The 108,533-nt window shown below is 63.6% G+C and overlaps 11 protein-coding genes and 1 non-coding gene across 26 annotated transcripts; 5 read left to right on the top strand and 7 right to left on the bottom strand.

The window, feature by feature from the left end:
- Window positions 1-320: 320 nt before the first annotated feature.
- Window positions 321-3,645, top strand: RAB26 (RAB26, member RAS oncogene family). Its single transcript, XM_055135483.1, has 9 exons — window positions 321-637; window positions 1,271-1,381; window positions 2,357-2,398; window positions 2,477-2,543; window positions 2,635-2,687; window positions 2,855-2,920; window positions 3,007-3,063; window positions 3,160-3,236; window positions 3,315-3,645. The coding sequence occupies exons 1-9, from the start codon at window positions 443-445 to the stop codon at window positions 3,415-3,417; spliced, it is 771 nt and encodes a 256-aa protein (XP_054991458.1). The 5' UTR covers window positions 321-442; the 3' UTR covers window positions 3,418-3,645.
- Window positions 3,646-16,343: 12,698 nt separating this feature from the next.
- On the bottom strand, window positions 16,344-16,426 carry LOC129404659 (small nucleolar RNA SNORD60). Its single transcript, XR_008630030.1, has one exon. It is a non-coding gene; the product is annotated as a small nucleolar RNA SNORD60 (small nucleolar RNA).
- Window positions 16,427-16,938: 512 nt separating this feature from the next.
- On the top strand, window positions 16,939-24,283 carry TRAF7 (TNF receptor associated factor 7). 2 transcript variants are annotated; one of them, XM_055135444.1, is made up of 20 exons: window positions 16,939-17,094; window positions 19,656-19,872; window positions 19,976-20,067; window positions 20,527-20,643; window positions 20,775-20,867; window positions 20,953-20,986; window positions 21,244-21,427; window positions 21,502-21,636; window positions 21,714-21,931; window positions 22,017-22,090; window positions 22,182-22,230; window positions 22,310-22,437; window positions 22,518-22,600; window positions 22,831-22,870; window positions 22,948-23,064; window positions 23,138-23,260; window positions 23,342-23,461; window positions 23,551-23,682; window positions 23,754-23,873; window positions 23,993-24,283. In XM_055135444.1, the coding sequence occupies exons 2-20, from the start codon at window positions 19,821-19,823 to the stop codon at window positions 24,005-24,007; spliced, it is 1,926 nt and encodes a 641-aa protein (XP_054991419.1). In that variant the 5' UTR covers window positions 16,939-17,094; window positions 19,656-19,820; the 3' UTR covers window positions 24,008-24,283. The 2 variants fall into 2 exon arrangements, with proteins under 2 accessions (XP_054991419.1, XP_054991420.1); XM_055135445.1 differs by lacking the exon at window positions 16,939-17,094 and adding an exon at window positions 17,101-17,269.
- Window positions 24,284-24,458: 175 nt separating this feature from the next.
- Window positions 24,459-38,404, bottom strand: CASKIN1 (CASK interacting protein 1). Of its 5 annotated transcripts, none has more exons than XM_055135414.1 (20): window positions 38,189-38,404; window positions 34,368-34,419; window positions 34,182-34,279; window positions 33,904-34,049; window positions 33,725-33,820; window positions 33,515-33,645; window positions 33,036-33,144; window positions 32,573-32,681; window positions 32,397-32,491; window positions 32,187-32,304; window positions 31,544-31,645; window positions 31,365-31,453; window positions 31,197-31,281; window positions 31,025-31,116; window positions 30,225-30,335; window positions 30,045-30,146; window positions 29,077-29,215; window positions 26,847-28,859; window positions 26,103-26,511; window positions 24,459-25,668 (listed from the first exon to the last, which is right to left on the bottom strand). In XM_055135414.1, the coding sequence occupies exons 1-20, from the start codon at window positions 38,280-38,282 to the stop codon at window positions 25,569-25,571; spliced, it is 4,290 nt and encodes a 1,429-aa protein (XP_054991389.1). In that variant the 5' UTR covers window positions 38,283-38,404; the 3' UTR covers window positions 24,459-25,568. The 5 variants fall into 5 exon arrangements, with proteins under 5 accessions (XP_054991389.1, XP_054991390.1, XP_054991391.1 ...); XM_055135415.1 differs by lacking the exon at window positions 38,189-38,404 and adding an exon at window positions 36,699-37,267; XM_055135416.1 differs by lacking the exon at window positions 38,189-38,404 and adding an exon at window positions 34,771-34,898.
- A 4,606-nt stretch (window positions 38,405-43,010) lies between these two features.
- MLST8 (MTOR associated protein, LST8 homolog) lies at window positions 43,011-45,887 on the top strand. Of its 3 annotated transcripts, none has more exons than XM_055135471.1 (9): window positions 43,011-43,210; window positions 43,825-44,087; window positions 44,189-44,240; window positions 44,320-44,482; window positions 44,645-44,720; window positions 44,794-44,946; window positions 45,200-45,324; window positions 45,409-45,572; window positions 45,661-45,887. In XM_055135471.1, the coding sequence occupies exons 2-9, from the start codon at window positions 43,959-43,961 to the stop codon at window positions 45,777-45,779; spliced, it is 981 nt and encodes a 326-aa protein (XP_054991446.1). In that variant the 5' UTR covers window positions 43,011-43,210; window positions 43,825-43,958; the 3' UTR covers window positions 45,780-45,887. The 3 variants fall into 3 exon arrangements, with proteins under 3 accessions (XP_054991446.1, XP_054991444.1, XP_054991445.1); XM_055135469.1 differs by having other exon boundaries at window positions 43,794-44,087; XM_055135470.1 differs by lacking the exon at window positions 43,011-43,210 and adding an exon at window positions 43,326-43,468 and having other exon boundaries at window positions 43,794-44,087.
- BRICD5 (BRICHOS domain containing 5) lies at window positions 45,787-47,028 on the bottom strand. The gene is made up of 5 exons (XM_004604400.2): window positions 46,795-47,028; window positions 46,479-46,634; window positions 46,310-46,417; window positions 46,016-46,166; window positions 45,787-45,944 (listed from the first exon to the last, which is right to left on the bottom strand). Exons 1-5 carry the CDS (start codon window positions 47,026-47,028, stop codon window positions 45,850-45,852), a joined length of 744 nt encoding a protein of 247 aa, XP_004604457.2. The 3' UTR covers window positions 45,787-45,849.
- A 1,577-nt stretch (window positions 47,029-48,605) lies between these two features.
- PGP (phosphoglycolate phosphatase) lies at window positions 48,606-49,785 on the bottom strand. The gene is made up of 2 exons (XM_004604399.2): window positions 49,071-49,785; window positions 48,606-48,987 (listed from the first exon to the last, which is right to left on the bottom strand). The coding sequence occupies exons 1-2, from the start codon at window positions 49,708-49,710 to the stop codon at window positions 48,662-48,664; spliced, it is 966 nt and encodes a 321-aa protein (XP_004604456.2). The 5' UTR covers window positions 49,711-49,785; the 3' UTR covers window positions 48,606-48,661.
- Window positions 49,786-54,648: 4,863 nt separating this feature from the next.
- On the top strand, window positions 54,649-61,662 carry E4F1 (E4F transcription factor 1). 4 transcript variants are annotated; one of them, XM_055135443.1, is made up of 13 exons: window positions 54,649-54,822; window positions 56,706-56,833; window positions 57,281-57,353; window positions 58,693-58,886; window positions 58,958-59,078; window positions 59,147-59,299; window positions 59,374-59,543; window positions 59,671-59,859; window positions 60,035-60,140; window positions 60,250-60,441; window positions 60,528-60,726; window positions 60,800-60,936; window positions 61,018-61,155. In XM_055135443.1, exons 1-12 carry the CDS (start codon window positions 54,669-54,671, stop codon window positions 60,933-60,935), a joined length of 1,815 nt encoding a protein of 604 aa, XP_054991418.1. In that variant the 5' UTR covers window positions 54,649-54,668; the 3' UTR covers window position 60,936; window positions 61,018-61,155. The 4 variants fall into 4 exon arrangements, with proteins under 4 accessions (XP_054991418.1, XP_054991416.1, XP_054991415.1 ...); XM_055135441.1 differs by having other exon boundaries at window positions 54,650-54,822; window positions 60,224-60,441; window positions 61,018-61,662; XM_055135440.1 differs by having other exon boundaries at window positions 54,650-54,822; window positions 60,032-60,140; window positions 60,224-60,441; window positions 61,018-61,662.
- A 150-nt stretch (window positions 61,663-61,812) lies between these two features.
- Window positions 61,813-64,226, top strand: DNASE1L2 (deoxyribonuclease 1 like 2). 2 transcript variants are annotated; one of them, XM_004604180.2, is made up of 8 exons: window positions 61,813-62,316; window positions 62,489-62,647; window positions 62,739-62,827; window positions 62,922-63,005; window positions 63,082-63,182; window positions 63,252-63,364; window positions 63,446-63,697; window positions 63,942-64,226. In XM_004604180.2, the coding sequence occupies exons 2-8, from the start codon at window positions 62,504-62,506 to the stop codon at window positions 63,993-63,995; spliced, it is 837 nt and encodes a 278-aa protein (XP_004604237.1). In that variant the 5' UTR covers window positions 61,813-62,316; window positions 62,489-62,503; the 3' UTR covers window positions 63,996-64,226. The 2 variants fall into 2 exon arrangements, with proteins under 2 accessions (XP_004604237.1, XP_054991455.1); XM_055135480.1 differs by having other exon boundaries at window positions 63,082-63,364.
- A 381-nt stretch (window positions 64,227-64,607) lies between these two features.
- ECI1 (enoyl-CoA delta isomerase 1) lies at window positions 64,608-68,865 on the bottom strand. The gene is made up of 7 exons (XM_004604398.2): window positions 68,720-68,865; window positions 68,543-68,629; window positions 67,054-67,181; window positions 66,521-66,667; window positions 66,148-66,269; window positions 65,888-66,066; window positions 64,608-64,901 (listed from the first exon to the last, which is right to left on the bottom strand). Exons 1-7 carry the CDS (start codon window positions 68,769-68,771, stop codon window positions 64,735-64,737), a joined length of 882 nt encoding a protein of 293 aa, XP_004604455.1. The 5' UTR covers window positions 68,772-68,865; the 3' UTR covers window positions 64,608-64,734.
- Window positions 68,866-70,582: 1,717 nt separating this feature from the next.
- RNPS1 (RNA binding protein with serine rich domain 1) lies at window positions 70,583-76,883 on the bottom strand. 4 transcript variants are annotated; one of them, XM_055135477.1, is made up of 9 exons: window positions 76,774-76,818; window positions 75,795-75,903; window positions 74,898-75,084; window positions 74,515-74,670; window positions 74,025-74,216; window positions 73,540-73,642; window positions 73,269-73,422; window positions 71,469-71,610; window positions 70,583-70,832 (listed from the first exon to the last, which is right to left on the bottom strand). In XM_055135477.1, the coding sequence occupies exons 3-9, from the start codon at window positions 74,966-74,968 to the stop codon at window positions 70,733-70,735; spliced, it is 918 nt and encodes a 305-aa protein (XP_054991452.1). In that variant the 5' UTR covers window positions 74,969-75,084; window positions 75,795-75,903; window positions 76,774-76,818; the 3' UTR covers window positions 70,583-70,732. The 4 variants fall into 4 exon arrangements, with proteins under 4 accessions (XP_054991452.1, XP_004604235.1, XP_054991453.1 ...); XM_004604178.2 differs by lacking the exon at window positions 75,795-75,903 and having other exon boundaries at window positions 76,774-76,879; XM_055135478.1 differs by lacking the exon at window positions 76,774-76,818 and having other exon boundaries at window positions 75,728-75,885.
- A 3,258-nt stretch (window positions 76,884-80,141) lies between these two features.
- ABCA3 (ATP binding cassette subfamily A member 3) lies at window positions 80,142-106,785 on the bottom strand. The gene is made up of 31 exons (XM_055135412.1): window positions 106,607-106,785; window positions 96,803-96,866; window positions 96,452-96,716; window positions 95,864-95,991; window positions 94,702-94,867; window positions 94,024-94,283; window positions 93,022-93,138; window positions 92,825-92,945; window positions 91,868-92,041; window positions 91,344-91,525; window positions 90,266-90,409; window positions 89,971-90,100; window positions 89,654-89,808; window positions 89,411-89,566; window positions 89,133-89,343; window positions 88,110-88,260; window positions 87,077-87,175; window positions 86,646-86,832; window positions 85,934-86,231; window positions 84,733-85,006; window positions 84,177-84,381; window positions 83,865-84,084; window positions 83,629-83,787; window positions 82,856-83,028; window positions 82,581-82,709; window positions 82,311-82,505; window positions 81,948-82,135; window positions 81,638-81,808; window positions 81,234-81,424; window positions 81,086-81,159; window positions 80,142-80,732 (listed from the first exon to the last, which is right to left on the bottom strand). Exons 2-31 carry the CDS (start codon window positions 96,854-96,856, stop codon window positions 80,601-80,603), a joined length of 5,109 nt encoding a protein of 1,702 aa, XP_054991387.1. The 5' UTR covers window positions 96,857-96,866; window positions 106,607-106,785; the 3' UTR covers window positions 80,142-80,600.
- Window positions 106,786-108,533: the final 1,748 nt, after the last annotated feature.

Genomic DNA, 108,533 nt, shown 5'->3' with positions numbered 1-108,533 from the left:
TGACAACCCGAGCTGCGTGCGCTGACCCCGTTAGGGTCCGCCTGCTGAGCTCCACTGGGGCGGGCAGGGGCAGACCAGGGGCTTGGGGGCACCGCGGGCTAAGTAGGGGCAGGACCCCACCGCGGGGCAGGGGCATCTGAGCGCAGGGGCGGGGCGGGGCGGCGGCTGCAGGCCTGGCGCTAAGGCCCCGCCCCCGCATCGAGCCCCGCCCCCGGCGGGTCTCATTTGCATGTTCCCGCCCCCGCCGGGCCATTGGCGGCGGCGGCGGCAGGCCGGGCCTGAGTGGCTGCGGGCCGTGGGGCGGCGGGGGCGGGGGCGGGGCGCGGGGAGCCGGGCCCGGGGATGCCGCCGCCGCCGCCGCCGCCGCGGGACGGGTTCGGGTCCAGGCGCGGCGAGGCGGGCGCGGGGAGCCGGGCGGCCCGGGGCCAGGCGGCTGCCCGCCATGTCCAGAAAGAAGACCCCCAAGAGCAAGGGGGCCGGCGCGCCCGCCGCCTCCGCGCTGCCTGCGGCGAACGGGCCCCGGCCGGCGCCCCCCGGGGCCGGGCGCGCGGGCTCCCAGGGGCCGTCCCGCGAGCCCCCGCAGCCCGCACGGCCCTCGCTGGGCGGCGCCGGCGACTTCTACGACGTCGCCTTCAAGGTGAGCCGGGCACCCCCGCCCCCACCCGGGAGCGCAGCAGGTGGCGGCGGCCGGAGCCCAGAGCCGCTGTCCGCGCCGCTGTCCGGCCGGGCTCCTCGCCCCGCCGCCCACAGCTGTTGGGACGGGGGTGCGTCTCGGAAGGGGGGCTGCAGTTGGGGGGCCAGGGCAGGCCGAGGCCGAGGCTGAGGCTTGGGAGTGGGGGCGGGGGCGGCGGGTAGGACCTTCTTGAGGTTTGGGGGCCCTTGGAAGCCCGCCAGTCTGAGGCCCAGGGACCCTGATCCTCGGCCCGCTGGACACCTGGCCGGGCCCTTCCCACGTCAGGATCCGGCCTTCGTCAGGCACGTTCCTCCCAGTCTTACTAGGATTGGAAGAAGCCTCCGGTATCGCCACAGATTTCTCAAGGGGTCCCAGCTGCACCCCAGCCCTATCCCCTGATGGGCCTCATCAAGTCTCAAGTCCAGGCCCGGGGGCGGGCTTGAGACTGCCCGCAGTGGACCAGGTGCATCCAGACTGGCCAGTGCTCAGGAGAAGGGGCAGAGCCTTCTAGAGGTGGACGGGGCAGTGTCCAGGCCAGCGGGGACTGTGGCTTCCCTCACCCTGACCCCCACACTTCCCTGCTTCCTGCCTGCTCAGGTGATGCTGGTGGGGGACTCAGGTGTGGGGAAGACGTGTCTGCTTGTGCGCTTCAAGGACCGGGCATTCCTGGCCGGGACCTTCATCTCCACTGTGGGCATCGACTTCCGGGTGAGCGAGGCTGACACTCACGGGGTCCCTCACACCACATCCCGTGCAGCTGGCTCACCCTGTCCCGTGGCACCGAGTGGGACCTTAGCTGCCTGCCTCCCAGCAGTGATGGTGGGCATGGGAGCGTATAGATGCCCCCCCCTGGAACAGCCCCAACAAGCTTCCAGATGCCTCTGACACCCAGCGTCTGTGCTAAGGTGCTGGGCACTGCTTCCGCCCAGATCTGTAATTTTTCCTCTCACCTTTTAACTAGACCCAGTTTTCAGGAGCTGCACCTTAGGGCTGGAAGGGGAGGTGTGAGTCGGCTCTGAGCAGGTGATGAGGGAGGCAGGCTGTTCGGGTCACACTTCTGTCCTGGGGGCCAGGAAGGCGGGGTGTCCCCCAGCCTGGCAGATGGTGGTGACTGGTTCCCTGGAGACCCAGAAGCAGTGACAACAGTGCCTGAGGGAGGGGCAGAGCTGGCAGGAGCTGGGCCACTCCAGCCTGGCCCTGAGTGAGCGTCCTCTGTGATCAGGCAGAATCCAGGGATGGGGTCCCCCTGGGGTGGCTGCCCTGGGTGGGGGTCCTAGAGCCTACAGTGCCTCCTGTGCCAGGCAGGGTGCCCAGAGTTGCAACTGTTTTGTCGCCAGGCTGGTGGGCAGTGCTTGCCCCTGCTCACCCCGCTCTGGACAAGGCACTGGAGAGCCAGGGCCCAGGGGAGTCTTGAACAGGTGCCACCGGGTGCAGAATGCAGAGGCCAGAGGCAGGGCCGGGAGCGGCAGTGGGCACGAGGGCAGCAGCGGGATGGGGGAGCTGCGCACTTGGTGAGCACTCGGTGAGCAGGGAGACTGGTGTGGATCGAGTCCATCAGGCTGGGCTGTGTAGCCACCTGGACAATCAGGGGGCGTGGGTAGAGCCTGGCCAGCGAGGGGACGTGAGACCAGCGGTGCTCCCGCAGCTGCCTGGGACTGGCGCTCAGGGGCTTCTCTGTTCCAGAACAAAGTTCTGGATGTGGACGGCATGAAGGTGAAGCTGCAGGTGAGGGATGTGCTGGCGGGGTGGGGTGGCACGAGGGGGCGCTGGGCAGCCCTGATGGCCAGTCCATCTGCCCAGCAGATCTGGGACACGGCGGGCCAGGAGCGCTTCCGCAGCGTCACACACGCCTACTACCGTGATGCCCACGGTGAGCTGGCCACGCGGGGGTGGGGTGGAGGCGCTGGCGAGGGGACCGAGGGATGTGGGTGTCCGGGTCTCCTCACCGAGCCTCTCCCCAGCCCTCCTGCTGCTCTATGACGTCACCAACAAGGCCTCCTTCGGCAACATCCAGGTCAGTCTCCTGGTGGGGCAGGAGGGCCACCAGGTCGGGTGGGCGAGGGGGTCTGGGCGACCTCGGCTCCCTGAGCCCAGCCCGGCCATCTGCCTTGGCACACGTGCTGCTGGGGTCCCGTTTGTGGGTGCCCAGCCCGCCACCTGCTGTTGTCCCTCTGCCCCCAGGCCTGGCTGGCGGAGATCCAGGAATACGCCCAGCACAACGCAGTCATCATGCTTCTGGGGAACAAGGTGGGTGGCCAGAACTGCGGGCGGGGGGGCGGGGGGGCGGGGGGAGAACACCCGGGCTGGCCCTGACTTGGCTGTGACCGGCCCAGGTGGACTCAGCTCAGGAGCACGTGGTCAGGAGGGAGGATGGGGAGAAGCTGGCCAAGGTGAGTCCGGAGAGGGGGGTGGCGGGGGGGCCCCCTCCAGTGTGGGGTGTGGGCTGCCCCCTCCGGCTGCCCCTGGCTGGCAGCGGCCCCTTGCAGGAGTACGGGCTGCCCTTCATGGAGACCAGCGCCAAGTCGGGCCTCAACGTGGACCTGGCCTTCATGGCCATCGCCAAGTAAGTCAGGGAGCCCCGCAGAGCCAGGGCTGGAGGCCTCCCGAGGGGGCGGAGCTCCAAGGCCGCCTCTGTCTGCAGGGAGCTGAAGCAGCGCTCCACGAAGACCCCCAACGAGCCCCGCTTCCGGCTGCACGACTACGTCAAGAGGGAGGGCAGGGGGACCCTGTGCTGCAGACCCTGAGCCCCTGCCTCACGGGGCCCACCCACGACACAGTGCCTGACCCCTTTGGAGTGGGCCAGGGGCACAAGGCCTCACCTCATCTCATGCATTCGCGCGCGCCCACGCCCCTGGCTCCCAGCCCACCACCAGTAACCAGCAGGCTCGAGAGCTGGCAGCTGAGTCCCACACCACTCAGCCACAGAGCGGTCACTCAGTCCTGGCAAATAAAGATGGTGCCTGTCTGGAAAACTTCTGGAGCCTGTTTGACAGAGAGCACCATGCACCACGGGTGTGGGGAGGTGCTGCTTGGATGATGGGTCAGTCGGCCAGGGACACTGAGGCAGGCCAATCAGACTCACAAGCTTCAGCTTCCCACTTAGTTCAAAGCGGGGTCCTGGTTCTGCTTCCCGCTTGCAGGGCAGCTCCAAGGACTCCTGCTAATGATCTAGCCAGGCACAACATCGCCCCCTTTTTGTCTACAAGGGATCTTGACCATCACCACAACCTGGGCAGCTTGTTCCTGTTGACTCTAATCTTGTATTTCTGGAATCGGTAAAAGAAAATAAAGCAGAGCAGGTAGGGTGGTTGCCTTGCATGCAGCCAACCCAGGTTCGATTCCCAGCATCCCACTGCCAGAAGTAATTCCTGAGTGCATCGCTGGGTGTGACCCAAAATGCAAAAAATAACAAAGCACAAGACCATTAGTGTCAGCGGCAACACACCCATCCCCACAGACCCTGCGACCAGCTCCTCAACGCTTGTCGTGGGTTTAGCGAGCTTAGGCGTCAGGGATCCGCTGCCACCACCTTTCTGGAGATGCCACAGCAGGCAGGCGATCCTTGAACGTGCTATGAATTTTACTTTGTAGTTCCAATATTTTAGGTGCTGTATTTTTATGCATCAACATGTGTTTTTTAAACCTTCGCCCACGGGAATTCCGTCTCATTATGTGGTACAGGGGTTATACAAAATGTAGTATTCCGGTCACATTTTAAAGACTTGTGGGCAGAGACTCACAGTAATGTAACCGTTTGTGTAACATCAGCTAATTCAGCCCGTATCTCAGAGTCAGTTTGAGCAGTCCACAGATTTTGAGCATCTTTATGGCATTTTTTATTTACTTTCCTATGTATACAACTCTAATGAATTCAGTACAGAGAAGTCATTAATAGAGAAAAAAAGGGGGTTACGGGAGGAACATCAAGACATCAAAGCATACACTGTTCTGTCCAGTCTGTCAACCAAATGGCAACAGTCCCTGGAGAGGAACGCAAGGCTGAGCACGCGGCACCGTGGTCACCGCCTCACACTTGGGGTGACCCGGGAAGGGGGAAGCCAAGCTGGGTTGAGATCTCTGGGAAGGGCAAGGCTGCTTCTTTGCACTGCCAGGAGCTAGAGTAAGGCCGAGGCAGCTGAGGAAGAGATGCTGACCCTTCACAGATCAGTCGGACTCACAAGCTGTCGCTCGCCCACTCATGAAAGTGGGGTGCAGGGTCTGCCCGTTTGCGGGTCAGCCTCCGAGGACTCATCCTATAATCTGGCTGGGCACCATCATCCCCCACATTTTGTTTACGATGAATTTTAGCCACCATAACAACCTGGACTGCCTGTCTCTGTTGGGTCTTAACTTTGTGCCACTTAAACTTAAAGACCAGGCACAAAACGGCCAGTAATGAGCAGAACGCCCATTCCTGCAGATCCTCCCAGCTGTCGCCGAATGCTGCTCAGAGGGCTGAGAGAACGCAAACCTTCAGAAATCCTTTGCCATATTTCTGAAGACCCCAGAATAGGGAGGTGATCCTTAAATATACCATGTATCTTACTTTATAAATCCAGTATTCTAGCAGTTGTTATATTTTTATGTGTTAACAGATTTTTTTTAACCTTAACCCATGGAAATTCTGTCTCAGGAGTAATTCTGTGAACAGGAGAAACACAAAATGAATTAGTATTCCAATCACATTTTAAGGACACTTGTCGGTGGGGCTGGAGTGATAGCACAGTGAGAAAGACGTTTGCCTTGCACGCAGCTGACCCAGGTTCAATTCCCAGCACCCCATATGATCTCTGAGCACTGCCAGGATTAATTCCTGAGTACCTGAGCCAGGAGTACCCCCTGTGCATCGCCGGGTGTGACCCAAAAAGCCAATAAATAAATAATAAATATAAGGACACTTGTGGGAAGAGACTAGCTAAGTGGTCTCTGAGCAAAGTAACAGTTTGAGTAACAGCAGCCAGTTCAGCCTGCAGTTCAGAGAATTTGCCTTTGAGCAGTCTATAATTTCTCAAAATTCTCGTACCACCACTGGACGAATTCTGTAGTCTGTGTTCCTTGCTTCAGAACCACACCTTCCATGGCTGCTGTCGCTGTCACTGTGACAGTCCCCAGGATAACAGTGAGGAGCAGGCCCAGGAATCTCTTGGTCCGCCGGGAGAGATGGACAAGCAGTTGACAAAGCATTCACGCAGTTGTATTCTCCTCCCATGGCCGATGGAGTCACCAGCATCCAAAGACCTATTCGGGCCCTGAGGAAAGAGAAGCTTTCTCCCTCGAGGAATCTCATAAATGGGTTAATACAAGCATGCGTGGAACACTGTCTGCAGGAAATAACTCCTTCATGTTCATCCCAATTAATTTTTCCTTTTAAGATCACATAAGGAAGAGGCACACAAGCCAAGACAGGGCGGGTTAGATTTCTGTTGAAATACATCACATCAGTAGTGCCGTTTTACTTTGGCCGCCCTGCCAAGATGAAAGCTCATATAGAGCAGAGCCAATTTTCCAAAGATGTACTTGTTTTGCAGATCCTGACTGGAGCGGTATTGGAGGGGCAAATCCTTTATTTTCCCAATACACAGTGTCATGTGATACAGCATCTGTATATTGTTCACCTTTCAATCGCCTTATCAGGCTTCTTTTTATCCCTCTTTTGTCCATCTGAATAGCATGACTTTTAGGGCCCCAATCTATAATTACAACAGAATCATCAATATAAATGTTTGCAACTGATACTCCAGATTTTTTCCAAGAAATCCAATGATACAAATCTTTCACAATCTCCAGTTTACACAGAGGTATGGTAGGGATGAATATCTTTGCAGCCAATCCTATAGCTTTGAAGCCTGAAGCTGAAAACATTAACAGTCTATGTTGTCTAGGCTCCATATTAAAGAAATACGTAATCAGCCAGACCTGATCGACCAATTGCAAGCAACAGTTCCCTGCCCCAATGTAAATATTCCCTCTAGTTTTCTGTTTTGTCTCTTTTCCTTTCATTTTTCTTGAGATAAAACTCTTGCCAGAATACTTTAAACTTCAAATCCCCGTTTACCACAAATACATAGTTTGATCTCTTTATGTACTCTATTCAAAAGGTAATCAAAACTTTTAACACTTAGATATTAACTTCCTAACTTCGACTGGAATCAGCATAAGGCTGTGACTTATTCAACTGGTTGGTAACAATCATTAATGTTTATCCAGTAAGAAATTTAGGTTAGAGAATTTTGATTTCTCTTTAGGCTCAACATTCTGATGAGAAATCTCTGGGTAGGGGCTGGAGTGATAACATAGCGTGTAGGGCGTTTGCCTTGCACGTGGCCAACCCAGGTTCGATTCCCAGCATCCCATATGGTCCCTTGAGCACTGCCAGGAGTAATTCCTGAGTGCAAAGCCAGGAATAACCCCTGTGCATCGCCGGGTGTGACCCAAAAAGCCAAAAAAAAAAAAAAAAGAAAGAAATATCTGGTTAAACCTAGTCTAACAGGTTCCAAAAACACCTAAACTTTTAAATTGCTGGATTGCATATCACTATCCTCTCGCGATGATGTTGCTTGCCCAGGTTTAAGGATTTCTACTTCTGATTTTAACCTGGCTCCAGCATTCGAGTACTCCAGACAGACAGACAGACAGAAAGACAACAGACTGACTACAAATACACATGTACATGTGCGCATGTATATACTTGATCGATCAATGTGACCCTTCGAGAATGGCAGGGAGAAAACTGAGAAAGAAAGGGGCAGTCCCCAAGGCAAAGTTAGCCCTGCTGGCCGATTCGGAACCTTGCCCCCGTTTCCCACCTGACCAGCCTGTTCCCTGCTTGTTAAAAGTGGGTCAAGAAGGCGCTTATGAAAAATATATCATAGCTGCCAATAACCTACCCCCCCCAAAAAAAGGAAGTGCTTTTGTTAATATTACGCCGGTAAACTATGACAACATTGTCGTAGGCCTCAGAAGCTTCCTGTGTGTTAGTGTTGTGCAATACCTCCTCAGCACAGCTAGTTGGCATGGATGCTTGCTGGGTATTCAGGAGGCATCGTGCCAAGGACGTTTTTTTCCTGTCCAGATTCTGATCTTTGATTCCTAGTCTTTTCATTCTGTTTTGTAGCTGTCTAATCTGTCGCCTCTTGTGGTTCCTGGAGAAGTTTGAGTCTCTTGGTAGGACACCAGAAATGTTCCTTATCTGTGGAAATAAAAGCAAAACCTCAGCCTATCTTTCTACTCGGCCTTGCAGCCAATCACCAGAGACTAGGTCCTTAGAAAGGACTTTATTTTTTGAATGATCTTTTTCAGGGTTATTTCTAATTGTATTGGAGCTTGTTTCTTCCAGAGAACTTACTTCCTCCGGGTTTTATTTGCTGCCTGGGGGAAATCAGCAAATACTCCCCCTTTTTGTTTAAGTAGCATTTCCTTCAAAGTACAACTGGCCCTGTCCACTGATTGTCCTGCACTGTTGTAAGGAATTCCAGTGATACATGTGACCGAGTAAGCAGAGTAAAAGGAACGCATTTTTGCTGAAGTATACGCGGGCACGTTATCAGTCTTGATGGTATCTGGGATGCCCAGTACAGCAAATGCTTCCAGGAAGTGTGTAATCCCAGCGCCAGCTCTTTCAGAAGCAGGGCAAGAGCCCATGTAAAGGGAGTGGCTCTCAGTGGACTGGTGAACATATTTTTGCCTACCAAGGCTTCGACTACAGTCACATCCACCTGCCATACTTGATTAGGGGCCATTCCACGGGTATCTGTTCCCCTGGGCATAGGCGGCGCATTAATGGCCTGGCAGGTAAGGCACTGTCGAATGATTCCTTTAGCCTGATTTCAAGTAAGGGCATATTTTTCTTTCAGTGTTTAAGCATTTCGATGATGTATAGCACGAGAACTTTTGTCAGTGAGGACCAATGCCACTCACTTATCAGCCTGGTGACTGCCCCATGGTAGCGGTTCTGGGACCTCGTGTGGCCCCTGATATGAGTAACATACAATGGACATTTTTGCTCACGCAGCAGGATCTTCTGCAATGACTTGAATAAAGATTAAGTTCTGGATCCCGTAAAGGCAGAGCCATTGTCAGTATCTAACTAACAGTCCAGGCCGCACACCGAGAGTCTGTTACGATGTCTTGTAATAGGGAGATAATTGCAAACAATTCATTTCTCTGTACTGACTTATATGGGCTAGTAGTTTTCTTGTTACTACGTCAGTGTATGGGCTATGCTGTCTTTACCGGCACCTGTGGAAAATGTAACAGCTGAGTCTGTAGGTTCAGTTTGTATAATACTAGGCCAAATCCAATTGGTAAATTAAAAAAACTGAAACACCTTGTGCTTTGGTAAACTATTACGAATTTTGCCCAGATAATTAGTGCAAGCAATTTGCCAATCATCATCCAATTCCCACAACATCTTAGTCTGTTCATTAATTAAAGGAACTATAATTTCCTTTGGGTCATATCCAGTTAGCTGTCTGGCTCTTTTTCTTCCCTTATTGATTATTTGGGCAATCCTAGCTATATATGTGAGCAGGGATTTTGTAGCCTTGTTGAGTAAAAGCTCCACTGGACACTGTTTTCCCCTTGTACCAAGATTCCAGTAGGAGGATGTACAGTATGGACAAAGTAAGGAGAGGGCTTCTGAATAATCGACTGTCCAACTGTGTGTGATGATTAATAATATCCTCAATGATTTTCAATTGACGTTTCGCTTCTTGGCGTAGCCGCTTCGAACTGTTAAGGGTGGGGGTCACCCCCCAAAGTTTGAAGTAAGTTTTTTAAGTCGTTGGAGGATCCCCAGTGAGGGCCACAGCCAGTTAATATCGCCTAACAATTTCTGAGAGTCACCCAAAGGTTTCAAATTGTCTCTGTGGATTTGCACTTTCTGGGGTGTGATTTTACTTTCCCAAATAATCTGACCTAAAAACTTCCAATGGACCTGTAGCTGAATTTTATCCTCTGCAAATTTTTTTTGTTTTTGCTTTTTGGGTCACACCCGGCGATACACAGGGGTTACTCCTGGCGGTGCTCAGGGGACCATATGGGATGCTGGGAATTGAACCCGAGTTGGCCGCATGTAAGACAAATGCCCTACCCTCTATGCTACCGCTCCAACCCCTCCTCTGTAATTTTTAAGCCCCAAGATTCTAGGTTCCTGGATCACATCTTGAAAGACTGTTTGCAATTCAATCTGTGGTGGAGCAGTAATTAATATATCATCCATGTAGTGGATTATTTTATATTAGCATATCTTTGCCTCATTAAATCTAAGGGTTGATTAACAAAATAGTGACACATGGTTGAGCTGTTCACCATTCCTTGATGAGCTATTCATCATTCATATCTTTTAGTGGGCAATTCATTATTTAGGGAAGGTACAGTGAAAGCAAATTTTTGTCTCTATCACTTAAGGGGATAGTGTAAAAAGACTTTTAAGTCTATGATAATGATATTCCATTGTTTGGTATCAGGGCTAAATTTGGCAACCTTGGCTGTAAAGATGCCATAGGCTCCATGCATTCATTAACTCTCCTTAAATCCGTCAGCATTCTCCATTTTCCTGTTTTTTTTTCTTTTTTTTTTTTTTTTTTTTTTTTTTTGCTTTTTGGGTCACACCCGGTGATGCACAGGGGTTACTCCTGGCTCTGCACTCAGGAATTACCCCTGGCGGTGCTCAGGGGACCATATGGGATGCTGGGATTCGAACCCGGGTCGGCCGAGTGCAAGGCAAACGCCCTACCCGCTATGCTATCGCTCCAGCCCCATGTTTTTTTTTCTTGATAACAAACACCAGTGAATTCCAAGGGCTGGAACTGGGGACAGTGTGTCCTAAATCCAATTGTTCTCTAACTAATTCCTATAAAGCTTCAAGATTTTCTTTTTTTTTTTTTAATGCTTTTTATTAATAATTTCATTTTACTGCCAGAATCAACATTTTTTTTTTTGTTTGTTTTTGGGTCACACCTGGCGATGCACAGGGGTTACTCCTGGCTCTTCACTCAGGAATTACCCCTGGCAGTGCTCAGGGTACCATATGGGATGCTGGGATTCGAACCCGGGTCGGGTGCATGCAAGGCAAACGCCCTACCCGCTGTGCTATCGCTCCAGCCCCAAAGCTTCAAGATTTTCTTGTCTCAAGGGCCACTGCCCGACCCAGACAGGTCCAAGCTGTCTCCACATGCTGGGAGAACTGTACGGCTTCACAAGCAGAGGGCCCGACTACAACTGCAATTCCTGCTCATCCTCTTTAATCTCAGTCATCTTTATCCTCAGATTCTTTTGCATATCCCTTCCCATGAGGGGACAGCAACCGGGCAGTGTAAGGTTAACTGGTCAGTTTCCATCTGGGTCAGCACCTTTGAGAGCCCTTGTACTCTGCTGTATGTTAGTGATGACCCCCAGACCCGAAAAGGTCGCATCTGCAGACCCCTTTCTCCAGTTCATGGGCTGTAACAGTCACATCTGCTCCAGAGTCCAGCATGCCCTCTAATTTTGTCCCATCCTCCAAAGTTGCAATCATGGTAGGTCTTTTTTCTGTAATCAACTGTTCCCCAAATATCCATGGACATTGGTACTCCCAGAGCCACCTTCTCTTTTTGTTAGTGCTCTTTCCCTGAATACAGGGGAGCAAGAGCAACTGGGCAATCTGTTCCCCTTTAAAAATTTTCATTTTCGTTTGAACAGTGACTACAAGCATGATTTTATTCACAAAGTGACCATCAATGACCCCCACCTTAACACTGACGCCTTGACACGTCATGCAGCTCCTTCCCAAGATCAACCCCACAGTGCCTTTTGGAAGCGGGCCTTAAACATTGGTTGGAACTTGGGGCCGGAGTGATAGCACAGCAGGTAGGGTGTTTGCCTTGCACACGGCCGACCCGGGTTCGATCTCCGGCATCCCATATGGTCCCCCAGGCACTGCCAGGAGCAATTCCTGAGTGCAAAGCCAGGAGTAACCCCTGAGCATCGCTGGGTGTGACCCAAAAAGAAAAAAAAAAAACCCAACATTGGTTGGAACTTTATATTGTGAGGCATTAAAAACAAATCCTGGGGCTGGAGCGATAGCACAGCGGGTAGGGCGTTTGCCTTGCATGAGGCCAATGTTTTTTTTTTTTTTTTCTTTTTGGGTCACACCTGGCGGCGATGCACAGGGGTTACACCTGGCTCTTCACTCAGGAATTACTACTGGCAGTGCTCAGGGGACCATATGGGATGCTGGGATTCGAACCCGGGTCGGCTGCATGCAAGTCAAACGCCCTACCTTGTGTGCTATTGCTCCAGCCCCCAAGGCCAATGTTTGATGGCTCTGATTTTCTATGCGTTAAATCCATATCCTGCTGAGTTTTCTGTAATTCCTTAGCAATGGCGTCGTCAGCAACCAATTCATCAGCAAAACTGTCCTCATCTGACTGCCTGAGTGTGTCCTGCCCTGTGTTATTCTGGCAGAAACGGGGGTAGGGGAGGCACTGCTGCGCTGGCAGGCTGTAAAGCCCGGGACACAAACGGAGTGGAAGGTCCCTTCACACCACCTCCCTGGACTGCTGGAGCAGATGGCTCCATCGCAAAGCGGGAGGACTGGGAGGGAGAAATGGAGGAGCCTCTTCCGGCTCAGCGTCAACTGGAAAAGCACCGGGGCAGTGGTGACTGCAGCGAACGCACCACAATCCTCCACAAGGCTCGGGTCCCCCTTCTGTTTTTTTTTTGTTTTTTTTTTTTGCTTTTTGGGTCACACCCGGCAATGCTCAGGGGTTACTCCTGGCACTCAGGAATTCAGGAATTAAACTGGTGGTGCTCAGGGGACCATATGGGATGCTGGGAATCGAACCCAGGTCGGCCGCATGCAAGGCAAATGCCCTACCCGCTGTGCTATCGCTCCAGCCCCCTCAGGTCCCCGTTCTGATGCACACACCCCAACTCTTTTCCTGCCTTCTTCCATAACTTTAGATCAAACTGATCTCTGCTCCTGGGCGCAAACCAGTAACAATACTTGTGGACCCTCTTGAGAAGGAGGCGCCGCATGACCTGTTCCTTCGATGGCAGACCAGCTGCCCTTGCCAGAGAATCTAGGACATCAAGACACGTGTCTTCGTGCGACGCCGAATTGCCCACGGTGGTTAGATGACAGCTCCGGCTTCCAGGAAAATAAGCAGGCCTGTTGCAACATTAGCGTTCCCGGTTCCCCTCGGACCCTGTACTTTCCTTCAGTTGCCAGATATTGCTGGAACCATTAATCGATGGATCAGTCGGTCGGGGGCGCTGAGGCAAGTGATGCGAGAGGAATGCAAACTGCAGGGAGGACCCAGGGCAGCTTCTGCAGCCGCTGCTTCCCTGTAGTAAGAGAATTCAGCGAAGCAGGAAAGCCAACAAAGGAATGTTGGGGCACAGACTAAGGTGCCTCCCGAGGCCACCCTAGCCGTGTCCTGCAACGTCCGTGAAGCAAGACGAAGGCAAGGTCCAGCACGCAGGCTGTGCCTCCACAGGCCAGGACCTCCTCGCACCTGGGGTCTGGGAGAAGCAGGAGGGCTGTTTTCTTGTGCTGCCAGTTCATGTATGACCAAGGCAGATGTAGTAAGACCTATTAACCCTTCCAGATCAATCAGACTTACAAGTTTCAGCTTGCCCCTGGGGCCGGAGCGATAGCACAGCGGGTAGGGCGTTTGCCTTGCACGCGGCCGACCCGGGTTCGATCCCCGGCATCCCATATGGTCCCCCAAGCACCGCCAGGAGTAGTTCCTGAGTGCAAAGCCAGGAGTAACCCCTGAGCATCGCTGGGTGTGACCCAAAAAGAAAAAAAAACGGGGTCCTGGTTCTGCTTCCCGCTTGCGCGGTAGCTATCTATGTGCGGGGAGGGACAGTCATGCTCAGGAGTTACCCCAAGCTCTGCACTCAGTGCAGGCCTTTCCTTGCTACGAACTTTCCTTTTGGTGGGGGCCGCACCTGGCAATACTGCTTGGATGCAGGGCTGGGGCTCGCCCCAACAAAAGCCATCTCCATGCCCCGTGGTGTCTTCATGTGACTTGTGACAGAACACAGAAGCCAATAAAGTGAAATTTATCAGTTACAAAGGCGGGGTGGGGGGCTAGGGGGAGGTATACTGTGATTCTTGGTGGTGGAATATGTGCACTGGTGAAGGGATGGGTGTTCGAGCATTGCATAACTGGAACTTAAACCTGAAGCTTTGTAATTTTCCACATGGTGATTCAATAAAAGAATTTAAAAAAAAAAAAAAGAAGCCAAGAGATAAAACTCATATGCAGCGGTAAGCCATCATCACCAGGGCAATCTTTTATTACTTTCTGTTCATACCAGAGGGGCTGAAGCAATAGCAAAGGGTAGGGCCTTTGCCTTGCACGTGGCCGACCCGGGTCTGATTCCTCTGCCCCTCTTGGAGAACCGGCAAGCCCCTCCTTCCCGTGGTGTATTTGATATGCCAAAAACAGTGACAAGTCTCTTACTGGTGCTCACTCAAGCAACAGGATGACAGTTCATACCAGTATTGTATTTTCGGTACATGGGCAATGCTGCGGTTCAAGCCCTCTGCCACCAGGGCTGGTGGATGAATAGTCCCAACCCAGTGGGTCCCATGGAAAGAACCCCTCAATGTGACCAACCGGAGCACCCAGAAATATGGCACTCGGGTTCTAAGTAGATAATGGCAGCACCCATTTTGGGCAACCCCATACAAACCACTTTTGGGATTCCAGGCTCATTTGCAACAAACGCTATTTTTTTAAATGGGGGGGGCCCACATCCATTGATACTAAGGGGCAGTGTGGTCGAGATCGAAGTACCTTCAAGCCCTGCACTACACCTCCTGGGCAGACATTTTTAACAAGTCTAGGCTCTGGCAGCCCAGAGCTCCTGGGACTTCCCACTATACTGACTAGCTCCTAAGTGTTGCATCGAACAAGTCTTTTTCTCTCCCAGTTCCCAGCTTTTGTACTTGTGTAGCTGTTGGGACTGGTCAGGCCAATAAGCCATCAGAGGTTTTTATCTTCCCTATAGCTTGGAGCTCTGCTGCTTTTATTCCCCCTTTACAGCTGGTCGCTAGGCCACCCTCAACACACTAAGCATTCATTCCACTAGCAAGCCTCGGAGCGATTCCACCAGAGGTAACTGCACTGGTTTTGGGGAAATGGGACCTTAACTTTGTTAAAACAAGGCCTGGGGACCAGAGATCACAGTGAGAAGGTACCCACTGCCAGTTGGGGCCCAAAAAGCAAATCGGGGCTGGAGCGATAGTACAGTGGGTAAGGTGTTTGCCTTGCACACGGCAGAACTGGGTTCGATCCCAGCATCCCATATGGTCCCCTGAGCATTGCCAGGAGTAATTCCTGAGTGCAAAGCCAGGTGTGACCCGGAAAAAAAAAAAAAAAAGCAGCAAATCAAATCTACAGGTGTCTCCACGCTGCAGCACAGGCGCATGAGGCTTCCAGAGACCATCGTCCCGTGGTCTCCCAGTCGGCCACCTCTCAGCATGGTCCAGGGGTAAGCTGCTTGCAAGTTAAAAGCAGCTCGATCCACAGCATAGCAGGGAGCAATCTGTGAGCAGAGCCAGAGGTAGTACAGGACCCTTGTAAGTCAATATCACCCCCAAGAAAAAACGGGGCCGGTCTGAAGCTGACCTTTCGTGTTCCCCTCACCCTACATCCCTGGATATAGCAGTTGAGGCCTCCCTAACACCTGATCCGCAGGGCCAGAAAAGCCAGAGCCCCTGCAAAGACTGTCACAGCCACAAACAGGCACTGTAGCCACTGTACTTCCTGGGCCAATTCTGACACCAGGCATCTCAAAGCACACTTCTTTTGGGCCACAGCTTGCCGTGCCTAGGGACCTCTCCTGCCTGGCTCGGGGTACCATACAGGGTGCTGGTGTGTGTGGGAGAGTGGAACCCGTGTCAGCGGTGTGGAAGGCAAGTGCCGTAGGCGCTCTAAGATCACTCCAGCACCACTTTTCCTCTCTTAATGATCATACTTAGCTGCAAGATGACGTAACCAACGGGCCTATTTCCAGACTACAAAGGGCACTTACTTTCCCATGGCCCGACACCAGCCAGTTCTGCTGGATGTGTCCCAAAGGGTTTGCTATCCCACCCAGCTCCCACCTTCCCAAATTGCTATCCAGTGATGGCATCTGTTTTGGGAACGGGGTTGTGACTGGCAAGCGGGCGGCCACTGCTCAACTCAGAGGGCACTATTGGCTTTGCACTTGGACATAGTGGTGCCAGGTACCAAAGCCAGGCCTCTAGCTAGAAAAGCATGTGCCCCAGCCTTGGAGGCCGGCTGCCCACCTTCCCTTCTTGAGGTCAGAGCATAAAATAGGTTGGGGCTTGAGCTATCATACAGTGGGGAAGGTGTTTGCCTTGCACGTGGCCGACCTGGGTTCAATCCCCAGTATCCCCCCAAGCACCGCCAGGAGTAATTCTTGAATGCAGAGCCAGGAGCAGGACCAGGTGTGGGCCAAAAAATATGTCTTGGAAATTCTTATTCATCTTCATCTTCCAACTACTGTCTCACCAGCAAGGCCCGGGCACGGATGTCGATTTCGGTCCAAAGTCTCCAGCCTGGTCACTGGCGGCCCTGTAAGTCAGACGGCATTTCACTGTAGCTGGGAACATTCACCCATGTCCCGCAAAAAGCCCCTTCACCCCGCCCTCCCAGGAGAGCGCACGAAGCCTCAGTCTTGCGAAATAATCAGACTGCACGTGCAGTTTTCATACGAGGTGTCAGAAATTCAAGCAATTCATCACAGGCTCGGGCTGCATCAGGGAATGCGGGCCGCGCCCGGCCTTACCTGCATGCAAGTCGGCTAGATTCGGGCCGCGTGCAACGCTGAGGACCACGGGGAGCTCAAGCCCAGGCTGGCCCTGGCAACCTGGCTGACCCGCGGGGCCAGGCGACTCTTCTGTGGCCCACGGCCAGCTCGACAATTCTCTAGCAGCGCTGCACGGACACACACAGCGACTCAGAGCAGGATCCCGAAAAGAATGTTCGGCGGCAAGTTCAAGCCTTTATAGGAAGTGCTCTCGTCTCTGATTGGGCAGTGCCGCTAGAAGTACCGCCCCCTGTCTGCCGCTGATACGCTCCGCTCCAGCCAGGAGTCAGAGGCTCTGCCCTCTGCGAGGCCATTGAGCCGCAGCGTGAGCGACCGATTCGCCAGCCAACCAGACTCCGATCTGCAACATAGAGCGATTCCGAAGGTGCCAATCCCGCGCCGCGACGTCTGGCGGCCGGAAGTCGTAGTTTCCGGAGAGCGGCGCGGGGAGAGGCTGCCCGGAGCCCGTTCCGCGGCGAACTACAAGTCCCGGTGGGCGTCGCGCGCGGGCGCTTCCGGCTCGCGCGTCCCGGCCCTTGGGCGGCCGGCGGCCGAGGGGCACGATGGAGCGGGAGGGTGGCGCCGCTGCTCCCCGCGGCCGCAGGCGGGTGAGTGTCCGCGCGTCGGGGCCGGGCGCGCTCCTGCCTTCTCCCCTCGCCGCGCCCCTCCGAGCGGGGCAGGCGCCGGGCTGAGCGGGGTCGGCTCCGGCCGGTCCGTAACTCGCCGGCGTTCTCTGCTGCGCCGTGCGGGGTGCCCGGCGCCCGCCCGGGTCCCACCCCCCAGGTACCAGAACCCCCCCGCCCCGCCCCCCTGCGCACCCCCCCCCCGGCCTGTCCCGACCCCCGAAAACGTTTCCGGACGCTCCCAGATGTCTGGCTGGGAGCAAAGTCGCCCGGGTACCGTCCCCTGGAGCGGAGGGAGGGGCTGGCGAACTCCCGGGAAGTGACCGGTGCATGCGAGAGAGGAAGGGGCCCTGAGAAAGGGGGCCTGGGGACTCGCCTCGGGCGGGTGTGGCAGTGTGTGCGCACCTGTGTCGGGGTGTGTGCGTGTGTGCAGGGGCGCCAGTGTGTGGATTCGTGTGAGTGCGTGTATGTGCCAGTGTGTTGGGGTGCCAGTGTGTGTATGTGCCGTTGTGTTCACGCGTGTGTGTGGGGGTGACTGTGTGCACACGTGTATCAGGGTGTCTGCACAGTGTGTGTGTTGGGGCACCAGTGTGTATTAGGGTGCCCATGTGCGTATGCGTGTGTTTGGGTGCCAGTGTTCTTGTCGGGACACTAGTTTGGTGTTGGGGCAAGCAGCCCGACTGGGAGGCCACTGGAGGAGCACAGTCCCCAGCTGGCCAGGGGGTCAGGCCGAGGGCTGCTGGGGGGCAGCAGTGGAGCAGGGGAGGCGCATGGCCTGGGGACTCTGCTGGGAAGGAGGGTCTCTGTTTGCACCCCCTGCTCCTTGGGGCCCCGCCCCCCCCAGGAGCCTGTGCCTTCCTCTTCCTCATTCCCACGCTCAGGCCTCTGCCTCCGCAGCCCTGCTACAGACACCCCGGTGCCGTGTGGGACCCCCCATCCCTGCACCCCCTCAGGCTGGGATGGTGCTTGCTGGGGGGCACACTGGCTGTGCTCCAAGGTCACACTCAGAGGCGGGAGGGGGAGAAGAAACCGTTCTCCCTGACAAGTGGGGGTTAAACAGGAGGGGCTGCACCTGGGCTGGAGGGGGCGCCCCAGCCCCGCAGGGATGGAGCTCTGGGGGATCCTGTTCAGGACGGAAAAGTCCCAGTGTGTGTGTCTGTCTTTGCTATGGAAACCGGGGCCTGTTTTCATGGAACTGGGAGGCGGCTGGACGGTGCTTGGGGCTGGCCTGAGGGTGCTGGGCGGCCAGGAGCTCTGCCCGGGGCATTCCCGGCAGCCAGTAACCCACAGCCTGATGGGGTGCTGGCGAGAGGTCCGGGGATCCGGCCAGCCTGCAGAATGGCAGGCAGCCTTTAGGCTGGGTCACCGCACACACTGTGTGTGTCTGTGTGCCACTGTGTGTGTCTGTGTGTCATTGCACTGTGTGTCACTGCCCTGTGTGTGTGTGTGTGACAGCACTGTGTGTATCACTGCACTGTGGGAGGGGTCTGTGTGTGTCTGTGTGTCACGGCACTGTGTGTGAGGGGGGTCACAGCACTGTATGTGTGTGTGCACTGCACTGTGTCTGTATCACTACACAGTACACTGTGTGTGGAGGGGGTCTGTGTGTGTGTTACTGCACTCTGAGTCTGTATGTGTGTCTGTGTGTGTCACTGCACTCTGTGTGTGTCCGCCAGCCTGAGAACTCTGTCCACACCTGAGGGGGGGAGTGTAGGGCTCCGTGGGATGGGGCCCCCAGGGAGGTCTGTACCACTCCCCCACCCTGCGCCCCCTCTCAGCTCTCCCGTCTTCTCCTCGAAATCACCCGCCAGAGCCTGTGTGGGGGGAAGGGGTCACGGCCCCTCCAGGACACACCCTCGGGTGCTGGGCCCAGACTTAGGTTCTGGGACTTGTGCCCAGGACGCAGGGGAGACACTATTGCGACACGCAGCTGGCGTGTAGGCCTGGCCTCTTGCTCAATCCTGGGCACTTAGGCTGCGAGTTCCCGGCAGGCCGCAGTGTGCGGATGGGGGCGCTGGGCTCCAGCCCGGATCCCGGGGCACCCCCAGACTCCAGGGCCTGCCTGCCCCCCCACCCCCACGCCCTCTGTCCCACGTTTCTCGCTGTCAAGGCTCTGTCAAGTCCAGGCCATCTGGGGGGCCCTCATGCTCCCTTCCCCGCTGCTCAGGCACCCTTGGTGCCCGCACCCCGGGCGGGAGGCGGCGGGAGAGAGCTCAGAGACTGTGGCCACACGGGTTGTGAGGCGTATGGGCTGGCACGAGGGTCTGAGGGAGAAGGTGCTGGAACCGCGCCCCAGGGCTCACGCCACTCGGTGGGGACAGGAAGCAGTTCCCGGGCCCTTCCCAGAGCAGGAGTCACACTTCCCCGGGGCCTGGCCTCATCTGGGGGGCGAGGGTGTCCCGTCTGCTCCCGCCCACTGCCCCTCGCACGGGCGTACCCATCACAGCGAGCTGCAGAGGCCCCCATGGCTTGTGAGCCCGCGCGGGGGGCCATACTGCTGGGGACACTCCCCGCGCAGCCCGGTAAGGACCCGCGTCCCCCTGCAGGGTCGCTGAGGGTCTCCAGAGCCTGAGGCCAGGGCCGCCCGCCGGGACCCCTTCTCTGGGCCCTGCTCGGACATTGCCACCGCGGAAAGTGACGCGAACTGTTCAGCGGAACCTGGGGGGCCCCCTTGCCCGCCTCCTGTCCGGCCCCCCCGCACCCGCGCCAGGATGGAAACGACCTTTGGGCCCGCCTTCTCTGCCGTCACCACCATCAGCAAAGGTGAGTCGGGGTCCCCCTGGTCAGAGCCCCCGTGCTTGGGGCGGTGCAGGAGAAGGGCCGCCGGAGGGGGTGGGCTTCGTGGGTGACCTGCCCCTCTCGCCAGCGGACAGCGGCACCACGTACAAGCAGCATCGGCGCACCCCGTCCTCCTCCAGCACGCTGGCCTTCCCGCCGCGGGACGAGGACGACGGCATGGTAGGTGTGCCCGCAGCCGAGGGTTTGCCCTCACTCGGGCAGCGCGGGGAGCGCCCGCTCGGCCTCTGCCGGCTCCGCCCAGGTGCCCCGTAGGGCAGCTTCAGGTGTCCGCGGAGCCCTGCTCGGCTCCCAGCAGGGCCCACGGCCGGGACTCGCCGCCCCTGCCCTCCGCCGGCCCCTGCCCTCCGCCGGCCCCGGGGGCCCCCGAGGAGGCTCCGGCAGGACACCCTCTGGAGGGGCGGGGCCGTGGGGTGCTCCCTGGGCTGCGGCCACCTCCCGTCCCCTCCATGCCCTGCTCCGCGGGCCGGCCGCGCTCCCTCACGGGAAGCAGGAAGCCGGGAGCGTGTCCTGGGCAGTTGAATAGCAGGAAGTCCTCCATCGGCCGAGAGGGCCGGGTGGGGGGCGGCAGGCTGCCGGGCCGGGCCGGGCCGCGGGGCTGAATGCAGCCGCTCGCTGCAGCCCCCCATCAGCACCCCGCGCCGCTCCGACTCGGCCATCTCCGTCCGCTCGCTGCACTCGGAGTCCAGCATGTCCCTGCGCTCCACTTTCTCACTGCCCGAGGAGGAGGAGGAGCCGGTAGGTGCCCGCACCGGGGCGGCACACGGGCCCTCTTCTCTGTCCTCCGTCCTCACTCCGGGGCTGCCGGGGGGGCCCGAGGGGGAGCCTCTGGGCGGGGCCGCGCCCTCGGCAGCTGTGCTTGCCCGCAGGAGCCGCTGGTGTTCGCCGAGCAGCCCTCAGTGAAGCTGTGCTGCCAGCTGTGCTGTGGCGTGTTCAAGGACCCGGTGATCACCACGTGTGGGGTAAGGCCTGCCCCCCCCCCGTGGGCGGGCACAGCAGGTGGGGGGCCAGTGCGCGGCACCCCCAAGTCTGCCCTTGTTCTTACAGCACACGTTCTGTCGGAGATGCGCCTTGAAGTCAGGTAGGCACCTCCCCACCCAGGGAGGGCGCGGCCGAGTGGCCCCGCTGGAGGCCCCTGAGACCTGCCCCGTCCTCTCTCCACCTCGTGCCTTCGTGGCCGGCCCCTGCCCCACTAGGCCTCAAGTCTGCCCCTCCAAGCCCCCCACGCCCTCGGCCCGCAGCCCACCTGGTGGGCACCCGGGTGTCAGCCAGGCCCCCGGCAGGCTCTAGGCACTGCGGGTGGCCAGCGAGCCTGGACGGCACCGCTTGCCCCCGCAGAGAAGTGCCCCGTGGACAATGCCAAGCTGACCGTGGTGGTGAACAACATCGCGGTGGCCGAGCAGATCGGGGAGCTCTTCATCCACTGCAGGCACGGCTGCCGCGGCGTGGGCAGCGGCAAGCCCCCTGTCTTCGAGGTGGACCCCCGGGGCTGCCCCTTCACCATCAAGCTCAGCGCCCGGAAGTGAGTGTCCCGCTGCCCATGCCCCCCTCCCCAGCACGCTGGGCGCTCAGGCCCTGCCCCTGCTCTGCCCGCAGGGACCATGAGGGCAGCTGTGACTACCGGCCCGTGCGGTGCCCCAACAACCCCAGCTGCCCGCCCCTGCTCAAGATGAACCTGGAGGCCCACCTCAAGGAGTGCGAGCACATCAAGTGCCCCCACTCCAAGTACGGGTGAGTGGGGCAGGGAGGGGGCGGCAGCCTGGGCGCCCCTGCGCTCGGGGCGGTGCAGCAGCTGTCTTGCTCCTCAGGTGCACGTTCATCGGGAACCAGGACACGTACGAGACGCACCTGGAGACGTGCCGCTTCGAGGGCCTGAAGGAGTTCCTGCAGCAGACGGACGACCGCTTCCACGAGCTGCACGTGGCGCTGGCGCAGAAGGACCAGGAGATCGCCTTCCTGCGCTCCATGCTGGGCAAGCTCTCGGAGAAGATCGACCAGCTGGAGAAGAACCTGGAGCTCAAGTTCGGTCAGTGCCGGGCCCGGGGACGTGGGGGCCGGCTCCGACCCCCCCCCCCCCCCGCGGGCACCTGACCCTTCTCCCTGACGCGCAGACGTGCTGGATGAGAACCAGAGCAAGCTCAGCGAGGACCTCATGGAGTTCCGGAGGGACGCGTCTATGCTGAACGTGAGTGGGCGGGGGCGGGGCCGGGGGCGGGGCCTCGGGGAGCCCCGGGGACGCCCCGCCCACACCCCTCGCTCTGCACTTGGCCTCGCAGGACGAGCTGTCCCACATCAACGCGCGGCTGAACATGGGCATCCTGGGCTGTGAGTACGGGCCCTGGGCCGTTCCCCCCGCGCCCCTGCTCCCTGGAGCTCCCCCCCAGCGCCCGCCCTCTCTCTGCAGCCTACGACCCTCAGCAGATCTTCAAATGCAAGGGCACCTTCGTGGGCCACCAGGGGCCCGTGTGGTGTCTCTGCGTCTACTCCATGGGGGACCTGCTCTTCAGTGGCTCTTCTGACAAGACCATCAAGGTGGGGGCTGTGCACGCGGCCTGCCCTGGGGGCTTGCCAGTGCCCCGCGGGCGCCCCCTGACCCCAGCTGGTCTTCGCAGGTGTGGGACACCTGCACCACCTACAAGTGCCAGAAGACGCTGGAGGGCCATGATGGCATCGTGCTGGCGCTCTGCATCCAGGGGTGAGTGCGGCCGGGGGGCAGGGAGGGCAGCGGGGAGTGGCAGCGGCAGCCTGAGACCTGAGACCCCCTCCCGCTGGAGGCCACTGCCCGAGCCACACCGTCAGGTGCAGGCCAGGCGGGCGCCGGGAGGGGCCGGGCTCGGAGAGGCCGGGATCCAGAAAGCAGTGGCAGGGTGAGGGGCCAGTGTGGCCGGGCTGGCCAGGCACGAGGCTCCGGCTCTGCTCCCCCAGGTGCAAGCTGTACAGCGGCTCCGCGGACTGCACCATCATCGTGAGTGTACAGGGCCGCGGGGGCTGCCAGCACCAGGCGGGGTGCCTGGGCCCGCACTGAGTGGCTGGCCTCCGCAGGTGTGGGATATCCAGAACCTGCAGAAGGTGAACACCATCCGGGCGCATGACAACCCCGTGTGCACGCTGGTCTCCGCCCACAACATGCTCTTCAGCGGCTCCCTGAAGGCCATCAAGGTCAGGCTGGCCTCGGGCGTCCCTGGGGGCCCTGGTGCCTGTGCTGCCCGCGCTTACCAGACCCTCCCCGCAGGTCTGGGACATCGTGGGCACCGAGCTGAAGCTGAAGAAGGAGCTGACCGGCCTCAACCACTGGGTGCGGGCCCTGGTGGCCGCCCAGAGCTACCTGTACAGCGGCTCCTACCAGACAATCAAGGTACCGCTTCCCTGGGAGGCCTGTGTTTAGGGCGGCCCCCGCCAAGGGCCCACTCAGCGCCAGACTGCCGTGTCCCTGCAGATCTGGGACATTCGCACCCTGGACTGCATCCACGTCCTGCAGACGTCCGGCGGCAGCGTGTACTCCATCGCGGTGACCAATCACCACATCGTGTGTGGCACCTACGAGAACCTCATCCACGTGAGGCCGGACCCACAGGGCTGGGGGGCGGGCGGGCGCCCCCACGGGCCCCTCCGCCCCATCTCTGAGCGGTGAGCGTCTGCCTTCAGGTGTGGGACATCGAGTCCAAGGAGCAGGTGCGGACCCTGACGGGCCACGTGGGCACCGTGTACGCCCTGGCGGTCATCTCCACTCCCGACCAGACCAAAGTCTTCAGCGCGTCCTATGACCGGTCCCTCAGGGTATGTTCTGCCCTCGGGGGGCGGCGCGGCGCGGCGCGGCCAACCCTCACACACCTCATGCCTGTACCCAGGTGTGGAGCATGGACAACATGATCTGCACGCAGACCTTGCTACGGCACCAGGGCAGCGTGACAGCGCTAGCCGTGTCACGAGGCCGTCTCTTCTCGGGGGCGGTGGACAGCACTGTGAAGGTCAGTGCAGGAGTGGGCGTGAGGGTCACCCAGGGCACTGCTGCGGGGGTGGGGGCGGGGGACAGGGTGCTGGCCCAGGCAGGGCTGTGGCCACCAGGAACAGTGCTCTTCCTCTGCAGGTCTGGACTTGCTGACCGGGACGCCGGGCAGCCTTGGCTCCTGGAACCCACCCACTCCTGCCCCGCAGCATGGCCTCACGGGGGCCCAGGCCCGAGGCGAGCTTCCTGCTTGGCCTGCCCCATTGCTGCAGGAAAATTGCCCAGGCCCCTGTCGGTGCCAGGTACGACGCTGGCCCGACCCACACTCCATCCCCACCCAGTGGACCCCGGGCCTTTATACTCCTTTTCTACTGTTTTTAGACTGTATATAAATTTGGTTACTCCTGATTGGAATAAACTGCACAGACTGTGGCCATGAGTGGGCTGAGCTCAGGGCGGGGAGAGGGAGAGAGGCTGTGTGAACTCGGGGCAGGGGAGAGGCTGTGTGAGTGAGATGGAGGGCGTGGGGGGTTCCATCCCCCAAGACCAGGACACCAGCCACCCTCCCGCTGCTCCAGCCCTGTCCCCAACAAGTGAGCCAGGCAGCTCAGTTTTCTGCTGTTTATTCAAGCCCACAGCTGTGCCCGGGACAGCGGGCACGGCGCTTTCTCGGAGCGCCAGGCGTGGAGCTGGCAGGGCCCGCGCACCCCGAGGCCCCCGGCCTGTGTGCTCTCCCCTCCCTCATCACAGTAGCTGCTTTCAGGTGTTCTTGGTTTGTTTTTTGTTTTTTAAGAAACATCAGAGTTGCTCCCAACACACGTGGGTCAGCAAACAACAGAGGCCAGGCAGCGCGGGCGGGCGGGCGGGCAGGACCACACGACACAGCCTGGACGCGAGCGGAAGCTCCTGGGGAACTTGAGGGCAGGCGGGCAATGGGTGCAGGGCCAGGGCAGGCCCTGGGAGCAAGGGGTGTGTGCCAGCACTGCCCAGCGCTGGGGTGCAGCCCTCGGCACCCTGCCAGGAGAGCGCCACCCCCCCGCCCCCACTGCCTCCCAGCTTGGGGACTGCAGCCCATGGGGTCAAGGCACGTCCCTTGAGCTCCAGATGCACGACACCAGGAGGGAACAAGGGGCCGAGGCAGACACAGGACATGCCAGGGGCAGGTCGCTCCCGTGGGGGGGTGGGGCACATGTGGACAGCAGGCAGCTTGGGCCTCCCGGGCTGGTCCCAGCTGGACTCCAGCGCCCTTCCCGTTGGTAAATGGTTTTCTATAGAGTCAATAATATTTTTTTCTTTCTTTAAATATATATTTGTTAAAGTTATACCTTTTGTTTCTCTGGGGAAATCTGCCTCAGCTGATTCCCAATAAATTAATACTCTTGATAGCTTATATTCTGGAGGGTACATGGGGTGGGGGGCCCTGGCCCCCGGCCCCTTGTGCTGCATTGGAGCGGCTGGCAGCGGTCCCCACCGGGCAGTTCTGTGCTGGGCATAGGCCTGTGCTCTGCCGCAGAGGGGGGCGGCGGCTGTGCCCCTGGCGCTGCCTCGGGCGGGCAGCAGCTGTCGCACAGGGACGTTCTGGACATTCCGCACGCGGCGGTGCCTGGCCGTCCCGCGAGTTGTGCTTGTGCCGGCGGGACCCCACGCGCCTGCCCAGCCGCCCGCGCCCGGCCCGGGTGCCCGTCCTGAGGTAAGGGGCAGCGGGCGGGGGCGCCGCTCACTCCAGCATGGCGTCCAGCTGGTCGGCCAGGTCGTCGAACATGCTGCCGATGTCGTCCAGGATGCTGCTCGTGCTCTTCTCCTCGGGGGCTGCGGGGCTGCAGGGGCGGCGCGTGAGCGGCCGGGCTGCCAGGGACCCCCGCCCCGCCTCAGGTGCTCGCCTGCACCCGGACCCCCGCCCCCTCTCCCCCCCCCCACGCCCCGAGTGCTCACCTGCACCCGGACCCCCGTACCCTCTCCGAGTGCTCACCTGCACCCGGACCCTCCGCCCCCTCCCCCCCCCCGCGAGTGCTCGCCTGCACCCGGACCCCCGCCCCGAGTGCTCCTCTGCACCCGGACCCCCGCGAGTGCTCGCCTGCACCCGCCCCCCCTGCCCCCGCCCCCGCCCCGAGTGCTCCTCTGCACCCGGACCCCCCAACCCCCGCGAGTGCTCGCCTGCACCCGGACCCCCCACCCGAGTGCTCGCTGCTCAGGGCACCCCCGCCCCCGCCCCGAGTGCCCGGCCGCCCCGGGACCCGCCCGCGGCACCTACCGCGCGCCCTGCGCGTCCTCCTGCCGGATCTTGGCCTCCACGGCCTGCAGCGCCGCCGCCAGGCACGCGCTCGTCTCCTCCAGCTTCTGGCGCGCGCTGTCCCCGGGCGAGGCGCCGTCGGCGGCGGCGGGGGGCGCGGCGGCGGCGGCGGCGCGCGGCGGCTTGGCGGGCACGTGCAGCGCGGGCGCGCCCGGGGACTGGGGCTTGGCGGGGCTGGCGCTCCCCGAGGGCGGGGTGCTGGCCGCCTTGGCGAGCGCGGCGGGCGGCTGGCGGGCCGGCGAGGGCGCGGGCGACGGGCTGGCGCTGCCCGGCGGTAGCCCCGCGGGGGCCTTGGCCGGCTTGGGCGCGGTGGGCGGCGGCGGCGGCTTGGGCGACACGGGCGGCGGCGTGCCGTGGGCGCGCTTCACCTCTGCGAGGAGGGCGAGGCTGGCACCTGGGCCGGAGGCGGGCACCGGGCGCGGGAGACCCGGCTGCCGCCAGGGGGCGCGCGTCCCCACGCAAACCCGCCCCGGGCGCCTGGGAGCCGGGGGTCGTCGCCCTCGCCTCCGCCCGCGAGGCGGGGGTTGGGGTGGGGGGGCCTATGGCAGCCGCTGACCCTTCCCGGAGGCCCCTCCCCCGCGGACACAGTCCTCCCTGGCGTCCCGCGCCGGGCCAGGAGGCCAAGTGACGGGCTTTGGGGCTGAGCCTTGCCCCTGCCCCCTCAATCCCCTCTGACCACTAGAGCGGAGATTCGCGAGCACCCACCTGGGCTGCCCGGGCCGGGCAGTGGCACCTTCTTGGAGGCAGGTGCGGGCGAACCCTGGCCTTTGGGCACCTGGTGAGCCAAGACGGGCTTGGGAGAGACGGGCGGCTTGGCAGGCTTCCGGCCGTCGCCCTCGGGCGGGGGCAGCGGGGGCAGCGGCAGCAGGTCGGCAGGAGGGGGCTCCGCGGGCGGCGGCGGCGGGGGCAGGTCTGGGGGTGCCGCCTGCTCGGAGCCCAGCCTGCGGCGCAGGGTGCCCGCGCCGTCCTGGTACACGGACAGCGGCGGGGGCGGCTCTGGGCCCGCCTCGCGCTCCTTGGCCTTGGGCCTGCGTTTGACCGTGTCAGACTCGGTCAGGATGAACTTGACGTTCTCCTGCTGGCTCTGCTTGGCCCGGATGCGCCTCTTGAGGGTGGCACTGGCCTCCACCCTGGCCAAGGGTGGGCCCTCGCCGCCTGCCTCACCCTTGGCGGGACCGCGAGACCGCTGCCGACTGGCACCATCCTCCCCAAAGTGCCCATGATCGGTGGGGGCAGCCGGCTCCCCGGGGCCCCGGCGGGCAGTAGCAAGGAGTCCGGTGACCGGCCCGCTGAGCGTGCGGCGCCGGCTGACCACCTCGCCGTCTGGCCCAATGGCCTCCTTGTGCTTCACTGAGGCCAGTACAGTGGCCACACGACCCGGGTCCGGGCTGGCCGGCCGCGGCGTCGGATGGCCTTCTGGTGGCCGTCGGGCCGCACGGACCCCACCCCCGATGGAGGAGAGCTCCAGCATGGCCGCGATGCTCTTCACACTGCCCGCGCTGCCTGTGTCCACGCTGCCCGCCAGGTCGCTAGCCCTCCGGCGCTGTGCCCGCACCCCCAGCTGGCCATCGTCTGGCCCAGCCACCTCGGCCTCCGCATCCGGCGCCGGTTCATCGGACAGGTCTGCGCTGACCATGGCCGAGCTAGAGCGCTTGGGTGGGGGTGGTGGGGGTCCCTTCTTCCGGGGCCGCACCGCAAAGGACTGGCTCCGGTTGACGTTCTTGTCGGCAGCCGCGGGTGCCCGCACGGAGTGGCTGCGGCCCACGCGCCGCTGGACAGTGGCGTAGGGCCCGGCGGCGGCGGGCACAAGCAGCTCGTCCCGCTCGGGCTCGCTGTCAGACGCCGCGTAGCGGTTCAGGCTGTGCGCGCGCTTCTTGGGCCGCCCCGGTTCCGCGTCGGTGTCTGGGGGCAGGCACAGCGTGGGCACGGGCGCGGGCGGCGGCACGGGCGAGGGCGGCCCCGCCTCGCCCTCCACGGGCTGAGGCAGCACGTAGGCGAAGCCCCGGTGCGTGGGTGACTGCGGCAGCGAGCGGGGAGACATGGGCCGCTCAGAGGGGGGCAGCAGCTGGGGGGTGGGCTTCACCTTCGCAGTAGCTGGCGCCGGAGTGTGAGCGGCCCCCAGGGCCTGGGGGGAGCCCGGCCGCCCTTTCGTGGGTGTCTGGGGGGGCGTAAAGTGGCTGGCAGCGGGCGGCAGGACCTGCCGTGGCTTGCCAGGCACCGGGGGCACGCTGGCCCGCTTCATGCTGTGGCCGTGGCGGCCGGGCCGGGCCTCCTTGGGTGGGGTGCTGGGGGCCGGCACCTCATCCAACAGGTACTCTTGGCTCCGGGACAGGGGGCTGCCAGGCCCTGGCGGCCCGTCGCCCAGCAGCTCCTGGGAGCTGCTCATATGCCGTGCCCGCCCCCCCAAGCTGGGCTCCGGGCGCCCCGCAGCCCTGGGGGTCGGCGGCAGGTGGTTGGGGGCGGCAGCCGCCGCGCCCTCAGCAGGGCCGGTTAGGGCCGCCTGCAGCTCGCCGCTGAGTTCGCTGTCCTGAAAGGTGGTCATCTTCGGAGACTGGCAGTCCCCGGCAGCGGGCTCAGGCGGCGGCGGCGACTCAATCGCCATCACCTCGAGGGACTGGGGTGCCTTCCGGCGCAGGGGCCCCCCCTCGTACTTGGCGTACTCTGCCTTCTGCAGCTCTGCGAGCTTCCGCACTGCCAGCATCAGCTTCTTCTGGTGTCCTGTGGGGGACGCATCAGGAGGAAAGTCGGTCTGGCCAGCGGGAGTTGGCGGGGCGTGGCCGGCATTGGGGAAGGGGCGCTGCGCGGGTGGGGCCAAGCACAGGGCGTGACAGGCACTGGGGGCGTGGCCAGGGCCGACAGTGGGGCGGGGCCAGGAGTGGGGCGGGGTCAGCCGCGGGGCGGGGCCAGGCGGGGGCGGGACCAGAAGTGGCCTCACCCAGCTTGGTGATGCCGATTTCCTGCAGGTCTTCCCAGGTGATGTCCGTGATGAAATCGATGTTCTCATAGCCGTTCTCCACCAGCACCTTGTAGTACTGGGCCAGGCCGATCATCGACAGCCACACGGCCAGGTTAGCCTGGGGCAGGAACATGGAGGGCAGCCCCAGCTGGCAGCCACAGCCTGCCCTCCACAGGGGCACCGGCCAGCCCGGCACAGACACACAGAAGGACGAATGGACGGGTGGGCAGTCAGCTTAGGAGACAGCGCAGCCTTGGCAGGAGCCTGAGGCCAACACACACATGTACCAACACACGTTCCACACTCACAGCTACTCTACTCTCAGGATCCCACTGATGGGAAGGATGACCATGCCACCTTCCCCATCCCAGCACCCCTGGGGACAGTGCCCACAGGGACACAGCCATCACATCATGGACGCAGACACACGGTGCTGCCAGCCAGACACGTGACAGGCACAGCCGCACCACAGCCAAGCACGGGCACTGCCACCCCTCCATGGCACACTCACGCTGCAGACTGTTTCCCGCGTCAGCAGGCACCTCACACATGCATGCAGGCAGTTGCCACACAGACCTCACACACATGTGGCCCTCCCACACATGCCTCGCACGCACGCAGGCAGCCTGTGTCTGCACCGCTCGGGTCCACTCTCCCAGCTGCACATCACATGCACGGCCCCACAGGACATACTCGGTCCCATAGGGCCAGCCCAGGCACGCAGGTGAAGGTGTGTGCCCCGAACTAACGGGTGCAGTGTCACACAAAGGGGTCTGCCCTCTCCTGACAACCCCGCAGCCCCCGCCCCGTCCCGGAGGCCAGTCCCGGTGCCCGGTTGGACAGTCTGTCCAGGTAGCTTGCTGAGCCAGGCGGCAGGCGCGGAGGACAGCCTGTGTGCCCGCCTGCCGGCCGGCTGCAAACAGCCCCCAGGGTGCAGGGGGCCTTACGGGTTTGTGCTCAGGCAGCCAGTCGGGCACGCTGAGGCTGCCGATCTCGGCCGTGATCTTCTTCCGGTGACCCGGTTTGGTGACCCCAATGGCGGTGAGGTCCTAAGCGGAGAGGCCGGTCAACAGGCAGCTGGGGCCAGGCTCCGGCCACAGCAGGTGTTGGGCCTGCGGTGCGCTCACCTCAGGGGTCATGCGGCTGATGGTGGGCAGGTCGTAGCCCGCACCCACGAAGTTGGGGGCATAAAGCTGCAGCTGGAAGGTGGCGAGCCACTGGCTGACGGCCTCGGCGCTCTGGAAGACACAAGGCACCGGCTGCAGGCTCGCCGCCCCGAGCCCCTGCACGTAGTGCCGCCTCCTGCTCGCCTCGCCGTCCGCGGTCCTGTCCTCCACGCTCCACGTCCCGCCGCCGCCGCCGCCGCCACCGCCGCCAGCACCATCCGCCCTGCATCCTCGGCCCTTGTCTCTCCACCGTGAGGGTCCAGCTTGCTCTGGTGGCAGGCCTCCCTGACTGTGCCCCCTGCCTGCTCCGGGGGCGCCCTGGGAGGGGCGAAGCCCTGGCTCCCCGCAGGGGGCCTTCCCAGAGCTGTGCACTCCGCCAGCGCTCGCCCCACTGGCATGCTCGCACGCAGGAATGCACGCATGGACACCCACCCCACACGCACGCACTCACGCACGGATGCTCACCCTGCATGCATGCACACACGCATGCACAGACACCCACCCTGCACGCACACACAGCTCTGCTCCATCCACACAGTCCTTCCACTGGCCGTGCCCGCACACACGCAACACACTACGACCACCACCGCAGGCCCGTGACACGCTTCCTCCAGGACATGCACAGCCAACAGTGTAGACAACGCCTACACACGCACAACCTGCACACGCCACACGGACCGACACGCACGGACAGAGGACGGGGTCTGGCAGGCCGCGGCCCCAGCTGCGCTGTCCATCCCGCAGCCAGCCCGGGCCTGTACCTTGCCCTCTGACGCAGGCTCCAGCTTCTTGGGTGACTGTTCTGCATAGACCTGCCCAGCACGGGCCCCCGAAGGCTGTGATCGGGCGGCACCTGGGGGGCCGAGGGCACAGATGGGTGGGTGGAGGGGCACCCCCACCCCCACACACCAGTGACTGCAGCTTCCCTCTTACCTGCGGAACCCTCCGGGGGCTTGACAGGGCTGTCCCCGGGACTGGACTCCGAGACGGACTTCTGGGAGAGCACAGTGGCCAGGAGCTGTGACCATAAGGACTGGCTGGCAGTGCGCTCCTGGCCTTGGCCCACTTGCCGCCCCCGCCAAGTCCCCCTAGGCCACCTACCTTGACCCCTTCAGCACCCGCGTGCAGGGCGTGGCCCCCGGTGCTCCGGCCCCCGGCCCCGCCACTCAGGCTGCCACTTCGGTCCCCGCCTGCCGGCGTGAGGGGGCAACATCGGGGAGCTGGCCAGGAGCTGCCGTGGGGAGGCACAGCTGCCCCCACCCCCGGGACGCCCCACCTACCTGCAAAAGGTTTCCTCAGCACCCAGATCTCCTCTGGAGGTGCAGAGGGCCCCGACGAGCTGCCTCCCTGGGGTGGACTGGGCTCAGCCCCTGCTCGGGAACCTGTGTGCCCAGCAGCCTCCCTGAGTCTCAGCCCATCGGGGCGGCCGAGGGACCCACACAGCTCTGGAGAGCACCTTGCTGCCCCAGGGAGATGCCCCACCCCCCACCTCCAAATGGTCGGTGCAGCAAGAGTGGGTACTTTCAAGGTGCCTCAGATCCCCATGCCCCAGTTCAGAGGCTCCTTGGGGCTGTCCAGTGCCCGATGCCCCAGTCTAATGTGCCCCTGGGCTCCCTTCTTGTGCACAGCACTTCCCCTGCCCTGGACATTTGCACGCTTGGTTCCCCCCTACTTCCCAGGTCCTTCCCCGAATCCCCTGTCCAAAAGGGAAAGAGGGTCCCCATGCACATCCTCTGCCACCAGCAGCAGTGACTGCACCCCACCCCCTCCACCCCCAACCGTGGGAAGGCAGGAACAAGGACCTTGGGACAGAAGCTGAATTCAAGATGTGGGGCGGTTTGGAACCTTCCAAGTGAGGGCTGCGGCCGTCCCCCCCGACCCCCACCCGCCCCATGGGACCTGAAAGTCTGGCGGGGTCCTTGCCTGCTCGCTTCAGCAGAGCCTCGCCCAGGGAGGCTGGGAAGTAGCCCACGCGGTCGTTGCCCGTCCTGTTATCATGGATACAGCCCTTCCACCGCCCGTCCGGGTGTTGCTCTAGGACCTGCCAGGGAGGGCAAGAGTGTGCTGAGAACGATGCCTCCCTGCCCAGCTCCCCCCACCCCTGGGAGGCTGTGCACCCCGGGGCACACTTACTGTGATGATATCCCCCGCCTTCACATTGAGGCTGGTCAGGTCGTAGTTGTTGCAATAATCCTTGGTCGCCCGCACCTGCAGAGCCGCCGAGGCCTCTGGGGACACACAGGAAGAACCCCAGTCACCTAGTGTGGCCCACTCGGCCCGGCCCGCCGGGTCCCGCAGGCCCACCGCACCTCTCAGCAGCTGCTTTATCTCCTTGCTGGCCTGCGAGGCAGTGAACTGGTGCACGATGTCCAACGCTGTCTGGCTGTAGGTGTTCCTCACGTGGGCGTTGATGCCATTCTGCAGAGCAGAGGGCGCAAGGCTGTCAGGACCACCCACCCACGCCCACCACACATTCCCGTTGGCTCCGCCCACCCACGCCCCCCTTTCGTTGACTCCGCCCACCCACAGGCCCTGCCCTGCCGGCCCTGCCCACCGCTCCCGCCGGCCCGCCCACCTGCCCCGCCCTCCCTGCCAGACCCGCCCACTGCTCCCGTCGATCCGCCCATCTGCCCCGCCGGCCCCGCCCACCGCTCCCGTCGACCCGCCCACCTTCCCCGCCAGACCCGCCCACCGCTCCCGCCGGCCCACCCACCTGCCCCGCTGGCCCGCCCACCTGCCCCGCCCTACCCGCCGGCCCGCCCGCCCGCTCACCTCCAGCAGCAGGCGCACCACCTCTGTCTTGCCGCACAGCGCTGCCTCGTGCAGCGCTGTGCCGGCCTTGGTCTGGCGGTTGATGTCGATGCCAGCTTGGAGGAGGAGTCTGCAGGGGGGCGGCGGCAGGGCCTTCCAGCCAGAGCCCTACGTCCCCGCTGGCCCCAGCCAGGCCCATGCCCTGGGTGGAAGCCGCAGGGCCCTCCTCGCCTCCCTGCCCCGGGGTCTGACGGCGCTTGGCAGCGCAGGGACAGGTCATCCTCTGGTCTCACCCAGGAGCGGACACCGCTGTGCCGCGCAAGTTCCAGATGGGGAAACTGAGGCTTGGAGGTGGTCCATTTCTCCACAGGGTCACCCCGCCAAGTCGCAGGGCCCCTGCAGCGCCCCCTCGGTGGTCAGGGCCCCCAGAAGTCTGACCACCTCCCAGCCACCTCCCTGAGGCTGCCGGCCCCACCCTGACTGGGCCCGCCCGCGCGCACCTGATAATGTCTATGTGGCCGTTCTTGGCCGCCAGGTGCAGGGGGCTGGTGCCGTTGGGGTCCGTGGTGTCCCCCGGCCGTGGCTCGAGCAAGGCTGCGCACATGTTGCTGCTCAGGAGTAGCTGCACCACCTGGGGGAGGGGCAAGGCTCGAGGGCGTCCTGGGGGAGGCAGAGCGGCCAGCCCAGCCCTTCCCACAGGAGAGACTTACCCCGACGCGGCCGAACTCACAGGCCAGGTCGAGCGGCGTCTTGCCCGAGTTGTCCACCATGCAGGGGTTGGACTGATGCTGCAGCAGCATCTCAGACTGTGGGCAGGGGAGCCGGGGCGCCAGGGTCAGCAGGTACAGGGCCAACGCCCGCCCAGCCACCCCTGCGTGCCTGTCCTCACCACGTCGTAGTGCCCGTGCTGGGCCGCCAGGTGCAGGGGGATGTGGCCCTCATCTGAGGGGACGTTCACGGCTGAGCCCGCCTTCAGCACCAGCTTCATGGGCTCCTTCCGGCCCTGCCAGGCCGCGTAGTGCAGGGGCCGCATGCCTGAAAGGAGGGGGGTCAGGAGCCAGCCCTGGTGGGGACCTCGCCTGCTCCAGGGAGCCCAGAGACGCCCAGAACCTCACGGGAGGGGGTCCGCTCTGCTGCCCTTCCCCCGGCTGGGCCCTGCGGCCTTGCCTTTATTGTCCTTGATGTCCACGGCGGCCTGGGCCTCCAGCAGCAGGGCAATCAGCTCCGTGTTGCCATTCAGGGCGGCGTGGTGGAGAGCAGAGAAACTGCAGGAGAACCAGCAGGGGAGGGGAGGGCCGGGCCTCCCCAGAGCCGGGGTCCGCCACAGCTGGGCCTCCCCCTGCGCTGACTTACCCGTCTGGGTCCTGGAAGTTGACGTTGATCTTCTTGGTGGAGCCCAGGAGCTCTGGGGGGAGGGAAGGAGTCGGGGTGAGGGGACCCAGACTACATGACTGCTCCCTGTGACCCCGCAGCCCCCGCGCCCCTCCCGTCTGGAGGGTCTCTGTGCCTTTGGGGTCACAGGCCGGCTCCCCCAGCCTGTCCCCGCTGGGCTGAGTCCAGGCCACACACTGACACGTGCAGGACCGCTCCCTAGACACAGCCCGGCACCTGCCCTGGGAGGAGCGAGCCAGCCAGTCTGAGGACACCCCAGATGGGCCGGGGTGGCCTGGGCAGCTGGAACACCCGGAAACGGGGACCTCTGCAAGGCAGAAGCTGCGTTTCCGGGTGCAGCCCCGCCCCCTAGCCCAGCAAGTACCACACATGAAGTGGGTCCTTCTTCGGGGTCGCCTGGACAGGGCCACTGCATGTGTCCAGCTCGGCCTGAGGTCAAGTGACCCACCCTCCCTTTGGGACCGCCAGCAGCTGTCTGCCAGTGGAGAGAGCCTGCCGACCCTCTCCTTGTGGGCACCGGGCCAGGCAGACTTGGCCAAGCCCCTGCCAGCCTGGGCCTGGTTATATAACCCGTTTGTGGGTCAGCCGCTCCGTGAGGGAGGGGCTGCAGGACAGAGCCCCTTTGTGCAGGCCCAGGACCTGGGTGGGGGCAGGGGCTGGAGGGCGGCCCCAGGAGGGTGTCAAGACCTGCAGGGGTTGGTGCAGGGTGCAGCCCCCGGGCGGCGGGCTGGGGTGGCAGTGGGGGGAAACACCAGGGTCCCACACAAGCCACGAGGCCTGCGGGGTCTGACGAGCAGAATTCAAACCCTCCTGGGGCCCCTTGGCGGTCTGAGGCCTCAGCCTTACTCCAGGAGAACAAGGGGCGGGTGGCTCGCCGGGAAGCGGAGCATCACGGGGACTGGTGGTTACTAACATTAGCTGACAGGAGCCCCGCCCCCACCCTCTGCAGCAGGGGGCTTCCCTGCACCCAGTGAGGCTGCTCTCCGCCCCCCACACGGGCTCAGGGTGCCCATCCTCTGCTGCCACTGGTGCCCTCAGATGCCCTGGCCCTTCCCTTTTCTCAGACCAGTATCCGTGCCGGGGCCTCTGAGCACACCACCCCCCGCCCCTCAGACCCCCCTGCTTTCTCACAAGCTAGAGCGGGGGCACAAGCCCTGTATCACCTTCCTGCAGATCTTTTGGTGCCTGAGCCCCACCACCCCCTGCCTCAAGGCCTTTGCACACTCTGAAGGGAGTGGGGCTCTGACCCCAGTGACCCCTGTACTCTATTCCTGTTGCCTTGAGCCCAGTGTCATGTATTCAGTGAGGAACCCCCTAATATAAAAATACCCCCATACTCCATCATAGATCTGCAAGAGCTCAGAGGTCCATGAGCTGTACCCTCAGTGCACAGGAAGTGGCGTTGGCTGACTGCTCACCCCACCTTCAGGCCTCGACAGGCCTTGACACTGGTGCTGCCAGCCGGGTCCTCGGTGCTTGCACCCAGCACCCCACATTCTCACTCACTGAAATCTCCTGGCCACAACTGTGTGCTGGCAGGGCCCAGGGAGGGCCCAGTCTCTGTGGCTCTTCTCCCCAAGGCCCCCCTGCCCGGAGGGGAGCAGGCACAAGTGGGAGGGCCTCCACAAAGGGGACACCCTGCAAATGGCCCCCAGAAAACTGCTCCAGGCAGAAAGCCTCAGGGGGCCAGCGCGTGCCCCTTGGGAAGCTTCCGGAACAGCAGCTGGGCTATGAGGCAGGTGTCCTGGATAGGAGTGTACGGGAGGGGCTGCAGGGAGGAGAGGGGCAAGTGGGGCCTCAGGGAGCCCCCCCACCCGACCCCTCTTTTCCCCCATGGGAGAAACAGTCCACGTCCTGTTCTCACGCCGTCACTTGGCCCATCTCAGTCACTGTCCACTCAGCGGCTAGAGCCCCGGAGGACCCTCCTCTCCTGATGCCCTGGCAACCATTCTCAGGCCACCCCCACACCACACTGTCCCTGCCCCTCCAGCAGCCAGGCCACCCCCAGCGCCCCAGGCAAGTGGGGGCAGGAGTCTGTGGGGAGTCGGGGTGGGGGTCGGGCTAGAAGGCAGGCAGCTTCCCCAGAGCACTCTTCTCCCTCAAGGGCAGCCGCTGTAGGGGTGGGCGGGGCGGGGTGGGTGCTGGCAGAGGCTGGGGTGGCTGTAGGGAAACCCCCCACCCAAAGGCCACCTGGACACCCCAGGAGTCTGGGGGCTTGGGGTGGGGGCAGGGTGGATGCCCCACCAGGGCCCAAACTCCAGCTGTACTTCGCTGAATCAAAATACATCTTACTCCAAAGCAGGCCAGCGTTGCCATGACAACCGAGCGAATCCATGGAGGGATTTCTCCGTCTGATTTATTGCACCCGCCCCTGTGAGTCAGCTCGAAGCCGGCGCGCCAGGCCAGGTGCTCTTCCCGCCCAGACGGCGACCCTCCGGGCGCAGCGCAGACCAGGTGGGGACCAGAGTACCGGGAAAGGTCCCCGACCCCTGCGAGCGCCGGCCGGGAAGGGGAGGAGCCCCGCGACCTGCGGCCCCACTGTCCGGGCCAGCGCATCTGGGGACCGGGTCACTGCACTTCCCAAGAGCGCGGTGGGTCCCCAGACCCCGCGGGTGGCCGTGCCTGCGCACGGGAGCTCGGCCACTAGGGGGCGCCTCGCCTCCCTGCATCCCGCGTCCCGCCACCTGCTTCCCGGGCGCTGCCCAGGCCGCCTCTGCCTAGAAGCCCTCCATTTCGGGCATCCCTCCCCTGCAGCGCGGCCCAAGCTGGCCCGGACGGCATGCGGGTCCAACGACGGGCCGCAAGGCAGCCGGGGCCCGCGAGCATCCTCGCCTCCGGGCGCAGGGGCGCTGCGGGCCGGCCGCAGGGGAAGCCTGGGGACCTAGTCCACGCTCACAGCCCCCTCCCACCCACCCCGGACGAAGGGGAGCGGCGGGGAGGCGGCGCCCAGACCCCGCGGGCCGCCGAGCTGAGCCGGCCCGCGCGCACAGGTGCCCCGGCACGGCCGCAGCGCGCAGCCGCACTCGGCCGTCCGCACGCCCATCCATCCATCTCGGTGCCCCACGGGGAGGCTCCGGGCAGAGGGGGCCGCGTGCGGGACCCGGGCGCGCGCGCCGCCCACCGCCCAGCACCCGCCGGCTCGGGCGCCCAGGCCCCCGACCCTCCGGAGAGCTGACAGCGGGGGTCCCTGGCCGCTGGCCGCCCGGGCCCGCAACCCTGCGCGCCCCCAGCCCCCGGCCGCACCTGCCGGGGGCTCCGCCCGCCCGGACCGGCGACCTTGGGCCTGGGCTGGCACGGCAGTAAAGGGCCCGGGCCGGCCACGCCTGGGCAGCCACACCCCCAGCGTGGTCCTGCCCCCCCTTCCCAGCGGAGCGGCTATAAACACGGCGCGGGGAGGGTGGCGGACGGAGCTGTCAGCCGGGGGTCGCCGCTGGCCGCCCGCCTGGCCCGGGCGCGGCGGTCGCGGGCGGCGGGGGCGGGGGTGCGGCGGCCTCGCCCTTCAAAGGCCCCGGCCCGGACTTCCCGCGGGCAGCCCGCCGCAGCGGGGGGGTGGCACGGAGGGATGCGGGCGCCGGGGGCTGGGGGCGCCCGGCCGGCCGTGCCCGCAGCACGGGCAGCGGGGGCGCGGGCGGCGGGTCCGGGCGCCGCTGGCCCCGCCCCGCCCCCGGGGACCCGCCCGCCTCCCCCTCCCCGCCCGGCGCCGGCAGGGGTGCGGGGCCGGGCGCGGGAGCTGCCCCGGGGCGCGCCGCGGCCCCCGCCGCCCCCCGCCGCCCCGCACTCACTGGCCTTCCCGGGCCGCGGCCTCTGCAGCAGCCGCTGCGCGGTGCCCACGTCCTCCGCCTTCACCGCCTGCACCAGCTCCTGCTCCTTCCCCATGGCGCGGCGATGCGGCTGCGCCCGAGCGCCCGGTGCGCGCGGTCAGCGGCGGCGGCCCCGCGGCCCCGGCCGCATCCTCCGCGCCCGCCGCCCCGCGCGGTGCTCGGGCTCGGCTCGGCTCGGGCGCCCGGCGCCGAGGGGGCGGGGAGCGCGTCACGGGCGGGGGGCGGCCCGGGGGCGGGGGCGCGGCACCTGGCGCCGCCTCCCGGACGCCTGGGTCCCCTCCGGCCGCGCTGACCTCGTCCGCCCGCGCGCGCGGCCCCGCGCCGAGACGCCCCCTCCCCACGTGCGGCCACTGCGGCCCCGCGCCTCGCGCAGGGCGGGGGACCCGCCGCGGGGGCCGGAGCCGGACCCCGACGTCCGCGCGGGGCCGAGCCCGGGAGAGGCTTCCAGAGGCTGCGGGCCCGCGGGGGAGGGGCTGGCGGGCACGGGCCGGCACGAGACCCGCGCCCCGCGCCCCGAGGTCCCCCGCACGCTCGCAGGCATTTCTGGCCCGGGGTTCCGTGGGAGGTGTGAGGGCTGTGAACAGGGATCTCCCACTAATGAATTCGGTGTCGGGGAACCCGCAACCCGCGCCCCCCCACCCCCCACCTCCCTCTGCCGCCTGGCGCTCTCCCAAGGGCAGCTCTGTAGGCCGCCGGGGGCCAGCCTCGGGCTGAACCCCACCCCACCGACCCAAGGCGTCCCCCCACCTCTGCCCACCGCGTTCAGCTTCCCCATCCCCCAGTGTGAGTGAGGCGTAGCCCCAGAAAGGGCTTCAGCCCTGAACCGGCCCACTGCACCCAGGCGGGTGACACCCCACAGGCCCCAGCCAGACTGGATAGTCCTGCCCGACACACTGCCCTCTGCCCCTTTGCCCCCCACCCCCCATCCCAAGCCAGCCTCACTTAGAGGGGGAGAGGGGGCCAGGGGAGGGTTTTCCCACTGCAGGGGGCGCAGACCAGCACCTCCTGGAGGGTCACAGGATGGCCAACCCCTCTGTGGCCCTGACCAGCCAGCAGGCCTGGGAGGAAAGTTGCAGGGTGCCCCTGGGTCTCTTGGAGGTTTCCGCAGACACCACTCCTGCTGGGGGGGGGCTGACTCCGCCCAGAGTGGGACCCAGGTTCACACCAGCTGCTCGACAGTCAAGCTTGGACTTGCTCATTGGGACCCAGTTGACAGGTGGGGACACTGAGGCTCAGTGCGGTGAAAGGACACCCTGAGGTCCCAGAGTTCCAGGTCTGAGCCGGAGCCCAGGGTCTGTGCTGGCCCGGTCCCTTCTGCCTCTTGCTAAGTCCTCTAGGACTGTCACTTTCTCGTTTTTTGTTTGGGGGCCACACCCAGCTGTGCTCAGGGCTCACTCCTGTCTCTGTGCCTGGCATCGCTCCTGGTGGGGCTTTGGAGACCATGAACCTGGGCTGGCCGTGTGCAGAAGCATCCTTGGGCCTGGGGAAGCACGGCGGGTCACGTGTACGCTGCTAAATAAGGTAACGCACTACGCTACCTTCTGCCTTGCATCGTGGCTGACTCCACAGCCCGGAGCGCACAGGCCAGGCTAGAACTCTGGGGACTACGGTCTCCTGCCTGCCGCAGCTCCAGTGCACCTGCCCAGACCCCCCCCCCCACCCCCGACAGTCACCTCCAGGAGCAGGGAGCGTCCTGGGAGTGGGCTGGAGCCACCGGTCCGGGTGGGAATGGTGACCACAGGAGCGCTCTGGGCTGAGCACTGGATCCTTGACTGACCCAGTGACCTTGGGCAAGCCCCGGGTCTTGGCTGTGAGCAGAGAGGTGCTCCCGCCTGGCTGGGGCCCGCAGGCCTGCCGCTCTGGCCGTGATGAGGATGCAGAGGCTCGGGCCGCGGGCAGCCCTCCAGGAAGTCAGGCCCGGCCCCCAAGGAGGCTGCTGAGCCAGCAGAATCGTGGGGTTCGCTGGAGTCGCCAGTGGCTGTGCAGCCCCACCGCTGAGGCCTCTCCTTCTCCTCCTCTTCCTCCTCCTTAAGATTTTATGATTGAATCACTATGAGATGGATCTTTACAAAGCTGTTCGTGCAGTGTTCCAACGCCCATTCCTCCACCAGTGCATGTTCCCCAGCCAGCCTGGCCTCTGTCCTCCTGCTCTGCCTTGCCAGGCACTCCCCAGGCCTCCCAGCCCCCCAGGTGTGAAAGGGACTGACAAAAGACCCTCTCTGGGGGCTGCTGGAGCTGCGGCCTCGCTAGGGCGCTTGGCTCTGTGCAGTGTGTCACTAGGACCTCAGGCATGTGCCCTGCCCCTGTCTGCTAGGCCATGGGATCCATACAGCCCCTGGGGGGGTGCAGAAGGCAGAGGACTTAGGTCCAGTCCTCTGGGTCCCTGGCCCCTTCTCCGCAGCCCCCATGCAGAGCTGCTGTGTTGTGCAGGCCAACAGCACATCAGGATTTGGCGGCTCCTCCAAAATGAAACACAGGGTCCACAAGGCTGGCAAATCCACCCTAGAGTAATCTAGAACAGTGAGAAGATACCTCGAGGGGCCAGAAGTTGGGAAGGCGTTTGTCTCACAAGCTGGGTTCAGTCCTGACACAGCATATGGTCCCCCCAGGATTGGTCTCTGAGCACAGAGCCAGGAGTAAGCAACCATGGGTGTGGCCCCAAAACCAACAAAATGAAAGGGGAGCCGGAATGATAGCACAGCAGGGAGGGCACTTGCCTTGTATGCGGCAGACCCAGGGTTCGATCCCCGGCATCCCATATGGTCCCCTGAGCCTGCCAGGAGTGATCCCTGAACACAGAAGCAGGAGTAAGACCTGAGCATCGCAATGTGGCCCCAAAAGAAATAAAAAAGGGAAAGATATATAGTTGGGGGGCACAGCCAACAGTGCTCAGGGCTTACTCCTGGTCCTGTGCTCAGGGATCATTCCTAGTGGTGCTAATGGTGCTAAGGATGCCATATGGGATGCTAAGATTGAACCTGCATTGGCTATTGCAAGGCAAGCACTCTACCCATTATGCTATCACTCTGACCCCAAGGAAAGATTTGTTTTTGTTTGGGGGCCACACCTAGCAGTGCTCAGGGTTTATACCTGGCTTTATGCTCAGGGATCCCTCCTGCCAAGGCTCAGGGAGCTGTATAGAGTGACCGGGAATGAACCTGAGTTGGCTGAGTGCAAGGCAAATGCCCTTCCTGCTATAATATGACTCCCAAAAGTTTGTTTTGGGGGTCATAGCTGGTGACACTCAGGGCTGCTTACTCCTGGATCTGCACTCAGGAATCATTCCTGATGGTGCTTAGTGAACCATATGGGATGCTAGGGATCAAACCCAGGTCAGCTATATCAAAGCAAATGCCCTATTTGCTGCACTATTTCTCCTGCCCAGGGATTTTTTTCCCTTTTTGGGTCACACCCGGCATTGCACAGGGGTTACTCCTGGCTTTACACTCAGGAATGACTCCTGGCGGTGCTCGGGGGACCATATGGGATGCTGGGAGTCGAACCTGGGTCGACCGCATGCAAGGCAAACGCCCTCCCTGCTGTGCTATCGGTCCAACCCCTCTCCTGCCCAGGGAAAAGATTTTTTTTCCTTTGGGTCACACTGAGCAATGCTCAGGGGTTACTCCTGGCTCAGTACTCAGAAATTACTCCTGGAGATGCATGGGGTAGGATATGGGATGCCGGGGGTAGGATATGGGATGCTCAGGTAATTGCCCGCCCTGCTGTACTATCTCTCCAGCCCCGGAAAAGACGCTCATGTATGGGCAGGAGGCCACAGCAGCAGTAGAGTAACTAACTGCCCGCAGAGTCGGCTCACCAGAGTCTATCCAGCCCAGAATAATTCTCGTTCATAAATGGAGCACCCTCATGCTGCCGCCTGTGACTTCAGAGGACCACAGGCCGTGGGATTCCACATCTACGAACAATCCTGAGCTAAATAGCATTGGCAGGCGCCAATATAGGCAGCCAAATAGGCAGGCGCCTCCCAGGACTGGGCTAACTAAGGTGCAAACTTTGTATGCAGAAGTTTCAGTTCTGATCCCCAGCAAATGGTCCCCAAGCACTGCAGGAGCAACCCCTCGCCCCAGCACTCAGCTGGAATAGCCCAAGTGTGACCCCCAAATCAGAGAGAAACGAGAAACAGACTCTCCTTCTGGTTGGCCAGAGCAGGGGGCCTTGGAGAGCGACAGGGCAAAGCTCCAGGTGAGATGCGGGGCCTTGCGTGGGCTATCGGGAGTCGACTCAGGGTTTCTCTCTGCTTTTTAGCTACACCTGGTTGTGCTCAGGGATTACTCCTGGTGGGGCTTGGGGGGGCGGACATGGTACTGGGATTGGAGCACCCCACCCTCTGTACTATCTGGCACCTCTTGTTACCTTTTGGGGTCTTTACTAGAAGAACTTCGAAACCCAGTAGGGTCACCCCGGACCAGTGAGACAGGCAGAGACCAGAACTGTCTCCAGAGGGCGCCAGCCCAGAGGGGAAGGAGAGAAGGAGTTTAGAGATTTGCCAGAGGCTGGTCCAGGCAGCAGTGACATTTTCACTCCCAGCAGCCCCTGATCTGGAGCCCGGGATTTAGCTGGGCCAGGAGGGCGGATGGCTCTATAAGGGAACAGTGTTTGCAGCTGAACAGCAGAAAGAAGGGAGGTGGGGAGGGTGTAGGAAGGTGCTGGGACTCAGGCCTGAGTGGATGGTGGTGCACTTGACCTGGATCAAGGGGCCAGAGGAAGGAAGGGGGTGTGGCTGTGTTTGCAGGACAAGGGGAGGGACATGGGACAGTGGATTCCAAGGACGTTTTTCCGGGTCAGGGTGGAACGCAGAGGGGACATTAGGGACACCGCTGGGAGGGTCACAGGGGCCAGGTCTAGTTGCCATTATCAGAGGGAGATGAGTGGCTTTTGTTTGTGAGTTACACGGGGATGCTCAGGGACCATCGTCGGCACATCCAGGACTTCGCGCATCCCAGGCCCGGGAGACGTCTCGGTGTAAGTAAATTCCGGGTGATGATTCAAATAAACGCCCTGTAACGTTTCTTAATTTTTTAATTTTTTTGCGCCACGCTGTTTCTGCTTCCGGGCTCCGTGCTGGGGGATCACTCCGGCCGGGGCTCGGGGCGCCGGGCTGGACCCAGGGAGGGGGCGCGGCGGCGGGACCGGACCCATCGATGACTCGGCGCTCGGCGCACTCGAGCCGCTCCCGCTCGGCTCGTCGTCCTGCCGGGGCGGCGCGCGGCCGCGTGCAAGGTACGGAGGCGGCGGCGCGGGCGCGGCGGGCGAGCGGCGGGCGGGCGCGCCGCGGAGAGCCGGGCGGACGGGCGGGACCCGGGGGGCTCGGGGGCCGCCGCAGGGCGCCCCCAGCCCCGCCGCACGCGCAGCCGCAGCGCCCGGCGGAGTCGGCCGGGCCGTCCGGCGCCCCGCGCATGCGCGGCCCGCCCCTGCGGCAGCGCGACGCGCTCGTGACCGCCCCCTGCCGGCGGCGGGCAGGGTGGCGTCCGGCCGGGCCGCGCCGGCCAGCGCGGGCCGGGCGCCCCCGAGCTGACCGGCGCCGGCGCGCTCCGTGTCCCCGCAGCCCTCCCAGCCGTGGTCCCCTTCTCGGCCAGGCTCGACCACGCTGCCGACCCGGGCACCGCGGTCCCGTGCGCCGTGCGGCGTCTGCGGCGGAGCGAGCTGCCCCTCGCCAGATGCCCTGACCCTCGGCCCCTGCGCGTGAGCTCCCTGTCCGGACCGTCGCAGCATGAACGCGTCTCCAGGCACGGTGGGCAGCGACCCGGTGATCCTGGCAACAGCGGGCTATGACCACACGGTGCGCTTCTGGCAGGCGCACAGCGGGATCTGCACGCGCACCGTGCAGCACCAGGACTCCGTATCCTGGGGGCGGGTCTGGATGGGGCGGGGGTGGTGCCCCTGCCCCAACCCCCGCGGCGCCCTCTGGCACCCTCCTGGCACCCTCCTTAACACACGCAGCAGGTGAATGCGCTGGAGATCACGCCGGACCGCAGCATGATCGCTGCTGCAGGTACGTTCACCCCGCCCCACGCCCGAGGGGCCGCCCTGCCTCCCCCAGCGCGGTGCTCAGTGCCCCCGCTGTGCCCTAGGCTACCAGCACATCCGCATGTACGACCTCAACTCCAATAACCCCAACCCCATCATCAGCTACGACGGGGTCAACAAGAACATCGCATCTGTGGGCTTCCACGAGGACGGGCGCTGGATGTACACGGGCGGGGAGGACTGCACTGCCCGCATCTGGGACCTCAGGTGGGGCGGGGCACTGGGGGCAGTTACCCAGGGCGCCCCCGGGGCTGCTGCTCCCTAAATTCCAGCGGCCCATACCCAGCGGGCTCGGGACTCCCGCCCCTTCGGGTGACCGAGGTTTCCGGCCGCGGGGGTAGTGCTCTGGAGCCCGTGTCTTTTGCCTAGGTCCCGGAACCTGCAGTGTCAGCGCATCTTCCAGGTGAACGCGCCCATTAACTGCGTGTGTCTGCACCCCAACCAGGTGAGGGGGGCGTGCCCCACTCCGGGCTCCCCGGGGCAGGGGCCGGACCTGCCTCACACCTCTCGCACGCCAGGCCGAGCTCATTGTGGGCGACCAGAGCGGTGCCATCCACATCTGGGACCTGAAGACAGACCACAACGAACAGTTGATCCCTGAGCCCGAGGTGTCCATCACGTCGGCCCACATCGACCCTGACGCCAGCTACATGGCGGCTGTCAACAGCAGCGTGAGTGGGGGCAGTGCCCTGCCCCGCGCGGCTCTCCCTCTCCTGCCAGTGTCCTGCTTCCTTCTGGCCCAGGCGCTCCTGCCTGTCCTCAGACCCCATTTGGCCCTTGCAGCCCCTTCCCCTTGCTCTGAGCGGTGGTGCATCCCCATCCCACCATCACCCCCTTCCAGGGGGGTCTCTCACTTCCGGCGCGGGAGGGGCCCTGGGGGCTGCCCTCCCTGGCCCAGGTCAGAGTGAGGCTCGCTGCCCCCAGGGGAACTGCTATGTGTGGAACCTGACGGGGGGCATTGGGGACGAGGTGACGCAGCTCATCCCAAAGACCAAGATCCCTGCACACAGCCGCTACGCCCTGCAGTGCCGCTTCAGCCCCGACTCCACGTAGGCTTGCCCGGGGACGGGGGCGGTGGCGGGGAGCCCAGGACGGGCTCAGGGTGGGAGTGACGCCTGCCGACCCCTGCCCAGCCTCCTCGCCACCTGCTCAGCGGACCAGACGTGCAAGGTCTGGAGAACATCGAACTTCTCGCTGATGACGGAGCTGAGCATCCGGAGCGGGAACCCCGGGGAGTCGTCGCGGGGCTGGATGTGGGGCTGTGCCTTCTCAGGTGACTCCCAGTACATCGTCACCGGTGAGTCCCACCCCAGCCGGCCCCTTCCTGCTCCCCTGGCCGGGGTGGGGAGCCCTGAGCCCGCCCTGAGTTACCGCCCCTTTCGCAGGCTCCTCTGACAACCTGGCCCGGCTCTGGTGTGTGGAGACGGGGGAAATCAAGAGAGAGTATGGCGGCCACCAGAAAGCCGTCGTGTGCCTGGCCTTCAACGACAGCGTGCTGGGCTAGCCTGCCCCCTGCCCGTGTGCACAGGCCACAGAGCACCTTGACTGCGGTGGGGTTTATTGGGCCACCCGGCTCAGTCCGGGAGGTAATAAAAGCACACGGAGACGCAGACGCTGTTCGGGAAGCAGATGTCGATGCAGAGATAGACCAGCCGCTGCTGCCGGGGCCCTGGGGAGGGGGTTGTGTTACCCCGCGGGCCCCCTGGCACCCGCTCCTGCCCCACGGCAGTCCCCACTCACCCTCTGCTCGCCGGGCCCAGTAAATGGGGGTGTCAGCGCACAGGTGCCGCACGGCCACCCCAGCCTGGGCAGGGTCCACGGGGCGGTTGCCCAGCACTTCCAGCAGCTCCCGGGTGTGGCGGGGGGCCTGGGCGCGGCGGGGGCCTGGGACCTACGGAGCAGGCTCAGGTGGGCGCACAGCCAGCCCTGTCCAGCTGCTCTGATCAGCTTGGCCCGGGAAGACAGAGCTGCCTGTCCCCTGAAACCGGAGCCCGCCCGCCCGCGCACAGGGGCCCTTTGTGTGGCGCCGCTCACCCCGCTCACCCCCGAGGCACGCAGCAGCTGCAGAGTCGCGCGGTCCCGCGGCTCCATGCGGCGCAGGAAGCAGGCCGGGTGCTCGGCTGGGCGGTAGCACACGCAGCCCTGGGGAGGCAGGTGGGTGAGGCAGGGCCGCCCCCCGCCCCCTGCCCCCCAGCCCACTCACACTGTGCCCATCCAGCAGCACGACCCAGCTGCGGTTGCCCCGGGCTGGGGTCCCCCTGATGGTCGCAGTGTCGTGGGTCACGTCCACCTGGGCAGTTTGGTTGGCTGGGGGCCCCTGGGGGTGCAGGGGGCTCGGGTGGGGCACCTGTAGCAGTGGCTGAGAGCGAAGCCCGAGTCAGCAGGGTGGGGGGCGCCATCAGGCACCCCAGCCCTACTGCAGGCTTGGAGCACCCACCCCCCAAACGCCCTGCTCCCCAGTACAATCTGCTTCTATGGGACTCTTTCCCCCCTCCCAACCCGCGCTGCCAGCGGCTCACCTTGGGGGGCCCGTGCTTGAAGCCAAGCAGTCCCCCGGCCACAGCCCCTGCAGCGGCCAGTGGCAGCAGTAGCAGCAGCAGCAGCAGCAGGCCATGGCCTCGGCCTGTCCAGCCCCTGGGATCGTGTTGGCTCTCCCCCTGGGGCAGTGTCTGTGGGGCCAGAGGCAGAGGCGGACTCACATCCCCGGCCCCCGAGAGGGTCCCCGGTGCTGGAAGGCAGCTCCCCCGCTCCATGCTGCAGCCAGGCCACAATGCACGATTGTCTGCACCCCTCACCAGGAGACAGCCAAGGGGGCCGCGCTGCCTCCTCCCAGCCACCTGATCCCTGGGGCGAGCACAGTGCTGTCCCCCGCGCCTGCGGGGGTGGGACTCTGCCCAGGCTCGCTCTGGGCACGGGGCCTGGGCCGCAGCAACAGCGAGGCACATTCCACGAAGGCCTTTTCGAGGGTTCCGCACCTCGGCTCCCCCAGGAGCACCCCAGGCCCCATCAGGCACCCCCGGAGTTGTACCCCACTCCCCAGCTCCAGAACAAGCCCTAGAGCAGGCCTGCTGGGCATTCCCGCCCCCTCCACGCGCTGCAGAGAGGAGACAGCCAGAACGACAGGGTCTGAAGTTTAATGTGCATTTGAGTTCACACAGTGCAAAGCGCAGGCGGACAGCAAGCCGCGGGACCCAGGTCCACAGGCCACTGCCTGCTGCTCCCACAGGCCAGGCCCCCCCCCCCGCCCCTACCCCGCTGCCCAGAGCAGAGCAGCCACCTGGCACTACCCAATCTGGAGGTGAGCTGGACACTCATGATTGCTCTGAGGACTCGAAGGAGAGCAGGGAATGACTCAGATGCAGCGCCGCCGGGGCAGGCCAAGGCAGCGAAGGAACTGCTCCCCGGTCTGCCTGCAAGTGCAGTGGGTCAGCTGGGCATTGGGCCCAGGGCCTCTGGCCAAAAACCCTGGGCATGCAGGTGGTGTCTGCCAGGCCTTGCACAGTCCACCAACAAGGAGAGGGGCCAAGGTAGGTGGCGCATGAACTGCTGGCATCTGAGTCCCCACCCCCACAGGGCACTAGGCAGGAAGAGCAGTGGCCCTGGAAAGCACTTCCTGTTCTCAGGGCTGCCTGGTCTCAGCCAGAGGGCATCCTGGGCTGCCGGGCTGCCGCTCCTCCTCGGCCACTCTCGGGAGCCAAAGCACAGCTACTAACCGGGCTTCAGTCAGTTCCACTAAGACACCAAACTTTTAAGGGTTTGAGAGCTTTTTGGTACTCATGATGCCCCGAGCTCCTTGAACGGCAGCTGGGACTCGGCAGGAGCCTCGGAGCCCTCCTGGCCATGTCCGCCCTGGAGCTGGGGCCAGGTCACCTGGGGTCACTGCACGTGATGGCTGAGGCTGACACCCACAGCAACACTGCTGAGAGGCCTGCGTCTCTCCACCCAGAGGCCTGCACCATTGGGCAAAGAACTGGGCCCTCATCCGTTCAGGCCCACTAGGGATTGATCCCCAGCTGGAGCTGTCAATTACAAGGGAACCCCCTGGACCCACCTCAGATGCACCAGCAGGCCCCAAAGGTTCCCAGAATCCTTGCCATTGGCAGCCAGAGCCCAGGACCCCCACGCTTAAAAGTGCATTAGTTAGGGTAGGGTTTGTGACAGAGTATGTGAGAGCCCCTGGGTCTGAGCCCCAGCCGTGAAAAAAGGAAAAAAAAAAAGCTAGAAAAAGTGCATCTTAAAACATCTGTAAACAAGCCTGTGCCCGGTCGGCTTCCCAGGCTGGGCCTTGGGGACCGCCCGGCCCAACGGACACTCTCGGCCCACCTATTAATCTGGGGAACCAAGGCTCAATTTTTTTTTATTCCGGAGATTAAAGACACGCTAGCTTTAACCTTGAAGGGCGGGCAAAAGGTCGGCGATGCTGTCCACGTAGAAGTCGGGCACCATCTTCCGCTCGGCCACGCAGTCACTTTCCTGGTGGTCCTTCACGTCACCCAGAGAGGAGACCCCGGTGAGGGTCAGGATGGTCTTCAGGCCGCACGTGACGCCCAGCAGGATGTCCGTGTCCAGGCGGTCGCCCACCATGACGGTGCGCGCGGGGTCGATGCCGTACTCCTGGGACACGCAGTCGAAGATGAAGCGGCTGGGCTTGCCGATGATGTCCGCCTGGCGCTGCGCGGCCATCTCCACGGCGCGGACCAGGCAGCCGGTACCTGCGGGCCGAGAGGGGGGCCGGGCCGGGGTCAGAGGGCGGAGGGGCCCGCCCGCCCGCCGCCCGCCGCCCTGGGGCACGGACCTGCGATGAAGCCGCCGTTCTCCAGCGGGAGCCGGTTGTCCAGGTTGGTGCCCACCAGCAGGCAGTCGGGCTGCTGCAGGTAGCGCACGGCCTTGGTGAGCTTCATGTAGCTGAAGTGCGGGTCGAAGCCCACCACCACGGCGCGGACGCCCGGCTCGAGCGGCGCGCGCAGCCAGGCGGCGGGGCTGTCGCCCTGCAGCGGCTCGGGGCCCACGCCCAGGCAGGCGATGCCCACGGCCTCCAGCTCGGCCGCCAGCGCCGCGCTGCCCAGCACGTAGGCCCGGGGCGCGGGTGCGCCCGCCAGGCGCTGGCGCAGGTAGAGCGCCGTGCAGTAGGCCGTGCCGAAGACCTCGGGGCCAGCGCCGGGCCCCTCCGGGCCCCCGAAGCCCAGGCGCCGCAGCTTCTCGGCGTAGGCCGCGCGGGTCTTGCTGCTGTTGTTGGTGATGAAGCCCAGGCGCTTGCCGCGGGCCCGCAGCGCCGTCAGCGCCTCGGGCGCGCCCGGCACGGCCGTCTCGCCGCGCCACAGCACGCCGTCGCAGTCGAACAGCAGCGTGTCCACGTCGGACAGCAGGGCGCGGGCCCGCTCGGCGTTCAGGCGCACGCAGCGGGCGTCCTCGCCGCCGGCCTCGGCCGCCGCCATTGCCGCGCCGCCGCCACCGGCCGCCGCCACCAGCCGCTCCTCGTAGCCGCCCGCCGCGGCGCCGGCCCCGCCCCCGCCGTGCTCATTGGCCCGGCGCATCGCGCACACCGCCCATTGGACGTGGGCGGCGGAGGCTCCGCACCAACCGCCTTGAGTCGGCTCCGGACCTCGAGTGGCTATTGGCTGCGGGATACTGAGCGCCCCTCTGATTGGCTGGCGTGGAGCCACTCGGGACTCGGGGAAGCGCGCTCACCACGGAAATACTTCTCAGGGCCTGGGAGCGGCGTAACGCGAGCGGCGAGGCGGTTCTCCCATTGGAGGCGCAAGGTCAGCCTAGGTGACGGAGGCCCTGAATCCTCTGACCGGGGCGGGCTGGCTTCTGATTGGCCAGCTCATCTCCGGGGGTTCCTCGCCGGAATCCTTCCCCCTTGTCCGGAAGGGCCCGAGTTAGTTACTGCAGTGTCTGGTTCTTCCTGCCTCGGGTCGTGTTGCGGCCCTTCCTGGTCCTTTCCAGCGAGCTGGCATCCTCATGCCAAGGCCTTGGCCCAAAGCAGGGTCTGGGACCGGCTCAGCGATTGCGCTCGTCCCCACCCCGAGGAGGTGCTAATGTGTATTGCGGCACCCCGCAGAATATACTTGGAGTTTTCAACCTAGTGCAACCCGATTACCTCCGCTCTATTCGTGCCTCACCCCCCACCCGCGTCCCCCACCCCCACCGCCCGCCCGCAGATCCACTCTCAGAGCCCGAACCCTGCTCAACCTTCTGTGCTGCGCCCCTCGCTGTTCCAGACTATCTGATGTAGGCAGGTAGGTAGGGAAAGGCCCTCGGCAATGAAACTTAGGTCAACAGAACTTCTGGGAGGACAATCCTAAGGCTGATCCACCCTGTGGATACAGAAAACAGACCCGATAAGACCTTCAGCCGACCCTAGGGAGGTTGGACCCCTCCCCATGAAGTTCCTCCAACCCTCGACCTCCCCCTTAATCTGATTAAAATGTGTCCAGCCCTGAGAAGACTCCAGAACTTCCAGATCAAGACAACCCCAGAAGAGCCTATAAAAGACATCTTGAACAAAGCAAGGGCCCCTGTACTACTTTGTGCCCACGCGGCCGAGCACATGTGGCGCCTGAGCACACGTGTCTCCCGCATCTCCCTCTTGAGATGTGTACTTTCATGCTTTCCTGTCTAATGCTAGGATTATGTAGCATTCTACACCCCTGGAGAAGCCCGTGTTCTCTCTCTTTTTTTTTTTCTTTGCTTTTTGGGTCACACCTGGCGATGCACAGGGGTTACTCCTGGCTCTGCACTCAGGAATTACCCCTGGCTGTGCTCAGGGGACCATATGAGATGCTGGGAATCGAACCTGGGTTGGCTGCGTGCAAGGCAAACACCCTCCCTGTGCTGTGCCCTCGTGTTCTCTTTTGAGTACATTTCTCTCTCTCTCTCTCTCCCTCTCCCTCCCTCCCTCCCTCTCTCTCTCTCTCTCTCTCTCTCTCTCTCTCTCTCTCTCTCTCTCTCTCTCTCTCTCTCTCTCTCCCACACACACACACACCTTAAAAATCCTCCAAATAAAATCAATTTATTCACTGTCTGTCTACTCCTGAAATTCCTTTCTGCAAGGCGAGACAAGAACCCAGTAATTCTGGGTCCCGGGTGACAGAGGTGGTTGGGGAGAAAGTGACTGGAGAAAGTGACCATCTTTCTCCTCCCTGCTTTACTTAAGTCACCTGTGGGGCCCACTGACATCACATCCAGTAAAAGACTGGACAGCGTGTCCCGGTGCTATGGTTCAGCACATCTGGAAAATCCATCCTTGTCACTGATCTTGGCCTCTAATTACACCGGGGCCTCTGCGTTTATCTCTTTTGTTAATGGAGTCTGGCTGTTTCTGCTCTAATATGCCTGGGGCCTTCCTGAGAGAAACTGTTTTGCCCACGGCTAAGGCTGGAGCACAGAGTTTTCATGCCGGAGGCCTGGGTTTGATCCCCAACACCACAAGGTTCCCTGAGCACAGCTGGGAGGGACCTCTGGGTCCTCAGTGTGGCCCAGAGGGAGCAGGGAGAGCCCCTGGAGCCCTCAGTCTGTGCACACTCAGGCTGACTGACTCCGGGATGCTCCCGAAGTCCACCAGCCTCGTAGGTCTCCACAGCCTTGTCTGCTCCTCTCCTTGTGCCCTCAGAGGTCATCCTGGGCCTCTTCCGGGTGGCAAGCGGAGGGACCTCCTGAAACGCGCGCTGGCATCTCCTGACTGGAAACCCTGTGGTGGTGAGCCAGCCCTCACGCACAGCAACTGCCGTGCTCTGATCTGAGCCACATAGCCAACGCCTGCTGGGCTCTGGGGACTGTGTCCCTCAAAGGTGCTCAGCTTCCTGCACCTGGGCACTTCTCTGGAGCCCCAGCAGGCTGGCTCACCTATCACTGGCGTGCTGACCTGGGGGCCATGCTGGGAGCATACAGTCCCCTGCCTCTTCTAAGCCCATTCCCAGCCCCTCTGAAGCCCTGTCCTCTCTTGAACAGAATCTCCAGACTTGTCTCTATGTATCTTTGCTTGATTTTTCCCTTCTGCAGAAGCCTGTGTTCTCTTTTGAACATGTCTCTTCTCTCTCTCTCTCTCTCTCTCTCTCTCTCTCTCTCTCTCTCTCTCTCTCTCTCCTGGCTCATGCACTCAGGAATTACTCCTGGCAGTGCTCGAGGGATTTTTATGGGATGCTGGGAATCGAACCTGGGTCAGCCGAGTGCAAGGCAAACGCCCTACCTGCTGTGCTATCACTCCAGCCCCTCCCCTGTCTTTCTAAATAAGTTTTATTCAATAAAAACTATATTGTTTCACAAAAGAAAAAAAAAAGCAATTGAAACTTGGTTGGTTCAAGACAAACTTGTACCTCTCTCTGAACTACCTAGACAGATTTGGAGGAGGGAAATGCTCAGAGGATGGGAGTGCAAAGGGCTGAATCCAGGCTGCCAGCATGCAGGCCCTCTGCCCTGCCCCCTAGATGGATTTACATGGGAAAGACCCCTTGCCTGAGCTGAGGGCCTTAGAAACCCGGAAAGAAACAGCAGGTCTCTGACCAGCCCGGGACCAGGTGTCGTTTTAAAGCCTCCCAGCCCTGTCTTGTCTCATAGCTCAGGCTGGTACCCGCACCCACTTTGTTCGTCTTTGGAATCCCTCCTGAGTATTTGGGCTTCCCATGTATATGGAATTAAATTTTTCTTGCATGCACATCAGCCATGTGAGACTATGATTAACTATTAGATTGGAGGACAAAAACTTGTAGGGGACAGAGTCATAGTACAGCAGGTAAGACATTTGCCTCACATGCACCCATATGGGCCTGGTCCCTGACACCCCATATAGTCCCCCAAGCCCTGCCAGGAGTCATCCGTGAGCTCAGAGCCAGGAGTCTTCCCTGAGACTGCTGAGTGTGGCCCCAAAATAAAAAACAAACAAAACAAAGGCAAACAGTGCTCTGTCTTGAGGGGCCCAAGTATGACCCCTGAGCACCAAGGGGCTGCCTGGCAGGTCGCAGTCACACACACATTTCCAGTACCACTGGCCTCTAGGGTTCCCCAGCTGACAGCAAAGTGTACAAGTCTATTTTGTGTGCAGTGCCCAGCCAGTCACCCGCAGTGAGCAGCAGGACCGAGCATGAGCGGTCTTTCCTCACAACACTATAAATAAATAATAAAGGAACGAGGGAATACAATTTTTTACTGAGTCCCCAACAACCTCAAATCATTATGTTCTATGGAAGAAGCCAGACCCAAAGGTCACGTCGTATCTGACTCCATTAACCTGCCATGTCCAGAACAGACAAAGGCAGAGAAAGAAACATTAGTGGCTGCCAGGAAAGAGCTGGAGGAGGGGAGAAGAGTGATGCCAGTGAGGTCACGCTGCCTTCGGCAATAACGTGGAAGTTCTGGAATGGTGCACACTGAATATAACAGACACCACTAACGGCACAATTTAGGTGTGTTTACACTCTAAATACACAGAAGGCTCGAAGGCTTTGATTCTGTCTGCCATAGAGGCAGGCGGTGAGGTGGGGTGAGGGTAGTGGGAGGGCCACTGGGGACATTGGTGATGCAAAATGTACACTGGTGGAGGGATGAGTGATCATTGTATGACTAACACTCATGAAAGCTTTGTAACTATATCTCACGGTGATTCATTAAAAATTTAAAAAATTATTTTAAAAAAATCAAACGCAAGCGATAGCACAGAGGGTAGGGCGTTTGCCTTGCATGTGGCTGACCCAGGTTCGATTCCTCCTGTCCTCTCAGAGAGCCCGGCAAGCTGCCGAGACTATCTCACCCTCACAGCAGAGCCTGACAAGCTACCCCAGAAACAGTAACAGTAACAACAGGTCTCACAATGGAGCTTACTGGTGCCTGCTGGAGCAAATCAATGAACAACGGGACAACAGTGCTACAGTGCAATTTTAAAAAAGGCTTAGATATTTGGTTTCGTCTTTTGGTGGGGGGGCGAGTAGATGGGGCACACTTTACAGTATCCAGGGCTTGCTCTGGCGATATGAGGCAAGCCATATGCGGCGCTGGGCGAGGGGGCTAGGGGTGGGAGAGTCAAGCGAGCACCTTCTCCGCTCTATCTCCAGTAATAAAGGATGTGGGGAGCACTGGGGACATCACACAGCGGGCAGGGCGCCTGCTTTGCACATGGGTTTGATCCCGGGCGTCCCCTCCGGGCCCTGGAGTGGGCACAGGCAGGGGTAAGCCCGGAGCACAGCCGGGTGTGGCCCCAAAACAAAGGGGTTAGAGAAGCTACGCGCAGCCGGTGCAGCCGCAGGGCCCCTCGCTAGGGCGCCCGCCGAGTGTGCCGCTCGCGCCGCCGCCCCGCCCCGCCCCGCCCCGCCGGGCTCGCGTTCTCCGGCGGCCGGCGCGGCCCGTTGTTATGACGACACGGTCGTAAATCCGCCATCTTCCTGCGGCGCGTTGCGACATGGAGGGCGCGATGGCAGTGCGGGTGCCGGCCGCGCATACGGCAGAGGCTCGGGCCGGGGCCGGGCGGGACGCGGGCGAGGGCGGGGTCGCGGCGGCGGCCGCCTTGGCGCCCGGCGGCTTCCTGGGCCTCCCGGCCCCCTTCGGCGAGGAAGGTAACGGGGTCGGCGGCCGGGCGGGGCTCTGGCTTCGGGCGGCCTCCGCGGGCCCCTCGCCCGCCACGCTCTCGCGGTGCCCGGCCGGCCTGTCAGCGTGGGCAGTGCCCGGCGCGGGGCCCCTCCACCCGCCTGACAGCGCGGCCTGCCGCCTGCGGGCCGGGGCGGGGCCCGGGGCGAGGGTCTCGGGGCGGGGCCGGGTGTAGGGGTCTCGGGGGCGGGCCCGGCGTGGGTGGTCTCGGGGCGGGGCCTGGTGTGGAGGCGCCTTTGGGGCGGGGCCTGTGCTATGGAGGGTCTGGGGGCAGGGCCTGGTGTGCAGAGTTTTGGGGCGGGGCCTGATTTGGAAGCCCCCCCCTTGGGGGCGGGAGGGCCTCGGGGGCGGGGCCCGGCTTGGGTGTCTCGGGCGGGGCCTCGTGAGGATGTCCCTTGGGGCCGGGGCCTGTACTGTAGAGGCGTCTCGGGGTCGGGGCCTGCTGTGGGGGGTCTCTGGGCGAGGCCCGTCGTGAGGGTCTGGGGCGGGTCTTGGTGTGGAGGCCTCTTGGGGGCGGGACTGTGCTGTGGAGGATTTTGAGGCGGGGCCTGGTGTGGAACATTTTGGGGGCGGGGCCTGGTGTGGAAGATCTCGGAGGCGGGGCCTGGTGTGGAAGATCTCGGGGGCGGGGTCTGGTGTGCAGTATCTCGGGCGCGGGGTCTGGTGTGGAGTATCTCGGGGGCGGGGCCTGGTGTGGAGGGTCTCGGGGGCGGGGCCTGGATGGTGGCAGATTTTTGGCTTTGGGGCCAGGCGTTGGGCCCGGGTGGGGATTGTGGGTTGGGGTGGCAGCGACCCATGCTCTCCACCTGTTGGACCCAGGGCCTGGCACCGTGCACCCTCTCTCGGAGCCTCCAGGACCAAGCTACCGCCCCAGCACCCGCATGCTCCTGTCCTTCCCTATGTTGTGAACCGCAGGGTTGCGGGTCAGAGATGGTGCCACCCCACTGTGTCCTGCGGACAGGGATGTGCATTGGGTCTCTGGTGGGTGTGGAGGGGCCTCGGGGCAGGCCTGGGCTGTGGAGGGGTCTCCGGGCGCTGGTCTCCGCCCTCAGAGTTTGTCTCCCAGGGCCTCGCTAGGAGTGTTGGGGTGGTGGTTTTTGGCCCCTGGGCTTTCATGCTCTGTCCGGGGTGAGGCTCTGAAGGCTGGGTTGGTGGCATGGGTGTGCCCTCCTCAGGACCTGGGCGCCCTTCTGGGACAAGCCTTGGTGCATGGGATGGACTGGAGGCTGGTGACCATTATGTGGTCTGAGCCATCCAGAGAGCACCACCTAGCAGGGCAACTCTGTGGGCAGTTCTGGGCAGGCGTAGACCCCTGGCCTGTCTCTGAAGTGGTACCCGTATGGGGGGGCATGTCATCTGCCTCCCGGTTTGTGAGCCATGGGCCCCACACTGGCCCCTCAGGTCCATGCCAGCCAGACACCACCGGGTGGCCTTGAATCTTGAGTTTTTCTAGAATGGGGACTGTCATCTGCATCCTGCCAGGGTCGGCAGTGTCCTGGGGCTGCCGCTGATGCCCACCCCGTGGTTGGCTCCGGGCCCCACCACTGCCCTCTGTGTCCCCTCTGTGCTCTGCACCCACCTTCAGGTGGGAAGACAGACTCAGAGTGAGGTGCGACACACAGGCCCCTGAGTCCCAACCCTCCGCCGTCCCCAGACTGACTAGGCCAGGAGTGTCCCTCTGCTGCCCCTCCCTGGACTTCTCACCCCTCAGTTTGGTATCAGGAACTTTGATCTGCCGGCTTCGTGCTGTATGGTCACCCCACCCCGTTTCCCTGGGTACCCCCTATTCAGACTGCCGAGGATGGGGCTGTCCCCGTTCCCAAGCGGGGGGCTGATCACAGGCCTGTTGCAGATGAGGACGATGTGCACCGCTGCGGCCGCTGCCAGGCCGAGTTCACGGCGCTGGAAGAGTTTGTACAGCACAAGCTTCAGAAGGGCTGTCAGCGGTCCCCGCAGGAGGCCCTGCCGGCCAGCCAGGAGGTGAGCTCCCCCCGTGGCCCTGGGAGTGCTCCCGCACACACATATGTGCACGGTCACACATGTGTGCACACAGACATGCATGGAAGCAGCTCCTGGAGCCGGGTACCTCCATCCTCGGGGGGCAAGCGGGGGCAGGCCTAGCTGGCCTTGGAACTTGGGGGCTTACTGACTCTGGTCCCTTAAGCTCACCGTGCTTTACATCTGCCTGTGAACACGCCATCATCTCTGTAGGGGAGGGGACAAGATGCAGGGCCCTGTGCCCTCCGTGCTCGTTGCCCACTGAGCCTGTAGGGCACTGCCTCCTCAGGCTTCCTGGGAGGGCTTAGAGTTGGGGGTCCCCTGGACCTGGGCTGAACGTCCATCCCATTGGGGAGACACGACCCCCCACCCCAGTGCTCTGCCACCACACCCTGCAGCCCCGCAGATGAGTTCCTTTCTTCTCGGTAGGTGCCAGCGGCGGCAGGGCCAGACGCACCCATCACCGTGGCCCACATTGTGGTGGAGGCGCCTGACATCGTGGGTGAGCAGGCATGGGCCCCGTCCCTGCAGGCTGAGGGCAGGGGGACAGGCTAGACCGGGCTGCAGAGGGGAGCGTGTAGCCCTCTGCGCAGCTCGCGCTTCCTGCCCGGGCCTCATCGGCTCAGAGGTCAGGTGGGTGGAGTCGGAGGCCCCGGGCCCTCACCTGTCCTGCTTCTCAGCTTTATGAGCGGGCAGCGCCCGGGAAGCCTCTGCAGCGGCTCTTTAAGTCAACGTGGCGTCCGTGGGCAGCGGGCAGGGGCCGCGTCGGCCTCACTGATTCACGGGGTGTGGGAGGGGTGTCCCACTGGCTGTGGGGCATGCGGAGGGCACCGGGGTGGTGCGGGCAGGAGGAAGGCGGTGGTCGCTGCCGGGGGCCCTGGGGCTCGCCTTCTGCAGGTGCATAAGTGGGCGGCTGGACAGGAAGCAGGTTCTGGGCAACAGGTAGAACTTGACCTGGAACACCCTTGGGTCCAGCTGGGACAGGAAGACGGGTGGAGGCGGAGGGACAGCTGTCCTTGCCCCTGACATTCCTGAGGACGTGGCAGTCCCTGGCCCTGCCGGGAGGAAGTGAAGTGCAGGGTGGGCTGTGTGCTGGCTTGCAGCAGGGCCGGAGGGGGCATCACACGTGAATCAAGTGTCCTGGGCTTGACACTGCAAGCCCCCATGCCCCTCCCCGCTGCTTGGCAGCCTGGGTGCTTGGGGGGGGGCTTCTCCTACACCCCAGGGAGCCCCTCTCTGTAGAAGTCCCAGGTGCTGGGTGGGATGGCGGCCTGCCCTGCTGTGCCCTGCCTGATGAGGCCCCGGACAGCCAGCAGGAGGGCGAGAGGTGCCTGCTCGGTCCCGAGTGCCACGCCTGTCACTCGGGGATGGCACTAGCCACGCAGGGGCCCTGTGCCCTGTGCTGGAGGGCAGGGCTTTGGTTTTGGCCGCACCCGGCAGTCCTCAGGGTTGATCCACTACTGGCAGGTCCAGGGGCCCTGTGCTCCGCTCCACTGTGCACGGTGGGCGCCCTCCCCGCTGGGCTCTGGAGGCACGTCCTATCTGTCACTGTGTTCGCAGCTTCCTTTGCACATTGTCACATTGTCACATACTCACACTGTCACATCCGTGCCTCTCCCTCCCCCACTCGGGAGGGCCTGTCTCCAGCACGTGGGCCAGAGTGGTAGTCAGAGCCGGTGCGGAGTGGGGAGAAGGGCCAGATGGTCCCTGGGCCCTCTGCCCCCAGGACCTGCGGCTCCCCACAGCTGGGCCAGGAGCCTGAGCGTGGAGCAGTGCCACGCGCAGGGTCAGGAGCTGCACGGTGAGAGGCCGGGCCAGCGTCAGGCGCCTCGTCTCTGCAGGTGGCGGGCACATCCGAGAGGTCATCGTGGGGGCCGAGGCAGAGCCGGGGGACGGAGAGCTGGCAGAGGCCGCAGGCAGCTCCAGCCAGCAGGGCCCAGGGCTGGCTCGGGGCTGCGAGCCCGCGCCCGTGCGGTTGCTGGTGAATGAGGATGGCCGCTACGTGTGCGTACTCTGCCACAAGACCTTCAAGACGGTGAGGCGGGGACCGGGCGGGGCCGGGGCTGCTGCCTCCCCGCCGGCCCCTGAGCTCGCCCCTCCACACAGGGCAGCATCCTCAAGGCGCACATGACCACCCACAGCAGCCGCAAGGACCACGAGTGCAAGCTGTGCGGGGCCTGCTTCCGCACCAAGGGCTCCCTCATCCGCCATCACCGGCGGCACACGGGTGAGCGTCTGCCCCGCCCCCACCCCGTGGCCCTGCGGCCACCGGCACTGACTCCAGCCCCCCCGCAGATGAGCGCCCCTATAAGTGCGCCAAGTGTGGGAAGAGCTTCCGGGAGTCTGGCGCGCTGACGCGGCACCTCAAGTCCCTCACGCCCTGCACAGAGAAGATCCGCTTTGGCATGACCAAGGATGGGGTCAGCGGGAAAGAGGAGGCTCCTGCAGGTCCGTCCCCGACCCGCCCGGGCCACCCTGCCACTGATCTTGTGGGGTCCTTCACAATTGTCTCTGCCTTTAAGGGCCCAGCACCTCCCCCGTGGGGACTGTCCCAGCATCGTCTGTGACTGGCGAGTCCATGGACACATCACCTGTGATTCACCTGGTGACAGATGCCAAGGGCACGGTCATCCACGAAGTCCACGTCCAGATGCAGGAGCTGCCCCTGGGCATGAAAGGCCTCGGTCCGGAGGTGGGGACAGGCAGGCTTCCGCTCTGGCGCCTGGTCTGCAAGGCTGGGCGGGATTCCTGAGCAAGGACACTGGGTGTGTGGTGGCCCCCGAGGCCTGGGCAGCCTGGGCAGCTGGCCTCCCGTGCAGCCCCCAGGCGCAGAGGAGCTCGGCTGTGCCGGCGAGGGTGGCCGTGAGAACCTGCTGAGACAGGCCATGCAGAACTCTGGCATCGTCCTTGAGCGGAGCGCCTCGGAGCCCCTCCCCCCAGCAGGACCCCACCCGCAGCCGCTGGGCACCCCAGAACTGCCGCTGCTGGACGTGGAGCAGGTGGATACGGTAGGTAGACGTGTTCCTGGGGTCCTGGGCCCAGGCTGGGGTCACACTGGGGCCTGACCCTCAAGCTCCTTGCTGAGCCCGCAGCAGGGATGGTGGTCTGCTGTGGCGGCTTCCACCCCCTTGTGCCGCCTGCCCGCCTGTGGTGGTGCCAAACGTGTTACTGGCCCTCCAGCAGGTGGCCAGCGAAGTCTCAACGGTGCCCAGGACCCACCCGTGCCCACAGTGCAGCGAGACCTTCCCATCGGCAGCCACCCTGGAAGCCCACAAAAGGGGCCACGCAGGTGGGCAGAGAGGGGGCCCTCCCGGTGGGTGGGCGAGGGGGCGGGGGCCGCGGTGGCCTGGCCCTCATGCCTGGGCGCCGCAGGGGTGAGGCAGTTCCCCTGCGCGCAGTGCGGCAAGGCCTTCCCCAAGGCCTACCTGCTCAAGAAGCACCAGGAGGTGCACGTGCGCGAGCGCCGCTTCCGCTGTGGGGACTGTGGGAAGCTCTACAAGACCATCGCGCACGTCCGCGGCCACCGGCGCGTGCACTCGGACGAGCGGCCCTACCCCTGCCCCGAGTGCGGCAAGCGCTACAAGACCAAGGTGGGCCCCCCGCCGGCCCGCGCCCCCGGCGCCCCCGTGCCCCCCTCAGCCTCCAAGGGGGCAGCTGAGCCTCGTGTCCCCCCCAGAACGCGCAGCAGGTGCACTTCCGCACGCACCTGGAGGAGAAGCCGCACGTGTGCCCGTTCTGCAGCCGCGGCTTCCGGGAGAAGGGCTCGCTGGTGCGCCACGTGCGCCACCACACGGGCGAGAAGCCCTTCAAGTGCTACAAGTGCGGCCGCGGCTTCGCCGAGCACGGCACGCTCAACCGGCACCTGCGCACCAAAGGTCCGCGCCCGCCCGCGGCGGGGAGGGGAGGGGAGGGGCTGGGCGGGCACGCGCTCACGGGCACGCGCCGCAGGGGGCTGCCTGCTGGAGGTGGAGGAGCTGCTGGTGGCCGACGAGGGCCCCGCTGCCGCCGTGCTATCCGAGGACCCGCACACCGTGCTGGTGGAGTTCTCCTCTGTGGTGGCCGACACGCAGGAGTACATTATTGAGGTGGGCGCAGGCCGGGCGCTGGGGGCGGGGGGGAGCTGGGGGTGGTGGCAGGGGCCGCCAGGCTGACCGCAGTGTCCACAGGCTGCCTCCGACGACGCGGAGACCAGCGAGGCGGCAGAGCTCATCGAAGGCGCTGCGCCGGAGGTGGACAGCCACATCATGAAGGTGGTAAGGCAGCTCGTGCACCAGGCGGGCGCCGGCCATCAGATCATCGTTCAGAACGTGACCATGGACCAGGAAGCCGGGCTGGGCCCGGAGGCGGGCGCCGCAGACACCATCACCATTGCCACTCCCGAGAGCCTGACGGAACAGGTGGCCATGACCCTGGCCTCGGCCATCAGCGAGGGTACCGTGCTCACAGCCCGAGCCGGCACGAACGGTGCCGAGCAGGCCACCGTGACCATGGTGTCCTCGGAGGACATTGAGATCCTGGAACATGCGGGCGAGCTGGTCATCGCCTCCCCTGAGGGCCAGCTAGAGGTGCAGACAGTCATTGTCTAGAAGTCACGAAGAGGTGGTGGCGGGACTGGTGGGAGCGGGGCAGGACCCCAGGTGCCTGGCCTATGCCCACCAGACCTGGCCCAGAGGACATGGCCGGAGATTCGGGGCCTTGGTGGGACACTGGGAGGGTGAGGACACAAACGGGCAGGCCCTGGGCCCCTCCCCGGCATCGCCAACGCGACCACAGAAACGGGTTGGCTGCTTCACAATAAAACATGAAAACCCGCAGCGTGTGATGTCGGCAGGGGCAGCCTCGGACTGGCACCACCATACGGGGCAGCTCCGGCCCCGCCTCGACCTCCAGCCAGGGCTTGTGGCAGCGGCCTGGCAGCCTCCTGCTGTGCCCCCAGCCCCTAGTCTGCCCGTGAGCGGCAGGGGGAAGCTCAGGCTGCCCTCGGGCTGACTCTTCCCCAGCAGCTGGAGACTGGCCGGGGCCATGGCTTGTCTTTCCGGCTGGGGCTGCTTCATTCCCGCGGGGCGGCTCCGGGAGGGAGAGCCCAGTGACCTCGTTTGTGGGGGCGGGGTTGGGGCAGGCCTGGACCATGGCGGGTTGACCCTCTCCCCAGACCTGACTCCGTTCTTGGGGGCCAAGCAGGGGTTTCTGACGTGCTTGGGGATGAGAGCAGGCCCAGGGGGACCCTTGAAGCCTGGCACCCCCAGCCCCAGACTCCTGGGAGTGGGGGAGCCAGGAGTGCCCTGCCCAACTTGGTTGAGGGGCGGGACCTGTGCCGCCTGGCCCCTCCCTGAACAGGGCCTCAAATAGCTGGTGGCAGTGCCAGGCTGCTGCCAGTGGGGCAGCCGGTGCCGTCTGGAAACTCAGCCTGGCCTTCAGCCCCCTGCTGCGACCAGAACTCAGCCTCGGCCCCACCCACATCCCAGGTGAGGGGCAGGGGCTGGCTAGGCTGGGGGCCGGGTGCCTTGGGTCCCTCTCTTTGGGTCCCGGTTTCCCCAGCAGGAGATGAGAACACTGGGGGCGGATATGCCTTAGGGGGCAGATGAGCATCAGAGATGAGGGGCGGTGGGTGAACTCACCTGTGTCTGCCCCTCCCAGCCCGCTCCCTTCGCTATGGGTGGGCCCCACGCCCTACTGGCAGCTCTCTGGGCACTGGGGGCCGCTGGGGCCAGCGCGCTGCGCATCGGAGCCTTCAACATCCAAAGCTTCGGCGACAGCAAAGTGTCTGACCCCGCGTGCGGCGACATCATTGCACAGGTAACTGGGGACTGAGGGCGGGATCGCGGCGGGGCTGGGGCAGGGGGCGGATGCGCGTGCGTGACCCCTCCACCTGCTGCCCCCTCCCCAGATCCTGGCTGGCTACGACATCGCGCTGGTGCAGGAGGTGCGGGACCCGGACCTGAGCGCAGTGTCCCAGCTCATGAAGCTGATCAACAGGTGTGGCGGGCGGGGCGCGGCGTCGGGACCCCCCGCGGGAGCCCAGGGCGTGGCGCGGGGCCTTGACGGCCGGGCCTGCCCCGTGTCTCTGCAGCGTGTCCACACACGAGTACAGCTTTGTCAACAGTGAGCCCCTGGGTCGGGACCACTACAAGGAGATGTACCTGTTCGTGTACAGGTGAGGGGCGGGCCGCGCGGGGCGAGCGGCAGAGGTGGCGAGCTCCGCGCGCCCACACCCAGCGCCTCCCCCGCAGGAAGGACGCAGTGTCCGTCACGGACACGTACCAGTATCCGGACCCGGAGGACGCCTTCAGCCGAGAGCCTTTCGTGGTCAAGTTCGCGGTCCCTGGCTCAGGTGACGCGCCGCCCCCGCCCCGCCCCGCCCCGCCCCTGCCTCCCGCCTCATGCCCCGCCCCTCCCGCAGCCGCCCGAGAGCTGGTCCTGGTCCCGCTGCACGCGGCGCCGCACCGGGCGGTGGCGGAGATCGACGCTCTGTACGACGTGTACCTGGACGTGATTGACAAGTGGGGCACTGACGTAAGCCCCGGCGCCCCGCGGCCCCACCCAGCCCGGCGCCCCCGCCCCCCGCCCCCAACCGGGCTCCTTTGCCGCCCGCAGGACATGCTCTTCTTGGGCGACTTCAACGCCGACTGCAGCTACGTGCGGGCGCAGGATTGGGCGGGCATCCGCCTGCGGAGCAGCGAGATCTTTAAGTGGCTCATCCCGGATAGCGCTGACACCACGGTGGGCAACTCGGACTGCGCCTACGACCGCATCGTGGTCTGCGGGCCCCACCTTCGCAAGAGCTTGAAGCCACAGTCTGCGCTGGTCCATGACTTCCGGGAGGCGTTTGGCCTGGACCAGGCCCGGGTGAGTGCAGCGTGGGCCCAGTGTCTGCGGCCACCCCATGACGAGGGATGCTGCGGGGGCTTCTACCTGCCATCCCCTCCCCTCCCAGCCCATCTTTCGGGAAGAGCCCCGGGTGGCCCTGGCGGAGAGGACAGCTGGCAGGAGCATCGGTGGCTGTGGCCCCCCCAGTAGTAGGCAGCGATGGGCACACGCCCCACGGGAGGGCACTGCCAGCAGGCCCTGAGCCTGCCCTGTCGCCCCGCAGGCTCTCGCCATCAGCGATCACTTTCCTGTGGAGGTGACTCTCAAGTCCCACTGACAGCCTGGGGACCTGCACACTGGCCATAAGGAAGGCCCCACAAGCAACTCAGGGTGGCAGGCCATCCCCATTAAGGCAACAGGGGCAGCTGGGCCTGGACAAGCGGCCACAAACACTTTGGGGTCACCGGGACCTTGTCCCCCATGCGCAGACCGGATTCTGATGCCCACATCCAGGGCTGTGAGGGATGCGAGGCGGCTTTGCCCAATAAACAAGTAGGCTCAGCCTGGACCAGGTGGTGCCAGGCCTCCATGTCCTTGCTTAGCCGCATGCCCGAGAGGCCGCAGCCAGCGTTTCTCGGACCACTGGGTGTGGCCTCCTGCAGACCAGGCTCCTGGGCCAATGGCAGGTGCTGCTGGCAGCCAGCCCACAACAGGGACCCTCCACAGCAGTGTCAGGGTCTGCACCAGCCCCCGTCCGGCCACAGGCACTGGGTTCCCAGGGGTCACAAGCAGACGTGTGGAGAAAGTGTGCAAGGACCCTGGGGCACCTCTGAAGGTCCCCCACTCCCTTGCCCTGCACCATGTGCCTCCAGCTCAGGGACAAGTGGCACCAGAGGCGGCTGAGGGGCTTGAGTGGCGGCTGGTGTCCAGCAATCAGGCAACCCCGCAGTGGGAAGGCAGAGTCCCAAGGACTTTATTCAGGACTGTCCTATGGGAGGCCCAGCGCCGGCCCAGGGTCCGCAGGTGCAAGGCACTGTGGTGGTGGTGGTGGTGGAGCAGCGCCCCACGGCCCAGCCTCAGCCACGTTTCTGCTTGAGCTTCTCTAGGTACTTCTGTAGGGATTTCTGGATGGAGTCCCTGGACACGAAATTCACAAAGTTCTGCACATCAGCCTCGCGCTGCTTCACCAGCCGGTCAGCTGTGGGCTTGCGCATCATGTTCTTGGTCAGCTGCCGGGCGTGCTCTGGGGAAAAGGGGTCCGGTGTGAGCCTGCGGCACAGCCCTGGTGGCTCCGTCCCGGGGAACACGGGATATGCAGCACAGAGAGGAAAATAAGAGCAGACACCCCCACCCCCGTTCTCCTAAAGCCCAGGCAGGCAGGACAGGGATTCCTGGGAGGGCGAAACCCACAGAAGCAAGCGGGCAGGAGGCAGCCCCGTGCGTCTACTCTGCCGTCGCTCCACCCACCCACGCACACTTCCCACGCCACACGCTCTTTCTCCGCTGTCATACACCTGACCCATAGCTGATAAGCTAAAAAGGATTTCTAGTTTGTTTTTGTGCCACACCCAAAGGTGTTCAGGGTTTATTCCTGGCTCTGTGCTCAAGGATCACTCCTGGTGGGGCTGAGGGGACATACGAGGTGCCAGGGATCAAACCTGCTCAGCCACATGCAAGGACTTACCTACTATACTGTCTCTCCAGCCCCCAATATTGTATTTTTTGGTTTTGAGTAACACCTGGGATGGGGGAATCAGATGTGGTGCCAGTGATCAAAGCCAGGATGGCTGCATGCCAGGCAAGCGCTGTACATGCTATACTAGCCCCAGTCCCTAACATTTTAATTAAAAAAAAAAAAAGTGTTGGGACACACTCAATAGTGGTCAAGGGCTTACTACTGGCTCTGCTCAGGGGTCCCGCCTACAGTGCCCAGGATCAAATCCAGGTTTGCTGCGTGCAAGGCAAGTGCTTTACCTCCAACTCAGCAGTTACCCTTTAAATCAATAAAAAGCCACAACCAGAAGAGTAGCATTTTGTGACAGTGGGAGCAACGGAATTTATGTGAAATAATGCCACAGTCTGTGGCAAGCAGACGTGCTGAGCAGGGCTGTGAGGGAGGAGACACTGTGGAGGCGGCCACGGAAACAGCCACGGAGCGAGCCGGCTAAGGCAGGGCTGAAGGTGAAGCTAGCCAGAGCCCCAGAGCTGGGATGGGCAGGACGGCCTCACCTGGAATGGCCAGCCACTGGCTCGTGACTGCAAGCGCTGTGCTCTGCACCTGGTCCATTGGCACCACCTGGTCCACGATGCCCACCTTCAAGGCCTCTGCTGGCGGGAAGAGCGTCCCGAGCTGCAGGGCGCTCTCAGCTGCCCGGTGCCCAATGGTGTTCACCAAGGTGTCCTTGAACCTGCAGCAACACCCAACTGCTGAGGGTCCAAGCGGGCAGTTCCGAGCCCAAGCAGGGCATGGGCGTAGCTCCCAGCCTCACCAGAACGGGGCAACGATGCCCAGCAGGGTCTCATTCAGCCCAATGACGCATTTGGGGTTGTCAGCCAGGACCCGGTAGTCACAGCTGAGGGCCATCAGGCAGCCTCCAGCCGGGCTGGCTCCCTGCAGGGGAAGGGAGACGCTGGCTCTGGGGGTACCACAACACGGTTTGGGGGCTAGGCAGGGGGACTCACATGGTCAGAATGACCCCTCCAGAGGCCACGGGCCCCAACCCACCCCTCCCCGGCCGCACTCACCCCAACTTGCTCAGGTCAGCCCAGGGGACACTCACAAAATGTGGCCCGAGCAGGCCCCGGGTCCCACCCGCCTTAGAACACGGCTGGTTACGGTGTCCAGGCCCCGGAAGCACTCACGTTGACAGCGGCCACGAGCACCAGGTTGGACAGGTAGAGCCGCAGCCACAGCTCCTGCACGGCCTTCCAGTACTCCGCATAGTGCGCGGGGGTCCGCCCGCACATCTCCGTCAGGTCCAGGCCGGCAGAGAAGATCCCGGGGCAATCCTGGGGGAGTGTGGCCCTTAGCTCACACTTAGGCTGGCTGGACGCTGCCCCCGGCCCAGACCTGGGGTGCCCAGGGACTGGCCAGACCTCCTGGGGACCGAACCTGCGTGGGCCAGGAGAACCAGTGCCCCGAGTGCCGCCTCCGGCCGCGGGCCTGTACTGCCCTCAGCCTGCTGCTGCCTTCCGGCCACGGCTGACAGAGCCCGGGGAGCCATGTGGTGCTGGGCACTGAAGCTGGGGTCTCCAGTGAGAAGCCTGCACTCAGGCCCCCAGCCACCTCCCCACCCAGAGGCTGAACCCGAGCTCAGAAAGTCCTACTTTGCGGGTCCAGGGCCCTGGGGTAGCAGGGGCCCCATCCATGAGAGCACCCAGCCGGGAGCACCCACCGAGGTGAGGACCAGGCCCCGGAAGGTCTTGTCATTCTCCAGCTTCTCCACACTGATGACCAGCTCCGTCAGCAGCTCAAGGCTGAGGCTGTTCACTGGGGGGTTCTTCAGCTTCAGCACGGCGACCCCTGCTCAGAGGAAGCCAGGCAGCCAGTCACGCCCAGCACGGGGAGGCACCTCTGACTGCGGCTGGGCCCAAAGCAAGGCCACCCAAGAGTCTGCTACTGGCTGTCCTCAGGGGGAGTAAGCAGGCAGGAGGATTCCGGTCCTCAGAGCCTCCAGCCCCCACTCTAGCGCCCCCAAGCGCAAGCACCGGGGCACAGCAGCGAGGAGGGCTGCTCCCCTTCTCCACTGCTCCAGGGTGGATTCAGGGGTACGCTCCTCCCGGGGGTCTCTTCCTCTGGAGTCTGTCCTCAAAGTTGCAGGAACTGACCAGGTCTCTCGGACAAGGGCCCTGAACCTTGTCCCTGGATGCCGGGGCGGGGGCAGTGGGACACCCCGGGTCCATGCCAGATCAGGACAGAGCTTAAAAACACCAGGACCAGGTGACCCACACCCTGGCAACAAAGAACGTGTGTGCCAGCAGGCAGGAGGGAGGCTGCCCTTGTGGGCACACCCAGGGCTCCCAAGCCCGAGAGAACCTCAGCACCCCGCAGCTGGTGCAGGGGCAGCTGCCGGTGCTCAGAGAGAGGTAATGACTAACGGCTAGTAAGGCCAGTTCTGAGCGGCCGCAGCTCCACTCCCGGGAAGCAGCGCCTAGGAAACCCCGCGGGGCCTCTTCCCGGGCCTGGTGGGGCACATTCAGAGCCATTGGGGGAAAGGTAACGGGGCCCAAGGTGACCGTGAGAGGGCTGAAAATAATTTGGACAGACTTGAATATCACGAGGTGCTGAGCCCTGGGCCGGCTCCCGATGGAGCCTGGGCAGCTGGGGCCGGCGTCCCGGCGGGCAGCCGGGCTCCATCCCACCCCCGATAGACTTTCTGTTTTGTCGTGTTGGTTTTGGGCAACGCCCGCAGAGCCCGGGGCTTGCTCCTGGCAGGCTCGGGGCGTGCAGGTCTGCTTTATGCCGCGACACTTCTGCCCGCGGGAGCTCTGATACAAACCTATTTGTTTCTTTTTAAGTTTGTGGGTTACCCGGGCATGCCCAACCCCGGGGCCATTTACTCCTGGCTCTGCACCTTGGAAGGACCCTCCTGGCAGTGCTCGAAGGAACAAATGGGAACAAATGGGAGTGCCAGAGGCCAGCACCCGCCCGCTCTCTGCCTCCTGCCCGGGGAGAGCCTTTCGTGCACCCGGGCGGGCGCCAGGCTCCCGGGCGGCGGCAGCGCCCCAGGCCAGGGCTTGGGCCGTTCCGCCAAGCCAAGCCCAGGTCCCGAGCGGAACCGACTCCGTGGGCGGCTCACGGCCGAGTCGCCAAACTTGCACGAGTCGCAACGGGCCGGCCCACCGGGGAGCGCCCCCGCCACGCCCGCACTCGGGGTCCCCTACCTGCGCCCGGGTCCGGCTCCACCAGCACCCGCTGGCTCCCGAAGCGCCGCTCCGAGACAGCGACGGCCGCGCCCCGCAGCTGGGCCCCTGCGAACGAACGGCAGCGCGAGGCCCATCAGACCGGCCCAGCCCGGCTCCGCCGCCCGCGCCCGCCGCCCGCAGCACGCGGCCACGCACCCGAGCGGAGCAGCGCGCGCGCCCGGACTCCGAGCCCCGCCAGCAGCGCCATCTTGACTGGACGCGGCTGCGGGGGCAGAGGGCGACCGGACGGCCGGGGGCGGGGCCCGAGCAGCTAGCCCCGCCGCCGGGGCGCGCCTGCACCTACGGGGCGGGGCCCGAGCAGCTAGCCACGCCTCCAGGCCTCGCCCACACATGGGGCGGGGCCCGAGCATCTAGCCACGCCTCCGGGCCGCGCCTACACCAACGGGGCGGGGCCCGAGCAGCTAGCCCCGCCGCCGGGGCGCGCCTGCACCTACGGGGCGGGGCACGAGCATCTAGCCACGCCTCCAGGCCTCGCCCACACATGGGGCGGGGCCCGAGCATCTAGCCACGCCTCCGGGCCGCGCCTACACCAACGGGGCGGGGCCCGAGCAGCTAGCCCCGCCGCCGGGGCGCGCCCACACCAGCGGGGCGGGGCCCGAACAGCTAGCCACGCCTCCTGACCACGCCCACACCAGCGGGGCAGGGCTCGAGCAGTTAGCCCTACCCCCGGTGTCCGCCTGAACCTATGGACAGGGCCCAGTAGCTAGGCCATTCCCCTGCCTGGGGAATCCCCCTGTTGTGAACCTAAGGGATTCGTGGCACCCAGCCAGGTCCTCTTCCACTCAGGGCAATGTGGGTGAAAACCACCAGGGTGGTTCCCAAGCACCATCTTCCTTTGTGGAGGCCAGGGATCAAAGTTGGCAGCTGGATGTGGGGCAGCCTGGTTGGCACAGGGACCGGCTGTGGGGACCAGTTTTTTCTTGAATGGGGTGTGTTTGCTACCTCGGGTACTCACAGAACCACAAAATACAGCAGACAGAGCCCTGGCTCCTGCATGCACATGCCACCCCGCTGCCCAGGCCATGTGGAACTGCCAGGAGAATCCCTTAGCCCTGTTTGAGCATTTCCCATAGGAACCCAATGGGACCCACCAAGGCACCCGCTTATGGTCAGGCCCAACAGGAAGCTCTTAGAATCAAGGTGGTAAGCTTGTCTGCCCGCTCAGTCAGGTGGTCTGACCAGGGCCATCCAGGTGGAAACAGAAGCATCACTTTAGGGATAGGTCTCAGGTAGCTGCAGTGCTTTTAGTTTCCTCACCAGTTTTTTTTGGCTGGGGTGTAGGGGGCATACCATACAATGCACTCCTCACTCTGTGCCGGGATCACCAAGGTGGTGCTCAGGGGAACAGTGGCTGGATGGAAGCCGGGTCAGTTGCATGTATGGCAAGCACCTTAAGTGCTGCACTCTCTCTCTGGCCCTGGACGTTCTGTGTGACCAAGGGACAGAGGAAGCAGTAAACCCAGCACTATTTGCATTCTAATCCTAGGTTTATTCAATCAACACAATCCTTTCACAACAGAGTACACTTTATCTAAAATCCTACAAGTTACAAAACTCAAATTTTATGGTACTGACTGTACAATAACCTCGACCCCTCCCCCACACCCCCTCCCAAAGCAATAGCAATGTCCATGTTGCCAAAGTGACCTGCAAGTCCACCAACAGCAGCAACTGGGGACTTGCTGAGCCTCAGGACTGGCTCTCGACCTGCTCACCCACTTCAGAGAAAGGCAGACATGAGGGGGTTTGAGGACACATGGAAACAACCATTTATGGCAACTAACTTGGGAGTGACAGAGGGCCGGGAAGGAGGGCACAGCCGGGCAGGAAGCCCTCTCTGAAGCAGCTGCGGAGCAGCAGAAGGGTCAGCGCCAGCAGGCTGTGGTCTGTGCTGCGTCATGTCCCTGCTCGTCTCTACTGGCTTTGCCACAAACTCAGAACTAGCAACTTGGGAGCTTTCCGACCGGACAACGAACGGGAGGGGATCTTTAGGCACCTCCAAGCCAGCGCTTCTGCAGAGACTCTGGAGGACGCATCTCAATTGGCTTGGACATCTGCCCCTGAGTGAGGGATTTCTTTCCACCGGGAAAGTGACAAACTGAGTGGGATGGGAATAAGTTACAGGGGACAGAGCTCCAGGGGCTCTGCTTATCGGGAGGAGTTGGAGCTGGACCGGCTCCGGTGGCGGCGGCGGCCAGGTGAGCGAGAGCGTCGGCGCACAGGGGACCTGCGCCGTGGGGAGCGAGACCTGCGGAAGAGCAAAGAGCCCATCAGACACCCAAGCACAAGCCCAGCACGCCCCCCAAAGAGCTCCACAACTTGGGGCACAGGGAGAGCTGCCTTCTCATCCCAGACTGCGCAGGACGGTTCCTTCTTGAGGCAGCGACACAGCTGCCCTCTTCCTGGCAATGTTCAGGGGACCTCATGGGATGCCCACATACGGGACCAAACCCTGGCTGGCCACATGCAAGTCAAGCCCCTGACCAGACACACATCTCTCCCGCCCCTCCCCTCTATTAAGGCTGCAGGAAGCACAGCGCATGTCACTGCGCAGGAAGGCCAGAGCAGCTTCTGCCAGGGAACCAATCCCCTTGTTTCTCAGCGGGGGCAATGCGTGTCTGTCACGAGGCCAGTTTACTCCCTCAATACATCACCGGGTGCCAGCACGACCCCCGATCCCAGCATCATCAACAAAGAGAAGGGAACCACAGGGCGAGGAGGCAGTGGAGTGGCGGGCACAGTGCTAGAAAGGGCCTGCTCCTCCCTCCCAGAGGCCAGCGCCTCCCCAACACCTCAGGCTAACCTAGCCCAAGCATCCTCGCCCACCGTGTCTGGGAAAACCGACCTAAAGGGGCCCAGCAGTCCCAAGACTCCAGACACCCACCGTCTCCTCATGCGTGGGGGCGAGCGGCGCCACATTGGGGGGGGCGGCAGCATTCTCCTGGGGGGGCTGAATCGCCTGGGGGGGGGTCGAGGCCAGGGGGCCAGCACAGCCGTGGCAGTGATCTCCTGGCCATCGATTTGTCCTGTGGAAAAGAATGAAGTATCATGGGGCCGGTGTGACAACAGAGCAGGTAAGGCACTGGCCGTGCACGGGGCTGGTACGGGTTCAGTCCCTGGTATCCACAGGTCCCACCAGGAGTAACCCCTGAACACTGCTGGGTGTGGCCAGAAAGAAAACTAAAGAATACAATTTCAAAATTTCACCAGAGTTGAGGCCATCAGCCAGGTCCATGCCAGGTGCTGGGCTGATGAAAGGTGAGACAGACTAACCAGCCCTAGAACAACCCCAGTTCCCTGAACGAGTCTCTGGAAAACCACATGGGTGCCAGAGGGGCTGGCATTCATGCCAATCCCTCAAGCCTCAAGACAGTGCTGGAGGCCAGGGACAAGAGGGGCAGCGCTGGACCGGGCCTGCTCAGGACAGGAGGGGACACAGAGGGAGGCCCGGCTGCATGAGTCAATAGCCGGATGCACCACAGGCTTGAGGATAAACCCAGCTTAATGATTAATGGTCAGGCGGCTGCCCTAGGGGCACAGCGGTTACCCTCAAGGGCAGAAGGCTCTTCGAGCTGCTTGGCTCCTCTCTATGGGGACATCAAGGCACCACACGGGTATGACAGACACAGATTCAGAACAGGCTCCAGGGTAGCCTCTGGCCCACTGCCAGCACAGCCGGGCCACCCGGTCCTGCTCCTGAGAACGCAGGATGGTGTCAAGGGTTGGGAGCCAGCCTGATGGAGCACACACAGGCACACCAGAACCTCAGTGAACTTGGGATTCCCCACCATGGGCCCAAGTCTCAAGAATTCTTTTTTTTTTTTTTTTCTTTTTGGGCCACACCTGGCGATGCTCAGGGGTTACTCCTGGCTCTGCACTCAGGGGACCATATGGGATGCTGGGAATCGAACCTGGGTTGGCCGCGTGCAAGGCAAACGCCCTACCCGCTGTGCTATCGCTCCAGCCCCTCTCCGGAATTCTTAACAGTGCCCAGACCACAAATGCCACCCAGGGTACAGAAACGACTCCCAGGACAAGGATGGGCATGCAGGACAGAAACGACCCTGGAGGTCTGTGACCCAAGCACACGGAGGCTCCCAATAGCCAAGCTCTAAGAGCGCCTTTGAAAGTCCCAAGCTTCTGGGTCGGGCTATGAGCAGCTCGGCCTACAGTGACACCAAGCTGGGCTGACTGGGGCCACACTGGTGGTGCTCAGGGGAACGTGTGGGGTGCTGGGGACCAAACCTGAGTCGGCAGGGTACAAGGCCTCCTCTGCTGTACTCGCTTTCTGGCCTCAATCCCACGTGTCTTGAAGACACAGGCTGAGTTGCAGTGGGCGCTGAAAAGCCCTGAACAGCCCAGACACTTCACATAAGAGGGTCTGGAACATGAATACGATGGGCGACTTCCCTAGGGCATGCTAGAACTGCCGGGGGTGACAAACTGGACACTACTCTCAACAGGTTCCAGAAACCACCTCCTGTGAAGCACTGTACTCATAAAATGAACATTTGATAAGGGACATTTCCTCATTCAAAAAATCACTTCTTCTTATAGAACCATTCATCTGCTCCTTACGCTTTTCAAACCAAATGTTTCTTACGCAAATATATACTCCCCCACGAAACCGCGTGTTCAAGAGGGACACTCCCACTGCCGAGGGGATGCCGGCCGCCACACTCACCGCCGTCCATGTGCTTCAGCGCTTTCTCAGCCTCATCAGGATTCTCGAACTCCACATATGCGTAGCCTTTCGACAGATGGGGGTGCATTCTTTCCACAGGCATGTCGATCATTTTGATCTTCCCGTAAGTGGAAAAGATCTCCATGATGTGGTCCTAAAGGGAAAGAGTCACTAGGGACAACCCCCAAACCACCTGCCACCAGCCACAGCCTCAGGGGGTGCATCTCCCAGGTCCCCCACAGCTCTCGTCACAAGGCCTGCGTGGCCTCACCTTGGTCACGTTCCTGGTGAGCCTCCCGATGTGCACCTTAGTGGGCTTGGGAGAGGGGCTGCGCCTCTTCCTCTCCTTCTCGTCTCTCTTGGGCGGCTTGGACCTGATGGGAAGCAAGCCCCCGCCACAGGAACGGTCGATCTCTTACACCCAACATTCTATTATTTTTCTTATTACTATTTTTTTCTTTTTGGGTCACACCCAGCGATGCTTGGGGGACCATATGGGACGCCAGGGGTCAAACCTGGGTCGACCGTGTGCAAGGCAAACGCCCTCCCGCTGTCCTATCGCTCCGGCCCCAACATCCAATATTTTAGATCAAATGCGTTGCCTGGATGACGCCCACATGTATCATGCCACCCCAAAATCATTTCCGTTTACCCGGAGGATGACCACAGTGCACTGACAGCCCGACACAGCACGACGTGGTCGACTCAACTTCCCAGATCATATGAGTGTGGGGCTGAGGGCAGTGGGGAGCTCACTTGGAGCGGGAACGCCGCCTGTTGTCATGTCGGCGCCGAGAAGGACTTGGAGAGCCTGAGGAGCTGCTGGAGCTGGAACTGCGGGATGAGCTGGAGCTGCCCGAGCGGCTGGACGCCGACGAGGAGCTGGAGCCACTACTGGAGCCAGTGCTGGTGCTGGAGCCCGAGCTGGACGTGGAGCTGGAGCGCGACCTGGTGGTGGCAGAGGGTCAGCAGCGCCGCTCCCGGGAAGGAAGTGTTCCCTCCCTGTGGGCACGAGCCCTCGGGCTGGCTGGACAGTTCCTGCAGCGTGACGCCCCCAGGGGTGCCCCTGAGCACTCAGGCTGGCTTTCCGTTGCTGGGGAGTGACTCCTGACTATGCAGATTAGGTGCAGAGACCGTATGGGTGGCGGTCGGCCACATGCAAGGTGAGCACGCTGCGTGCTGTGCCGTCACCAGTCCTCACCAGTTTCCATGAGAGCACCCCCAGCCCACTCCTTCCACAGCCCACCTGGTGCTGCTGCTGCCACTCGACGCGCTGCGTCTCTTCCGAGTTTTGTCCCTGCCACGATCCTTCTCGCTGGACTCCTTGGTGGCCCCTTTATCTTTAGAGCGATCCTTGGGCTTCTCATCGGAGCGGTCTTTGCGCTTCGTCGGAGAAGGAGCCCTGCACGAGGACCGTTAGAGCGTCAGGCCTTCGAACGCTCCCTGGACCAACAGCACGACCGGAGCGAAGGGATCCAACTGGCCAGAGACCCCCGGGGTGATCAGAGCAGAATGTCCTGCCACGGAGGACCCTGTCACTGCTCAGCACAAGGCATCGCCAACTCCCCGAGGGCTCCTAGCAGCAAGTACCCCCAAAGTAGCTCTAGAAAAATCTGACAGAAGGATTACCTAGTGCTGGACTTTTTATTATTTTCTTTGACTCCTAGCAAGCTCTTCTTTTTCACTCCCGATAAATCCATCCTCCCCTTCTGAGGCGTTGCAGCAGCAATGGAGGCCTCACTTATCTGAACTCTCACTTCTACCTCGAGTTTGAGAAACGGTCCCTACTCGATTGCAAGTCACGCCAAAGTGCAGCCTAATAACAAGATAAAAGGGTTCAGAGTCGAGAAGACAAATCTACCTTGCAGTCAAAGCTGACTACACAAGAAGGCTCAGGACCTTCCCTGTGCCCAGCGAGACCGCCCCCCCCCCACCCGGACCCCAGCTCGTCTTAGGGTGTGGTGGGATGACTGCCAGACAGCTTCCAGTAGCCAGTCCCCATGCCTGACCTCTCTGTTTAATAAGGAGCCCTGGAGAAGTCCAGCACCTGCGGAGAGCAGGCCAGCCCAATTTGGTCCCTGTCTGTCATTTGCCAAAAGGACCGGTTTGTGCCTGTGATTGCCTTATCGGACACGACAGAAAAATCATTTGAGGCACCAGCACCAAAACACATATACCCCAAATGCTAGCAAAATGTCCCATGCGAATGTACAAAAACAGGACAGTTGTGCGAAAAAAGGAACCTCAGTCAACAACATGAGCAGGGAGGTATGATGGGGATGGGTCAATCTAAGACCGCAGGTAACTTGGAAATGCAAAGGTATCAAGACCCGTGGCAGATGGATAGTCTGATAAAGTGAATGTAGTTGAGATCAGCGTGGCTAAGGTATGCGATGTGCTATACAATTCTCCCAACACTAGGGATAAAGTAGCTATGGGCACTGGGTGAGAATCCACACCTTGGGGCTTGGCTGTGTTCAGCACGTGCTCAATAAAGGGTCACTAGATTACTCAAAAGCTACGAACTCATTCGGTGCCTGTTTCCTGGGGCCTGCTGCGTCAAGCACGGTGCTCCTGCCTCATAAGCAAAGGTCTCAGATGTCAGTGTCAACTCCTGTCCCACCTTCCTGACAGCCTGTAACAGGGACACAGCACACCGAGACAGGGCATCAAGGTGAGGTGTTCACAATGCAGAGCAAACATTCTGATGGGCATTTCAAGTCGGAAACGCAGTGCCACTGCAGCCTCTCTCCCGGGGCTGTTCACAGTAAAGTGCCCACCGGAGTGCGGGCTTGGCCTGCCGGATGAGGTCCGGACTCGGCAGTGACGCAGGAAGCCCTTCCGGGACCCCATCCTCATCAGCACTGCGGTGACCGTCAGTGCCTACCCCGTAGTTATCAAGGACATGAACGAGTCCGCCGGGGCCCAACAGGCGTTACTGGTTGTGAAAAGGGGGCGGGGAAAGCCCGGGGGCTCTTTCCCCACCAACACTGGGGTCTCCCTGACTGCCCACCCCTCGGGGAGGCCCAGCCAGCGCAGCGCCGGCGGTCCGGGCGAGGCGAGGGGCCCCGAGCTGACCCGCGACCCCCCCACCCCGGGCCGACGCGGCCCCCGCACGGCCCTGCAGTGCGGAGGCTGGCGGGGCGGCCCCGGCCCGCGGCGAGGCCAAGCTGCGGCGGCGGCGGTCTGCGAGCAGGCGGAGAGAGCACAGAACAGTTAGTGAGCGCGAGCGGCGGGCACGATGCGGGCGGCCCACCACGCCGCCCCCGGCCGCGCCGAGCCCCGGCCCGGAGGCCCTTCCGCCCGCCGCAGCCGCGACCACTTCCGGGCCGCGGCCTCGGCGCCTCCCCCTCCGGGCCACACTCTCTCCGCGGGCCCCGCGCCGCGCCGCCCGGCCGCCGTGTCCACCGCGGGGACGGGGGACGGGCTGGCTCCGCGATGCGCCCCGCCGCCGCCGCCGGGCCGTTCCCCGAGCTCGGATGGGGCCGGATTGCCCCCCACTTACATCTTCCCGCCGCCGCCACTCCTCCCGCTCTCCTCAGCCGCTGGGCCGCGCGCCTCTCTGTCGTCACGCTGAGGCGCGGGAAGGCGCCGCCGTCCGGCGCGCGCCGATGACGTCAGCGCGCAGCGGCAGCCCGAGCGCGGAGCGCGTTAAAGGGCCAGCGCCCGGCCGGAGCGGTAGTACAGCGGGTAGGGCGTTTGCCTTGCGTGGGGCCGGCCTGGGTTCGATCCCCGGCATCCCATGTGGTCCCCCAGCACTGCCAGGAGTGATTCCTGAGTGCAGAGCCAGGTGTGACCCAAAAAAGCCAAGGCGGCAGGCTGCGTTGCAGGTGTGCAGGACCTTCCCGGGGCGCCAGCTGGAAAAGGCTCCTCCGCCCCTTTTTTTCTTGTGCCAGAAAGTGTCACCCTTTGGCCCGCGTGTCGGCGTTGGACATTGTAGGTGAACCCTAGAAACAGTGTGTTCAGACTAGATGCTTTGTTAAGCTCCTGTGTAAGAGTCCTGTCTAAGGGACCGCTTCCTGTGTTAGCAAGTGTTTCCACCGTTGAGCTCTAAGCTGTAGTGTCTTGGCAGTTGCTACTCTGAGTACTTGCAGGATGTTTGGAAGAAGCTTAAGAAAATGAAAATTGAACACCCTCCTGGGCGAAGCAGTCTGGACCCTCCCGGCAAGGTGCCTTTGAGCCGTCCGTGTGGGCAGTGCCTGGCTCTCTCCTGCCCACAGTGGCTGCAGCCCCGGGACCCGGCAAGCCAGTTTCACTGCTGCAGGCAGCGTGGCCCTTTGCCACCGCATCTGGGGCCACTTGCACCCCTGCCCATGACCCCCGGACTGGACAGCTGAGGCCTACCCAGGCTGTAGGCAGTTTGAGGGCTGTGTCGGCTTTAGTCTGCCTGGGGACATCAGAAAAGAGGCAGATTGTCAAGGCCTGTTCGAGTGCTGGGTGTAGAGCTGGCCAGGCCAGAGTCCGGGGCGCTACAGGACCTCCGGAAGGATGGGTAGAGCCTGCCTTGTGCTCTGGGCTGGGGAGTCAGTGGGCGGGGCTGCCCCCACTTCAGCCATCCCTTTGCTGCGGGTCCTCCGGCCTCTGCCTTCGCCCCTGTGGCAGCCACCAGGCCTCTCTTCCCCTGGGGGAGCTGGCGATCAGGGTGTGGGGCTTGCGTCTGGCCAGAGGGGCACCTCTTGGATGCAGGAAAGGCTGGAGTCTGGCCATTGCCGCAAGGAGGGGCAGCCTGTCCCCACTGGGGGCCTCTGAGCCCAGCAACACCCCGCATGGAAGGCAGGGCGGGGGAGGGGTCTCCTGGAGCATGATCAGGTGCCTGGTCGGCCTCTAGGGCCCTGGTCCCTGCTCAGCCCTGCAGGCCAGCCTAACAGTTTGTAGAGATGACCTGTCCCTAGGTCTGCTGATTGTGGCTCCCCCGACCCCTGGACTCAAACTGGAACTGGACCTGCCCTGTCGCTTGGCTCTGAGCCCCTCAGCCTGTGTGCTGGGGGGGTCCCCGAGGTTGGGGGCGGGACTTAAGACCAGCCTGCCTACTGCAGTCCGCACTCACTGCATCCCTTCCCAGGTGTCCTGTGCCCACTGCCACCGCTGGGCACCTGCTTCTGGGCAGCGGACAGCAGACGGCCGCCTGTACCCTGGAGCTTCTTGCACCCAGGGCCAGTGCAACTGGCATGGCCTTGATGCGGGAGGCAGAGACTCGACCCCGGGCTCTGGCTCCGCAGTTGGAAAGAGAGGCCGGGTCAGCTGGCTTCCAGACATCTCTGGAGGTGGCAGTGCCCACGGGTCACTCCTGGTAGGGCTTGGGGACCCTGTGGGATGTTGGGAGATCGAACTGGAGTCAGCTGTGTGCAAGGCTGGGGCCCTGCTCGCTGTGCTATCATTCCAGCCCCTTAGCGCTCCCTCTCTTTTGGGGGGGATGGGGTGGGTGGGGCCATAGCTGGCAATGCTCAGGGGTTACTCCTGGCTGTGCTTGAGGGACCAGATGGGATGCTGGGAGCTGGACCCAAGTGGCTGTGTGCAAGGCAAGTGCCCTACCAGCCTTACCGTCTCTCCAGCCCTCATCATGGTGAGGTGTGACGCTGTTGGGCCATGCTCAGCAGTGCTCAGGGGTTGGTTACTCCTGGCTGTGCGCTCAGGAATTCCTACCGAAATTCCCACTGAGGGGCCCGGAAGACCATACGGCATGCCAGGGATGGGACCTGGGCCGGCTGCGTGCAAGGCCAGCCCCGCTGGCTGTGCTATCACTTCGCCTCGTCTCCTCTTTAAACCAGTTTTCTGGAAGTTTTGATGTGTGTGACAAGCTTGTCCTTGACCCTGTTCTTGGGGGTGACCAGCCGCCAGCAGCTCTTCCCCAAAGCTGAGCCAGTGGAGGGGTCAGCGTGCTGCAGCCTCGTCCTGGCGGCTGTGATGGGTAACAGGGCAGACCGGGCGCCCAGAGGGGGAGCCCCCCGCAGCCTGGCTGCCCTCCTCTCGCCCTCGTCGGGGGCTGCCCCTGGGACCCTTGATCAGGCCGCTCAGAGCAGGGCCTGGCTGAGTCTCAGGGGCACGGAGGGGGGAGGACATGGGGCTGAGAGCTGCTCCCAGGGTCCCTGCTGTGTCTGGCAAGTGTGTGCAAGTGTCCGCATGAACGTATGTGTGCACACATGTTCACGTATGTCCTCATGTGTGCACAGGCATGTGTCCTCGTGTGAGCTCTCTTGGGCCCTTCCCTTGCCCTGTTCTGTGGTGTCTGGGAGGGAAGGAACTGGTGCCTCCGCTTCCGACCCCAGGGCTGTCACCCAGGGACTGAGTGGCCCCACGACACACGTGCGCGCACGCGCACACACACACACACACACACACACACACACACACACACACACACACACCCCTGGGTGTCCGCTCTCAGAAGTTGGTTAGGACAGCCATCTTGGGTTTGTTTGGGGGCCACACCAACAGTGCTCAGGGGACCTGCAGTGCAAGGGATCAAGCTGGGCCTCCCTGGGTTCAATGCCCGGCATCCTGTATGGCCCCTGGAGCACGGCCAGGAGTCCTTCCTGAGTGCAGAGCCAGGAGTGACCCAAGAAGCCTCCGCCTGGGCCTCCTGCGTGTGTGGCAGAGCAGCCCGGTGCCTCTCAAGCACGGTGAAGTGAGGCGGCAGTTGGACGGGAAATGACTGCCCAGGGAGTCCAGCACAGAGCGTGTCTCCGGAGCTCTGGGGCCGTACAGCGGAAACAAGGGCACAGCTTCTGACCATGGAACAGGAGAGCCCAGAGAGCGAGTGAAAAAGGAGTCTGCTTGGCAGAATCTTCTGGAGGGCAGCCCGCAGCGAGCGAGCCCTGCCAGTGCCTGCACGGCGCCGAGCCCCAACCCTGAGCCATGCATGGTTCGAACGCGTCCGGTCCCCGCCCAGCTTTTATTTCCCACAGAACGCCAGGCGCGAGGCCCCCGTCCACTCCCGGCCCCTCTCCCCCCCGGGCAGTGCGTGCTGGAGAAACCAGGCGGGCAGAGAGGACACGGCCCTCCCTCTGGAGGCCCCCCTGGGAGATGCTGGTGGGCAGCACGGGCAGGGCTGTGGGACGGGGCCTCCTGGGCAGCCGCACTCCTGCTGCCCCCGGTCCAGCCGGCTCCCCGCACCACGTGCCCAGGGAGCGGAGCTGTGTGTCCTCGCGACAGTCCCGGGCAGTCCGGTGTGACCCAAGCCCCGGTGTGACCATGTGCTCCGGAGCGGGCTCGGGGCGCGCTGGCGCTGGGCGCTGGGCCCCGGGCGCACTGGGTCGTCACATGCCACAGAAAAGGGCAATTCGGGTGGAGGAGTGGGGAAGAGAAGCGGGGGGCCCGCGCCCTCCGTGCTCGTCAGGGGCCCTCGGCCTCCAGGGGCGGCTGCAGGTGGGCGAAGCTGAGGAAGACCTGCTCCAGCGAGATCTGGCTCACGGAGTAGTCGTCCAGGCCGTACTGCTCCTTGGCCTTCTCCAGGGTGCCGAACACCTGGGGACAGCGTGCCGGCTCAGCGCCCAGCGCGCCCAGCCTGCACCCAGGACCCAGGACAGCCCGTGATGTAGACTGTTTGGTTTCGCTTCCGTTTGACCTGGAGGTGCTTGGGGGTCACTCTGTAGTGCTTGGGGGACCACGCGGGGCAGGGCTCAGACTCGGGCTTCGGCATGCAAACCTGCACTCGCCCTGAGTCCTTCCAGGCCTGGCGCCCTGGACCTTTTCCATCCCACCCCAGCGGGGGGCGGGGGGGGGAAGCCCACAGCCCGACAGCATGAGGGCTCTCGAGTGCAGGAACACACAGCGCCCCTGCGGCCCGGCCAAGTCAGGGGCGCCCCCACGGCGCTCACCGTGGCCCAGCTGAGGTCCTCGCTGGGCAGGTGGTAGTGGAGCATGCCTTGGTGCTCATCTTCCAGGACGCTGCCTGCGCAGGGAGAGGCGGGGTCAGGGCCCACAGGTGGCTGTGGGCGGGCAGATGCGCCTGGCCAGGGCACGCACCTGGGAAAGTCAGGCGCACGAAGGCCTTGAACTCCTGCAGCGCCTCGTGCCGCCCGTGGCTCCGCACCTTGGCCCGCAGGCCGTAGCCGCTGCCGAACCTGCTCTTGAGGTGCTGCGGGCTGCCCAGGCACCGCAGCTGGCCCTGCGCCATGATGGCCAGCCGCGTGCACAGGGCCTCGCACTCCTCCATGCTGCGGGCGGGGACGGCCGTCACGAGCCACCCCTGCCTCCCCCTGCCATCGGCGCCGTCCTCAGAGGCTGCTACGGGTGGGGGCAGGTGGCCGGCTCGAGCGGCTGTCCGGCGTTGGTGCCCAGAGCCCGGAGACGCCTCATGCTGCTGTCCCCGCCGCAGACGGGTGTCGTCCACCACCGGCCCCGCTCCTGCCCCTCGACCCCACCCCTACCTGTGGGAGGTGATGACGATGGCTTTGCCGGCCTCGCGGGCGCGCGCCACGGTGTCCCAGAGCAGGCGCCGGGCCACAGGGTCCATGCCCGTGGACGGCTCGTCCAGGAAGATGACGGCGGGCTCTCCTAGGAGGGCGATGCCGGTGCTCAGCTTCCGCTTGTTGCCCCCGCTGAGGGCAGAGAAGAGGCCGGAGAGTCAGCAGGGACCCCAGGGCCGACACTTGTGTCAGGGGCCCCGAGGGGGGGTAGCGAAAGGCGGAAGGGCGGGTGGCGTCGAGCGCGCAGGCCTGCCCGCCTGGGGCAGCACACCTGTAGGTCCGCACCAGCGCGTCGGCATGTGGCTCCAGGAGCAGCGCCCGCAGGGTGTGCTCCACGCAGGCCGCGATGTGGCGCTCGGGGAGGCCCCGCAGCCGCGCGTACATGACCAGCGTCTCCCGGCCCGTCATGTGGTCCAGCAGCGCGTCGAACTGGGGGCAGTAGCCGATCCGCTGGCGCACCTGAGTGGGGGGAGGGTCGGGACCCCACTGCTGCCGAGTCCCGGGGAGGGCCAAGGTGGCCCTCACCCTCGGGGGTCTCACGCGCCAGAAGCTGCTCCTGCCCAGAGTTCAGCCCCTCTCTGCCTCGTCCAGCCGCCCACGAGCTCCGAGCCGGGGGGGGGCGGGGTGCACCCACCTTCCCGATGTCAGAGCAGACGCTGTAGCCCCCGACAAAGGCGTCACCCGACGTGATGGGCTCCTCCCCGGTGAGCATCTTGAAAGTCGTGCTCTTCCCCGCTCCGTTGAAGCCCAACAGCCCGAAGCACTCGCCCTTGCGCACGGCCAGGCAGAGCCCGTGCACGGCCAGGAGGGGTGTCCGCTGCGGGTACACCTGCACCAGGAAGGGCGTGAGGCCGAGCCGGTGGCTCCTGGAGGACGCCCACCCTGGGCAGACAAGGAGGCCCACCTTGGAGAGCTCCTTGACCACCAGCGGCGTGTCCGGCAGGGGGCCCAGTCCGCAGGCCATGACCCGGTTCTTTTCGTCAGCCACATCCTGGTCCTCGGGAAGTGCGGACGCCCGGGCATACACATCCGTCTAATTGTTCCGGAAAAGGATGACACGTGGCCGGCTCGGGTCTGGGGGGTGACTTCCCGCCCGAGGGTCTGCGCTCTGGGGCGCCGGCAGCCTGCAGATGGAAGCCGGCATCGGGGTGGGGAAGCCCTGGGAGTGGGGGTCCTCACCAGCGCACGCCCCCCCCGGAGGGCGCAGAGGCGGGCACGCAGCCGCCACAGCAGGTCGGTCTCCAGGAGGAAGAGCAGGACGAGGGAGACGAGCCCCGAGGTCGCCATGGAGGCCACGAAGCGGCCGACGCCGGGGGCGCTCCAAGCGTAGAAATTCTCCTGGTACCGGATCTCTGTGGGGGGGACCGGAGGGGCACCCCCGTCTCACACAGCGCCCAGCACACCCCGCCCAGCAGAAGCCCCCCCGAGGCCCGAGCACAGGGGAGCAGCAGGGCCTTGTGAGGGGCCCCTCTGTGTCTGTGACCAGTGACGGGGACCTGGCCACCCCATTTGCTCTCCCAGGTTTGAGGGACCCTGTGCTGCAGAAGGTCCCCCGGCCAGTGGGGGGCAGCCACCCTGGGGTCAAGGGCCAGGATACTGGGATGCCACCTCAGACCAACAAATGTTCCTGTGCAGAGAAATGGGGCCTTCGGTGTCCCGTCAGTCAGGGCACCAGGGAGATGCGTGGGCATGTGGCCCCAAATCTAACCGCGAGTGCAGGCGAGAAGGGGGGGGCGGCGGGGTCCCAGACGTCCACAGAGACCAGAGGCCCGGGGGTGTGGGTGTGGGGCCGAGAGAGGGGCTTTGGGGGCACTTCTCAGAGGGGAGGGGGCAGCGTGGGGACCCTGGTGCAGGCGACACGAGGCTGTGGTGGCATTCGGGGGCCCAGCACAGAGGTGTGGGGCAGGGGGAGGGGGAGGTGGGGGAGGCCGGGCAGGCCGTGGGGGACTCACTGTATTTCTTGCAGTACTGGGCCGCCACCTCTGAGGAGGTGCAGTACCTCTTGGTCTCGTAGTTCTCGTAGAAGCTGCTCATGGCCATCCCCAGGCAGTGGTTGGGCAGCACCAGGAACACGTGGTCCAGGGTTCTGGAAAGCTCTTCCAGCTTCACCTCTGTGGGGTGGACAGACAGCTCGTCAGCTCGGCACAGTGGGTGGCTGCGCCGGCATGGGGGCGGGGGTTGGGCGCACCCGGGATGCGCATGATGGTGACCACGAGGAAGGTGGCGATGCCCGAGAGGATGTTGAAGATGGTGAGGCGCGTGTAGGCCATGGCGGCCCCCGAGAAGAGGAAGCTGAGCAGGTACATGTGGGGGATGATGGCCCAGCCGTAGACCAGCAGCAGCAGCAGAGCGTCCGCCAGGTGGCCGTCCCGCGTGAAGGCTTGCACGTCGAAGGCCTTGAACACTACCTGCGGGACACCGCGGGGCGAGGGACCGGTGAGGGCTGCCCGGCAGGTGCCCGGCCCGCCCGGCCCGCCCAGTGCAGGGGCACAGCCCTCACCAGCAGCCCCAGGCTGGGCACGAGGAAGGAGAGCAGGTCCCACAGCAGCGCCGACAGCCAGAAGGTGGCCACTCGGACCCCGCTGACCAGCTGGACGTGCTTGGCCTGCACGGCCCTCTCGCCCACCGCCAGCACGGCGAAGGTGCTGGCCAGGAAGGCCATGGCGAAGAGCAGGTTGAGGGCGAGGTCGAACCCCTTCCGGCCCCTGTGGGCGCAGGCGCGTGAGCGAGGCGGGGGCCTCTGACGGTCCCCCGGCACAGGGAGAGACCCGGATCTGGCCCCAGGAAACTGGACCCCGAGAACCACTCCTGACTTCCTGTCCCGAGGGCAGTGCCGGTCACCCTCCACCCCCACCCCGCAGGAAGGGGGGCTCATCTCCCGGGAGCTGTCCAGCGGGGGGCGGGTGCTCAGGTGTGACATGGCCGAGAGAGTCCCACCACGGGAGGGCTGCGTGGGGGGCGGCTTCTGAGGCCCCATACCCCAGGGGAGAGCACCCAGCCCATGGGGCGAGGCCCCGCAGAGAGCCCTGTCCCCTCGGCCGCGGCCGGGCACGTACTGGTTGAACTGGTCCTTGGCGGCCTGCAGGGCGCTGCGGGGCTGCGGGTAGTTGGCGATGGTGAGGGAGGCCTGCGGGCCGCAGAGCAGCTTGAACAGCAGGTTGTCCACGAGGGCCAGCGCCGTGGCCGGCGAGTGGTACGCCTGGTTGTTGAACAGGGCCGTGATGACCGTGCGGGCGCCCTCGGTCTGGAAGGTCGCCGCGGCCAGGCAGCGCTCGTTGAAGCCGCCCCCTTCCACTGAGGCCCTGAAAATCAGGAACTCCTCCAGGTCCCCTGGGGGACAGTGGCCGCGTCAGAGGGACGAGCCAGGCTCTCCTCTGCCCACAAACACCCCTAACCCTACCCCTTGCAGACCTCGAGTTCCAGAAGGGGGGGCTGGAAGCCCTGGGGGCGGGGCAGGTGGAGGGGCTCCCTCCCGGGGTGTTCCCAACCTCCGTTTCTATGATTTCTATAAAACAGACAGGAACATCTGAGGAGCGCGGGGCCAAGAGGGGCAGCTGTGACTGAGTGACCCCTGCCCTGCCCCGGAGCAGCAAGGCCGGAATACGGGCCCGGGGGCAGCTGCCCACTGTCCCTGGGGTCGGGGCCAGGCTCTAGCTGCCCGGCCTCCTGCTCTGCTCAAGGTGCCCCGAGTCCTGGCGGGGGCTGGAGAGAGGGTGGAGGGGGAGTGCTCCCGCTCCCCCAGAGGGTCCCCCGAGCACCACCAGGAGTGATTCCTGAGCGCAGAGCCTGAGCCAGGAATGAGCCTGGGGCATCGCCCAGGGTGGTCCCACCCTCACCTCACCCCACTACCGCTCCTCCCAAAAGAAGGGAAAAAAATAATTTCAGGGGCTGGAGTGATAGCACAGCGGGTAGGGCGTTTGCCTTGCACGCAGCCGACCCAAGTTCAAATCCCAGCATCCCATATGGTCCCCTGAGCACCACCAGGAGTAATTCCTGAGTGCAGAGCCAGGAGGAGTAACCCCTGTGCATCGCCGGGTGTGACCCAAAAAAAAAAAAAGAATTTCAGCCCAGCTAGCACTTATGAGGGTCAGTAAGTGAAGTCTCCGAGCTGCTGGCCAGAAAATGACCAGGAAGCAGCAAGTGAGAAAACCTTCCAGCACATTCCCTCAAGGCAACTCAGGTGCAGAAGACCCCCGGGGGGAAGAGGCCAAAGGGCAGCGGGCACACAGGGGACCAGGCCTCAGGGATGCTCCTCACCCAGCACCTCGCGGGGCTCCTGGCCCTCGGCCTGCAGCATGTCCTTCCAGTGCTCGGCCAGCCGCTGACCCAGCCGGGAGGGAACGGAGAAGGGCACCACCGTGCGGCCGTACGCGCTCAGCGTCAGCCTCAGGAGGGGGTCGTCGAGGATCTCAGCGGAGTAGTCGATGGCCAGCAGGGCCAGCGTGATGCAGGTGAGCGGCACCAGCGCCTGGGCCGCCGCCAGCTTCCACTCTCGCCAGCTGTACGTGGCCTTCTTCAGGAGCATGGCCCAGAACTGCTGGCCGTGCAGGGTGAGCTGCGGGGACCGGGGCGCTCAGCCGGGCAGGCCGGGGCAGGGCATGGCCGCCCACCCGGGGGCCAGAACCACAGGGGCGGGAAACTGTCCCCTGTGCCCCCTTTCACTGCCCACCAGATACAGGGACAGCCAGGCCCCGTTTCCCTCGGGCAGGGGGGTCGCGTTCTGCAGGGAGTTCTGTGCCCCCACCAGCCCGGCCGTGCGCTCTGGAGGGGGCTTGTTCCCAGAGGCCAGTCACTCTCTCCTGGGGCTCAGGGCTGAGTGCAGGCTCCTCGAACCCGGTTCCAGCCTCAGCACCGCAGCACCACACGCTGCCCCCACGCCCGGGAGTGGCCACTACAAGCAAAACGCTTCCACTGGGCCCCCGGGAAGCTGACCCCAGGCTCGGGCCGAGGCGGGGTCTCGGGTCCTCACCCCGCTGTTGAGCTGGAAGGTGCCGCCTTCCTCCTGAATGAGCGCCCCGATGCCATCACTCGGGTCCATGACGCCGCACAGCTGGCCGTCCACGGCCCAGTCGCTGGCCCGCCTCTCATGCTGGTACTGCAGGGCGGGCAGCTGGATGGCCTGGATGTCCAAGCTGCTGTCCACCAGCTTGCCGACCCTGTGCCAGACGCATGCACCGGGACGGGGTGAGACCAGTCCTGTGCTCGCTGGTGTGTACCCCCCACCTGGGCTGTTTTGGGGGCGCGGGGCAGAGTGAGGGGATCGGGTGGTAGTCCCCCCCCCCCGCCTGGCTCGCTCTGCTGGGTGCTTGGTGATGAGCAGGGGGGTGGGGCAGGGCGCTGCCAGGTGTGACTCTGCCCCACCGCCCATGAAACAGCTGCCCTCGCTCTGGCCTGACTGACCGCAGGAAGACCTCCTCCATGGTGGTGACGGACGCCCCAAAGCTGGCGATGCCCAACTCCGTCTGCTGTTGCTCCAGTGTGGCGAAAAGGCCTTCGAACCTGCAAAGGCCCCAGCAGTGAGACCCGTCCACGCCTTTCTTTATTTTTTGTTTTGCTTTTGGGCCACACTCCGCGGTGCTCCAGGGTTACTCCTGGCTCTGCACTCAGGAATTACTCCTGGCGGGACTTGGGGGGCCAGATGGGACGCTGGGGATCAAACCCGGGTCAGCTGCGTGCAAGGCAGATGCTACCCACCGTGCTACTCCAGCCCCGACCACTTCATGCCTTTCTAGATTTTTTGCTTTTAATTTTTAGAGGGCTCACACCTGGCAATGCTCAGGAGTTACTCTGGCTCTGCACTCAGGAATTACTCCTGGCAGTGCTCGGGGGACCATGTGAGATGCCAGAGATTGAACCCAGGTTGGCTGCATGCAAGGCAAATGCACTTCCGCTGTACTGTCGCTCCAGCCCTTCCTAGATGATTCTTCCCTGAATAATCACCTTCATGTGGAACGGGGAGGGAGGAGGCAGGGGCTCCTGGCAAGGCCATTAGAAGCACGGAGGACGGGGCCAGGAGACAGCGCCAAGGCCAGCCCGTGAACCCCGCTGGTGAGGCCTGGCTGGGTCCCGGGCCATCCCTGCTACCAGGAGCTCTGAGGGCAGAGCCCACACCCACAGGACACGGAGTCACGGAGAAAAGAAGGCTCTGAGCCAGGAAGCCGGGGAAAGTCACCAGCAAGATGGGCAAGAGGAGCAGGCAGCGGCTGGCCGCGCCCCAGAGCGGCAGCAGAAAGAGGACAATGGGCAGAAGAGCCACCAGATGCCCCGCCCTGGCTTCCCTCGGCAGGCGAAACTCTGGTTTCCCTCTACGGCCAGGGGTCTGGCGAGGTGGGGGTGCCCGTGGCAGGGTGGGGTGTTTGCAGGCTGGCAGGTACTGCCACGTGCCTCTTCTCAGGGACGGGGTGTCCATGCCCGCGCCATGGGGCCCTGGTACCTGTGGGTGCTCTCCTTGGGGAGGATGAAGGACAGTTCGGCGCCCACATTGCTCTCCAGTGTGGCGCTGGGGACATGGTGTCTCACCAGCCTGGCAACAGCCTCGGGGTCGCACCGTGCCTCCTTCACCAGCGTCATGTGGTAGCCGGCTCCTGCGGCCGGCAGAGGCCTGGTGAGCCGGCATCCCTGCCCCTGTCTTCAGGCAGGGAGCCGGGGACACGGGTGGCCCGCCCACTGCCCCTGGCCTCATCAGCTGCTCCCGCAGGGGACTTGGGGTGCAGGTCACTCCAAGAGTGTGACCTCAGTCAGACTCCCACCCAAGGTTCCAGTGACCACGGACAAGACTGGCCCCCAGCCTCGCATTTTCTCAGAGGGGAGCCGCGGGGTCCTCCCGGTGCAGCCGCCTTCTCTCGCCACCTCTGCCCCCGCACACTCTAGGCTCGCACCGGCAGGTGCTGTGGGGAAAGCAGCCAGCCCTGGGGGTCAAAAGGGGCTCGCCTGTCTGGATGAACCTGGAGCCGTGGTCACAGTGGACTAAGTGACCTTGAGTATTCAGGTCTCAGAGCCAGCCTGGCTGCACACTAACGCTCAGGGGTCCAGGGGTCGCTCTCTTGCCCCCCACTCCATACTCTTAAGAACGGAACAGAAAGACCCGCCCCCTCGCCGTGCCCCGCCCCCTGCCCACCGCGCCCCGCCCATGCTCACCGCGCCCCGCCCCCTGCCCACAGCGCCCCGCCTCTGCTCACCGCGCCCCGCTCCTGCTCATCACGCCCCGCCCCTGCTCACCACCCAAGTCCTCGCCCTACCAGCCCACCGCGCCTCGCCACCTTCTTTCTGGGTCCCTTGCTTGCCATACCCCGCCCACCTTTCCCGCTCCTTGTCGCTGTGTCCCGCCCTCGCCCCGCCCCATCGTGCCACACCCACACGTCACGCTCCTTCCACACCATGCCCCGCCCCTCCCCTCCCTGCCCCGCCCTTCGCCCCTCGCCCCTCGCCCCTCGCCCCTCACCCCTGGCCCACTCACCATACTTCTGCTTGAGGAAGAGCGAGGACCCGCAGCACTGCAGCTCGCCCTTGGCCATGATGGCGATGCGGTCCCCCAGCAGGTCGGCCTCGTCCATGAAGTGGGTGGTCAGCAGGATGGTGCGGGCGCGCTTCTGCTGCTGGAGAAGGTCCCAGATGGCCCTCCTGGAGACGGCGTCCATGCCCGCCGTGGGCTCATCCAGCATCAGCACCTGTGGGTGGGAGCGGCCGTGAGGCCTGGCGCGTGGCCAGCCTGGGGGCGCCCACGGCAGCCCGCACCTTAGAGCCTGCGATGAGCGCGATGCCGATGGACAGCCGGCGCTTCATGCCACCGCTCAGATACCGGCTGCGCGTGTCCCGCTTCTCCTCCAGGCCCAGGGTGTGCAGCAGGCGCTTGACCTCCTCCGGGCACTTGTGCTGGGACAGACCTTTCAGCTGCGGGGCAGGGCGCAGGTCAGTGTCCCTCCGCCCCCAGACCTGGGCTGGCTGCCGGGCAGTGGCCTGCGGGGAGGGGGGGCTCACCTGCGCGTAGAAACTCAGGTGCTCGGCCACCGTCAGGTTGTCAAACAGGACATCGTGCTGCGGGCACAGGCCCAGGCTCTTCCGGATCTGAGCCATGTCTCGAGAGATCTCGTACCCACCGATGTAGGCCCGCCCGCTGGTGGGGGGAAAGAGACCTAGGCCCGCGGGGGGCCCCCGGGCTCAGGTGTTGGGAACCCTTCCAGCCACAGGGCGCGGCACGTACTCACCTCACGCACACCTGTGCCCTTCGCTCCACCCCGGGACCCTGGCGACACCCCATTCCCCAGGGCAAGGGCCGGCCCGGGGCCGCCTCTCACCGGTCAGCATGGACAGCGTGGTGGTCTTGCCCGCGCCGTTGTGGCCCAGCAGGACGGTGATCTGTCCCTCATACATGTTGAGGCTCAGGTCTCTGACGGCTGCTTTGTCCTTGCTCCCCTCCCGGAACAGCTGCAGTGAGGGCAGCGGGAACTGCTGGCACCGCCCACCCCACACGGACGCCAGCTCCGTCCACGACAGCCACCTGCCCACAGGGGGACCCGGAACACAGAGGCGCCTGGGGGAACTCGGGCACGGGAGTCAGTCCCTGAGACCCGAGAGGCCCACCCAGGGCACCTTAGACACACGCTTGATCTTGATCCCGGCCACCAGGTCCTCGGGCTCGGCTTCAAAGTACTCGGTGCTGGCTGCTTTCTCGGGGTCCTTGTCCCCGTCCCCTTTCCCGAAAGCTGTTCTCGGGCCTCCGCACCAGTATGAGGGCTGGGGGGGACACGGCAGTCAGCCTCCCTGCCCTGGGCCTCCCCTGCTGCAGGCGGCAGGCAGCCCCCGCAGGTCACGTGCGGGTGAGACTGTACCCCAACAGGCAGGGCCACGGGGTGGGCAGCTGCCCAGCACTGGGCACTGTGGTGGAAGGCCCCTGTTCAGGGGCTGCTCCTTGCGCTCAGACAGCGAGCCTCGGCCTGTCTCCTGCTCGGGCAGTGCTCAGGGATCACTCCTGGTGGCACTTGGGGTCAGGCATGGACAAGGCAGCCCGCTGCCCTGCCCGAGGCACTTTCTCCACCCCATTCAGCGCTTTCCTCGGCGCCCGGGGGCAGAGTCCGGCCTTGCAGCTCAGGCCTGGCGAGGGAGCGTGGGGCGCGCACTGAGGAAGGGGTGACCCAAGACAGGGCAGACTCGCACACAGGGCCTCAGGGGTCGAGGCAGCATGCGGGGAGCTGAGTGCTGGCCAGCACGGAGCAAGGCCCCAGAGTCGGGCAGGTGCTCCCCCTTTCATCCGAGCCCCATGCGCAGGCCAGAGCGGCAGCTGGGGAGGCCCAGCTCGGCCCAGCACTGAGGCCCCGAACCCAGAGCCAGGAGTCGCCCTCAGCAATGCCGAATGTGGCCCCCACACTGAAACGCGGGGGCGTGGCACAGGACAGGAGGTGCAGACGGGGCCCTCCAGCGCACGTGGCTCCGAGACCCGCGTTAGCTGCGGGCAGAAGCCCCAGGATTGTCTTCGTTTCTTGTCGTGCTGGGGACTGAACCGGGGACCTCCCCGTGCAAGGCGGAGCCATACCCGGGCGCCCGGGGACGTCCCCGGTACTGGGGGGCAGGGCCGGGCCTCGGGTGTCCTGCTACATGCTGGGAGGGGGACAAAGAGGACCACGCTGACAGGGGGCACTTCCTGGCCTTGGGGCGCAGGCAGGGCACTCACCAGCAGGAAGAAGTACCAGGGCTGAGGCACCCCGAGTTGGCCGGGCAGCACGGCGTCCGCGTACCAGGCCACCAGGCAGTACAGCAGCGAGTCCAGCAGCAGCATGGCCAGCGCGTGCCCGAAGGAGAAGTCATCGTCCACGTTGACGGGGCTGAGCAGGTCTCGCCACTGGATGCCCACGCCTGCAAACACACAGGGCCTGCACCCACCCTGGCACACAGGAGTGGGCACCCGTGCACGCACTGCATATACACACCGGCACACGTGATACACGTGTGCACACGACACACAACCGCGCATGACACACAGCACACAGGAACACACTTCGGCACGCGTATCACAGAGGTCAGGCCAGGCCGCAGCAGCAAGGCCTCGGGGAGCCTTTTCCACAGGCAGAAACACGGGCCCAGGGGACAGGCAGGCAGGCAGGGCACTCGCCCCACGGGCGCCCAGCTGGGGTGGACGCCCGGCTCCAGGGGTAAGAGGGACCCCTCGGGGCGGACCCTCTGCCCACGCAGACTCACCCTTTGCCTCAAACTTCCCGAGGAGCTGCGCCCCCATGGCCATGGCCACGTTGGACAGGAGGCAGGAGACGAGCTTCTGGCTCTGAGTCATCCAGTTGTAGCGGGGAGCGACGAAGAAGTACGGGATGTAGGTGAGGAAGTAGAGGAAGCCCCCCACAGCGGCCGCCATGTTGGCTGGGGAGAGGGGGAGGGGCGCGGAGGGCATCAGGCCATGCGCCCCTCCACGTGGGGGCACAGCTCAGAACCGCAGGACCCTGGCCCAGCCACAGCCTTATCTGTCAGGGTGCCTGTGCTCGGGGCCCCCTGTCTGCTACAGCCCTGGGTGGGGGACCCTGACGCCCACCTGCCCGCCCCTGCAACCCTGCTCCCACCCTAGACGCACGCGGCATATCTGCTGTGGACTGGGCCTCCCCTCACCCCTCCTCACAGGGTGCAGGCAGACAGGAACCCCAGAGCAGGGAGGGGCAGGAGGCCCGGAAGGAAAGAGGTGACCAGAGAGAGGGACGAGGGGCACAGAGCTGAGCAGAGGGCGCCTCCGAGAGGCCTCACAGGCGCAAAGGAAGCACCATGGGTCCGAGGGGCTTGCGGAAGAGCCATCGCGCCCCTTAGAGTTCACAGACAAGGGCAAGGGCGACATTCCTCCAACACTCTGAGGCAGCACCCTGGGTGGGCCCTCGCCCTTCTCTCCGTCTGGAGAGCCTGGTCGACCTCGTGGAAACCACTGCTCGCTGAGTTACCCAGACTCCCCTCGTGAGGCCACTGAGGGGATGAGGCGCAGGGCCCCGGGAACGAGGGGGCTGGGTCGCCGCCAGGGCGTTGGGGCCAGTCAGGAAACCCCACTCTTTGCCTGAAGCCTCTGCTGCACTGACAACAGGTACTGCCTGGAGGTGCTCCGCACTTGGTGCTCGAGAAGCCACAGACGAGGGAGCCCGCGGGCAGCTCCCCAGGGCGCCTCACCTCTGCTGAAGAAGCTGCTGACCATGAGGCTGAAGGCAATGGTGGACACGGCGAAGCAGGCCAGGAAGACCAGCACCAGCGACGGGTCACTGTGCGCCAGCACCGCCACGTCCTTCTTCACCTGCGCGGGGAGAGGGTGGGCAGGCTCTGCGGGCCAGGGGCTCCGGGCCATGGGGGCCTGCTGGACCCACGCTCACCTTGACGCAGAAGAGCAGGGTCATGAAGGAGACGATGAGGAGGAGGAAGAGGAAGAACAGGAGGAACCAGGCGCTCCAGTGCAGCCAGCTGCCCAGCCCCATCACGCGCATGTACTCCTGGGGGCCACACGAAAGCCTGCCATGGCCGCGCTGCTTCGGCCCACACCACTGTCCACCACAGCTATGCCAGCCACAACTGCATGCCATGGCTGCGCGTGCCGTGACCCAACACCTACCCATGCTGTGCATGTGTACTGTGTGTACCATGTGTGCTGTGTGTACTGTGTGTGCCGTGTAAGCTGGGTGTACATGCACTGTGTGCACTCTGTCTCTGTGTGCTGCATGTGCTGTGTGCTGTGTACTGTATGCACTGTGTGTACTGTATGTACTGTGTGTGCTGTGTGCTGTATGTATTATGTGCTGTGTGCTGTGTGTGCTGTGTGCTGATGTACTGTGTGTGCTGTGTGCTATGTGTACTGTGTGTACTGTGTGTGCTGTGTGCTGTGTGTACTGTGTGTGCTGTGTGGTGTGTACTGTGTGTGCTGTGTGCTGATGTACTATGTGTGCTGTGCTGTGTGTTGTATGTACTATGTGCTGTGTGTACTGTGTGTGCTGTGTGCTGTATGTACTGTATGTACTGTGTGTGCTGTGTGCTGAGGTACTGTGTGTGCTGTGTGCTGTGTGCTATAAATACTATGTGCTGTGTGTTGTGTGTACTGTGTGCTGTGTGCTGTATGCTGATGTACTGTGTGCTGTGTGTGTGCTTCCCCATCCTGTCTGTGGCGGCTTAGACTCAGTGCAGTGAAGCCAGCCAGGGCCCAGCCCCCACGTCCCCACTACAGGGAGGTGGCAGCTGGGAAGGTTCTGGAGGTCAGTGCTGCTGGGCTCTGTGCCCGCCTGCAAGAGCCCCGTCTTCCTCCCGCGAGCTGCCGGGCGTCCAGCGCGCTCCTCAGCACTCCTGGCCCACGGGGCCTCCTTCCTCCCGGCGCCCCGGACCGGTACCTTGAGCCTCTGCTCCTTTTCCTGCACGACGGCCCGGATGACAGTGAGCGCCGTGTAGGTGAAGCTGAGCATGAGCAGCAGGGGCAGCTGGTACTGGACGGCCACGAGAAAGGGGTCGGAGAGGAAGGGCGGGTAGGGGAAGCGCTGGACCTTCACGGTGAGCGAGCTCAGCAGCCGGCGGGCCGAGGCGTTGGCGTGCTGCTCCATGATGGCCCGGTCCACGGCGTGCTGCACGGCCAGGAAGCCCTCCAGGATGTACCCTGCGCAGGAGCAGGCCGCAGCACTCGGGTAAGCTCCCCACCCCTGGTCCCGACACTGCCATCCTGCTCCCACCCTTGTCTCGGCCCCGCTTTGCTCCCAGGGGACTTGGCCTGCACGAGGGACCCCCCCAATCCTGCTCCTGAGACCAGCGGTCACTAGCGCTGCTGCCCTGCGACTCCCTGTAGCCAGCGCCTCCCTCGGCCCCCAGAGGGGGTCAGGCACCAGCTCCTAGAGCCTCCATGGATCTGTAGGATGCGGGGCTCAGGTCCGACCCTCCGGGCCACAGCTGCCTTCCTTGAGTGAAGGGCACAGACAGCCTGGAGGAAGCTGACGTGCGACTGACCCCGCCTTGGGGCCTCTCCTAGGTCAGCTCAGCGGGACTGGCCCTGACCCCCGGCGTGTCCTCACGGCTCTCACCCGGCTCTCCTCCGTCGGGGGCCGCGGGCTCCCTGGGGCCCAGGCTGGGGAAGAGCGGGAAGAGGGAGGTGGTATGCCAGCCCTCTGCGTCCCGCAGGAAGTGGGAGCCCGCCTGCGTCCACATGTAGTTCCGCCGCGTGGAGCTGAAGCGCAGGTGGTACCTGACCTGCGGAGAGGACGCCGGAGCCGCGGTCAGGCAGGAGGCACCGGGGCGGGGACGGCGTCGCGGAGCCGGGACGGCGTCGCGGAGCCGTAGCGCGTGTCCCCCTGGGACAACTCTGACGGGCCTTTGTCACCACTCTGCCACGACCACCCCAGAGACCCCCTACCTGGGACACGGGCCCCGAGCCCCCAGCCATGCTCCTGGCCCGGGCGACAGAGAACCACCTGCTTCCTGTGCGACTCACTTATCGGCGCCTTTGGGGCCAGGCCTGGAGGTGTCAAGGGCTGCCCGGCTCTGTGGCTGGGGTCACCCCAGCAGTGCCCCCGGGACCATGAGTGAAGCCAGAAATCAAGCCGGGCCCACCTAGTGCCTCGGTCCCTGTGCACTGCTCCAGGCCATGGTCTTTTTTTTTTTTTTTTGCTTTTTGGGTCACACCTGGCAATGCACAGGGGTTCCTCCTGGCTCTGGACTCAGGAATCACCCCTGGCGGTGCTCAGGGGACCATATGGGATGCTGGGAATCAAACCCGGGTCGCTTGCTTGCAAGGCAAACGACCTACCCGCTGTGCTATTGCTCCAGCCCCAAGGCCATGGTCTTTTCATTAAAAGCTTAAACATTTTGCAGTAGCTGTTTTGGGTCATAGCTGGGCAGTATCCAGGCTAATCCTGGTGGGCTTTTGGGGGGTGCCGGGGCCTGAACTCAGCCTCCCGGGGGCCCTCACGTGCAGAGCCTGGAGCCATATTCTCTGCTCCTAAGGTTTATTTTACACTACAGTGGAAATTCGACTTTCTTTCCTTTTTCTCTCTTTTTGGCAGCACTGGGGATGGAGCCAAAGCCCTCGTGGCTGGTCACCTCCCCGAGTCCCCAGCCATGTGGCACAAGGGCCCGGAGGTGTGGTGCCCAGGAGGCCTGGACAGCGGCAAGGCTGGGGCAGGCGCAGGCTGAGCTGGCGCCATCCTGGAGGGCCCGAGAGCGCCCCCCGCAGGGCCCCAGCCTCACCGCCAGCGGCAGCGGCTCCTGGCTGCGCTGGAAGGTGTGCTCGAACACCAGGGCGGCCAGCACGTCCGAGGAGCGGTTGTCGTAGCGGATGTAGTCCTCAAACTCCTTCTCCGAGGGGAAGCCATGGACTGCGGGGACACAGGGCCCGTGAGCCGCCTGCCTGGCACTGCAGGCCACAGACGGACAAAGGCCGGGCCTGTTCACCCCTCTCGGTCCCGAGTTACTGCTGGCGGCGGGCGACCTTGGGCTTTGGCGGACACCGGCAGCCCAGCAGCCCTCAGCAGCTCAGGGCGGGCAGCAAGGCCCTATGTGGACGCCTCTGACGCCCCCGGCCCCTGGCCCAGGGTCAGCCTTCACTCCCAAGTGCGGCTACTCAGGTGGCCACCAGTGTGCGAAAGGCTCCTCCAGCCAGAGTGAGCCTGGATACCCCACCGCCCACCTCTGCTGCAAGGTCATGTGAGGTCAAGGCCAAGTGCGGGAGAGCAAAGGGCAGGTGTGGCAGCGCTGCGGGGGCTGGCCCTGGGGCCTGCTGAGAGCCCCCTGCCCTCAACATCCCAGGGAGACCCCGCACCAGGCCCCCGCGCTCACGTCGGAGGTTGAGCCCCAGGGTCTGGCGGACGGACTCGGCCACACCCTGGACGGCCGCGCTGCGGTCCGGGATGTACACCAGCTCCCAGGCGCCCCCCGGAGGCGGGAAGCTGAAGAACAGGGGCAGGCTCTGGATGTCCTGGCGCGGGTACACCGTGGCGCTCGGCACGTTCTCGGACTGGATCTTCAGGCGAAGCCAAATCAGGATCCCGGAGAACAGCAAGGGCAGGACCAGCTCCAGGACCGTCACCAGGACCTTCCGCCTCTGGAGAAGAAGTGGGAACACCCGCGTTGGGCCAGGGTCCCCGGCGGGCCCTCCCCTGCCTGCCCCCCAGCGGGGCCCCGGCTGACCTGCAAGGTGAAGTTCTTCCAGAGGAGCAGGCGCAGCTGCCGGAGCACCGCCATCGTGGCCAGCCTGGGGACAGACGTGGGGGGTCACGTGTGCACGAGGGGACCCGCACTGGCCAGGACCCCTGCTGCCGGGCTCTGCTCGCCTCCCTGCATGCCTGAGCGACTCAGCGGGCGCTGGGTGGAGGGGCCGGTCCGAACCCCTGCGGTAGAGGTGTCTGCACTCTGCCACCCTCAAGTCCCAAGAACCAGTTTTTCCTGTTGTAACTGTGAGGACTGGGACAGAGGCCTCCCGCTCCGAGCACAGAGCCCTCACCCACACCTGTCCCCCAGCAAGGTCTGATCTGCTTCACGTGGGAACAGTCCCCGAACGTGGTCAGCGGAGAGGCCCGAAACCTGAGCAGTGGCAGAAACAGAAGCCGCGGCTGTCGGGAGCACCAGAGCAGAACAGCGACGACTGTGGGCATGTGACTCAGCGCCCGCACAGGCCGGCCTGGCCCACAGTGCCCAGCCAGAGGGTCGGACCCCGCAGACAACACACGCTGCCATCCGTGCCCCGCGCCCAGCCTCACTAAGTGTCCCTTACGTTACGGGTCGTTACTGTGAGTCTGGTGCCACGTGGTCCCGAGCACCCGGCGGACAGAGCCCGCAAGCCACACGTCTGCCCTGAGGGTGCTCAGGACAGCCTGGCAGGAAACGAGCACAGGGAACAACTTAGACATCATGTGAAACACAGCTGTGTAGGGATGAAGGCATTTGCGCCGCACATGGCCAGCCCCAGCAAGACCCCACCCCACCACACTCCCCGCCTGGGAGTGACCCACGAGCACAGAGCGGGGAGCAGCGCTGAGGGCCACAAGGAGGGGCCCCAGAGCAGTTTAAACAAAACAAAACATGGCTTTTGAGGAGTCACTTGGCTAAAGTGCAGAGGAATTCGAGCTGAGGTCAGACCACAAGGGTAGGGTTCAGGAAGCCACTTGCGGTGCTGGGGATAGAGCCCAGGCCAGCCGCTTGCAGGCAGACGCTTGGCCACATGCTGTCCTATCTCTCTGGCCCTGGGACATGCAGGAGGCCCGGAGCTACGCCCAGCACACGATCCTCTGAGGGCCGAGAGGACCGGCCTCGGGCACTGCTGTGAGTGGCCAAAAACAAAACAGAAATTAAAGCTAAGACAGTGTGAATGCTATTAGTGCAACTTAATTAATTATACACATTCTAGGGGCCAGAGTGATAGCACAGCGGGTAGGGCGTTTGCCTTGCACGCAGCCGACCCGGGTTCTAATCCCAGCATCCCATATGGTCCCCTGAGCACTGCCAGGGGTAATTCCTGAGTGCAGAGCCAGGAGTAACCCCTGTGCATCGCCAGGTGTGACCCAAAAACCAAAATAAATAAATAAATAATACACATTCTTTAAAGTCAGCCAGGGTGGGGGCAGGGTGATAACGCCAGGCTGGGGACACGGGCCCTGAGCTCCGTCCCCAGCACTGCTGGGTTTGGCTCTGGAGACCCACCGAGTGCTGCCGGGCTGGCCCTCGAGTCCCTTGAGTACTGCCCGGGAGTCCTCAGCTCCCACCTCGAAGTGCAGCAGGTGGAAGCATAGGCTGAAGGGCAGACGGGAAAGGGTCGCAGGCTCATGAGCGTGGCAAGATGCACGAGGACACCCCCTCCTCGGGCAGGCCCAGGTAGCGTGGGCACTTTGGCCTGGACACTTTCTTCTGCGGCAAGAGGGCACTCAGCAAATGGGGCCATTCACAGGAGCCCTCTGTCACGCAACGCGCTGCGACACGGGCGGGTCTGGAGAGTGTCACAGAGAGAGGGACGGGCACAGAATCATCGCACTGACACGCAGGACAGAGAGACAGAGGCCCAGAGCGACAGCACAGTGGCCGGGCCAGTTCGATCCCCGGCATCCCATACCATCCTTTCAAGCACCGCCAGGTGACTCTGCACTCAGGAGCCACTGCCATCGCCAGGGGTGACCCAACACAGAATAAAAACAAAACCAAAAGGCCAAGGAGAGGAGTAACGAAAAGCCAACGGCAGCAGAGACTGGGCCTTAGTGAGAAGCTCGCCTCTGGGGGAGGGGGCGGCCAGGGAAGGGGCAGCCGGGGAGAGAGGGAAGTGGTACTCTGCCAGCACTGGGGGCTGAAAGGAGGTAAAGTGACATGCACGCTGCCCGACTGGTAACAGTACTGTAAACCACAGTGCCAGGAAGCAGAAAAGGGGCAAGTGCTTGTTCCAGAGGCTGCGGGAGGGAGGGAAGCTGGGGACACTGGTGGAGGGAGGGGACAGTGTTGGGGCATTGCGGCCTGAGACTCAATCAAGAAAAGAGAAAGAGAAACTCAGTCATGAATAACTTGGTATTTTTGAGGGGGAGGAGGCTGCCTTTTTGGGTCACACCCAGTGATGCTCAGGGGTTACTCCTGGCTCTGTTTACTCAGGAGTTACTCTGGGCGGTGCTCGAGGACTATGCGGGATGCCGGGGATCGGACCCGGGTCAGTCACAGGCAAGCCAAATGCTCTCCTGCTGTACTATCGCTCCAGTTCCAATCATGAATAACTTTGTAACTCTGTAATTCACAGTAATTCAATTGAAAAATAAACAAACAAATAAACAAAAACCACCACAAAGCAGCCTGGGCAGAGAAGTCCCTTTCTGGACAAATCGAGGCCGGGACGGTGCTGCCCCCTGCTCCCTCCTGTCCTCCGTGGCAGGCAGACAGCCTGGGTACGGGGGCTGACCTGGTCTCTGGAGAGCAGCCGGGGACCCTGGAGATGGGACATTGGGAAGGGCCTGGGTGACATCTTAGGGCGACCCGTGTGAGCCAAACTTGGGGAAATACCGCAAGCCTCTCTCGGGTCAGAAAATTGGGGGACAGAACAGACAGGAGGCACGTCACCTCCGAGAGGGCAGCTGGGCTCGGAGGCTGCCAGGGCGCATTGCCCACTCCAGGCTGGGGGTCGCCCTGAGCCTTCAGGAGCAGGGACACTAGGAGGGAGCGTCCGGGGTGGGGGCCAGAGAGAGCAGCACTGGCTGAGTCCCCTGTGAGCCTGCGGGACCCCCACGGCCAGGCCAGCCACACCCGCTCCAGGCCCCCGGCACCCGGCCCTTGTCCCTTGCTGCCTGTGCGTGAGCAGAGGGAACTTAAAGGGGGAGAGTTCCCAAATTACGAGATCTGGAGGGTTTGTCGGTTACAAAAGCGGATGGACACGAGGAAAGGAAGTGTCCATTGCTGGAAGCACTCAACACTGGAGCCCCTAGAAGTGGTGATGGCCACTGGCCAGGTCCAGCCGGGCGGGGGCCGCTGAGACAAACACTCCGCGAGGCGGCTGGCCTCCGTGAGAGCACGTCCCAGAACCCCTCGACGCGGCCAGGAAGCGGGAGAGCTTCTCCTTCCTACCGAAGAGTGTTTGCTCACGGCGGAAATGTCAAGCAGCTCGCAGATCGCCGAGTTCAGTATTTGCTTTACGAGTGAACAGCTGAAGTGTCCGGGCGAGAGCAGGCGGAGGCTGCTGGTTCCGGGGAGACACTCCAGGGCACACTGGATTCCCCCCAGAAGGAATTTTCCAGTAACTTGTTCATCAGGATCTCGGGGTCCTGCCAGCCCTGTGTGTTTCTTCGGTACCTGCTGCTCCGAGCTCCCCAGAACTCTGGGTCGGCCGAGTCCACACCGCTGCCTTTCTCCCCCTCCCTGCCCACGCCCGGGGCTGCCCCGATTTCCATGGGCCCATGCAGAACAGTTTCCACTGCTGTGTGTGGCCTGGAAAGGAGCCTCTCGAGAGGTCTCTGCCTCTCTGTGCCCACCGGGGTCAGCAGGGAGGGGAAGGCGTGGCAGGAAGGAGGGTCCCCAAGTGCAGCAGGGCAGACGGTGGCCGCGGCGCTCTTGCTCTGGCAGGTCAGGCTGCCCAGAGCGCTCTCCCGAGCCCCCTGTCACCTATGCCAGTGAAAGGTCTGGGGGCCGGAGATTCAGGGGTGTTTGCTGGGCAAATCTGTGGCTGTTTAGGATTTGTGCAATAAAAAAAAAAAACCTAACAGAATTTCTCCTGGAGTCTCAGCTGAGGGCCACTTGCACCAGGTCTGAAGGGTCTGGCAGTGCTTTTCACAACTTTTTCCCCCCCCCAGGTTTTGGGCCATACCCAGTGGTGCTGAGAGCTTACTCCTGACTCCGCTTTTATAGATCACTCCTGCAAGGCAAGCACTTTACCCACTGTACTGCCCTTCTGACTCCATAATGTTCTTTTCTTACATTTTGTCTTGGGGCCACACCTGGCTGCACTCGGTGATGGCTCCTGGCTGGGCTCAGGGGACCATCTGCGGTAGCAGAGATCAAACCCGGGTCAGACCACGCAAGTGTCCTACCTGCCGTACCATCTCTCCCGCTGCGTGGGAAGTGTTCAATGAGCAAGAACCACACCTCGAGTAAGCCTCACTGGCCACGATACTGCCACTGCCCAAAGCGCGGGCCGCTGTATTGGAAGGAACCACGGTCCTACCTCGCCAGGCCCCGGTCACAGCGCGAGAGAACCTGGGCCTCTCGAGGGAAAGCAAGTGCTCCAGCGCTCTGGGCCTCTCCCTAGCCCTGTATTTTTATTCTTTTTCTTTTTTGTGTCACCCGGCGATGCACAGGGGTTACTCCTGGTTCATGCACTCAGGAATTACTCCTGGTGGTGCTCAGGGGACCATATGGGATGCTGGAAATCGAACCCGGGCCGGTCTCATGCAAGGCAAATGCCTAACCCTCTATGTTATCGCTCAGCGTTGTTGGGTGTGACCCCCCGAAAAAAATAAAAACAAGGGGCTGGACCGATAGCACAGCGGGTAGGGCGTTTGCCTTGCACGCGGCCGACCAGGGTTCTAATCCCAGCATCCCATATGGTCCCCTGAGCACGGCCAGGGGTAATTCCTGAGTGCAGAGCCAGGAGTAACCCCTGTGCATCGCCAGGTGTGACCCAAAAAGCAAAAAAAAAAAAAAAAAAAAAAGGGACCAGTTTGACAATAACAGTGGGAATTGATCACGCTGAACACGAGCTGCGTGTTGAAAGCAGGTAAAGGGACATGTGTGATAACTATTGCAAAGCATAATGCCCAAAAGGGGAGGGAGAGAGAAGAAAAGTGTCTGCCATAGACATAGAGGCGGGGGTGGGGGGAGGGTACAGGAGGGAAACTGGGGATACTGGTGGTGGGAAATGTACACTGGTGAAGGGACAGGCGTTGGAACGTTATATGACTGAAACCCAATCATGAACAACTTTGTAACTGTGTATCTCACTGTGATTCCATCTTAAAAAATAAATCATTAAAAAAATAACTTTAGGAGTCCAAGTGATAGGGTTGGATCCTGTATGGTCCCCTGTGGACTGCCAGGAGTGATTCCTGAGCCCAGAGCCAGGAAAAACCCCAGAGCATTGTTGGGTGTGGCTCAGAAAGATAAAAAAAAAAAAAAAAGGCTTTACTTGGTTTACTGGGTGGGAGAGATAATCCAGCAGGTAAGACCTTGCCCTGCACACAGCCAGTCCACAGCCACCCCCGCACCACATGTGGCTGGAGGAGCCCCGAGAGTGATTCCTTAGCCAGGAATGAGTCCTGAGCACTTACAAATGTGGCCCAGAAGCTAAAAAAAAATAAAGACTTTAGCGGGCAGGAAATCTGGCTCAGGAGGCCAGCGTGGCCCTCGGCGTGCGGGAGGCAGCATCTGGGACACACTGTGTGCGGAGCTTCCCTGAGCGGCCCCCCAGGGCGCAGCCCCCGCGCACCACCAGGTGTAGCCCCTAAAAACCCGGTAGGAGGAGAAGCAAAAGGGTATTCTCTTTTGGGGAGGCACTGGGGGGTGGGCTACACCCAGCCGCGCTCAGGGTTTAGTTGCAGCTCGGCACTCGGGATCTAAACGCGGTTGGCCACCTGCAAGGCAAGTGTCTGAGCCCACACGCTCTCTCGGCCCCAGGAGATGGATTCTTTTCCACCTCCCCACGGGGTGGGCCTGGAGGTCAGGTGGTGCTGGGGATGGAGCCAGCCCCCCCCCCCCCCCCGGCACGCCACCTCCCAGTCCAGAAAGGAGCCGCCCCACAGGACCCCCCGGAGGCTGACGCTGGCTGCCTCATGGGACAGGGACAGTCACCTGGAACAGGAGGAGGCAATTCAGGTCTTCTCTCATGGGAAGTTCCCCACCTGGAGCCCCTGTCCTTCTCCCCGCAGATGGCCAGCGACAGCACTGCTTAGCTCAGTTCTGCTGGGCCGGCACACTCCGACTGTCCCTTCAAGGAGAAGGAGCCAGGGCACGTGCTCGGGACAGGCTGGATGGAAACGGGCACGCGGGGCGTTTCCAGGGCTGGAGCTTCCAGAACCAGAGTGCCCACGTGTCCCCTCGCCCGAGAGTGGCCCTGCCATGTGCCACCTGTCCTCCCTCACCCCCGGGCAGTGCCCTGGGGCATTCTGTGCTCCTGGAGCCAAGAGGACAGAGGCTGGGCACTCGGGACTGGGTTCTGTCTGTCCAGTGTTTCTACAGAGGCTGGAGACGCGAAAGCTGGGTGTTCAGACAGGTTTTACCATGAATCCTGCCTACTTTGCCTCTTGTCCCTTGAAACATTCTATACTGGGCCGGAACGATAGCACAGCGGGTAGGGCGTTTCCCTTGCTTCTGGCCAACCCAGGTTTGATCCCCGGCATCCTGTATGGTCCCCTGAGCACTGCCAGGAGTGATTCCCGAGCACAGAGCCAGGTGTGACTCTGAGCATCATGGGGTATGATCCACAAAGCCGAAAACTAAAAAATTTCTATCTCGAAGCTGGAGCAATAGTCCAGCGACTCTCCAGGCTGTGCCCATCAGGACTGATCCCGGTGCCCGGCTAGGCGTGGACAAAAACCAAACGGTCAAAGTTGTGTAGTCTCGGGCCCAGGGAGAGCGGAGCTCTGCGCCTCCCTAAACCCTCGAGGAGGGGCCCTTGGGCACCAGGCCCCCGAGCACTGCTCACTGTGGCTCAAAATCCAAAAAAGAAAGAAAAAGAAGGCAAAAGGGAGGGAGGGAAGGAAGAAACGATGATGGGCTTGCGCAGATCGCGGGGGGAGGCACCTGCCCTGCAGGTAGCAGCCGACCCTCTTCTAGTTTCAGACCCACACACAGGCCCCGAGCCCAGCCAGAGCCTCTCTTGAGAACAGAGCACAGAGGCCCACCCTGGAACATGCCAGGACAGTGGCACTGGCTCCGTGAGTGATGGAGTCCAGGGCCCTCGGGCAGCAGAGGGCACCTGGCCGTGTGCAGGCGGCTGCGCTCAGAGGCCTGCTCGGGGGAGGCGGGCGGCGCCCAGCCCGTCAGAGGGCACGCAGGCTGCGGCCAGGCCCCCGTGGGCCTCCTCCACTGCCCAGGGCGAGCTGAACTGCTGGCTTCACTGCCCAGAGCGGGGGGGGGGGGGGGACGGGGATGTCACAGGGCCCACCTGGAGCCCCTGGTGGGGTGGCTGATACACAGACAGAGTTGCTCAGAGTGGGGGCACCCCTGGAAGTGCCCAGGGCTACTCCTGCTCTGTGCCGGGAAGGCTCTGCGGTCAGCAGTGCCTTGGGCACTGAAGTTTTTTTTTTTTTTTGCTTTTTGGGTCACACCTGGCGATGCACAGGGGTTACTCCTGGCTTTGCACTCAGGAATTACCCCTGGCTGTGCTCAGGGGACCATATGGGATGCTGGGATTTGAACTTGGGTCGGCCGCGTGCAAGGCAAACGCCCTACCCGCTGTGCTATCTCTCCAGCCCCTGGGCACTGAAGTTTTATTTTGAAGCTGAAGGCATGGCCCAACGGGGAGAGGGGAGAGCCCTGAGCACCCTGGGGTGGGGGACGGGGATTCCCGGGAGGGTCGACGCGCACCCTCTATAATGAGGCAGAGCCTCTCACCCCTGCAAAGGTCTATCATCCCCCAACCCCAAATCCTTTCCAACTTGGACCCCCTCCCCACATCATTCCGGGGGACTGGTACTGCTCCAGGGTGCCAGGGCAGGGCCTGACCCAGTCTACACCTTCCCACGGGGGTCTGGACCTCTGGGGTTCTGTCTGCCCGCACCATGCCCCCGCCTCTACCTCCTCGCGTCCTGCCCAGCCTCGGGCTTCCCCTTGCGGTGGGAGCAGGAGGTGGGCCTGGCTGGAGATCGGGACTGCCTCTGGGGCCCCCACCCCCCGCCGGAGGCCTACACTGCCCTTCTGGAGGTCTCAGGGGCACTTTCCTCCAGCCTGATGTCACCAGGACTGTGACTCAGTCATTCTCAGGCTCCATCCCAAGGCAGGGCCACGTCCAGTGCCTTTGTCGCCACGCGGGGGCCGAGGCCCACGCTTCTCCCCGGGGTTCTGAGTGTTCCCTCCGCAGACTGGAGCAGCGAGTCTGCAGTGGCCGCAGGGGAAGAAACTGGGAACTCGGGGCGGGGGCTCCCCTGGGCCTTCCTTGGGAGACCGAGAAAATGTGGCTCATGGAATCACCTGGCATGGCAGCAGGAGGCCCCAAGTCGCCTAGAAACACCCCAGCCCCCACCCTCCGCTCCCCTGGGGGTTTGGTCAGATCACCTTCCACAGGGAAAGGTGTCACCCGTCTGCCGCGATGTAAGCCAGTGTTCAGTTTTTAAACACAAATTCCCTACGGAGACCAGGACTGGAGTGACAGCACAGCAGGGAGGACACCTGCCCTGCACACAGCCGCCCAGGCTGGACCCCAGCACCCGCAGACGTGACCCCTGAGCAGAGCCTTGAGCACAACTGGGTGTGGCCCCCCAAAACACAAAATCAAAACAAAACGTTTGGCTTTGGCAGCCTCTTACATCCCCAGGACACCCAGTTCCCAGGGGAAGACCGCCTGGGCTTTTCAGCATCACAAAATGTTGTGTCCAGTGTCCCAAAACAGCTGCTGGGAAAACTCTGCCAGCACCAGCCCGGCATCCACACTTCCAGCCTCATCCAGCGAGGGTTCCAGGGGTTCGGGACCCCAACAAGATCCAATCAGGATCTCAGTGCTCAGGAGGTCCCTGGCATCCAATCACGAGAAAGTGTGGAGGGCCCCCCATTCACGCAGCAGACACGGACCCCAGATCCCTGACCACTGAGCGCCCAACCGGGAGGGGCCTGGAAAGAGCCGCTATGCCCTCGGGGCAGCCTTCATCGGGGTCGCCAGCCGCCCAGACCAAGAGGGTCCCGCCTCATGTCCCCGCGCCCCCCGGCAGCTGACCGCCCGGCCCCCGCACCGCCGCTCTGGGGCTCGCGGGAAGGAGGCCGTGAGCCAGGCGGACCCCGGGTTGGGGTCCCAGCCCCCCCGCCCCAGGCAGCCGTGTGCGGGGTCTGAACGTGCTGGGGGTCGGCCCCCGGCTCCCGGCCCCGCACAAAGGGCTCCCCACGGTCCCAGCCGGGCAGACCAAGTTCCTAGAGGGGGGCGGCCTCGGGCGCTCCAGCGGGGGTGGGGACACGCCCAGGGCTCAGCCCGCAAAGCCCTGAGTCAGTGCGGGCGCTGCGGGACGCACACCTGCCGCGCAGGCCGGGGCGAGCGGGCGCCTTGCGGGGCGCGGGCGGGGTGGGGCCGGGGCGCGGGGCGGGGGGCCAGCGCGGCGGGTGCGGGGCGCGGGGCGCGGGGCGCGGGGCGGGCGCGGCGGGGCCGGGGTGCAGGGCGCGGGCCGGGCACGGCGGGGTGCGGGGCGCGGGGCGCGGCGAGGCGCGGCGGGGCCGGGGCGCGGGGCGCGGGGCGGGCGCGGCGGGGCCGGGGCGTGGGGCGCGGGGCGCGGGCCAGGCGAGCGCGCTCCGGGGGCGAGCGCGAGCGTGGGAGCTGCGGCGCCCGGCGGCACTCACCGAGCCTCGGCGTCAGAGCCGCGGCGGCCGGCGCGCTGACCCGGCGCACGGTCGCCTCCCTCCGTCCCGACTCGGCTCCGCCGGTACTGACAGCGGCCGGGCCGCCACGGCGGGGAAAGACACCTGCGAGCCGCGACCGGCGGACGCTCCCGGCTCCTCCGGCTCCAGCAGGGGGCGCGCCGGCCGGCTCGCGCGTGCGCAGTGAAGCAGCCCTGCGGGTGCCCGCCCCGCCCCGCCCCGGGAGCCCCGCCCCTGGAGCCCCGCCCCTTAGCAGGTCGCCCCGCCCCTACATGAATGCCCCGTCTCTCCCACTCCAGGATGCCCTACCCCTCTCTGGGACGCCCCACCCCTCCTCTGGACATCCCATCCCTCTCCGTGACGCCCCTCCCCACTCTGGACATCTGATCTCTCGCGCCCCGCCCCGTCCCAGTACGCCCCGCCCCACTCTGAACGCCCCGCCCCTCCGCTGGAAGCCCCGCCCTACCCTGGGACGCCTCGCCCTTCTACGACGCCCCTCCCCACTCCTGACGTCTGGTCCCGCCCCACCCCGGAAAGCCCCATCCACCCCCGATTTCGCGCTCACGCAATGTCTGGCCTGGCCGCCAGGGGGCGCGCGACGCGGGCTCCGCGCGGGGTGGACCGGTGCGTGGCCCAGGGGCGCGTCACACCGCAGAGCCGCGGTCCCGCCGTGTCGCCCGCGCGCGGGGCCCGCTCCTCACGGACACGCCGCCGACGCACGCCGAGGCCTTGACGAGAAGCCGCCTTGTCGCCTCGGACCTGGGAAGTTTCTGGAAAGAAGGGCCGAAGGTCGAGGCCGGCGCAGCAGGGTCGCGCGCTGCCGCTGGCTTGGCACCGAGAGATTGCTGGGCCCAGTCACGAAGACCCAGCTTCAGCTTGGCTTCTGTTCTGTGCTGTTGTTTTTTTTTTTTTGGGGGGGGGTCACACCTGGCAATACACAGGGGTACTCCTGGCTGCAGAGCCAGGAATCACCCCTGGCGGTGCTCAGGGCCAGGGGGCCTTGTGGGATGCTGGAATTGAACTCGGGTGGGTGCATGCAAGGCAAATGTCCTACCCGCTGTGTTATTGCCTGTGCTGCTGTTTCTGTGTTGTTGGCCACATGCACAGGGGCGAGAGCTTGCTCTGAGCTCAGCCCTCTGGGACGGTCCTGGAGGGGCCTGACGGTATGTGGTGCCAGGGATTTGAACCCTGCTGGGCACGGCCCGGGCCAGCGCCCTCCCTGCAGTCTTCTCTGGCCCCCGTTTCAACCTGGACCAAGCCCTTAACTGGTGTGGTTGTGTAGTTCGACCTCTCTGATTCTCCACTTCCTCTACCCAGGATTAATCATGACTGTGACTCCGCAAACTCAGAGGCGTTGGGCCTTCAGGGTCACTGAGAATATCTGTGATGTAGCAGCACACCCCAGCACACAGATGCCAGCTAGGGGCAGGGGCGCCGGAAGCCATCACTGCAGAACACAGCTGCAGGCGGGGCAGGTGCTGGTGTGGGCCTTCTCTCCTAAAATTGGCTCCTGAGATTCAAGGTTACAAAGAAGCGAAAGTGGTTGAGAGTAAAGAGAGAAGGACACCTGGACGGGCCTCTCGGAGAGCAGGCCCCAGGGCTGCTATTACCTAGACGGTTCTGGGTGCTTGCTGCTGGTGCTCTCTGCTGCTCCAATGATGCTATTCCCTTCTTAAACGCCTTCCTAAGCTTGGGAACCCCAACATCTCCAAATTGGATGTTTTGGGTTCTGGACCACACCCAGAGGTGCTCAGGGGTTACTCCTTGACTCTGCACTCAGGATTCACTCCCGGTGGCCTCGGGTAGCCATATGGGGTTCTGGGGATCAAACCTAGGGTGGCCACATGTTAGACAGGCTCCCTGCCAGCCTGTCCTACTCTCTCTCAAACCCCTCAACTAGGATGTGCCC

The sequence above is a fragment of the Sorex araneus genome, chromosome 4 (assembly GCF_027595985.1).
Source record: "Sorex araneus isolate mSorAra2 chromosome 4, mSorAra2.pri, whole genome shotgun sequence".
Lineage (NCBI taxonomy): Eukaryota > Metazoa > Chordata > Mammalia > Eulipotyphla > Soricidae > Sorex > Sorex araneus.
This window is presented reverse-complemented; position numbering and strand designations above follow the sequence as displayed.

What these genes read in the sequence shown, in the direction of transcription:
- RAB26 (XM_055135483.1), top strand. Translation starts at nt 443, where the DNA reads ATGTCCAGAAAGAAGACCCCCAAGAGCAAGGGGGCCGGCGCGCCCGCC. An exon ending in CCTCCTTCGGCAACATCCAG is followed by an intron (nt 2,688 to 2,854) that starts GTCAGTCTCCTG and finishes CTCTGCCCCCAG; the next exon opens with GCCTGGCTGGCGGAGATCCA. An exon ending in TCATGCTTCTGGGGAACAAG is followed by an intron (nt 2,921 to 3,006) that starts GTGGGTGGCCAG and finishes TGACCGGCCCAG; the next exon opens with GTGGACTCAGCTCAGGAGCA.
- TRAF7 (XM_055135444.1), top strand. Translation starts at nt 19,821, where the DNA reads ATGGAAACGACCTTTGGGCCCGCCTTCTCTGCCGTCACCACCATCAGC. An exon ending in CGTCACCACCATCAGCAAAG is followed by an intron (nt 19,873 to 19,975) that starts GTGAGTCGGGGT and finishes CCCTCTCGCCAG; the next exon opens with CGGACAGCGGCACCACGTAC. An exon ending in CCTATGACCGGTCCCTCAGG is followed by an intron (nt 23,683 to 23,753) that starts GTATGTTCTGCC and finishes GCCTGTACCCAG; the next exon opens with GTGTGGAGCATGGACAACAT.
- CASKIN1 (XM_055135414.1), bottom strand. Translation starts at nt 38,282, where the DNA reads ATGGGGAAGGAGCAGGAGCTGGTGCAGGCGGTGAAGGCGGAGGACGTG. An exon ending in AGCACGGGCACTACGACGTG is followed by an intron (nt 33,821 to 33,903) that starts GTGAGGACAGGC and finishes CCCTGCCCACAG; the next exon opens with TCTGAGATGCTGCTGCAGCA. An exon ending in GGCCACATAGACATTATCAG is followed by an intron (nt 33,145 to 33,514) that starts GTGCGCGCGGGC and finishes GCCCCCCTGCAG; the next exon opens with ACTCCTCCTCCAAGCTGGCA.
- MLST8 (XM_055135471.1), top strand. Translation starts at nt 43,959, where the DNA reads ATGAACGCGTCTCCAGGCACGGTGGGCAGCGACCCGGTGATCCTGGCA. An exon ending in CCGTGCAGCACCAGGACTCC is followed by an intron (nt 44,088 to 44,188) that starts GTATCCTGGGGG and finishes TAACACACGCAG; the next exon opens with CAGGTGAATGCGCTGGAGAT. An exon ending in CTCCCAGTACATCGTCACCG is followed by an intron (nt 45,573 to 45,660) that starts GTGAGTCCCACC and finishes CCCCTTTCGCAG; the next exon opens with GCTCCTCTGACAACCTGGCC.
- BRICD5 (XM_004604400.2), bottom strand. Translation starts at nt 47,028, where the DNA reads ATGGAGCGGGGGAGCTGCCTTCCAGCACCGGGGACCCTCTCGGGGGCC. An exon ending in TGCTGCTGGATGGGCACAGT is followed by an intron (nt 46,418 to 46,478) that starts GTGAGTGGGCTG and finishes CTGCCTCCCCAG; the next exon opens with GGCTGCGTGTGCTACCGCCC. An exon ending in GTGCCTCGGGGGTGAGCGGG is followed by an intron (nt 46,167 to 46,309) that starts GTGAGCGGCGCC and finishes CCTGCTCCGTAG; the next exon opens with GTCCCAGGCCCCCGCCGCGC.
- PGP (XM_004604399.2), bottom strand. Translation starts at nt 49,710, where the DNA reads ATGGCGGCGGCCGAGGCCGGCGGCGAGGACGCCCGCTGCGTGCGCCTG. An exon ending in GAACGGCGGCTTCATCGCAG is followed by an intron (nt 48,988 to 49,070) that starts GTCCGTGCCCCA and finishes CTCGGCCCGCAG; the next exon opens with GTACCGGCTGCCTGGTCCGC.
- E4F1 (XM_055135440.1), top strand. Translation starts at nt 54,669, where the DNA reads ATGGAGGGCGCGATGGCAGTGCGGGTGCCGGCCGCGCATACGGCAGAG. An exon ending in CCCTGCCGGCCAGCCAGGAG is followed by an intron (nt 56,834 to 57,280) that starts GTGAGCTCCCCC and finishes TCTTCTCGGTAG; the next exon opens with GTGCCAGCGGCGGCAGGGCC. An exon ending in CGCAGGAGTACATTATTGAG is followed by an intron (nt 60,937 to 61,017) that starts GTGGGCGCAGGC and finishes CAGTGTCCACAG; the next exon opens with GCTGCCTCCGACGACGCGGA.
- DNASE1L2 (XM_055135480.1), top strand. Translation starts at nt 62,504, where the DNA reads ATGGGTGGGCCCCACGCCCTACTGGCAGCTCTCTGGGCACTGGGGGCC. An exon ending in CTCATGAAGCTGATCAACAG is followed by an intron (nt 62,828 to 62,921) that starts GTGTGGCGGGCG and finishes GTGTCTCTGCAG; the next exon opens with CGTGTCCACACACGAGTACA. An exon ending in TTGACAAGTGGGGCACTGAC is followed by an intron (nt 63,365 to 63,445) that starts GTAAGCCCCGGC and finishes TGCCGCCCGCAG; the next exon opens with GACATGCTCTTCTTGGGCGA.
- ECI1 (XM_004604398.2), bottom strand. Translation starts at nt 68,771, where the DNA reads ATGGCGCTGCTGGCGGGGCTCGGAGTCCGGGCGCGCGCGCTGCTCCGC. An exon ending in GCGCGCGCTGCTCCGCTCGG is followed by an intron (nt 68,630 to 68,719) that starts GTGCGTGGCCGC and finishes GTTCGTTCGCAG; the next exon opens with GGGCCCAGCTGCGGGGCGCG. An exon ending in TGCTCGTGGCCGCTGTCAAC is followed by an intron (nt 66,270 to 66,520) that starts GTGAGTGCTTCC and finishes CTTCCCCTGCAG; the next exon opens with GGAGCCAGCCCGGCTGGAGG.
- RNPS1 (XM_004604178.2), bottom strand. Translation starts at nt 74,968, where the DNA reads ATGGATTTATCGGGAGTGAAAAAGAAGAGCTTGCTAGGAGTCAAAGAA. An exon ending in AGTGGCAGCAGCAGCACCAG is followed by an intron (nt 74,217 to 74,514) that starts GTGGGCTGTGGA and finishes TGCCACCACCAG; the next exon opens with GTCGCGCTCCAGCTCCACGT. An exon ending in CCCCCACGCATGAGGAGACG is followed by an intron (nt 70,833 to 71,468) that starts GTGGGTGTCTGG and finishes GCTCTTCCGCAG; the next exon opens with GTCTCGCTCCCCACGGCGCA.
- ABCA3 (XM_055135412.1), bottom strand. Translation starts at nt 96,856, where the DNA reads ATGGCGGTGCTCCGGCAGCTGCGCCTGCTCCTCTGGAAGAACTTCACC. An exon ending in TGCCCAGCCTGGGGCTGCTG is followed by an intron (nt 84,085 to 84,176) that starts GTGAGGGCTGTG and finishes GGTGTCCCGCAG; the next exon opens with GTAGTGTTCAAGGCCTTCGA. An exon ending in CCAGTACTGCAAGAAATACA is followed by an intron (nt 83,029 to 83,628) that starts GTGAGTCCCCCA and finishes TCCCCCCCACAG; the next exon opens with AGATCCGGTACCAGGAGAAT.